This window comes from Macaca mulatta, chromosome 1, assembly GCF_049350105.2.
Source record: "Macaca mulatta isolate MMU2019108-1 chromosome 1, T2T-MMU8v2.0, whole genome shotgun sequence".
Classification (NCBI taxonomy): Eukaryota; Metazoa; Chordata; class Mammalia; order Primates; family Cercopithecidae; genus Macaca; species Macaca mulatta.
The window spans coordinates 118,460,451-118,604,629 of record NC_133406.1 but is presented as its reverse complement, the minus strand read 5'-3'; the positions used below and the strand labels follow the sequence as shown (position 1 = coordinate 118,604,629).

The following is a 144,179-nucleotide window of genomic DNA, read 5'->3' as shown; positions in this document are numbered from 1 at the left end:
GTTTATTTATGTATTTATTTTTTGCAGAGACAAGGTCTCACTTTGTTGCGCAGGCTGGTCTTGAATTCCTGGGCTCAAATGATCCGCCCATCTCAGTCTCCCAAAGTGCTGAGATTACAGGCGTGAGCCACTTCACCTGGCCCATTTGTCCTTATTGACCAGTTTTCCCTTGTCTCAACACTCTTCCCCCATGCCATCGCCTTCATCTCATGTTCTTCTGACTTCTCTAGTTGCTGCTTTTTTTCATTGTTATCATTCTTCTTACTAAAACATGAGCTAACCTTAACTGATGCTTACTATGTGACAGAATTGCGATGAACTTTCTAAGTACTGCTCCACAAGGTAGGTGCTATTATTGCCCTTGTTAGAGATGAAAAGACCATGGCTCAGAGAGGTGACCTAACTTGCCCAGAGACATATGGCCAGAACATATTCTCTCAACAGAACAACATGCTTCTTCAACTCCTTTATGGGTTCTCCTTCTCTTCTTTTTACTTTTGAAGTTCCTTGGAGCTCTATCCTGGGCCTGTTTCTCCTCTGTCTACTCTCCCTGGCAATCTCAGCTACTTCTTTGTCTTTAATAACCAGCCACCTGGCAATAGTTCCATATTGCCATCTTCAGCCCATGCTCCTCTCCTGAGATCCAGATCTTTGTCTTCAACTACGTACTGGACAGTGACATGATGTTTCCAACATGACATGTCTTAAACTGCATTAGTCATCTCTCCCTCAAAACCTGCTTTTCCTCTCAGGCTTCCTACCTCAGTAAACTCACACAAGCCATCCACCAACTGCCCGAGTGAGAAAGCTCAATGTCGTCTTCTTTACCTCTCATTCATCCTTCTTAACATGGCTTCCAAGACCCTTCAAGACTTGGTTCCTTCCTCTTTCCAGTTTCATTTCTTCTGATTCATCCCTGACATTCTTCATCCAGCTGTGATCACCGCAGTGTGGTTCCTAGAGTAAGGCAAATTCACTTGCTTGCTTTCTCTGACTTTCTCTGATCTTCTCATGTCTGGATCTTCAATAAATTGCACCTCTAGCTGTAACATGCTTGCATCCCCTGCCCCTCACCTAGCTCATCTTTACTTACTATTCAGTCTCATCTTAAATGTCATGTCTTTTGAAAATACTTGCCTACACCATCTTAGGTCTTCCTGCTGGCTGTGCCCAGCTACCCTTACGTACCAAAACATAATCCCGTCACATGGCAATTACTTTTCAACTGTTGATATAGTCTTGTCCGTTGTAGTATCTCGAGTATCCAGCACAGTGCCTTGTGCATAAAAGGCTCTCAAAATATGATGAACAAATGAATGAATTATAGTTAGCTAAAACTACTTCTCAGTATTATTAGGTAACTGTGGAAATTACGAGATAATATGTGTGATTATACCTTGTAAACTGTAAAATTCTAGAAGACACTCCATAATGATAAAATTATGCGTGGTAGATCTCCCACACTTTTCCAGATTCCTCATCCTCTTTCTGGACCCACTATCTCCTCAACAGCCAAGAGATCTTGATGTATCAAAGTCCCATCAGGGGACGCCAGCTGAGATTTGCCCCAGGTTCTCTCACTTTGAGGCTCCTTTCTGATCCAGGAGCTACTTAGGTAAGTTGTCTTCCATATCATCCATCAGTTCCAGGCTGAACTTGGCTCAATCAGCAGCTATTGCCAAAACCACTCTTCCATACCTATACCTCTGCTCTGGTCCAATCCAATTTGGTTCTTTAAGCTGATTCTCCCCACTCACTTTACCTTCTAATCTGCCAAGACACTTAGTGACTACCTTTGCACTGAGGATTAGCCTCTTGCCCTACCACCCCAATGGACCCTCTTGCTTTCACTTGCTACAGAAACTTTACGAGAGATGGACATCCTAGCCTACAGTTCTCCTGGCCATAGAGAAGCTGATTTGGAGAAGATTAAGATGTTGATAGGTTTTTAAAGCAAATCCTCAATGAGTCGACTACTGAGTGAGGGAGGTTGACATGGGTATGAGAAAAGGGAGACAAGGAGAAACAAGGAGTATCTATGGAGCTACAAGATTTGTTGTGGGAGGAGGAGCATGAATTCGATCCTCCCTAGTGATGCACTGTTCTCTCAGTGACAGCCCATCTCTCCAAAAGCAGGGTAACTTCTCTGGCTGGCTCCCAGAGAATGGGTGTCCCATTCTCAACCAGCATCACCTAAGACACACTTGGAAATAGGGTTGCTTATCCAGAACCATCCCTGAGTTTAGAGGCCCAAATCGGGGATAATCTCAGTAGTTTTTTTAATCACCACCAGGGGTATGTTTTGGAAAGTCAATCACTGTATCAGTTAGTGGTTTCAAATTATAAAATCAACCACATTTGCAACAGCAAAAACCTCTGGTTCATTCACATAAAGAGAGTGTGTAGACGGGCCTTCTTTTCTACTTCAACACCTGCTCCTTAGACTCACCCCTTTTGTGACTTCTTGAAAAGTGCCTTGGGTGTTCATTAACCTGATGTAACCAATATAAATATGTTAGAGGAAAGCACTCAACATGATCTGTCCTGGACCATGCTTGCCAGAGAAGGACAAGCTCTTAATACCATAGGAGATTGTTCATCTAAAAAATCTAAACACTGGAAGCATCCAGGGACTGTTTATAAACTAAATTTATTTTCTTTTTTTAGGCAATACGTTCATGTGGAATTAACATATCTAAATTCCAGAGAAAGTGCTAATTGGACATCCAAGGTGAACAGTCCTCCCTTACCGTCCCCGAGCTCAGGCACCTTCCCTTCCCTCAAGCCCGTAACGTCTCTCTCCCCTAAAGGCTCTCCTTCCCTTCTGGCTTCTGGTGCAGCACCTCTTTCTACCACACACCTCCATCCTCAGCCCAGCACAGCATTGCTTCTAAAACACTCCAGGTGCTAAACTTACCTGCACCTTTGTGTGTTTTTACTGCGTAATTTAAGGAAGTGACAGAACTGTCATAATGTGTGAGTTTAAGTCTCTGAGTTTTAAATTCAACACAGAAGAAAAACAAGGGGCTCATGAAGATGAGAAAGGTAGCAGACACATTTTGTAATTTTTCAAGGTATTACTCCTGGAGCCTTATTTTTTCCTCCTCCTGAAATCCTTGCATAACAACTAGATAGAATGATGAGCAGTGGCACCTTGGAAGGCAGCCAGTCTCACAGTATTAGAGAGATAATATAATTTTAGAACTGGAGGGGACCTCAGACCTGATTTAGTCCAACATTCTCATGTTAAGATTAGGACAGTGGGGCCCAGGGAAGTGTTGGGATTCGCTCAAGGTCGCATAGGGGATTTGGTTGAGCAAAAGCCCTCTGGGCACCCAAGGCCATACTATCCAGATTCAGGCAGGGCTTGACTGGCAGCAACGGGGCCTGTGCAGAGAGCCAGACGGAGGCAGTGGTAAAGAAAATGAGGCTGCAGGGTGCTGGGGGAAAAGAAACCAGGAAGGATCGCAGAGGAAGATGCCTTTGAAGCACAATTTCAAACTAAGTGGTCAAGTTTGCAACATTTGGAGGATAAGGGTTACCAGATGGGCCTGGGATGGGCAGCAATCAGGCACTGGGGGATTCACCGGGAGTCAAGGCAACCATAAGAAGCTGAGTTAAAGACACTGATGTATAAACCACATAGGGCTCTCCATACAGTGGCTACAGCTGCAAACTCAAGGACAGTGTTTAAATTGACAGGTGTGTGGATGAGACTTTTGGTCAGGGCCAGGCGTGGTGGCTCATGCCTGTAATCCCAGCACTTTGGGAGGCCAAGGCCGGTGGATCACGAGGTCAGGAGATCGAAACCATCCTGGCTAACATAGTGAAACCCCGTCTCTACTAAAAATACAAAAAATTAGACGGGGGTGGTGGCGGGTGCCCGTAGTCCCAGCTACTTGGGAGGCTGAGGCAGCAGAATGGCGTGAACCCGGGGAGCCGAGCTTGCAGTGAGCTGAGATCATGCCACTACACCCCAGGCTGGGTGACAGAGTGAGACTCCATCTCAAAAATAATAATAATAATAATAATAATAATAATGACTTTTGGTCAGCATCAGTCACCTCAGCCAGGTCCCTGAATCACAGGCAAACCTAGATGAGTGGTATTATTGACGATGATAATGGGAGGATGAATGGTGGCTATGACTGCCTACTGCAATCAACCTTTAGGATGACCAGAAATTCTGATTTGGCCAGCATTTGGCCCAGATAGCAATGTCCCCAAGACACAGTGATCACTGTGAACAGAAGCAGCTTCCATGACAAAGGCCACATATACAGCCCTGTGATCGAGGAGACCACTTTGTCATGGGTCAGAGCTCAGGTTAACGCAGGCCTTTGGGGGTGTGGGGGATGGAGACAGTGAGGAGAGCACAGAGCTGGAGAATGGAGAGAACTGAATTGACTATTTTCAAATCTTATGGATTCAGAAGCTGTCAATGGGGCAGTAGCAAAACATTCGTGCCACTGATACTAAAATGGCAAATCTCTCAACAATTTTACTGCCAGTATATTCAGAAGGTTTTGTCACAAATCTTGAGTAAGTGACTTAACTTTGCTATGTGTCAGGCTAAATCAATGCAATGCAAAAACATCTGGATGAAAATGAAGCATCTCTGTCAGTTGTCTAGGTGTTTTGTCTACCTGACATCAAACAGCTGGATTCTTGTAAACATTTGGATGACGCACTAAATTTTTCATTTTTCATTCAGATCACAAAATCATAGACTCTCCAGCTTGGCAGGAACTTAAAGGTCATCTAATCCCTGATATTTGGCATAGCCTCAAATGACCTATTTTGTATTATCATGCAAATCAAACACTAAGATAGGGGTATGTGTTCTGTTTAATTATACACATTGTATCTTATTTTAAAACATGCTTATTTTAACAGTTGGTTCTCCTTGGCTGTTTAATTGAATTGTAAATAAATCATTTACAGGGGAAACTAGATTATTATATGTATAAAAATACAATGAAATCCTGTAATTAGGCCAGACCTGATTTACAAAAAAAGAGAAAAAAACTATAGGTGTGTAAATGCATGTGAACTTTGGTGCTATGTTCAACACAAAACCAAGAGGCTGTGTGAGTTACCGTCACTCATAGAGCTACCTACTTAGTTTCACAAGGAGAGCAGTTTGCAAAGAAGTTTGCTTTACCTCTTTTTCACTCCTTACTTATTCCTGCCATTTAACAAGTTCACACCAGGTGTCTGTTTCTAGACTAAGACAAGCAAAGTAAGGGCAAAGGACTGTGAAATTCATTAACTCCAGAGATCTGTTTCAGCATCTGAATCTTTCTCATCCAGATGGCCAAGGCTTCATCCCACCCCAACCCCCTTTCATATTCAGAGAGTTCCTTTAAAAACATTCACCAGATCACAGCTTCATACAGAACACAGCTAAGGAAGCTTTCTTACCCATAGATTCACCTCCTGGTCTAAAGTATGTGTTTAATTTCTCTGCATGGAGTTTTTCATTTTTTACAAGTTGTTCTTTGAGCTATTGTCTCATTTATACTAGTAGGCAGCATAGAAATGGGGACAGCCAAATTAAGATATAGGAACAAATAGGGAGTATTTTCCAAAACTAGATAATGTGTGCACGCTGAGTGAAAAAATGATATTCCAGGGAGAAAAAGTTAGAAGGTCCAGAAAAAGGAAGAAAGGGTGAAATGAGATGGTGAGTCAATGAGACAGGGAGATCTACGAGGACTGTTCTGGATGGCAGGAGATGTAGAAAGGAAGATTCTTACATTTGCAGTGATGAAAGCTTATAATGGGCAAAGGGGAGGCATAGTAAATCAATCAGTCAGCCAACCAGCAGCATGTGTCGCGTGCCCACAGTGTACACAGCATTCTTGCTACTAATAACTGCAGGGCATTATCGAGGTTGTAAAAGACCTTCCAAGATGAGCTTGAAAACTAGTGGAGGAGAATATCACAGAAAAACCACACCTCACTAAACTTCAGGGGAAACCAGAATCATATTGAATAATGAAGATGGCTATTACCTAGGCAGGCATCAATACAGCCACATGCACAAAAAATAACTCAAGCAATCTAGCTAGTATAGGTTTAATATATATGTATGTCAGAGTTAACATTTATGGAGTGCTTACTATGCAGCAGACGTTGTATTAAGCACTTTATACACATTACATCTTATATATGGGAGATGTGGACAAGCCTAGAAAATCTAAACATCATGTAATAGGCCTGTTCATTTTGGTATGAAATGAAATAAATGAAAGGATATGGGTAGAGATGTAAACACAGACTCCAGCATTCAAGGATTTGACATAACTAGCTGTGACTATTCATGGGCAACCCTTAAAGTAAAGGGGTTAAGTTGTAATTTTCTCAGATTTGGATTGACTTATGGTGGGCAATGACTCTCCTTCAGCTTTGGGTAGAGAATTGTTCACTGCTACTGTCTGCATCTCAGTACACCTTGATTGTTCTATGTGCTTCATTGAGCTTGTCATTTTTTTTTTTTTGAGACGGAGTTTCACTCTTGTCACCCAAGCTGTAGTGCAGTGGCGCAATCTCGGCTCACTGCAAGTGCCGCCTCCCGGGTTCAAGTGATTCTCCTACCTCAGCCTCCCCAGTAGCTGGGATTACAGGCGCCCGCCACCATGCCTGGCTAATTTTTTGTACGTTTAATAGAGACAGAGTTTCGCCATGTTGGGCAGGCTGATCTCAAACTCCTGACAGGTGATCCGCCTGCCTCGGCCTCCCGAAGTGCAGGGATTACAGGCGTGAGCCACGGCGCCTGGCCAAGTCATCATTTGTTTGAAGTTACGCGTTTCTGAATTATAGGGGGACAGTATAAACTACTGTTTCACCAACAGTTTGAAGATCTGCAAATGTCTTCAGAAGTATAAATATTCACAAACGGAAAGCGTCTCCTGACTCTAGAGAAATGCAGAAGTACCCCATTGGGTATGAGTAAGTTCTCCAGAGTCTCTCTTTAATCTAGTTCTAGGGTAGGATAGAGGTGGAGCCAGGAGGGTCTGTGTCTGCAGTTGTGTCAGTGTTACCCTTCTTCAGCCTCCTGCACGGTGAGTGACCTCCAAGGATTATTCAGGGTTTGGGAATAGAGAATTGTCAAATGTATTTTAGGTGGTCCAACCTTTTCTCAAAATCCTCTTCAAAGGAAAACTAGCCTCTTCCTCACGATTCCCTGCTGTGCTGAGGAAGAGGACCGGCTGCTCCTTGACGGAGGGTGGCTATTTCTTTTTTTTTTTTTTTTTTTTTTTTTTGAGACGGAGTCTCACTGTGTCTCCCAGGCTGGAGTGCAGTGGCGTGATCTCGGCTCACTGCAAGCTCTGCCTCCCGGGTTCACGCCATTCTCCCGCCTCAGCCTCCCAAGTAGCTGAGACTACAGGCGCCCGCCACCACGCCCGGCTAGTTTTTTGTATTTTTGGTAGAGACGGGGTTTCACCATGTTAGCCAGGATAGTCTCGATCTCCTGACCTCATGATCCACCCGCCTCGGCCTCCCAAAGTGCGAGGGTGGCCATTTCTATACCACAAGAGCCTACTCTGCCCTGTGACCGGATGCCTGGCCAACCCCCGACATTAAGGCAGCAAGCAACCCCAGTACTGCACGGAGTTCCGCAGCAACAGAAATGATGATTAAATAGGGCAATGGGTTCTCTTGGGAATGTGAACTGGGAAATTCCAAAAAACAGTCAATCAGTATCATGAGGAGCATCAGGAAGGACACGGAAGAGCAGCCGAGGCATGCTCGCAGTGAACAGCACGGAGATGAAGGGCCGCCTCAGTGTTAGATCCTTCCAGTGTCCATATAACATTTCACTCACCCGGAGGCCACTGCTGCCAGATGCTCCTGTGATGTGCCTCTCTCTCATTGCCACACGTATGCTGCAACAAGCCCCCACTGACTAAGGTAGCCTGAAGGCGTGTCAGCTCCTGGAGAACGAAAAAATCACTGTACTGTCAGAGGTAGTCACTTAGTCAGTGCTACTCAAAGTGTGGTCCAAGGACCAGTGGAATCCATCACTGTTCCAGTGTGCAGAAATGAAGCACAGAAACAGAATAAGCATTTGGAAATCTTTAAATAGGAATTTGACCTTGCCCCAGCATCCAATTTTATGTCTGTTAAATCTAACAATAAAAAGTTGAGCTTGCATTGCATAAGTCTATGGGAGTTATTTTCACTTTATTTTCCTAATAATTTATTTTTATTGTGTTTTACAAAAGCATCGGTCAGTATGTGAAGGACTGAAAACTGTCAAATATTTAAAAACTGGTGCTTCACAACAGACAGTTTGAGGAGCATTGATCTAGTCCCCTGTTTACAAACGTGAATTCTTGACCCATTCGTGGGTAGTAATCCGTTGAGGAGTCACGAAATTAATTTGTGTAGATACCAGCATTAACAAAAGAATAGAATAAAAAGTATCAGGGTACATTGCATGAATTCAGGGTTAAATACTTTTCCGTGAAATTTTTATATTAAAAAGTATACGCAAATACATGTACACATACACACTTCTGTATTTTTGCATGTATATAAAACAGAAAAAGGAACCTGGGATGCCCATGTTTTGTTGTAAATGATACTTCTGCTTTTCCAATAGTTGTAAGGAAAACTTCTGCACATCTTTGGAAAACTATGTGTTGTCCATCGCACACCCTTCTGCTATCTTTTATCTGATTTGGATTCTATGGGAGCTATTTCACAACTTTGTAAACTGTAAGTAGCTGATAGCATTGCAAAATAATTGTTGTCTGTAAACATTCAAGTTCTGTTCCTTCTGGTAGAGGTTCAATTGACTCCCACTCTCTCTGTGGAAAAAGTCAGTTTTGCCCTTTTTTTGTGCATTCATTTCAATATTCTTGATCTATACATGTTCTTTGTATTCTCTTTTGAGCCAGTTAGTTATAATATCTGCCTAGTTCTCTCACTGATTGAGTTATACAAAATCTCTAACACATGTTCATGTTCAATCTGTATGAGTCATGATTCTATCTTTTTTTTTTTGAAAATTACCTTTTAACGTAGGTCACAGTAGAGTTTTCATGCATCAGGTGGCAGTGTTTGTTCAAACTTAGGTCAACTGATGAAATGGGATACCTCGACAGGAAGGCAAGCCTGGATCCCTAGCAAGGCAGAGGGACTTCCTGGTTTAACTTTGTGCTGTTGCCTAGAGGAATCAAAAGGAAGGGGAGAATTTTATTGTGAAAGACCACATGCCAGCAATGATTTTAATTGCTGCTCTGTAAGATCCCTCCCACGCCTTGTTCCCATGATGTTTGAAATACACATCTCTTTTACTACAGCTCAGAAAAATCTGAAGATACAAATGAATGTGGACTACGCAAATTAGAAGTACAAGGTCTCAGACATAGCAAGAAAGAACACCAGCCTGAGAATCAAAAATTTAGGTTCTAGGCCCAACTTGATCCCTAATTAGCTGTATGATTTGATTTTAAGCATGTTGACTTAGCTTCTCTGGGCCTCGTATTCTTTATCTGTACATTGATTTACCTTAAGCTGGTAGCTTTCCATTTTTTTTCAGGCACAACAACTTTTCTTTTTTTCAAAAGAAAGCTTGCACACAGTTTTAATGTGCAAAACAAGATAACAACTCTGGTTTAGAAGGGTGTCTGCTTGGTTTCAACTCCTCCACTATGGTGGCCTCTAACCATAGGGGCCCCTCAGAACTGTGAGGATTCCATGATGCACAGTCTGAGAAGCATGGAATCCAAGAGCACTAACACTCTTCCTAATGCTGCGACGTTTCAGTCAATTACTTTGTCTCTGGCTTAAGAACATTCAAAATCTTTTCCAAGTTGTTCCACCCTTTCCTTCCTTGCCCCATCCCCACCCTGTTGACTATCTCCAATTTTAGCTCTGACCTTTAGAGTCCTTGTTCTATCTTCAGTTCCTTCAACTGCTGGGATCCACCCCATAGCTTTGGTCCAAAACTGAACGTATGGGGTGTATTCCACTGTATTCTAATGATCTGTTTAATTATCTGCTTCCCCCACCAGACTGAGTTCCCTAAGAGTGGGAGTCTTGTCTTCTCACCTTTGTCTCCCAGGTCCAGTGCCATGCCTCGCCCTCTTCTCTATTCTCAGTACACACTGTCTGAGTTCTCTCCTCTACCCTACCCATGTATGTTCTATTCAGATCTCTCTCCTCAATTTCAGCCTCTCATGTACAACTACTTTCCAGACAATTCCACTTTGGGTAGCTCATAGGCTCTTCAAAAGCAACACATCCAGTTCTATAGCTTCCATTCAGAATCTTCACCTTCTCCTAAAGTCCTATCTCAAGGAAAGATGCTGCAATCTACCTGCTACCCAAGCCAGAAATCCTTGACACCTTACTTTCTTTCATTTCCACTTCCACATCCAACCCTTTAATTCCACCTCCTACAATTTTTGAATCCAGCTACACTTTTTTTAGAAATGGAGTCTTGCTATGTTGTCCACACTAGATTTAAGTGATCCCCCCCCGTCTCAGCCTCCTGAGGAGCTGAAGCTACCCGTGTGTGCCACAGCACCAACGATCTACATCTTTCCATTTCCACTACTGTTGCCCAGGTTAAGATCACATGGATAATAACAGATCATTTTGATGGTGCTTCCAAGGTGCCAACTGTTGCAAAAATAATAATAAATCCCTCTTCATACATTAGATCCTTCAATGTGCATATCTGCTCTGGTTATTACTGTAGCCCCATTTTACCATTAAGGAAACTGAAGTTTAAAGAGAATAAATAATTTACCCAAGCTGGTAAGTGTTGGAGCTGAGAATTGAGTCCCTTTCTCTCCAATGCCAATACTCTAGCCCTTAACTGTAATATTACAACTGAAATATTAACTGATGTTGTATCCCTACTATCAGCTTTGCCTTCTAAGTCTTTTTTTCCCATTCTACAGCCCAAGGATTTTTAAGAAATAGTAATCTTACTGTGTCCGGAATTTATTCCTTCTGGTGGGTTCTGTTACAGTTCTTAAAGATAGTGTGTCCGGAGTTTGTTCCTTCAGACGTTCAGATGTGTCCGGAGTTTCTTCCTTCCGGTGAGTCCGTGGTCTCACTGACTCCAGGAATGAAGCCACATACTCTTGCAGGGAGTGTTACAGCTCTTAGAGGGGCGAATCCGGAGTTGTTTGTTCCTCCCGGTGGGTTCGTGGTCTCACTGACTTCAGGAATGAAGCCGCAGAGCCTGGCGGTGAGTATTAGAGTTCATAGAGCTCATTCGGATGCAAAGAGTGAGCAAGATTTACTATGGAGAGTGAAAAAACAAGGTTTCCACACGGATACCGCCCCCAGCGAGTTGCAGCAGCCGGCTGGGTGCCAGGAGGTGGCCAGCTTTTATTCCCTTATTTGTCCCCACCCACATCCTGCTGATTGGTCCATTTTACAGAGAGCTGATAAGCTCATTTTACAGAGTGCTGATTGGTCCATTTTTACAGAGTGCATTTACAATCTTTTGTCTAGACACAGAGCACTGATTGGTGTGTTTACAATCCTCTAGCTAGACAGAAAAGTTCTCCAAGTCCCCCACTCAACTCAGAAATGTCCAGCTGGCTTCACCTCTCATTATCATCTGTCCTCCACTTAAAATTCTTCATTATTTTTCATTTTTCCAGGGATACAATAGAAATGTGTTAATATCTCACTACGCCCTTCATAATCTGTATCTGGTTTCTTTTCTTGCTACTCTCACCCTTGGCTTCAGTCATACTGAACCATTTATGACGTAGGGGGCATATAGTGCAGTATTTTCCATTCATCCTCAATATCTTATTTTTCCTCTGCTTGAGAAATTCTTTATTTCCCTAAACTCTTTACCCAGCCAGCTCCTAGTTATACTTCAGTTCTCAGCTCAGAAATGTTCAACTCTAAGAAACACCCTGTGACTATTGCTGTTCCCAGAGCACTGTGTATCTTCTGAAGCTACCATTGTGACTCTACATTATAAATGCTTGTGTATTTGTCCGTATCCTCCCCCAGTACAAGCTCCCAGAGGGAGACTACTTTTGATTTATTCAGCATTGCCTGTTGTCTTAACTTGGGTTCCTTAGAAGCAGACCCTGAGATGAGAATTCTTACTCAAGTGATTTATTGAGGGTGAAATTCATATGAGTGAGGGAAACTGGATAGGGCTGGAGAGATCAGTCAAGCTGTGGGTCTAGCCTCAGCCTGATTCCAGGGGGCACTTTGGAGCTTGAATGACATCACAGAGTCAGCCCACTTGAGACAAGGGGACTGCGCTTTTACTCCCATCCCTAACAACCGGACACTGGCTGCAAGCTGCCCCTAGAGTGTGTGTGTGTGTATATGTGTGTGGTGGGGGGATGAAGGTAGCATAACCTCCCAGGCATCCAGGCATCGCTGGGGGGAGTGCTTCCCTGCTGCAGGGCTCCAGAGAAGGGTGCAAGTGTGAGTCCTTAGTAGCTGGGGGATGGGTGCTCCGCCAGACAACAGGGATCTACTACATACCCCAGCTGCTAGGAAATGTCCTACCACATCACACTCAACACATGCCAAAGAAAGAAATGATAGAACTTTTTCACCCACCTATTTCTCGTTTATTCCCAGTTGAATGATTTTTCTAGTGGATTAGATTCTCTAATATTCCCAATCTTGATTTTTCTTAAAGCCTCTCAATTTTCTTCCACCTTTCCTGAACACTAACCACTTTGTAAGATTCCCAAACTTGGGTAACTCTAGTTTCTCAGCTCATGGGCTTCATTAAGTTCTAGACAAACATGAGCACGGCCATTAATATTTCTACAACTTAATTAGTTGTTTGAGGTCTGACTGGTTACTGGTCAGAATGTACACATCTTCTCAAATTGAGTGGGACTTATGGGGAGAAGGTTTCTGTCAATTACGGAAAAATTTGATTTTTAAAAAATTAATTTTGTTTTGTTTTGTTTTGTTTTGAGACGGAGTCTCGCTCTGTCGCTGAAGCTGGAGTGGAGTGGCGTGATCTCAGCTCACTGTAAGCTCCGCCTCCCGGGTCCACGCCATTCTCCTGCCTCAGCCTCCCGACTAGCTGGAACTACAGGCGCCCGCCACCACAACAGGCTAATTTTTTGCATTTTTAGTAGAGACAGGGTTTCACTGTGTTAGCCAGGATGGTCTCAATCTCCTGACCTTGTGATCCACCCACCTTGGCCTCCCAAAGTGCTGGGATTACAGGCGTGAGCTACCGTGCCCAGCCTGGAAAATTTGATTTTTAAACCATTTGTCTAGAACAATTTACCCAAAATATCTACCTATATACCTTGGGGGTCTACCCAGAGAGATCTGTGAATTCTCTGTAATCCATGAATACATATTCCAGGCTGTGTGCTCTTACCTATGGCATTCAGCTGCCACCTGCTCAGATGGATGGACACCAGCAGCCTCCTCCCTGATTGCAAAGTTGGACCACATGGAGGGAAGACGACTTCTTCCCACAAGAAGGTTCCCTTCTGCTCAAGTGGACTGGAGCCCTGAGCTTATTCCTCAAGGAAATTTTCTCTCTGGAAGAAGTCCAACCCAAGCAGACTCAGACAAAAGGTAAGAGCCTTAAAGATAGAGATCAGGTCCTGTTCTTCTTTACATAAAAACTAATACTATCTCACACTCAACTGTTTAAAAGTGCTTTCACATATTGTATCTCATCGGATCCTCAATAAAATCCCACCTATGAGAAAACTGAGACATCTAGCAGTCAAGTGACTCACCTAAGATCACACAGCCAGCAAATGGCAGAGCTGTGATTCAAACCCAGGATCTCTGCTGCCAAATACGAAGGTCTTTTCAGAGTACCCTGCTGTGTAACACGAGACCTGGCTTACTATATGCCCTCATTAGCTTTTCGTTGAGTTGAATTACCTATGGCTTCTGTTATTCGTGTCCAGTGCACGCCTTCTTTAGATAACAAAAAGTAGATGATGGACTAGTCTGTGTCAGCTAAAGCATTGTGCCAATGAGGTCCAGGTCATTGGTTCAACTCCCAAAAGACCAGTTACCTTTGTCTCAAGATGGCAGTAAGCTTAGTTCTGCTGATACAGGCCACTGCCTTAATCACTCATTTTGCCTATGAGTCAACATCAGAGAATGGCAAAAGGATTTGGATAGAGCAAGTTCATGACTAATTCTAGAGGGACATGGGGAAGAAAATCTTACTGCTTTTATTTTTGCCCAGGAAAAGGGATAGTGCATCACTGGACTTAGCCATAGAAGGCTCTGGGTTGATACACGTGGAGTTGAATTCAGTGACTTGAGTGGATCTGACCCAGAAAGGCTTCATGAGGAGGGGGTGTGCCAGGCTGAAGTGAGAAAAAGGGCTGGGAAGAGATGACCACCTGGAAAGGCCAGTCCAGCACCGCCAAAGTCTTCAAACAGAAGGCTGCAGGGGACATTTTCTGCTAGAGATAACTTGAAGACTTTGAGGAGTAGGAAAGTGTCATGGTTCTGGAGGCTAAATTTAAAATCCAGAGCCCCAAATAAAACCTTCACTCAGGTTCTCTTCTTCCATTCCTATAACTTAGCCTATGGTGCTGACAAGGAAGCAAATACTTAAAAACTGCAGAGCTCTTATTATCAATAATTGTTATACCATTCAATGCAATAAACACTGACAGGCCTGTTTTGCATCCACTGCTGTACAACGTCCTGGGGTTGGGGTTCATGAAATCTCTGACCATAAGTTATTATCCAAAGAGTAAAATGATTGTAGTACATTATACAGATCCAGCAAAAATAAGTTCTACTTAGTGACTGCTCTGAGAGTTTAAAGGGAAAAGTTGACTATGGTCAGATTCCTTTGGAAGAACTTCTCAGGAGGGGACTGAGTTAGTCTTTGAAGAACTGGCAGGATCTGAATCTGAAGGTAGAGGGAGGTACAAAGAGGATTCATCCCCTGAATCCAGTGCCCCACATTCCTCCTTTGGGCCCACCTTACTGTTTCAGCCATTGCTATAGCAACCAGCTACGAGCAAGTGAAACCTGGCAGAGCCGTGTCTTTGGATGCAGAGAGCAGTGCTCACCTTCTGTTCCTGGTTTCTGTGCCACATCTGCCTGCAAGAACCTGCTCGGCCATTCTGATACACATGCAAACCTGAGAGTATGGGGAAGTTAACACCCAAAGGACAATACTTGATCAATGGGAGCAGACACTGGTAGATTAATACTTCCCTCTTCCACCCTGCAGGCTGCCAAGTCTGAGATGCATTCTACAGGGGCTTCATAGCCTTCTAAGTAGGACTGAGCTCTGGTTGCCCACAACGATGATCCAATAAAGTCATCATGGATTGGCTTCTCCTTCTCCCTTCTTTCAGCCTTCACAGACCCCAAATGTCCCAATCCTTCTTCTTAGCATAACTCCCCCAGTTCAACCACCTGTATGAGCCCTTTTTTGGGAGGGAACATGGACTAAAGTTAAAAATGGGCATGTTGTTTTTTCCCTATATCCCTGAAAAGTAACTGTTCCAGAGAAAGGAGAAAGCTGAACAACATGGCACAGGGAGAAGGTGCAGATTCTCTTTACTACACCTCCCAAACCCCTAACTGGCTCCCCCCTTTTGATCAATCCTTTGGGGACTTCACTTAGAGCCACCAGGGGTCTTTAAAGAGCTCCCTGAAGCCTGAGTGATGGGAAGCCTCACACCTATGTGATAGGGGACATTTCACTGAGAGTGACGCAGCCAAGCCCTCCTCTCCTTCCCCAATTCCTTCAGACATCTCTGAAAGCTGAAAGGGGTTCTTGCGTTCCCAGGCCAAGGACTGCAGGGAGGGAGGAAGCTGACCCTCAGCCTCCCTGAAACATCCTTTGTGGGACTCCCATTCCTACCACCTCTTTAAGTTCTCAGACCTCAGCACTGGGCTGGGATCTTCCCAGGACCACCAGCCCACCCAGCCCCAGAGTATATCTTCCAGAAGCCATGCTCAGAAGCTGGCCTGATCTTGGTAATAGTCCTGACTCTTTCCGAGCATAGACCATGCTGGGTTTTATGCCTCACAAGTGAAGTGTGATAACAAGAACTTGGAGAGGATCTAAAGCAACCAAAGGGCAGGGCATGGTGGCTCATGCATGTAATCCCAGCACTCTGGGAGGCTGAAGTGGGAGGGTCACTTGAAGCAAGAGGATTGCTTGAGGCCAGAAATTCATGTTTACAGTGAGCTACAAGTTGCATTACAGCCTGAATGACAGAGCAAGACCCTGTCTCAAAAAAAATAGTAAAATAAGATAAAGTAACCAAAGGGATATGAGTTTGAAAAACAGCTTTAGGCTGCACCCTTAGAGAAGTGGGGCAACTTACCTTCTCGAAAAGGCAGGAAGTGCAAGGATGCCCACTCAGCCCAGAGGAGGACACGATATGAGAGACTGGGGCAAGACAGAACTTTCACCTTGCGAAGACTGTGGAAGGCCTTGAATTTGCTGGGGAGGTGAGAGGGGAAAGATCATTGGAGAGCGTGAAGAAAGGATTGCTAAGTAGTTTTTTTCTGGCAACATTTTAAAAAGTTCAGGTAGTTTAGACATGGCTGAGGCAATGCTCGGAGAGAGTGGTGGGAGTGGGCCTTTTCTTCGCAGCAATCTCTCCAGCCCTGAGTGCCCCCGTCACATTCTACCCTTGTACACTTGAAGGCACATGAAAGTGATAAGGAGAAGAAGGGAGAGAGGACAGCGGAGAAAGAAAGCTGAGAGAATGACACTGGTCATTGCTGTGGCACATTTCAGGTCACCACAGGCTGCCCGCCTGCAGGAATCTCACACAGTCTTCCCGGGCCTGTAATATGGGACTGTCTTCAGGGAAGCAGTACGGCCTAGGATTAAGAACATTAGCCTTGGAGTCAGACCCAAGGGTCCCAGAGCTGTTTATTGGCTAAACAACCCTTGCTCAACAAGTATTTACCTTCTGGGGCCACTGTTTCCTCATCTAGAATGGGAGCTCCATGAAGTCTGCCTTATTCTCTACAATAGCCCTAGAGCCTCGTATTGCACCTGGCAATACATATTTGCTAGGTGAATAAATAAATCTATAAAATGAGAATAAGCTTATTACTACTCCAAAGGCAGTAAAATCATGATAAGGAACGTGGATGCTGGCGCCAGACTCCCTGGATTTGAATCTGGGCTCAGCCACTTCCATCACTGCCACTTGGCAGGTTAGTGAATCTTTCTACGCCTCTCTGTGCCTCAGTTTCCTTGTCAGTGAAATGGGGGTGATAACAGAACACCTACCTCAAAAGATTGTTGTGAGGCTTAAAACAAGTTAATGTATGTGAAAAGCAGAAAATAGTGCCTGACTATATATCAGTTCACTATTGTTATGAGGGTTAATTGACTAAATCCAGAAAAAATGGTGAGAATTTCATGTTTTATTCTATATACTTCTGAACTATTCAAATCTCTCTCTCTCTTTCTCTTTGAAATATAGTCTTGCTCTGCCCCCTACCCCCAGCGTGGAGTGCAGTGGTATGATCTTGGCTCACTGCAACCTCTACCTCCTGGGTTCAAGTAATTCTGGTGCCTCAGGCTCCCGAGTAGCTGGGACTACAGGCATGTGCCACCGTGCCTGGCTAATTTTTGTATTTTTAGTAGAGAATGGGGTTTCGCCATGTTGGCCAGGCAGGTCTCGAACTCCTAACGTCAAGTGATCTTCCCACCTCGGCTTCCCAAAGTGCTGGGATTACAGATGTGAGCCACCGCACCCGGCCTCAAGTCTCTTATAATAAAATGTAATCAGGTATTATTATTACTAAATATTTTTAAGCAGTTAGCTCATCACCTGCTACATTGTAAGCCCTCACTAAATGCTGGCTGTTGTTGTTGTTGTTGTTATTGAAAAAAAAATCATTCTGATCTTACCAGGTCTGCCAGTTGATGATAAAGCCAAAAGTTTGTCCTCAGGATCAACTTAGAATAGGAGCAGGCAATTGCAGGCTTTAACTGAAGAAGGATCCCCAGGAAAACTGCTATTGGCATTGAATAGGATGAGAGTAGTGGGAGCTGCGTTGGTTGTAATGTTTAGCCGCAGGCTAGAGAAACAGACTTGAACAGGAGAAAAACAGTGCCTTGCAGAAGCACATACACTGAGTGTAACTGGTTGTAATATACCAGACCAATTTCTTCTTTTTTACAGTTTATTTCCATTCCTAGTCAGAGGAGCTGGTTCAGTTCCTCAAGAAGTAGTTACAAAACTCCTATTTTTTTTTCAGCCCTGCCATTGGGGTTGTGGGAAAAAGAAAAACCCTACACGGGAGCCCTAACTCTTGCAGAGAGAATATGTTAAATCATAAAGCAAGATCATATATGATCACATCTCAAAGTGCGCAAAACAGGAAACTGCTACAGTAAGTTAAGACAAGGGAGACATCAATTCATTTGTTCATGCTCACATATATTCATTTACTGACTCATTATCTAAAAGACACTAAGCACCCACTACACTGAAGGCCATAAGAGACAGGGAGCTTGGGATGGGTTCCCTTCCCCCAAGGAACCTATGCTTCATTGAGTTGGTGTCAATCTGTATGAGAATAACTCCAATACAGGGCAGAATGTGATCATGCTTTATGAGGCCACAGAGCTTGCTTGGGATGAGTGTTATCGGAGTTGCCTGGTTGAGTAGTCTGGTATGGCTTTTTGAGGGTGGTGGGACTTGATTTGGACCTTGAAGGTGTGGTATTAGCTAAACAGATGGGAGTGAAGGATGGCATCCCAAGCAAGAAGACACTAGGAGGAAGCTCACGGAGGCAGGGATGATCACGGCTGCTGTATTATTGATTCATCAATGCACCGAACAAACTTTTGTTTTGAAATATCTATTATGTGCTTGAAAGATGAGCACATCATCATTCTTTCCCTCAAACAGTTTGTAGCTTAATGGGGGAGGCAAACACGTAAAGAAAAACATCTATCACAGTGTGGTAAGTGTATTAGCCAAGGTAGGTGTAAAGTTGCATGCAGAAGGTTCTCCCAGGGAATGAGCTGGGGGCTCAGAGGGTGAGGAGGGAGCCATGGTGCTGCAAGCACAAAGGGCTGCAGAGGCCCTTTAGGAGGTACATTGGAGGAAGGGGTACAAGGGCCACTGGAGAGGGATGGGAAATGAGGTAGTTAGATGGGTAGAGATCAGATCATAAAGGCATGTTGAGGACGTTCTATGGAATTTGGGCTTTATTCAGAGGACAGGGCAATCACTGAAAGGTTTCATAGGAAAGGACATACTACATGTGCATTTTAGAAAGATAATAAATTATGACATTGTCTTATATTATTTACACTATTTAGGGCCAACTATGATTTAAACATCGAGCCTCACAATAATGTTAATCATGTCCAGAGAGATGCATGCACACTTGCCCCAAGTCAGTTGAGTAGTAAGGAGTAGAAAGATGCTCTGTCTCCAGGGCCAAACTCTTAACCCTTATATTCTGCTACTTCTGCAGCATGGAGGAGGGAGGCAAGCGGGTGGTGAGGAAAGAGGCAGGAGCCGAAGTCAGAATGAAAAATAATGAGGCCAGAACTAAAGCAGTAGGGGTGAGAATACAGAGAAAGAAACAGAATCCAGAAATGTTGAGTAAGTAGGCTCTACCAGATGTTAGGATTGATTAGATGCAGGGAGAAATGTGGAGGGAGGACTGGAATGACTCCCAGGTTCTGCTCCTCTAAGTGTGTCTCGTGTGAGGCTGCTACCAGTGAGAGGAACTATAGGAAGTAAAGGAGGTGAGGAGATAATGAGTTGAGGAAGCTGTGGGACTCCATGGCAGAGATCCTAGTGGGGAGTGGGACAGACCCAGCTGGAGCTTAGGAGCCAGGAATGGGCTGGAAGAAGAGACTGGGAAATCTGACGGATTGGCTGGGGCAGGGAGGGCTGATTAGATTGCAGGAAGCTGAGATGACAGGATAACGTATGGACTTGAATTTGAAGACTGTAAGGAGTCGCTGAGGCCTTTTGATTACGGAAGCAACATGGTCAGTAACAACTTTTCAAATGTCAAGCCTCAAACTAAAATATCCAAGAACTGACACGGAATTTTATTTCCAACCTTGCTTCCGGTCTCTGGTGAAAGCAACATCTCGGTAAGGATGGGCCAGTCCCCCATGCTCAGGGTGAAGACCAGGTTCTGGGGGGCTTAGCAGGCACTGGGGAAGGGAGCTGGTCCTTGACCGCTTTCCCCCTCGTGCCCCTGGGACATCCTCATCCTGTAGCTCTACTCCACAAGGGTCCCAGCCACAGTTCCTCGTGAGGGTTGCAAGGTCTTTCCTGGTCTGAAAGTGGTGAAGGGCTGGAACCCCTGTATTCACAAGCACTTGTCTCTTTGTTTTGTCCCTCATGTCACCTATATCCACCAGGATATGAAAAGGAATGTTGCAGGTGAAGCAGAGGTGGGAAATATTAATAATATCTTGAATATTATCCTGCCATTTAATTAAAATCGTATTTTGGGAAAACCAGTTCACAGCCCTGGACGAGGTCTAATGGAGGAGGGAGAGGACAGGAAACAGGCAGACCAACTTAGAGACTATTGCAGTAACAGCAGTGTTGTGCGGGACTGTGTAACTTACGGTGCACTTTGACTGCTCGTTTGATCCTCATAGTGTCTCTGCAAGTTGGCCTTACTAGCCTCATTTTACAGATAGGGCAACCAAGAAAAGTTAGCCCAATGAGACAAGATCATCTGGCCAGCAAATAGAAGAGCTCAGGCTTAACACCTTGGTCTTCCAATAAAAACCTTTAAGAGAAAAAAGAATCCCTTCTTCCAGTGCATTCATCACCTGCTGCACATCCCACAACACCAGGCTGCCTCTCGGGAATAAGGTGCTCTAAACATCAGAGCCTAAGCGTGCATTTGGAGGCTCTGTCTTCTGAGAAGATCCCACTGGGAAACAAGTCTGCACCACCTTAAAGGATTCCTCTGGGCTTTGGAAGGGACTTCCCACAGAGAACTGCTTCCAATCATAACACATTCAGCCTTCTGCAAGGTCCCTGTGTAACTAACTGTCGAGGCACAGTAGAAAGCCGGCTCCAAAAACCATCCTCTGTTCATGCCTAATGAATCCCTGGTATACGCTGTCAGGATTTAAGAGGCAGGTGTCGCTCCCCTGATGCTTTGAATAGGAACTTGTTCAAATCATGTAGCCTCTCTAGGAACAGTTTTTCAAGAGTGTTTTATAATTTTTCATCTGTAGCAGTAGTGAGGGGGTGGATTCAGAGGAAGAAGGAGGAAGTACTGATGGGGGAGGCAGGAAAAGAAATGCCATCCTGGATCAGAGCTGTGAACGTCAAAAGGAGAGGGGTGATCCTCACCTCAGGAGATGAGAGGCTGGAAGAGAACGGCTGTGAAGGTAAAGGAAAGAAAGAACTTAGATGTGGTAGGTGGAGCCGTCTCTACAGAGAGACACAGAAGAGGTTCCTGTTTCCCCAGATGATAGCTAGTAGTCAAGGCCTCCTGGCCTCACCATCATCCTCTGCAGGCATCTCCACGTCAACCAGGCCAGGCCGCTCCTCCTTCTACCCCCCTCAGTAACCCCCCACCCTTTCTCTAGTTTACAGAACCCAATTATCTATACATTTGTTCATCTGGTTTACTCTTTCTGGATCACCCTCTACCCTTTGCTCTACTTCATTGATCAGAATCAAATTTAAGTGCTGAATGCCCTGTAAGTCTGACCTGAAACTCCAGCCTACGCTGGTTCTTATTGCCTGTACCAGCAGTTCTCAAACCCTAGCATGCATCAGGATCACTCAGGGGGCATTTGAAAACACAGGTTGCTAGGACTCCCAGAGTTTCTGATTCAGTAGGTCTGGGCCAGGGCCTGAGAATTTACCTTGCTAACAAGTTCCCAAATGACCCTCGCTGATGCTTCTTGTCTGGGAACCCCTAACCTATTCCATTGATTTAGCCTTAATCATGCACTACCCTGTGCTGATACTGTAACTGAGTATCCAGATGCAGCTGTGAACATATCAAAGGCAGTGATGTGGTGGGTACTGAGCTATATCCCCCACAGGACCTGGCTAGCGTACTCAGAGCAGGTACCCAAACCCAATATAATTTATTAGTTGTTGTGAAAAGTTAGTATTGGTTTTAGGTAAAATTAGGAAGACAGTAGTTTGTCCACAGGCACCTTCCACTTTCCCTCCTCCATTTCTCAACCAACTTCTGTGTCACTCACTTTTCCTCCTCCAAGCGACCCAGGTTCCCCTAAACATAGGCTTGCCCTAAATACCCAGAGCTCTCCCATCTGCCCCTCAAAGTTTACAGGCAATTCTCATAAGAAGTTTGACTGAGGCTGGGCATAGTGGCTCACGCCTGTAACCTCAGCACTTTGGGAGGCCGAGGCAGGTGGATCACAAGGTCGGAGTTCAAGACCAGCCTGGCCAACATGGTGAAACCCCATCTCTATTAAAAATACAAAAAAAATTAGCCGGACATGGTGGCAGGCACCTGTAGTCCCAGCTACTTGGAGGCTGAGGCAGGAGAACCACTTGAATCTGGGAGGCGGAGGTTGCAGTGAGCCGAGATCGCGCCACTGCACTGTAGCCTGGGTGACAGACCTAGACTCTGTCTCAAAAAAAAAAAAAAAAAAAAAAGAAGCTTGACTGAGAAGTTAAGAGACTGTTGAGCTTATGAGCTTATTTAAATACTGACGGAGAGGGGCCAGCAGTGGTGCCGGTGTGGGAAAGAGAGGGAATAATGGCAGGTGAGATCCACATTGCAAGAAGGATTCGCTTAGACAGGAGCAGGGACACCTCTCCCACTGTAAATGGAAAAAGGAAAATATGGGTTTAGATGCAGGAATAATGAGGCTTTAGATGCTAGGAGACTCCCAGCTCTAACATCTTGTGATTCCATGAAATTAAATTGCCACGGTGTCAGTGGCTTAATATGTCACCTCTCCCTGGCAGAGCTTTAACCTAAGGAAATGAATGTTTCAGGAAAGGCTCTTAGGCTATGGGAAGCCTGCCAGTGGGACAGCAGGGCCTTCCCAGTGGTCTTGAATACCTGTTGCCCCACTAGGCCAGGTGGGATTGGGAAAATGGGATAAATATATCCAACTGTGACAATGTAAGAACTACAGCAAGGCCACAGAGCTAACAGGTTCTGGGGCCAGATTTAGAACTCTACATCACTCAAGCCCGCAGTCATCTGGCCACCCAGTCATATTCTGACCACCTGAAATTGCAAGGGAGAGCTGGAAGTATTAGGGACAACTTCTTCCTAACCTTTGGGCTAGAGACTTGAGATGACATGCTCCATCCCAGACCCACTCAGCCCCAGCCCATCTCCGGGGCTCTAAGAAACACCTGATAGTGACAGGAATAATAACAGCAATAATCATTTATCAAATGTCTCCTCAATTAAACTAGCATGTAAGGTGCCTGGTACATCGTTCCAAAACCTGAATCATAGGAAGAAGTCAACAAATGCAAGCTGTCATCCTCCTCCTCCTCCTCCTCCTCCTCCTCCTCCTCCTCCTCCTCCTCCTCGTGTTTCTCATTATCACCACCTTCACCGTCTGCCAGTAACCACACTAGGTACTTTATATATATTTTTAAGTATATTTTTTCCTGATTACAAAAGTAACCAGTGTTTAAAAATTCTAACGAGAAATGCATAACATAAAAAGTCCAAGTGTGGTGCACTAGAAAGAGGGAAAGCACATAAAAAAGTTGCTGACCAATGCCTTATAAAAAGTCACATAAAAAGCACAGCAGACTGTCTATGTTTACTTTCTGGTTCTTCTAATACTCACTGGGTGGTCTCATTTAACTCTTCTATGCTCCAGTTTTCTTATTTGTTAAATGACAGCAATGATAGTTCTAACATCTAGTGTTCTTGGGAAATTTAAATAAGATGCTGTATACATAAGGCAATGAGCACAGTGCTCTGCACACAGTAGGAAGTCCATATAAAGCAGTTATTATTTGTATTATTTTTTAATAAATAAAATTCTCCCTGATCCACATGTCAGAAGTCAGCCATATTGGCCAGGCACGGTGGCTCATGCCTGTAATCCCAGCATTTTGGGAGGCCGAGGAGGGTGGATCACCTGAGGTCAGAAGTTCAAGACCAGCCTGGCCAACATGGCGAAACCCCATCTCTACTAAAAATACAAAAATTAGCAGGGCGTGATGGTATGCGCCTGTGGTCCCAGCTACCTGGGAGGTTGAGGCAGGAGACTCACTTAAACCTGGGAGGTGGAGGTTGCAGTGAGCCAAGATTGCATCATTGCACTTCCAGCCTGGGCAACAGAGCAGGACTCCATCTCAAAAAAAAAAAAAAAAAAAAAAGAAAAAGAAAGAAAAGGAAAAAAGAAAGAAAAAGAATAACCCATATTCATAGCTTATTGCATACTTTTCAGCTAGATATATGTATATCTATATATACATTCTATGAGATCCAAAACATACACACTTTTTTACATGTCTTTATTCATTTGACAAATAGTATGGATGATTCTTAAAACAATCTTACGAAGTACGTATTGATACATGGTTTTGTTTCCATTATATTTATTCTAAGGTTGCATCTCCACCTCCCAAATGTTCAGAGGAAACCTCTGAATGGGTGGATGGGTCACCAACCTTTTTTTTTTTTTGAGACGGAGTTTCACTCTTGTTGCCAAGGCTGGAGTGCAATTGCGTGATCTCAGCTCACTGAAACCTCCATCTTTCGGGTTCAAGCAATTCTCCTGCCTCAGCCTCCCGAGTAGCTGGGATTATAGGCGCCCACCATCACACCTGGCAAATTTTTTGTATTTTTAGTAGAGATGGGGTTTCACCATTTTGGCCAGGCTGGTCTCGAACTCCTGACCTCAGGTGATCCACCTGCCTCAGCCTCCCAAAGTGCTGTCAGGCGTGAGCCACTGTGCCCAGCCTGGTCAGCAACGTTTTTTATGTGAAGGACCAGATAGAAACAGTTTAAGCTTTGCAGACCATACAGTCTCCGTTGCAGCTACTTAATGTTGTGGTTGTAGTACAAAAGCAACCACAGACAATACGTGAACAAATGAGAGAGGCTATGTTCCAATAAAACTTCTTTTTAGTTTGTTTGTTTGTTTTGAGACAAGGTCTTGCTCTTTTGTCCAAGTTGGAGTACAGTCATGCAATCATAGCTCCCTGTAACCTGGAGCTCCTGGGCTCAAGTGATCCTCCTGCCTCAGCCTCCTGAGTAGCTGGGACTACAGACATGCACCACCATGCCTGGCTAATTTTTAATTTTTGTAGAAATGAGGTCTTACTATGTTGCCCAGGCTGGTGTTGAACTCCTGGCTTCAAGTGATCCTCCCACCTCCACCTACAAAAACGTTGGGATTACAGGTGGGAGTCACCATGCCCAGCCCCAGTAACACTTTATGGAGATTGATATTTGAATTTCCTATAATTTTCAAGTGCCATGAAATATTCTTTTAATTTTTTTCCAACCACTATTTTAAAATGTAATAACCATTCTGAGCTTGCAGACGGTACTGTGTAAAAACAGGTGGCAGGCTGGATTTGGCCTGCGGGTCACAGGGAGCAAGCTAGCTTGCCATTCTGGAGCCTGGTTGAAAATTACAGGGGCAATGAAGTGTAGAAGTAACATCTTAATATAACCTTCCTGCCTTTTCAGTGAGTAGCGCCTTTTCCTCTTCTTGAGATGCGTGATCCCACCACACCTGTTAAAATTCCCCTGAAGAATTAAAAGTTGTTGCCTCCTCAGAGTCCTCTAAGCACTTCTTTATAGTATATACTAAACACTGGGTGTCCCCCCATACCAAAATTCCTATGAAGCCTCAAACTCCTTGCGTGTTCAATTTACTGCTGTTCATGCAGAACTAGCACAGTGCTTGGCAACCGAGAAGGGTTGGGTTGAACCATAAAGCTTCGCTTTCACTCTGTTGGTGCAAGCAAAAGGAATCCATTAGAACCAGTCTAGTGGGAGGGAGAAAGGGGAACTATTTAGAACTAGGAACATCTTAGTGTAGGAAACCTCCACCAGGGCTTTGGGCTTCATTCTCTCTCCTTCGCTCTCTCTCTCTTTCTTTCTCTCTCTCTCTGTCTTGGGCCACATGGATTCTTATCTCTGTGTCTCTGAGTGGGTCTACTTTTTTCTTTTTCCTCATCAGTTTTATCAGTTCAAGAACTAATAGAGATCAACTAGCTTCTATGAACCCTACTTTTAAATTTCTGGGAGAAGGCCAGGCCCGGCGACTCACGCCTGTAATCCCACCACTTAGGGAGGCCGAGGTTGGTGGATCACCTGAGGAGTCAGGAGTTTGATACCAGCCTGGTCAACATGGTGAAACCCTGTCTCTACTAAAAATACAAAAATTAGCCGGGTATGCTGGTGTGTGCCTGTAATCTCAACTACTTGGGAGGCTGAGGCAGGAGAATCGCTTGAACCCAGAGGCGGAGGTTACAGTGAGCTGAGATCGCACCACTGCACTCCAGCCTGAGAGACAGAGCTAGACTCTGTCTCAAAATAAATAAATAAATAAATTTATGGGAGAGAGAATTGGATTGGTCGGGGGAACTGGTCATACAGTATATATATAAGTGCAGAAGCTTAACTGAACGGGTAGTCTAGGGATTATTTTCCAAAAACAGAGGGAATGTGTTGTGCAGACACTTCAAAATGCCAAAATGCTTGCTGGCTTCATTTATTTCATGATGGCTGTGTCATGGTTACTAGCGTACATCTTTCTCTTTTCTGCTATCTAGATGGAACGCTGCTTTAGAACAGGGAAAAAGTCTTCCTCATTTTGGTGTCCCCAGTCCTAGCGCAGTCTTTTGCACGTAATAGGTAACAGCAAATACTTACTGAACTGAATGAAAAACACTACCTTCTATTCAGTCTTTCATGCATCTTTCATCTTTATGAAAGGTACACATTCCATTGCTAGGCAAAAGACATGGTATAAAAGATAAATTTCCTTTTCCTGGCTTCAGTACTGTTTTTTATTAAATTGTCTTTAGCTCAGATAATTGCATTATTTCCATTTTAAGTTTCCAGAGGTCAAACAACCTCAGATCCAGATGTACTATGAATGCAACTATAATAGTTTCAGAGCAATTATCTCCATCCAGCTCTGTAGGGCAGAACAACTCGAACTCTGGAGCCCAGCTGGTGAGAAATCCTTTTATACATAGCCCTCTCAGAATCAGTCCAAACTGAACTCAAGATTAGTTTCAGCAGAGAATCTACCGAGCTGTGGCTAGTGGCCTAGGTAGCTGTTGCCTCTGCAGGCATCTAAGCAGCCCTGAGAACAGCTGAGTGCCCCAGGTCATACCTGAAACTCTCTGCCCATTAACCAAGGCCAGCGTAAGCTCATGTTCAACACCATTGCAGCAGCGAAGGTCAATCAGAAGAGGCAGTCTCTTTCTGGCGAATGAGTCTCTGCGAATGGCTAGAGAGTTTCTCTCCATAGTTTATTACATCTCCTCTGATCTGCTCCCCTGGGGGAGAAGTTGGTTCATTGTTTACCAAAACCAGTTGCTCCCACTGGTAGCTCCGCTGCCTCTTTCTGCTCTGATGAGCTGCAAGCTTCTGGCAGAAGCATATTTCAGGGAAGGGGCGTTACAAACACAGCCCACAGCAAATGCAACTTGTTCTTGTTTGTGCCTTCCTTGCTTTGGCTCATATCGATTCCTAAGGCCTTTTTCAGAGTGTTCTAAGCTCCTTTCCACATCTTCATTAGAAGGAGTTGGGGACAGGACAAAGTGGCTTTTCTGTCCTACTGAAACGTCAGTTGTATTATTACACATATACCATGTTCATAATAGACATTCTAAGACTTTCATATCTGGGGTTCTAATAAGGTACAATCCTGGCTGATCCTTCTGCAAGAGGACACTGTGTGAGTGTTCACATACATATGTGCCGCATCTCTACATGAAATGCACAGAACTCCAATTTATCATTAGTTAATGCATTTAAGTAACAATTACAAATACAAATCAAATGCATATGAACTCAAGCAAATCTCTTTGACTCTCCTTTTTATCAGTTAATCAGGATCCTTCTTAGGTCTTCTGCAACAATTAGAGGTTTTTCAGAAAGTGGTCCAGAAAAAAAAAATAGCTATGCTTTTAAAAAAATATGTTAAGATCTTGGGCATTTAGTCTGTTGGCCAATTCTAGAATGGTCATCCTGTCGGTCTACCCATATATGAGTCCATCCTTCTGATTTATTATTGTTTAAAAAGAACAAAGAAGCTGCATTCATTTATTCTGAAGGATAGGGGAATTTCTGTTCCTCACTACAATGATGCTGCCTCTCACCAGAGTTCAATAATGTGAATCTCTTGTTAACACATATTTGTAAGTTAGTTGTGTTCCCTTAAATATTTTTGCTTATATAAACTGTAGTTCTCGATTTTCTACCCATCTCATAGTACGTATTACATATTACATACTACAGTTTGTGGATTACCCAGATGCCTTGTTCTTTCTTCTATACTGGAGCTTTTGGCCATTTAATGCTCTCTAGTGACCTGAAGCTTAGCTGAGAAGAGAAAAAGATGAAATTTAAATGAATAATGTTTAAGTCCTAAATCATGAATTTGTCACTGTGCTTTTCTGAGATGCTTGAACTCTACTGTAGGTCACTTTGAGGGGTCTTTTCAAATAGTATTTTTGTTTTTTCCATTTTTAAATTTTTTGAGCTTTTAATTTTTTTTTAACTTCCTGCACTATGCTGATGTAATATTTATTATTTTTTTTTAAGAGACAGGGTCTCAGTATGTTGGCCACGGTGGTCTCAAACTCCTGGCCTCAGGCAATCCTCCCATCGCAGCCTCCCAAAGTGCTGGGATTACAGGTGTGAGCCACCACACCCAGCCTCAAATAATATTTTTAAATATTAACATTGTTTCTCTAAGGTGTCCTGTATAGAAAATGTTTTCCTTGAGTGTTTGTTTACAGACTAACTGTTCAAATGGGAACCTAATAAGGACAAAACAAATGATAATTAGTCTGTCCTTCAGTTATTTGTAGGTCTGAAAAATCCATAGCAAGATAGACAATATAAAACAGCTGAAATAACAGGGGCTTTGGGTCAAACAGAACCAGGTTTGAGGCCGTTACAGTTATGAACTGTGTGACCCTGGACAAAGTACTTAATCTCAGCAAACCTGTAAAATGAGAACAAATATAACATCTAACATTTGTTGATTACTTTTTATGTACTGGGCACTATGCTAATTATGTCACATACATTCATTATCTCATTTTGTCCTCAAAATAATCCCATGAGGAAAGTACTATTAATATCCTCATTTTACAGAAGAAGAAATTGAAGCCCAGAAAGGTTGAGTAACTTGTCCAGAGTCACAAAGTAGCAGAGCCTGTAACTCAATGTCATGTCTGTCTGGGTCTAGAGACCAAGTAAATAAATACCACTAGTAGTACTCCCAGTAGTAGTACTCCCCTTATAGGGTGAATTGCAAGGATTAAATGAGATAATGCATGTAAGGCCCATGTCTAGCACATAGCACTGCTGTTCTTACTAAATATTGTTATATATTACTAGCTAAAATTTGTATAGCACTTCACTGCTTGTAAAGCTTGTTTACATAGTAACTCGTTGGAAACTGTCTCAGAAAAGTTAAAAGACTTGGCCAAGGTCATTTAGCTTGTAAGCACACTGATATCAGAACCTGAATCTTTCAATTCCAAAACCCAGCCATTTTACCTTGGCTTTTAATCATTGGGGAGTGCTATGTTTTTCTGTAATTTAATTTACTTATTATTAGTAAGAGGTAGCTATTTTCAGATTAGGTGAGTTCTAATCTTGCCAGCCACTAAATTGCTCCTTTATCTTGGTAAATCTTGAAATCTGTTTCTTGATTTTCTGCTTGATTCTCTCCTTTAAGTCAGACAATTTACCTTTCCAGAAATGTGGAGAAGTCTCATTTGTCCTACTACCACATTCTTTTCCACAGTTAAATATATACATGTAGGTAGATATCAAATGATGAATGGGCTGTAGTTTTTAAGGTTATTTTGTAAGTTGGTTGTTTAGAAATCTGAGCATTTCTCCCATGTTTTGAATGAACCTTAAGTCCCATAGGGAACCCACAGGAACCTATTATAAGCCTGTGCCAGATGCAGGAAAAGGGAGAAGGAATGTGGAGAATGATGAAGGTCCTTCAATTCATTCTGGGCTGGGCTAGATAAAAGTTTTGAAAGTCTTTGCTTTTCATATCTCCTCACCTCCGATAGCTTGTCTCGTTTCCCAGTGTCCCTTCTCTTTCTACTGCCCTGTACAGCCCCCAAATCAGACCTGCCTTGCACCAAGGAGTTTTCTAAGTTCCAAAACTATCTACCGGCTCCTACTACTTTTTTCCTCTTCTCCCTCTACTCTAAATGGCTGTTTGATATGATCTAGGAATTTGTAGAAAAGTAGGCTAATGAAATAATTCATGCTAAAGTAGGAAAGGCTGACTTCCCTTATCCCTTCCAGAGGTGTTTACATTTTTAAAGGATTATTAATAATGCAAGTGAATTTGTAATTGGTGGGAGCTCTAGCAGTGAAACAAAATAAAGTGAAAAGTGGATATCATGTAGAAGGCATTTTGGAAGAGGTGTGTTGCAATCCGGGTAGAACAGCCCAGATAGGGTCTAATTCTTGTTCCATTCCTTAATGCCACCACCCCCTCCAACACATTTTCACACACATGTGCCAAACACATCTCATCAGTTACCTTGGCTTCTAGTTTTTTTGTTTTTTGTTTTTGAGACAGAGTCTTGCTCTGTCGCCCAGGCTGGAGTATAGTGGTGCAATCTTGGCTCACCGCAAGCTCTGCCTCTCGGGTTCACGCCATTCTCCTGTCTCAGCCTCCCCAGCAGCTGGGACTACAGGCAAATGCCGCCACGCCCAACTAATTTTTTTGTATTTTTAGTAGAGATGGGGTTTCACTGTGTTAGCCAGGATGGTCTCGATCTCCTGACCTCGTGATCCACCCGCCTCGGCCTCCCAAAATGCTGGGATTACGGGCGTGAGCCACTGCGCCCAGTCTGGTTTCCAGTCTTTCCCTCATCAACCAGATAACTACTAGCATGATAGCATTTCAGAACTGGAAAGGGTTTTAGAGCTAATGTCATTAGCTTATTTTATAATTGAGGAAATAGGGTTCAGATAGCAAGGCTTGTGCTCACACACTGGTGAGTATAGAACAAGCACTAGAATGCCAGGTCTTCTGCCTAAGAATCTAGGACGTTTTCATCTATACTCCATGCTCAGCATTCATAAGTCTTGTAAAATACACTTAGAAATGCTCATGCATTGACCTTGTTCACATATCCACTTGGAATTTCTTTTTTCTCTTTGGAGTTGGCAGGTGGAAGCCATCAGTGCTGGAGGCAAGATAGTCTGACCTGGTGTTCTTACCAACATGTTCTGGCCTGAAGGCCTGGCATTCTCTGTCCTCTGCCAAGTGGAGGAATTGGAAAACTAAAGGTTGTTTGGGGGCCCGGGCACATGCTTTCTTCTTCATTAGCTACTTTCAGGAGATGTCATGAGATTTTAAAATGCATGTGAAAATGTTAGGATCATGACTGCCTCTTTCTTCTTTCTCTCATTGAGCATTTGTATTTTCACTCTAACAATCGGAACAAGTCTTTTTGCTGCTGTAGCAGTACAGCATAGTGGTGGCGATCCTGGTCTCTAGAAAGGTAGACCACCTGGGGCCATATCTCAGCCACTACCTCCTGGCTGGATTACCTTAACACGTTACTTCACTTCTGTGCCTCAGCTCCTTCATCTAGAAAATAGAAACACTAATAGTTTACACTGTATGAGGTTGTTTAATATATGGAAATGCTTAATAAATGTTAGTTGTTGCCATCATCATTATCATCAATATCTATGGGCCTTTTTAGTTTGCTTTCTTATTTAAAAAACTTTTTTACACTTAAGAAAAGGAAGCTTTTCTGGTCTTAGCTACCTTTCTCCATTCCCTAGCAATCTGAAAATAGTGCAGTCATTGAAGGTTAAGTCGACCCTTTATGCAATTCTTACCTAGGAGGCCTCATTGTGTATAGTGAGTCACCACCACTTAGAAGTGGACGGTGAGTCAGTAACCTATTAAGGGGAGGTCAGAAGTTCCCCTGGCTCAAAATGAAAGCATTCAAACCCAACCCTGGGGTACAGGAAAAACAGTGTACTTGTATGGCTGACTAGACTTGAAGTGCCATGGACTACCTGGTCTACTCGAGTGAGAAGGCACAATGTGGTGGGTAAACGCTGGGGCTTTAGAATCACACAGACCTCAGATGGATTTCAGCTCTACCTCTACCTTGCTGTGTGACCTCAGACAAGTTGCTTAACCTCTCTGTGCCTCATTTTTCTATCATCTGTAAATGGAAATGACCTTAACAGAAATTACTTCATGGTATAAATGCATGGGAAAATGCTAAGAATCAAGTAAATACTAAAAAAAAAAAGTAATTATTTTCATTATTATCACCACATCATCATCATTAATGGGAGTCGGGACAGACAGTTCAGGGATCAGGGATAATGGAGAAGCAAATTAAGGGGAAAAATAACAGGAACAAGTCTGTGTCTTTGATGTGGTGAGTTTTAGGTAGTGACACCTCATTTCGCTAGTATTAAGTATGAAAGAAGTCATAATTTATTCTTTACTGCACCCCTACGAAGGAATGAGTGATGTGTGTTCACATAATTTCCATTTTGTAGAGGAAGATTCTGAGGAATAGAGTCTAAACAATCTTCATGAAAAAGTGCAGATCTGATTTAGCACCAGTTAGGAGCTAAGCTTCCATTCAGATCCTGTTGTATAGGGGTGACTCTTCTGGCCTAGGCAGAGGAGATCTTGTTAGGTCTGTGAGTCCACAGTATCTAAAAATATCAATGTCATGTAATCATCCTGTCATTCTTCTTCCTGATCTCAATTGGCCCTCCTGATTTCATGCCATCTGCAAATTTGCACATCCTTTGTGCTCCTTTTTGCTCACATTTTGTGCCTTCTTTTACCATCTCATTTACTCTGCATGTTTCAATCTCTCTGGGTTTCCATTTTTCTTCTTTTTTTAATGCAGTGTTGTTTCTCTCTCTCTCTCCACTCCTTTACAGCCCCCACCTCCTCCCTCCACACCAATCAAATTCCTGCTTGTTTCTTGCCATATTCATTATCCTACCTCATTCCCCTCTTATTCCTAGAAAACAGCACACAGACTCACCCTCCCCTCCTCCAACTCTCAGGCCCACCCTCCATAAATTCCAGCAGCCTGGCAATCAGTAACTTTAGCATCACACTTCACAGCTCTCCTAGTTTACACTACTTGTTACTACGCTCCTTGCTACTGCTCTCTAGGGTTTCTGCTAAAAGAAAAAAAAAAAAAAGCTTCACTTTAAAAATATCCTGGGTACAAGTTGAACCTACAGTTAAGTTTACTCACACATTTACACATTTCATGATTTTATTGTAACTAGTAGCTCAAGTCCATGCTCAATTATGCAGTGAAAGGCTAGATCCTCAGGAAACAATTTTTTCTCCATTGTAAAGAAGAAAAATCACTCAACAGAAACCCCAGTCCTGGGGCCACCCACCCTCTTATCTCCCTACTCCCCCAATCTCCAGCTAATGGGACTTTGTTTTTTCCTTTGTCGGGTCATTTATTTCACTTTTCCCGGCGCTGAGATGGCCTGAGTCTGTGTATGTGTGCACACGTGTGTGGCCACTGCTGTTCTTCCAAAGGGCTCACCTCTCTTCTGCCATTTTACTAGGACACAGGAGGCGGCTCTCTGCTCTCGCTCTCCCTCTCTCTTTTTCTCCCTGCCCCCAACTCAGCCTGGGCTTTTTCCTGTCTCTTAACTCCACCAGTGCAGCAGCAACTAGCTGAGCTGCTTGAGAGAGAGAGAGAGAGAGAGAGAGAGAGAGAGAGAGAGAGAGTGTGTGTGTGTGTGTGTGTGTGTGTGTGTGTGTGTGTGTGTGTCTGCGTGCGCAGCTAGGCCAAGCCTGCGAGCCTGCCTGTCACTGGAGAGTTTTAGTTTGCATTCAGAAGAAAGGAGGAGGGGAGACAAGAGGGGAGGAGGAAAAGGTGGAGGGGGGAGGAGTAGGGGGGGCGTATAGAAGGGAGGGAGAATGTCTTGTTTGTGGCTTGTCAGCAATTGCTTGAGACAAGCTTCCATGTGTGAAAGCTACTTGGCATGAATGCCTGGGCCGTACCAAGTGTCACCGCAGCAAGAGGGGGAGTCAGAAGAAAAACAGATCAGACCAGAGCAGACAATAGGCCCCTAAAGTGTTCCCCCTAAGTTGCTTTGATGTTGTCCTGGTGTCTTGATACCAGGAGGCCAGGGATTGCAGGAAAAGGGTCTTTTTTGTCTTCATTCACTTTCCCCCCTCAGTTTCTGAAATGATTCTCCAGAATTTCTCCTCATAAAAAAGGTAAGAGCCCTAACAATTCCTTCTTCGGTGGCAGGCTTGTTCGCCTGTGCCTGGAAGTGGGGGTCTCATTCCTGCGCTGCTCTGGAGGAGCGCTGGGGTCCTGCGATTGGAGCTCCTGCGTTGCCCCTGGAAGTCTTTCAAGGCGCCCAGGGCTGGGGATGGCCCCTCTTTCGAGGGAACCCCAGTAACACGATCTGTGCCTCTGGGTTGGTGGGGGAGAAGGGGTGGATGGAGAGGGGTGGGAGGAGGGTGTGAGTGTGGGAGGGAAAAGAGAGAGAGAGAGAGGGAGCGAGAGAGAGGGAAGCCTGAAAGAGAGGGAGAGAAGGGCAGAGCCTTCGTTCTGGGAAGCCCCAGCCCAGAGCCCAGGGAGGCCTTGCAGGCTCCAAGCTGTGCATTCTCAGGCTGAGCAAGGGCCGGCCAGGGCTCCGCCGAGTGACTGCAGAGATTGCATCGAGCTTTGTGTGTGCCAGTGTGCCGGTGGGTCTGTGTGTGCATGTGGACTTCCCACACACTGCCCTGGTGTGCCTTGCTGTGAAGGGGAGGCACCCCGATCCTTACCACCCCAGCCCAGACTCTCCGAGGAGGAGCGGCATGGCAGGCAAGAAGGGAGAGCAAGAGAACTCTGCCACAAGACGATCCAGAAACTTTTCCAGTCTCAGGGATTCCTCTGGTCGTAGAGACTGTAGAGTTGTGGGGTGCCCCGTGCCTCAATTTCCCCATCTGTAAAATCAAGGGAGCTGATCAGGGATGCTGTATGCCTCCCTGGGATTGAGCGAAACAGAACAGATCACTGTGTCTGAAACGCGTGGAGAAATCGTCAGCTAGAGATGCTGTGGAATCACAGAGTAGAAGTGTTACCATTATTCTTGATCATCATCATCATCAGGGTAATAAAACCATCATTAAAGACACCCTGAGACAAATAGACTGAGGAGCATAGATCAAGTGTCTGAGCATTTCTAAGGAAACAAAAAGCCTTGTTCCACCTGTTGGCTTCTGTCCTTTTCTCTTGTGTCTTTTCGTTAGATTTATTGGCCGATTTGTACAGAGAATGGGGTGGGAGGGGTTGGGTTTTCCCCTTTCCTCCTCCTTGTACATATTTTTGTTTTAAAGAAGGTCAATGTAAGATGCTTGAGCGAGAAAATGTGCCCCCTGGTATAGTAGTTTATTCAAGACCTTGTGTTTTCTGGCACTGGCAGGGCATGCAGACACATCTGTAAACTCTACCTTGGAGGTTAAAGATTTTTATTGTGGCTTTTAGAGATTAAATGAGATTTATTTACAATTGCTGTTTATCAGAGACTAAATATCTCACTGTGTGTGTATGAGGCTAAGAATGTGAAGGCTGTTTACTCGCTGGTGGTTTTGTGGATAAAACCTTTTCCTTTTTGAAGTGACATCTTGAGGGATGGAATAGAGGGCTAAAATCAGTGCCTAATATGCATCTTTAAAATCTTTTTTTGAAGAAAAAAATGTCTGCTTATTTTCTTGAGTTGTGGATTTCCTTTCTTCTGTTCCTACACAGTGATTGTTTAAAGGCTCCCAGTTGTAGCTCTCTCTGAATTCTCTGGGGGAATTCTGCTTTCTTACCTAATTCTAGGTTTTCTGTGACTCTGCTACTTGTCCAAAAAAATCTGTAAAAGTCTAGGAGGCTGTGCCTCCTTCCATTCTAACTGCAAATGTTTATCAGACTGACTCCCTGTGATAGCTGGAGATTGAAGCAAAGGACCAGCCCTGGTTGAGAATATTTATGTGCTTCTCACAGAGGCCTGGAAACCTGACTTCTGAGTGTGGGAAAAGCTGAAGGAAAGCCATTAGTTGGCCTGGATCTGGCAAGAAGGTCCCCCTACATTTAATGTTTTATTAAAATAAAGCTGTATATATATATCTGAAAACTTAATTGTTTTCTACTTTATAGGGAGAGATCTTACCACGGTTGTTCCTGACAAGATTTCAGGGTCCAGATATGTTCCTAAAATGTTAGAATTTAAGGACTGCAAGGAAAAAGAAGTGTTATTCCATCATGTTATAGACGAGGATGTTAAGGTCCAAAAGAGATAAGCACTAATCTAAGGGGCGCAACAAAGCTGTGGTAACATCTAGACCACACCCGGGGGTTCAGAGTACCCGGAGGGTCTTCATGCCACGTACCTTTACCTCACACCCACATTTGATTTTACATACTCCAGCACTTGGCCAACCAAAGAGAGGCACCTTTTGTAGTTCTGCTTGCTGTGCTGGATTACAGCAGCATGCTCTGCCCTGCTCATGTCATCAAATAGCACAAATATGACAAGCATGGGTCCACAACATGAATTTGCATAAATTCATTCATGTATTCATTTGTTCATTCGACTAATATTTTGGGGATCTTTACTCTGCAGCAGGCAAACACTGGGCACTGAGGATATAGGAAAGAGAAAGGCGGATATACCCCTGCCCTCAGGGAACTTACAGTCTTATTGGTATGATCCACATTAACCACATGGTCACACAAACTAGTAATCCTAATATTGATAATACTTATTGAACAGCATGCAAGTATTATGGCGGAGTGCATAGAGTTGCATAAGTTATTGACTCAAAGTGTGTAACTAGACATAAGCTAACTGTTCTCTTTCTCTTTGTGGCTGAGTTCCCCTTGCCCCAGCCAACTTCCATTCCTCTGGTGTCATTCCTACTCACAGGGAGCCCAGCAATTCCAAAGAGCAGAAAATTTTCCTTCCGTCTCTCATCATCCTTCACTCTCTCTCTTTTTCTCAGCACACAGACCAACAAATAATATCTGCTAAACCCCTACACTTGTACTGTGAAGTAACTTCACTCTTGTAGTGAGCAGCCTAACATTGCTACCTGGATAATTCATGTCGACTGCGGTTAGTGAGACTCTGATCTCGTTTTACTGATTCCATCGTTCTTCTAGGGCTGGTACTAAACACTCAGCTGCAAGAGTCTCTACCATTATCACTGTCATCTTGGAATTCCAAAGACAATATAATAAAATGACCTTTCCTACCCCTCCCAGCAAGGAAACATATCCTACCCCTCCCAGCAAGGACTCATAAAGGGAAAAAAAATTAAATACCTTTTTAGCAGATCTCTGGTTGTGTTATTAAAATCTGACTGGTTTAGTGATATCAAAGATAGAACCTTTTTTTTTCTCTCTCTCTCTCTCTCTCTTCCTCCTATTTGTGGCCTTTCTTGGAAAGAATATAGTGTCTGGTTGAAATGCCAGTCATTTCCACGGAGGCAGATTTGTGTTAATGCTGGCATCACCATTTTCTATGTCGTGTCTTTCTCTAGTACTCAGCGGAGTTTGTCTTCAGTGTTGTCCATCCATCTTTTTTTTTAAGATTAATTTAATAGTTTTTTTAGAAGGCACACATGCCCACCCACACATAAATCATAGGTTTGATGCCTATACTTTAGGAACCCACACATAATGTGTGGTTAAGCCGTGTCATGAGAAAAATAAGAGTCAGTTCTACATACCCAGCATTGTTACACAGGGATGTGCCCAGCCCACATTGTAGCAACAACCTAAACCGGAGCTTGCCAGCTTGCTGTGGTCTGCATTTGGCACCTGTGGCCAACGCCTCCTCCTCTGAGCGGTATGCACTTCATTTGCAAGTCTTTGATCACTTCCGACATACTCTCCCCCACCCCAAGTGTGTTACTCACCGGGGAGCTGCCTCTTGGGGAGGCAGTCTGAGTTGGCATTGGAAGAGTAATCCAAAAAGAGGAGTAATCCAAGTGGGGAGTTGAGGAGTGAGTAAAACAAGGATCTGGTCAGAGGAAAGATTTAACAGAACTGGAGAGCCAGACAGCAGTGATACAGGCCATCTTTAACTCCGGGGGAAGAAAACTGAAGACTGTTATGACATTTTAAAGGGTGCAATGTGTAGGTACTCTGCATAAATAACAATTCTGGAGTCTCTAGTCCTGCTGAAAGTAAAACCAACACAAGGTGCAGGACATTTCCAAAACTCATTAGTTACAAATACGGCTTTTGCATGTAGCTTTACCAAAGGGGATTTTGTAGTTTTTCTACTCCCAAGAGACATAAATATAAGACGTACAATGGAAATTTTCTCCATTCCTTTTAATCCTTGACATTTTAATGCACTTTAAAATATCTGCCTAGTCCTCTATTATAACAGCTCTGTGAATTAAATAGTATTGTTATCCTTCTGTTATATTTGAGTAAGGTTATGTGACTCACCCAAGGACTCACAAGAAAATGAGGGGTGAAACTGCTAGCTAATTAAATCTCCCTGTTAGGCCATCTTTGCAAGAGATGAGAAGCAGAGAACAGAGGCAATCACCGCGACATTCAGATTAAAGGTACTGTGTTGACTTGGCATTAAAATAATTGCCTTGGGCCGGGCGCGGTGGCTCACGCCTGTAATCCCAGCACTTTGGGAGGCTGAGGCGGGCAGATCAGGAAGTCAGGAGATCGAAATCATCCTGGCTAACACGGTGAAACCCCATGTTTACTAAAAATACAAAAAAATTAGTGGGGCGTGGTGGTGAGCGCCTGTAGTCCCAGCTGCTGGGGAGGCTGAAGGAGGAGAATGGCGTGAACCCGGGAGGCAGAGCTTGCAGTGAGCTGAAATCGCGCCACTGCACTCCAGCCTGGGTGACAGAGCGAGACTCCATCTCAATAATAGTAATAATAATAATAATAATAATAATAAATAGTAATAATTGCCTTAGTTTTGCCTTCCCCCATCCTTTTTTTTTTTTTAAATGGTAGGATTTAGAGTGTTCATCGAAAAAAGGATCCCTAGTTCTAGTTTAATAATGACATGTTTTCTACAAAGTGCAATGGACCAGCCTCTATCTTTGGTTTTGCCAGTCTATGGCCTAGAAATCCCCATTTCTACTTCTCTGGACCTCTTGGAATGAGGGAATCGGACTAAATCATCTTTAAGCTTCCTTCCAGCTCTGCTATTCAATGTTTTTCTGATTCTGTGAATAAGATACTTAATGAATCTGGTCTTTGGTCATCTTATATGAAGCCCAATTCAAGAACTATAGTTATTAAAGGGGAAAGGGTAGTGGGTTTTGTGGATATATAGGATTCATTCCTATACGTCTATATCTATCATACTGACTATGTTGACATTTTGAAGTGAAAAGCTCAATAGGAAGAAGTGAGAGTTTAATTTATATCTTTTGGAGAATTTGCCAGTCAGCATGCAGGCACATGTGCAAGAGACTAAAGAACCATTTCCAAAAGAAGAGGCTGTTTTGAATGCATGTTTTTCTGTATAAGTATGAATTTAAAATGGATGGGCACTGGGTACATCTCTTAGCTTTGCTGTTCTCACAGGCTTTTTCATAAAAATCGTGGTTTTTTTTTTGTATTGTGCTCACATGTTGTTTTGAGGACGCAAAGGAACAGTGTAAGCAACTGTAGTGCTGATGATACATGCTATGGGTTTAACACTATGCTTTTGGGGATGACGGGATCATTGGCAATCTTTATGACATGAAACTCCTGAAAGAGATTATCTGCTGATAGTTACATATGTGTGTGTGTATATAATATACGTGTGTGCATATATATTATATATGCCTTTAAGATATAAGTAATAATCTGCTTCTGAAATGTGATTGAGGGTGAGACAGAGGGTAGAGAATGAATAATGGTTTCATTAATCATGTCATCTCTATGAGTAATTCCAAGCACTATTCATTTGAAATTGGTTAAACCTTTGAAAATATATAATTTAAAAATTTTACACAGTGGCTCTTAATGTAATTTTTAGAACCCCAGAGTAAATTTTCCTGCCCTGTTTTAGGAATATCATCTTGTTTGGAGCAAGGGAAACCAGTTCAAGGTTGCTTTGACAGTTAGTAAACCACTGACTCAATTTTAATTAGTTTTACGTTTTATCATCTGGAAAAAAATAGTATGTAAGATATAATTACTTTCTAGCTGGGAAAGAGGATTTTGCACAATATATGTAATAATTTTTTGATTTACAATGTGTCTTTATTCTGGGTTGCTTAAAATTCCTGACATTGAATATCTTGTTTAATATCATAACAATAATAATAAGTAGATACATAAGAGAAATGTATTATTAACTTTAAAGACAGGAAAACAGAAATAGTTTAGTGAAGTGGACATGCCAGTAAGACTTTTAGAACCTAAGAATGTACTCTGTAGAAATTTGTGAAGTGTTTGGTTACCGATGAATGCTAAACATTATAAAGGGAAAAGGAAAGCATATTCTATATATTATTATTGCCAATCTAATTTTTAATGATCTAAGTAGTTACCAAAAGTAGTCTTAAAGATTCAAAATGCCTTTAGTTTAAAACTTTGGAGAGCTTTAGTAATTCCATGAAAATCACAATCACTCTTTTTCCTGAAAAATACACAAACTCAAAACTACCACTAATAGCATTTGAAGGAAACCAAGCCGTCATTTGCTCAGAAGAGAAACTTATGAACCTTGAGGTAACTTTTTATCTTGGATAATACTAGATATATTGGACTTTCTGTTATCCTTAGGGCTTGTGTAGTTAGTATATGTTTGAGGAGAGAAATTTTGCTGAGGGTCTGTGGACAAGGATCATTCTGAGTGAAGGTTAAGGTCATACTTTCTCCAAGGATGCTTGGATTGGTGGTTTACCGTATAGACATCCATGACACACTGGAGTGTTTAAGGCAACCATAGTCTAAAGAATTCAGGACTTTAACTTCTGTGCCAGTGCCCACGTTGCTGTCTCTGCCTGGAATGTCTTTTTGCCTTAACTTTTCCAAGCCAGCTCCAGCTGCTCCTTTCAAGATTGATCCTGGGCATTTCTTCTGGGAAGCTTCCTGGACCCAAACCAGGTCATTCCTGCTCCACCGCCTCCTAGTATGCACTTATGTGGCTCTTATCACACTGCACTAGAATCGTCTGCCTCCTGCTCTGGGCTGTGGTCCCTCAAAGGTTGAATTGTTTGTAGTTTTTGTACCCCTAATCCTTAGCATAGGGTGAAACAGAGCAGGCAATCAATAAATGTTGGTGAATGAATAAACAGTTCACACTGAAATAAAGCTTATTAATGAATTTAATTAAATATACATCCAGAGGCTGAGGTGGGAGAATTGCTTGAGACCAGCCTGGGCGAGATAGTGAGACCCTGTCTCAAAAAAAAAAAGGTGTAAATACAAAAAGAATTGACAAGAAGAATCTTAAATTGCAACCTTGTGTTGCATTAAAAAAAAAAAAAGGAAATTTCTCATAGGGTATTCGTCTTCTCTCCTGTTGCAAAGAATAAAATACATAATCATAATAAAGCATTTTGTATACTCTCAAATTCTTTCCTTTTCTTTCTTTCTTTTTTTTTTTTTTTTGAGACAGAGTTTTGCACTGTTGCCCAGGCTGGAGTGCTGTGGCAAGACCTCGGCTCACTGCAGCCTCTGTCTCCTGGGTTCAAGCGATTCTCCTGCCTCGACCTTCCAAGTAGCTGGGATTACAGGTGTGCACCATGATGCCCAGATAATTATTGTATATTTAGTAGAGACAGAGTTTTGCCATGTTGGCCAGGCTGGTCTCAAACTCCTGACCTCAAGTGATCTGCCCACCTCAGCCTCCCAAAGTGCTGGGATTACAGGCATGAGCCACCACACTCAGCCTCCTCTCCTTTCTCATGCCCAGCTTTTTCCCCCTAAAGCTTTTGTTTTTCACGTTTCCCATTCTTGGACCTTGTGATTTCCTATGAGTTTATTTTTTATGTCAAAGAATCACAGATGATAAATCAGTTAGTTAAGTTTGCCTATCTTACCTGCTATTTATTGATATGTAGGTAGTGACTAAAGAGGAGAAGTTTCTTCTAGCTCAGAAACAGGAAAAATCAAGAGATCTTTGAGGAAGTTTGCACAATCAGAGGATAGTAAGGTGAACGCCTGACTTCCAGGAATCTGCAGTTGTGACCATCTGAAACAAAGAAGGAGTCACTGTAATTTAATTTTCATTTTCTAAAAAAGGTTTTAAGTGCTAAACCGTCTAGAAAAGGGCTTCTGGTTGCAAAGAACTGACTCACTCAGGTTCCCTCTAGAAAAGTGACATTCACTGTGAAGATGCTCACAGATAGAGCCTGCAATCAGACTTGGAGACCTTTTAGGTGCTGAGGCAGCTCTAGGGACAACTTTCTCGTTCATATCAGTCTGATTCTCTCCCTCTGTGTTTGCCTTACTCAGGCTCTTTTGCTACTCACTGCTTTGATCTTCTAGCTTTATTCTGAGTAAGCTCTCTCAATCTCATAGCTTTTTAATTACACCCCTAATTGTTGCTTCTTTGACTTGTCAAGAGCCCCATGTCCAGAATCTACTCTTTCTACTCTCCCCGCTTCATGGCTTCTCATGGTTTCTTTCCTTCCATTCTTTCAGCTGCAATTTTCCATGATAATTGCTTCCTTCTCTCAGAATTCCCTAATTTAGATTCCCAAGAAAGGATCCAACTAACCCAACTCATCTTTTCACTGCCATGCTTTATAGGTTCTTAGCCAGCTTGAGGTTGGAGCTTTCCATGAGTCAGAAGCTCACCTCTAGTCTAGGGTGCTGTGGTAAAGGGAGATGGGTAGGGGTAGAGCGGTTGTCACTTGGTATAAAACTGGACTGTCTTTTAGTATGAACCATGGAAGGGCCATCTTCCCTTCCATGTGGCTGGCAAGGAACATATTTGACACAGCTAATATAAGCCCATTATGGAAGTCTAGGAAATTAAGGCTAACTGGATTACTAAAAATTAAAATTTTCATGGGTAACAATTAGTACAACTGAGATAAAAAGACCATGGGAACAATAGCCAATTTATAATAAAAAAAATTGGGAGAGGTAAGTGTATTAGAGTTAGCTCTTACATGAGAGACGTCATTTCATGTATTTATCAAAAAGCAAGAGTAGGTGAATAGTGAGAGTGAGAATATAGTGACATGGATCCCAGAGGCTAGTCTAAACAGCAAGCGTAGTACTGGAATTGGGGACCAGGATGAGGATAAATAGAAATGCTCAACTCCGTAGGGAGCTTCAAAGCGTGTGCTTTCTTCCTGTGCTTTCTTCCTATGCTTCCCTGTTTTGTACTTGATCCAACTTGTCTGTAGCTTCTGGAACAGTCTGTCCTGAACTGGTTATGTGACCTTGGGCTGATTATTTGTTCTCTCTGAAACTCAGTTCATCATCTGTAAAATAGGGATAATAATTGTTATTTAAATAGCTTGTCTTAAGAATTAAATTAGATGGGATCATATATTTAAAGTGACTGATACACATTACCTGATATGTAAAAGGCACTCCATCAGTTGTAGCAATTATTCTAGAACATAAGGAGGAAGGAAATGTTGATGGAACAACATGCTGGGTAAAATTCTGCTTTTTATATCATTTATTCCTTACAACAGTCCTGAGGGACTTGTATTATTATTTCTACTTTATAAATGAGGAGACAGTAATAATAATTGAGTATTCGCTATGTGCTACACACTGTGTTATACTCTTCCAGGCATTGTCTCATTCAAACTGAGATAGGTGCTATTAATACCTTCACCTCATAGTTGAGGACACTGTGGTCTAGAGAGTATAACTTGCCAAACCATCATACAATTAGCAAGTGACCATTAGAGTATAAGTCTATCTAAAGCTGGGTCGGTCTGACTGTAAAGGATTTCCAAAGTTATATAATTGCTAAGTGACAGAGTCAAGGCTCAGGTCTTGTTAAGGGCAGTACTTCTTCAGTGCACAGCCAGAGGTACATGCTGATTGAATGAAGGATAGTGGCAGACACACACCTATAAGGGTCTCGCATCTGACTCTGAATGCCATGGTTAGACAAGGGTAAGTTTTGGATAGGGTACTGTTATGGTTCGGCTGTTCCCTCCATAACTTAGGTTCAAATTTAATTGCCATTATGAGAGTATTAAGAGGTGAGACCTTAAAGAGGTGGAGAATCCTTAAGGGCTTCACTTTCATGAACGGATTAGCGCGGTTATCTTGGGAGTGGGTTAGTTATCGACGGAGTGGGCTCCCGATAAAAGGATGAATTTGGCCCCCATTTTCCCTCTGCCATGCCTACGTGTTCACTAACCATGTGATGCCTTCTGCTATGGAGTGACCCTCACCAGATGTGGCCCCTTGATCTTGGACTTTCCAGACTCTAGCAAATACATTTCTTTTCTTTATAAACGACGCAGTCTGTGGTATCCTGAAATGGACTAAAGCAGCAGAAAATGGACTAAAGTATAGATTTTAAAAAAGTTTTAATAATTTAAATATGTCAAAATAAGGTCTCTGAGACCTGAGGAAGTGATTTAACAAACATGATAAATATCTGTTGTATGTCAGACAATGAAAATGAGCTTGGCATTGCAGGGTGCAAGATGATTGAGGCTTGAATCCCTACCTTTAAGGTGCTTTCATCCTGGTGGAGAGAGACAGATATTCACAGAACTAATTATAAAGCATATACCAATGGATCAAAAGAACTGTGGTAGTCACAGGAGAGAACAATTAATTTGGTGGTGAAGGGAATAATGGTGGAAGGAATTGGGGAATGCTTCATGAAGGGGATGACATTTGCAATGGTCCTTGAGGGATGAATGTGGAAGTACTAGAAGTCTTCTATAGTTTCCTTTTTCTTCACTCCAGTGGTTTTATAAAGGGTGATATAAAGTAGCATTGTAATGACTGAATAATAGATTGAGGCCAGGCGCAGTGGCTCACGCCTGTAATCAGCACTTTCGGAGGCCAAGGATGATGGATCAACTGAGGTCAGGAGTTCAAGACCACCCTGGCCAACATGACGAAACCCTGTCTCTACTAAAAAACACGAAATTAGCCGGGCGTGGTGGCGCATGCCTGTAATTCCAGTTACTCGGGAGACTGAGGCAGGAGAATCACTTGAACCCAGGAGGAAGAGGTTGCGGTGAGCCGAGATCACACCATTGCACTCCAGCCCGGGCAAAAAGAGTGAAACTCTGTCTCAGAAAATAAAACAAACAAAGATTGACAGATAATAATGCTTTCAAAGGTTGGTTTATTTGAATGAAAGCGGAGAAATATCTACTCTTACTAACCATAAGAATATATTGGCATTTTCCTAGTCTGTACTTTCCCAGAGTTCTATTGAAGGAATCACACAATGAAATACCCTGTTCTGTGCTTTCTAGGTTTGGGTTCTAGAGTTGAACAGCAATCTAACAAGGGCCTATCAATCCCTGGTGTGACCATATGGGACACTAGTGTGAGTTCTTGTAGTACAAAGGAGTACTAAGGTACTGACAGATGGGTCATTTATTCATCTAATGTTTGAGATTTTAGTGTGTAGTTGGGAATTTCCAATTTTTTTTTTTTTTTTTTTTTTTTTACATACAATACCAGGCTTTCTGGATTTGGTGGGTTTTTTGGAGACAGTCCTCATTTAAAACATTCTGCCTTGTCTCCATAAGTATATTCATGATTGGTAGTCAATATATTCTGGTAGCTGTTTCAGGTTGTTCAGGTGTATTGAGTTTTCACATCCTAATCCTGTTTAAAGAGAACCTAGTAGGTGTCTTCTGCATTATGGACTGTATTCCCTTGCTGTGACGAAGTGCATACTGACTGGTCTTTACACTGTAAGGTAGAACCCCAGCTAAGCTCTCTTGTTCTGTTTTGGTTTGGTTCTTTGCTCAGCTTCTTTTTTCCCAAACTCTGCAGATGGACATTAGACTCATTCTTCTTTCAAGGTCTGGCTCAAATGTCACATTCTTCACAGTCTTTTTCAATTCCTAAAGCCAGAGGACTCTTGTGTCCATGTTATCTTCTACTTTGCTTAGAATGATCATATTAGCTATACGTGTTCACTGTCATAAATCCCTTACTAGAGAGTAAACCAGAGGGTAAGGATTTAGGTCCTATTTACCTCTGCATCCCCAAGAGCACCCAGCAGAGTTCCTCTCCTTTCAAGTGGTTGTGCTCGAGATGTTTACTGAACCCAACTGAATTGAATTCTTGGCTTCATTGGATTTGCTTTGAGTATGGTAACATTAATGTCTGTGCCCCAGTTCCCTTTTGGAAAAGAAATGCTGCCTTAAAAATAAAAAGCATCTTAACTGATTTTGGGATGAAAGACACCACGTAATATAAGCAGTAATTGTAATTATTATTAATCAGCATCATTAAAATAGTATGAACTGATAGGATTACTTCCTTTGCTTGCTTTTGCCGGCAGAGTTGGCAGGTTTGATAAACTAACTGGTCTTTTCCCTCTTTAATATCTATGATTCTTTGAAATTTTATGTAGACAAGTGCAAACTAATGTACACTGGAAGGAACAATTGAAACAGCTCATACTCACTGATGGGCTCTGAATTACTCTACTTGTAAGTGCTCAGGAAAAAGATCTCAGATTCATTGTGGATTGCTCAATGGAGACATCTGCTCACTGTGCAGCAGCAGTCAGAAGAATGAATGAGATATAATAGGCTGTATTAACTTTGAGAATGGGATAAAGAATAATGCAGAAAATAATACAGTGTGCGTAATTTGGCATTGACTATTTCTGTAATTACAATAAAACATTTTAATGATATACATTGATGTTATGACTTCACCTTAAAATCAGAAATCAGCACTGGGTCCTTTCATTTCAAAGAAAACAAAGCAGAAATACAAAGGATCCAGAGAAAAACAACAGACAGTCTCAAAGACATACGGGGATTTGTCTGTAATGAGAAACTGAAAAGACAAGGACATTTTAATTTTGGGTAAAGGGAAAGATGACATTGTATAAATTAATTTAAAATTAATGAAAATTTCAGAAAATTGCTAGAGCTGGCTTCTGTTTATCCTTAGTAATGGAGGTCAGAGATAGGCAGGATAATTGGAATCCTTGATAATCTCCAATCCTCGTTTTAGCTATTAGTTGCAGCATCCTGTCCTACCAGTAGTTTTAACAAATGAATAAATATAATACCAGACACGACAGCTCAGGGTTTGTGAAGTGAACATGAGACAGGCAGCCTGGGCTATTGAGAAGTCCACAGAATTTGGAATCGGGTGACCTGGGTTCTAGTCCTTGCTCCTTGTTTATTGTCTGCACAACTTTGAATGAAGTGTTTAACTTCTATGAGACCTAGTTCCTACATATGTAAAATGGAGATAGTGGAAATAGTTATTTTACAGGATCTTTGGGGGAAATGAGTGAGCTAGTTGGAAGTGATGGCTGGACTGTGCAGGTTGAGAATTGGTTGTTGAGAGTGCTTGCCTCAGGGGCCGACATATCTCCAGGTCTCTGGTGCTTACACCCCACCTTTCTTTCTCTTCAATCTCCTACTTCTTACGATCTTGGCAAGAGATTTTAGAAGTATAAAACATTTTCTTTATCTCCAGAATCAGCATTCCTACTCCCTTGCTCCCGGAAAGCCTTAAAATAATTTTGCACTCATTTTTATTAATGTATGATTAATTAGAGGTCATCTTATGTAATCTTCACAGCAGCCCCTTGAGATGGGTACTGCTACTATCCTCATCTTTCAGATGCAAACCCTGAGACATAGAAGACTTGTTTAAGAACACACAGTAATGGCAGACTAAAGAGTCAAACTTATGCTATCATGTCTGTGGGTTGGTTTACGAAGTCTAGAAAACTGAGTCATATGACTATACTGATTTCTACCCTGGGAAGTGACTGGCTTTCCTTATTTCCCTAGGACCTCCTACTCTATACTTTGGCACCCAACTCAGGACTCACCTGCCTCCACAGAGGCTGTCCTAAGCCCTCTCTTCCCCTGTAAGAGATCATCTTGTGTGCCTTCACACCCTGTATTGTAGCTTTTAACGTATTATTTGGTTAACAACAGTAGAAACCCTTATACCCAATTCAATTAATAATTAGCGATTTAGTTGAACAAGTTAGTTAAGGCAGGAATCATACAAAATGATGGAATCATACTTTAAGCTTTTATTTTAACTTAAAACATGCCTCAGGTTTTTGATGTTGAGCCAAGGCACCATCTTTGGAGTTGAAGGCTTCCTATTAGACTTCTGAGTCTTGTTTCTTACAGAAGTCACACCCCGAGGCTTTCCCAATCATTTTGTGTCCCGGATTCTTTAAAGTGGAGCAAGATCTTAAAGACATTTGTGAGGCAATCAGATTTTCCAGATTTAATGATGTTTTATGGTTGGCTCTCTCATGCCTAAGTTGACAGCACATTTTTTAGTGACTCATTTTTAAAGCCTTTTCTAAACATTCACCTTAGATCTTACAGAAACAACATCTTTTTTGCACTCATATTTCATCACTTTAAGTAAGTTTAATTAAATTATGTAATTACAATAATAGGAAGAACTAGCACAAATAGGCCTGGGAACAAATGCTGACTCTTGGTGAGCAGACAGCTCCACTGGTGGGAGCAAGGGCATGAAGGTGTCCTAGAGTAGCCTACTACTAGCAGTGAGGCTCAGCAGATCGAAGGCCTTATGTCTTTACATTTATTTATTTATTTACTTATTTACTTATTTATTTTGAGACGGAATCTCACAGTGTTGTCTGGGCTGGAGTGCAATGGCTCCATCTTGGCTCACTGCAATCTCTGCCTCCAGGGTTCAAGCAATTCTCCTGCCTCGGCCTCCCGAGTAGCTGGGATTACAGGTGCCTGCTACCACGCCTGACTTTTTTTTTTTTTTTTTTTGTATCTTTTAGTAGAGACTGGATTTCACTATGTCGGCTAGGCTGGTCTCGAGCTCCTGACCTCATGATCTGCCCACCTTGGCCTCCCAAAGTGCTGGGATTACAGGCATGAGCCACCGCTCCCAGCCTTATTTATTTATTTATTTATTTATTTATTTATTTATTTATTTTTGAGAAGGAGTCTCCCTTTGTCGCCCCAGCTGGAATGCAGTGGTACAATCACAGTCACTGCAACTTTGACCTCTCAGGCTTAAGCAGTTCTCCCACCTCAGCCTGAGTAGCTGAAACTACAGGAGTGCATCACCATGCCGAGCTAATTTTTAAATTTGTTTGTAGAGACAGGGTCTCATTATGTTGCCCAGGCTGGTCTTGAACTTTTGGGCTCAAGTGATCCTCCCACCTTGACCTCCCAAAGTGCTGGGATTACAGGTGTGAGCCACTGCACCTGGCCATCTTTACATTTAAGGAGTGAATGGAGACCACAGATTAATCACTTAAGTGTTGGTCACTTGAGACAGCTCCTGCTCAATATGGCATCTGTTTCATGTCTTTGCCATAGATGAATGCCTTGAAGGTCTAGCTTGTATCTTTCTAGTTAGTCTCAGAACCTAGAGCAGTGATGGGTATACAGTGGGCCCTCAGTGACCATTGACTGACCAGCTAATTGACCATACTGAAAAAACAAAGCTTGGCTTTGCCACTGCACGTCCTCAGGCAGGGGTACCAAGCAGCAATCCACTGTCTGGAAGTTGAACAAGGGGGAGAGAGACAGAGACAGATCTAGCAAACGAAATTCTAATATTGCAGGACAAGATGATATATACCGTTACATCGTTTTAAAATGTAAGGCAGCTATAAAGAAGATGACTTTGTAGTAATATGTAATTAACCTGGGTAACTCACTAGCACAAAATAACAGTGACACAACTTGCTTGATAACATTTTATATAGTGGATTAGATACGTTCTTATGTGAGGGAAAAAAATTCTCACTTACAACCATAATATCTGAGCACAGAAAGTCTTTCTGATGATTATGTTCAAGGCCAGCCAGATCAAGAAAAAATTTCCCTTACAGATATATCCTTGCAGCGTTGAGTTTATTATATGCTTCTTGTGACAAAGTAAAGCATCTTGTATTGAGCACCAGTAGAGGAAAGAAGTCGGATCTGAAGGATATTCAACTTGACAAAGACATTCTGTGGTAAGTGACTGATTTGGAAGATAGGGGTTGAGGCTTGGTGATCGCAGGGATATCCTCTTTTCTAAGATAAAGCAGGCAAACACATTTAGCTTTGTGCTCAATGGATGAATTTCACATTGAACTAAAATATACTGAGCAAGCAGAGTTGGAAAGTTGTAGAATATTTACCTTACCGTAGGAAATGGGATGAGAAAAATATATATATACATGTATATTTTATATATGTATGTGTAGAATAGAAATAATCTTCCATAGGATCTGATGGGTGCAAACTTTATCATTAATTTTCCATATTGGAAATCTGTAGGCTCCTTCCAATTATTAATTATTTAGGACCTCCCTGTTCCTCAAGAGGTTGTGAAACAGTTGTCTAAAAAAGGAAGGATGAAATTAACATTGTACTGAGTACTCATTGTGTGTCAGCCATTACGCTAATTATTTAATATATGTTACCATATTCCTTTGAATATAAGTTGCCATTGATTTTTGTAAGACCCGCATTAGTTTATGTGCCACTATGAAAGAAAAAAAAAACATACCCAATCAAACTGTACGTATACCATACATACCATCAACGTTAAAAAATGTGCATCTTAGAATCAGTGAGATGTGGTATGCCATTTAATTCTCCCAACAACCCTTAAACTAAGCAATAATATGGGTAGATGAAGAAAGTGAGGCTTGGAGAGGTCAAGTAATTTGCCTAAAGTCAAATAGCATGTAAGTGTCAGAGCTGGGGTTTGACCCAGATTAGTCTGTCTCAAAATCCAGTAAGCTGTCCTTAGTACCATGCTGCTGATTGAAATCAGCACTTGCCCAGAACTCAGAGCTAAATAAATAAATGCATGGTATCCCACCAAAAGCACTTATCTTTGAACTTCTCTCCCAAAGACCTTTCCTCAGAGAAAACTGTGGATGGCTCTGGAGTCAATGGCTGCCATGGATTTCTAAGAGCAGAAGGAGATCTTGCGTTCCTTGGTCTGGTCTCCCTCTGGTGTCTGATAATGCCTGCTGCCCCCACCAACCCCAAGTAAGCACACACGCTCTGTGGAAGCACAAGTGGGCTTTGCTTTTATCTACTTGTTGGTCCTGGTTCTATCTGTGGAGACATGGAGAGTGAGCCTTACCCATCTTACCATGACATGGCCCTTCCTGCATTTGAAAACAGGTGTGAGAGTCTCCTGAAGACTTTTCTTCTAGTGGAACATTCTGAGTTCCTTATAGGACGTGATATAGAAATCTCTCTTTCTCTCCAGTTACTATACTGAATGCACCTCAGTTTGTTTGTAGTCCTTTTAAACAGAGGCATTCAAAATTGATTGCGGGGCTCTACAAGGAGTAGGTGACCTATCACCTCCCTTGCTTTAGGCCACACTTCTCTGGGTGCAGCCTGAGAATGCATTTGATTTTTCCAGCACCTCATCACATAAGTATAAAATCCTCTTCCCCCTACTTCATCTCCTTTACTCTCACCTTTTCTCCTCCTCCTTTTAAACACATGCTTCTATGTAGGCAACTTGGACTTCTGTAATTTTTATGTGGGGCTTAAATTATTTTTGCTTTTATCACTTTCGAAATTTATCTTGTTAGGATTGGTATTTTGAAGATTTTCTTTCTTTCTTTCTTTTTTTGTCATTTGATGGTCATCTCTCCTACTTTTTTTCTTCTTTACCAGGAAAGTCAGTGATCTCCTAATTTTGTAACATCCTCAAATGAGATTTTTAAAAGTATTTTCTATAGTTTTAGCCAAATCATTGCTATGTAAATTGAGTAGGACAGGCTCAAAGACAGAGCTCTTTGGGAGGTCGTAAGAAATCTTTTCATTGTCCTGTTACTAATCCATCAGATTCCTCTGTCATCAGCTTGTATTTCTCTGTCTTATTAAAATAGCAGTTGCTTTATATGTGCCATTCCACTTAAACTGCAAAATTTCATATACCAAGTACTCTCGTTCCTGTTTAGGTTAGGCAAGCCAAACTACAGATAGGTGAAGCAGTTTGCCCAGAATTTCCCTGTGTGATAAAAGCAGAACCAGGATTTGCACCCAAGCTTTCATGTCCCTTCTACTCTGTCGTGGTTGTACCCATTGTGGATTACCTTGATGAAATGCAGAGATGGTATTTTTACCTAATTTTCCTGGACTACAAGAGAGTGCTTTTGACCCCAAGGAGCCAAATGTTATAATAGAAATGTACTCTCTTCCTTCTTTCTTCAGAGAACCATAAGCAAGAGAGTAAATACCTCATTCCTCTCTAAGGACAGTACTCACACCCTTACCTTCCCCACTGACTTATTTTAGAAACAGATAGAAAAATAGCATTTGAAAAAGAAGATTCTTTTCTGGGCTGTCTGAGCAATGGAACAGTTTTTGGGTCCTGAAGGCCGGGAACTAAGACCCAGAGAAAACAGAGACTTTAAGAAGCTTAATAAAATGCTGGTTACTTAAAGTCTTGGAAACCAGAGTTCAAAAGCCTTGCTTTCACTCTCTTCCTCTAGGATATGCTAAGAGGACTTCGTATTTCAGAATAAGTACAGACTGTTGTAAAGTTAAAAGAACAGAACAGAAAAAGAACGTAAATGATGCAGAGAAACACTCGTGCTATTCAGACCACAGCTGCTATCAAGCTTGTTAGTAGGCAAGGTGTGTGGGATAGACGAAATTCATGAGGAGCAGTAGCCCAAGGTGAGTGTCCAATGCCATGCTTCTGTCTCTCACTGAGGGACTGATCTTTGGTGGATTCCTTAATCTTTCAGGAGGAGTCTTTCTAACTATTAAAAAGGAATAAGGCGAGGCCAGGCGCGGTGGCTCACACCTGTAATCCCAGCACTTTGGGAGGATGAGGCAGGTGGATCACCTGAGGTCAGGAGTTCTAGACCAGCCTGGCCAACATGGTGAAACCCTGTCTCTACCAAAAATGCAAAAATTAGCCCGGCTTGGTGGCGGGTGCCTGTAATCCCAGCTACTCGGGGGGCGGGGAAGCGGGGGGGGGGGGCGCCAAGGCAGGAGAATCGATTGAATTTGGGAGGCGGAGGTTGCAGTGAGTCAAGTGGAGCTCACGCCATCCCACTCCAGCCTGGGGGCAAGAGCGAGACTTCATCTCAAAAACTCAAAAAAAAAAAAAAAAAAAAAAAAAAAAACGAATAAGGCCAGAAGCAGTGACTCACTCCTGTAATCCCAGCATTTTGGGAGGCTAAGGGGCTTTGTGGGGATGACTTGAGCCTAGGAGTTTAAGACCAGTCCTGGCAACGTAGTGCGACCTCATCTTTATAAAAATAAATATATACATAAATAATTTTTTTAAACTAATAAAAACAAGGCATCCTTACTTCATGGAGTTTCATGATTCTCAGCCATAATTAATAACAGATGGTTTACAATGTACTAACAATATGTGTAATTTAAATAACAACAGGGACACCTAGGTATCCTCTTACTCATAGAGTCAAGGTCAGTGCCTGAGGCAAAAGACAGTGAGTGAGGAAAAGTTGCCTCATTGCTTTCCAAGCAAATATTATGCCCATTTGCTACATAAACAGAAGTCTTTGCTCCATGAGGAGGTTCATTCACTATCATTGTTCCAAAGCAAAGTCACTTAAGATAAGTGAACTCACCGGTGCAATTGATTGAGGTAAACCCCAACACACACTTTAGTCTTTCTGGAATGCTGATATAGTACAGCAAAGAATCAGGAAATTAACTGAAACTTTTATCTTTCTTTCTGAAAAGGAACTGCTCAACTCAAAATTAATTGCTAAGGGAGATGGTTTTACATTATTTCCCATAAACCCACCATGGGGATTGAAGGACCATGGATAGCGGGGAGGCACAGACATGGAATCTATGTCCTAGGGCACTGTTAACACAGTGCATAATTTTCAGCAACTCCCAAGTGACCTTTTCTGACATCTATTCCATGTAAAACAATGGAAACCTATTTCCAGGCTTATTTGTGTTTCCCAGGGGCCCTTCAACGCCATTGTGAAGATTAAAGGGCTAGACCCTTTTCATTCCCTCTTATGATTATTCATAATTTTTCTAAAATCATCTTATTGAGTGATGCAGCTCAAAGATGAATTTTAGGGTCTATTTGTCTATTTATTCATTTGTTCATTCATTCTTCAACAAATACTTATCAAGGACCTCCTTCACATCATGTTCTCTGCTAGGAACTTAATAGGCATAAAAAATGAAGAAGATTCAGTCTCCACCCTTAAGGAGCTAATAATATAATAGGGGAGTAAGACATGTACACAGATAACTGTAATACAAAGAATATAATAAATGCCTTAAAAAGGTTCAGACGAAATCCTGTGGGAGGCTCACATCTAGTCAGAAAGAGCAGAGAGAGTGTCAGGGAGATGGTATCATTTGACTCTCTAGGGATTGACTAGTATAGGAGCTCAACAGATGTTATTGGAGGAAATGTCAATTCAGACCCAGAAAATGGCATACATAAAAAGAGTCATGTTCCGAGAAGAGGAAGTAAACCAGTTTGGCCAGAACATAGGATAAATATAGGCAAATGTGGAGAGGAAAGAGAAGAGCAGTTCAAGATACCTGGGAGTGGCCAGGCATGGTGGCTCATGCCTGTAATCCCAGCACGTTGGGAGGCTGAGGTGGGCAGATCACCTGAGGTTGGGAGTTCAAGACCAGCCTGACCAACATGGAGAAACCCTGTCTCTACTAAAAATACAAAATTAGCTGGGAGTGATGGTGCATGCCTGTAATCCCAGATACTGGGGAGGCTGAGGCAGGAGAATCGCTTGAACTCAGGAGGCGGAGGTTGCAGTGAGCCGAGATTGTACCATTGCACTCCAGACTGGACAACAAGAGCGAAATTCCGTCTCAAAATAAATAAATAAATAAATAAATAAATAAATAAATAAATATACCTGGTACAGGATCTTAAACAGTGGGTTAGAAAATTACAATTTTGTTTCTTGGGTACTGGGGAGCCATTAAATGTTCTTGAGCAGGAGTGATATATGTAGGCCTTTATTTTTCAGAGACATAATCTGACAGTAGTGCATGGGTTGGATTGCAGAAGGATCAGAAGACTAGTTTGAGAGTTACTGAAATAATTCTAGGGAGAAATGATGAGGACTTGAAATAGAATGATGGCAATAGAAATGCAAAGAGGAGTTGAGCTTCATAAACACTATTGAGGCTGACTTGATGGGATCTGGGAATAGACTGAATGGAGGCAGGGGGAGACTCACATGTGACTACCTAACTGGCAAAATAATGATGCTCTTAAGAGAAAGTGGGTGCATGCACTTGCACATTTATACTTAGGAGCATGGACGGGGGGTGGCAGGATTAGAAGTAATCTTTTTAAAAGGCAAACCAAATCTCATTGCTGCCCCACTTAATATCAAAATGGCTTTCCACTGCATTTAGAATAAAATCCGAACCCCTTACCATGGCGTGGTGGAAGTCCTACATGATCTGGTCCCTGCTTTTCCCTGACCTCATCTCTTAAAACGCTCTCCTTTGGTTTAGCGTTAGCCACACTGGCCTTTTTTCAGTTCCTCAAACGCACTGAGTTCATTTCTGCCTCAGGGCCTTTGCCTTCACTGTAACCTCTGCCCAGAACACTCTGTCCCCAGATCTTCACATGGTTGGCCCCTTCTTGTCAGTCAGGCCTTAGTTTAAATGTCACCTCTTCAGAGAGCCGTTCCTAACCAATTAATTCTCTTACTCTTCGTTCACAGTCACTCTTTATCCCATGGTCCTGCTTTTTATTCTTCACAGCACTTACTAAAATCTGAAATGATCTTCTTTGTTTACTCTGTTTATGTGAGCTCCTCTTCACCAAAAGTAAGCTGCTAGAGTGTGTCTTGTTCATTGCCGTGCCCTGATTATTAGAACCGAGCCTAGCACATGCACATACATAGTCATTGAATGGATGAATAAATGAGTGGGTTCAGTTAAGGGAATGTTGGCTTCTCGTGCAGGTATAACAACATTTAGGTAGACATGGGCAACAAGGACCTAGATACATGGGGTTAGGACTCAAGAGAGGGCTAGATTTGACATCTGCTTTCAGGAGATGAAAAATCGGGGAAGGAATGACCATTTGTGGGCCTTTTTGAACAAAGGCCTCACTTCAGTGCTTCTGCCATAGCCACCGATCCTATCAATGACGGTTTGAAAACATGTGATATCCAACCGACTTAATCTTCAGTGTCCAAGTGAGTGTCCTGACATCATCTACTTGGTAGACTTTGGCAGAAATGCTACCACGTCTGAAGTCATTTTTGGAATTTCTGTTTTAGAATTGCCTATAGAGTCGGCAGCACTTTCATAATGTAAACTATTAACAACTACTACTCATTACACACTCGTACCAAGCACTGTGCTAACTGTTGTCACACATTAATCCACTTCATAATCCTGAAAATGGGTAAAATGATTCTCCAATATTGCAGTTGAGGAAATTGAGGCTCAGAAACGTTAAATCCTTTGAACGGTGTGAGATCTGAGGTTCAGGTTCATTCTGAGTGACTCCAAAGCTGGCTTGTTAACGACTTTGCAGCATTCTAGGAGGAGTTGGGGTGAAAGGGTGGGAACCTTCACTTCCTTTGCATGTGGATGTGACTTGAAAATAGCCAGAAGCTATAGAACAGAATCCCGGTTGTGCCATTCTATAGGCATGTGATCTCAGACTAGTAACTTCTTCAACGATAAAATGATGCTACGAATGCTTTCTCGTAGGATTGTTCTGTTGAGTGCAATCTGTAAAACACCCGGCACATTGTGGGAAAATAAATTTTTGCTCCTTTCCGTTTCTCATAACAGACACAAGTAGCTCTTGATTCGGTCAGGGTTTGATTACCTAGTTGGTGGATTATTGAGCCCCTGGCATTTTCTCATCTTTCCTATTATTATATTTAGTATTTTATTAATTGTTACCATTTCCGTGTTGAAGTCAGGCAAGGTGAGGGATTGGAGGTTGTACTGTCTGTGAAAGGAACTGGAAAAATAAAGTCTGAAGTGATTGGTTCAAATTACAGCTTTATTATGTTTGAAGTCTGAGACCTAGGGGAAAACGTCTGGGTCTCAATTTCCTCATCTGTAAAATGAGAAAATATTTATTCTCTTCTACATCCTGAGAGCTGTTTTGAGGATCAAACTGTAGCTGTGAAGAACTTTTGGAGAGCGTAAAGTTATGTACCACTGTAAGGTACTATTATCATTGCCTGCATTATAAAATGAGAGTCTATCCTTCTTTTTAGAAGGTCTAAAAGAATAAATGTGCTCTATTTGTGAATTGCCTAAATTAAACCTGTGCCTTCCTTTATTCTTCTGTTGAAACAGTTCTCAAACCACTCCCTTGTTCTTTTATCTTTATACCTAAAGTCTGGCTTACATAAAGTTAATATCTACCCGGTCCAATATGGTAACCACTACCCATATGTGGCCATTTAAATTTAGATTAATAAATAAAAGCTTTAAAATTCAGCTCTTTAGTCACACTAGCCTAATTTCAAGTACTCAATAGCCACATGTAACTAGTGGCTACCATATTGGGCAGTGCAGATAGAGAACACTGCCATCTCTGCAGAATGTTCTAGTGGACAACGCTATTGTTGATTCTCTTGAATTCCATTTTTTTAATGCTTTCTCTCCCATCTTTAGCCATGATAAAACCAAGCTAGTTATTCTTTAGTTAATAACCCAGTGTACTTGCCAATAACTGCATCACAGGCTGTCAAGAATCTAAAGGCTATTAGCCATCCTCTACTCTAAGCTTTTAATTTTATACATGAGAAAATGTAAGCTCAAAGAGGTGAAATCACTCGCTCAAGCCCATGCAACTCTTCAATGGATTTCCACTACTATTTCCACAATGTAACTACATATACATGAGTAATAGAGGAGGCTTACATTCCTTTCTCAGAACTGCTAATACCTTCCATCTCAGAAGAAAATATGCCTGAGACAGAACTTACAAGTTGCTAGCTGTTACCAGTGTGCATTCTTCCTCTTGCCTGGCCAATTGCTATTGGTGAGTGCTCGTTATGTCACAGTGAAGATATGCTGAAAGTTGGATAGCACACCTTTCCAGCTCTACCTCTGTTCAATTACAAGTGTCCTAGAATGATGGCTGCTTTGGGAGCTACAGTAATCTGTGATTCAGAATTCCCCAGACCCAGCTCAAATCCCCTGGGATGGGCCTTACTTCTTTACACACTCATTTAAACTATGAAATATTGGATCTTTAAGCAAACTTCTAGAGAATTTGGAATGGAGATTGTTGTCTCCCAGGATTGCATGCAATATAGATATAAAACACTCTTGCTCATAGCTCTTGGTGTGTCGTAGGTGCCCAGGAGATATTTGACATAGCTCTTGGGACATAGTAGGTACCTGGTAGATGTTTAATTCCCTCCCCTCCAGATCTACCCACTTCCACCCCCATCCTCTTACCAGAGGCCAGCCCTTTTCTAGATAACCAACACAAGACTTGCAATTCCCATCTTCTTGTTGCCAGAACCCCAAACTACTGTTTCTTACAATTATTTTCCCATTGATTAATCTTCATTGAGAGTCCATAATCAAAGGTACAGTGCACCTAACAGTTGTAAAGTTGGTGGGGGAGGGGGGATATTTGTAACATTTATCATGAAGACATTTAGCATCAAGACAGAGGAGCTGGTTGGTGGAAAAGCATTTCCACCAACCAGCACCACAGTTGAGGCAGGAAATATGCCAAAAACTTCACTGTGTAGTTGCTCTATTTCTCCAATATGCTGTAGGGTCCATTCTTCAGGTGAAAATTGAATATTGGGGCCCTACTGGCAAAGAGGTTAGCTGGGTATCTGAGAACAAAATATATGTTTAGGCAGGAGTGGGTCTAGGTTTTGTGGAGCCTGAAGCTTCCTCAATTCAGGGGAGCCCCTTGAAGAAAATAATATTCAAAATTACTTAGATGCAGGGCCTTGGAAGGAGACTATGAAAGTCATGGGCCGGCCGTGGCTGGGCGCGGTGGCTCACGCCTGTAATGCCAGCACTTTGGGAGGCTGAGGCAGGTGGATCACGAGGCAGGAGATCAAGACCATCCTGGCTAACACGGTGAAACCCCATCTCTACTAAAAATACAAAAAATTAGCCAGGCATGGTGGCGGGCGCCTGTAGTCCCAGTTACTTGGGAGGCTGAGGCAGGAGAATGATGTGAACCTGGGAGGTGGAGTTTGCAGTGAACCGAGATCGTGCCACTGCACTCCAGCCTGGGTGACAGGGAGACTCCATCTCACACACACAAAAAAGAAAGTCATGGGCCATAAAGCTAAAGTTTCGTTGGCCTTTGTGTAAAGGATGAACTGTGAGTGTTTGTTTATGTTGAAGATACTCACATTTGGGGTGAGAAGGGAATGCTAGGTGGAAGCTAATCACAGAAAGAGTCTGAATATGTAAAGTTATTGCATCAGGCACCGTTTACTAACTAATCTTGTACGGAAGCTAGAAAAAAAGCATTAAATTGGGCCCCGTGGGAAACAGAGTCTGGGTGGTTGGGAAGCTTAATAGAAGGACAAGAGCCTCTTCCAACGTGGGTAAGGAGTTTCACTCCAATACTGATATTATCTGTTTACAGTTTTATTTTACTTGGTGAAGGGATTATGTATTATTTGATTAATTTCTTGTTTTCTAAGAAAAGCAACCCCTTCCCAACCCTCCGTCTTCTGACACACACAGTTTCAACAGGTGGATTATACAAACTCATTGGCTTTGTAATGTTTTCTTGTATGAGTGAATTCATGGACTGTACAGAGTTGAGGAAATCAAGTGAAATTTTTCAGAAGAGAATTTTTGGTTTGTTTAAATCTCCTTAATGGAGATTATTGATACTATTGCAATAGTAACATCATCAGTAAGTATAGGAAGAGAATGCTATCTGGCCTGCTTTTTACAATTGTAAATAACTTATTTCCAAAATATTCTATTTGAGTTGACATTTCCACACATACTTGGTATATCCCTAAAGGAAATTTGGGAGGGAAAGACAAAAAGGAACCCAGTCATTTATGTTTAAGTCAAGTAAAAGCAAGAATAAAATATTTCACTTATGAAAAAGGTATGCTCAACAATTAATGGCACAAAATTCAATATCTTTAAAGCATCAAATTTGGCATGTAACTGACCCTCAAGGAGAATAATGCCTAACTCTGTTGAAGGAAAATATGTGGGGAAATAATGAGACCACAAGACGTGAAAGCAAGTAGTGTTCTGCACAATGAAGCTTAAAACCGTTCTTGTCTTAGGAGCCCGCCCCTTCCCCCTCCCCCTGCCAGGAACCAATCTCTCCTTCCTTCTAATGTGCAGATCCCCTTATCTACTTCCAGGGTGGCATTGCTAGTGACCCAGCAGGTCTGACTGCCTTTCTGCTCCATTGCTGGCTATCTATTTCAAATTTTATATTCCACTGCAGCTCTAACAATCACACCTTGAAAGTGTGTGCCTTACTGCTCTGCAACTCACATGCACACACAACACTAGCAAACCTCATATAGCTGCATCTCTCTGTGACAAAGCATGCTAACTCCTTTCTTACGGGAGCCCTTGCATATCAAGCTTTAGAAATGCTAATGATCTCACCTACCTCTGTAATCAATGCCTCTTCCTTTCAGAAATGTCCAAGCTACCCTGTTATTCTCAAAAAAGTCCTAGTCTTGTTACTTATCCCAGTAGGCTGTCATAGGACTGAAGCACTTTAGGGGGAAGCATTGTGGTCAGATCACCTCCTAAGAAATGCAGTTCTATAGCCTTGAGAGGCTTTAAAATCTAACAGCAAATTCTTCCTAATAAATGCCCTGTTGACTGATACAACCTAGAATGCTCCGCTTCATGGAATTACAAAGTTTCTGAGTTAGAAGGAATCACAATGTATTCTAACTGAAGGCTTAAATTCCTTCTATCGTTAAATTTCATAGTTGGGCACTGTTCACATAGAAAGCTTGTTGGAAGAAAAAGCAAAAAAGAAAAGAAAAGAAAAGAAAAAACAAGTTTCTTAGTCATTTCACCTGGATCCAACAGAACAAGAATTAATATTTTGCGATTTCTGTACACCTACTGAGGGGGATTTTTTTTCCTCTTTTTCAAATGTAGAAAGGGGTTAGATGAAATAGGAGAGCTGATTCAAGAGGATTATTAACAATCTCCTTCTCTTATCTGCTTCCCTCCGTCCCTACAGATCTTCCTAAAAGACATGGTAAGTTAGATAGTAAGACGTGAGGCCATCTTTGAAAAACAGTCAGCTGTGTCTAGCCTCAGGGCATTGGGCATTCCAAAAGAAGGAATACATTTCTTTAAATGTATACATTTCTTTAAATGTGTCATTATATAGGTTCTTTCATTTTTCTCATGAGTGTATGTCTATCTTGTTTTTCCTACCATTCTCATTCATTCATTAATTCAGTCAGTCATTCCCTGAGTACCTACCATTCTGCCAAGTGCTAGGTATCTCTAGAAATCATAAGATAAATGTCTTCCCTTCAGGGAGCACACTGTATAGAGTAGTGATGAATAAGCAGTCCAATATAAAGTGACAAAAATTATTTATAGAAACCTGGAGGAAGAAGGATCTAACCAACAGGTTGCTGGCGGAAGCAGGAGAAGGAGAAAACTCTTAGAATGAGCTCTACAGGTCTGGAGGAGGTTTCTGGGTGAACAAATGGACAAAGGAGTCAAATAGAAGAAGGGCAGCGAGGAAGAGGGAACAGAATGTGCAAGGTCATGGAGCTATTAAAGAACTAAAAGCCTTTTTAATAAATAGGCATTTTCTTGAAAAAGACATTTTTTGGAGAGAGTAAAAGGAAATGAGCAAAGGGCCAGAAGAGGAAGGGTCTGTCTCATGATAAGAAATTTAAACTTGGCCGGGCGCGGTGGCTCAAGCCTGTACTCCCAGCACTTTGGGAGGCCGAGGCGGGCGGATCACAAGGTCAGGAGATCAAGACCATCCTGGCAAACACAGTGAAACCCCGTCTCTACTAAAAATACAAAAAAATTAGCCAGTTGTGGTGGCGGGCGCCTGTAGTCCCAGCTTCTAGGGAGGCTGAGGCAGGAGAATGGCTTGAACCTGGGAGGCGGCGGAACTTGCAGTGAGCCAGGATCGCGCCACTGCACTCCAGCCTGGGCGACAGAGCGAGACTCCGTCTCAAAAAAAAAAAAGAATTTAAACTTGGCTGGGTGCAGTGGCTCACGCCTGTAATCCCAGCACTTTGGGAAGCTGAGGAGGGTGGATCAGCTGAGCTCAGGAGTTCAAGACCAGCCTGGGCAACATGGTGAAACCCTGTCTCTACTAAAATACAAAAAAGTAAAAATAAAAAATAAAATTAGCCAGGTGTGGTGGCATGTGCCTGTAATCCTAGCTACACAGGAGGCTGAGGCGAGAGAATTGCTTGAACCCGGGAGACGGAGGTTGAGGTGAGCCAAGATCTGGCCAGTGCACTCCAGCCTGGATAACAGAGTGAGACTCCGTCTCAAGAAAAAAAAAGAAGAAATCATTCTATAGTACCTCGGAACACAGCAAGACTGGAGATGGAGATACTAGCAGACTGTTGTAGTGAAACAGGTGAAAGGTGATGAGGGCCTATGGCAGTGAGAAAGAGGAGGAAGGGATGTATTTAGAACATTTTGGAGATAGAATATGCAGGATAATGTAGGAGCGAAGGAGTAGAAAGAGTCTAAGATGAATCAGGTTTCTGGCTTAGGCATCTGAATATTAAAGAGGCCATTTTCTGAAGGGAAAAAAAAGGAGTTAAAAAAGAAGAATCAGGCACAGGAGAAGATTAGTTCTATTTATGTTGAATATAAAGACTCTGTGGGACATTCTGATGGTGATGTCTAACGGAGCTTGTGGTTGGAAAAATCTAGCTAGAATTCTAGTTTTATCAGACATTTACTGCTTATTTTCTGTGTGTTAAATATTGTGTTTAACAGGATGTCTGAGCTAGAGCTATTGGTTTGAGAGCCATCTGTTTGTAAGCAGCAATTGAAACTATGGAAAATCACCTAGAAGGAGCATGATGAATGAAAAGAGAAAGTCTTGGAATGGGACTCTGGAGATCCCCGATATTTAATGAAAAGGTGGAAGAAATAGCTAAGGAAAAGGAGAAAGATGGTGTCACAGAAGCCACGTCAGGAAGAGAACTTCAGGAAGCATTAAGGAGTCAATAGCCCGAATCCCACAAAGAGGTTGGGCAAGATGTAGGCAAGAAGGTGCCTTCTGGATTTGACAATTTGAAGCCATTTGTGACCTTGGCGAAAGCAGTTTCTATGAAGTGGGGTAGGTGGAAGCTTTGCAGTATCATCATCTTTGGGGCAAAAATTATATTTTCAAATTCTTATCTATTTACACTCTCTGCCTTTTGCTTCTCTGTTCCTCATCCTATCCCTTTGCCCCCCATTCCCACTCTTCCTAACACAAAATTATTGACTGATTTTCTTTTTTTGAGATGGAATTTCGCTCTTGTTGCACAGGCTGGCGTGCAATGGCATGATCTTAGCTCACCGAAACCTCTGCCTCCTGGGTTCAAGTGATTCTCCTGCTTCAGCCTCCTGAGTAGCTGGGATTACAGGCATGTGCCACCACGCCTGGCTAATTTTGTATTTTTAGTAGAGATGGGGTTTCTCCATGTTGGTCAGGCTGGTCTCGAACTCCCGACCTCAGGTGATCTGCCTGCCTTGGCCTCCCAACGTGCTGGGATTACAGGCATGAGCCACCACACCCAGCCCATTGACTGATTTTCTTTTTCTTTTCTTTTTTTTTTTTTTGAGATGGAATTTTGCTCTTGTTGCCCAAGCTGGAGTGCAATGGCGTGATCTCGGCTCACTGCAACCTCCATCTCCTTGGTTCAAGTGATTCTCCTGCCTCAGCCTCCTGAGTGGCTGGGATTACAGGCACGTGTCACCATGCTCAGCTAATTCTGTATTTTTAGTAGAGACCGGGTTTTGCCGTATTGGTCAGGCTAGTCTTGAACTCCCGACTTCAGGTGATCTGCCTGCCTCGGACTCCCAAAGTGCTGGGATTACAGGTGTGAGTCACCGCGCCAGACCCATTGACTGATTTTCTAATCAGTGTTTCCTTTACTTTCTCTAGGGTTTCCCATGGCTTCAAAACCATCCATCTATATTATTTCTTTAATACTTTTACATCTCTCCTGAGTTCCAGACACATTTTCAGTTACCCATGGACACCCCAAACTTGATCTTCCATGGGCACCTTGAGCAAAACAAAACACATTCACTTTCATCTAAAAAGCCTGAATTTTCTCCTGTATTCCCTTCCTAAATAATATCTAACCTTTCATCCAGTCCCCTAAGGGGCCTCATCAAATTTTTTCTCTTCCTTAATTTCTACATCTAAATATTCATGTGGATTTATCGCCTTTACCTTAAAAATGTCTCCACAAGTATTCCTTCCTTCCCTTCCTTCCCTCCTTCCTTCCTTCCTTCCTTCCTTCCTTCCTTCCTTCCTTCCTTCCTTCCTTCCTTCTTTCTTTCAGACGGAGTCTCACTCTGTCACCCAGGCTGGAGTGCAGTGGCGCGATCTCGGCTCACTGCAACCTTTGCCTCCCCAGTTGAAAAGATTCTCCTGCCTCAGCCTCCTGAGTAGCTGGGATTACAGGCGCATGCCACCACACATGGCTAATTTTTGTATTTTTAGTAGAGACAAAGTTTCACCATGTTGATCAGGCTGGTCTCAAACTCCTCACCTCGTGATCCACCCAAAGTGCTGGAATTACAGGTGTGAGTCACCGCGCCCGGCCCAAATGTAGCATTTCCTTTCTCCACTGTGTACATATTTCTAATAGGAATTATTTCATTCCATCATAATTTTGTTCTGTTCATGTCTCCTCCTCTAAATCCTTAGATCTTTGAGAATAAGATTGTTGCCTTACTTAATCTTATAACCATGCCTTTAGTACAGTACCTAGCACCTGGCAGATGGTCAACACATATTTGTTGAATGAATAAATGAATGAACAAGGCCTTTTCATAGCTGACATTTGCTTTACCATCCAGAAGCTTATGGAACCATTTCTCTACCTGTGGCTCCACCATTTCTGTCCTGTGATCTGCCTGTCAACCCAGTTCCTTCACTTTATTTTTAGTTGGGTGTCACCTGACCTTTGGCTAGAGAACATTGGATGCATTAAACCAACCAGTTATGAATTTCACCTTCTTGCCTCTCCCGTAGAGGAAAACGCTTTCCAGATAGGAAGAGTGATAAGTAACCTGGTCTTCAAGGGTTGGAGATGGGGGGTAATTACTAGAAATCAATTAATCTTTCTTGCAGGGAGACTGTCTTCCCAAGACCTACCCTAATATAGCTCAGAATAGGAACCCAGGAAGTGCCAGCTGAACAAATATGAATGAGCAAAAGCTTGACTGCAGAGGAGAGCTGTGAATCAGATCCCTAGCTTTAAGGAACCACTTTCATACCACAGCAGATACTGGCTTTAAAGACTTTTTAGGAAGACCAATTTTAAAGGTTGGCCTTTAGGTGAGGTTTTACTAGGAAGATTCTAACCCTTCAGCACCCAAATTTTTGTTTGCGTGTGTCTTGTAAATAACACATATAAATATTTTAAAATAATATGTATGATATTTTCAAGGACAGGCATTTTCCTTGAAGGGGAGTAACTGGACATACACAGTCCTGAATAAGTCAACCTCATTTGGGGCTTCTCCTGGCTATGTGGGGGGACAGGAATAGACAGGACATGGGCTCCCTAACACCTCTTCCTCAGGTGACTTCCAAGCCCCTTTGTTGTTTGTAGAAGTCAGTCTTGGATTGCTGATAGTCCCACATTCGTTGGATGATTTCTCTGAGGCCATTAAATAAAAGGCCTTATTTTCTGGCAACTTTACTGACTTTTTTCCCCTAAAGCAACAATTGTAAAACATTTTTTATTTCCTTTTGCCTCAGATGAGGAAAGCTGGTGTGTTTTCTCAAGCAAATATCCCAACATTCTGTCTTCAGAGGGGCATAGTGTGGACTTGGGCATGTCACATAAACATTCTGGGCCACAGCTTTTTCATCTGCTAAATAAAGGAGTTGGTTGACTTAATCAACTTCTTCCTCAGATCTGCTCTGCCTTGATTCAGGGGTTCATAATAGTTCCCTCTCCATCCTAGCCACTGAAGCTCTCATCTCTCTGTCTGATGTATATTAGAGGCACAGGAAGCTGAGGATCTCAATTATATTAAGGAAACCAAAGTGATATATTAAAACTCTGTATTTACATAAAAAACAAAATGAGAATCAGGAGAATGACCAGATGAATCCCCTTTTAAAAGGTTCAGACAGACACAGTGGCTCATGCCTATAGTCCCAGCTACACAGGAAGCTGAGGTGGAAGAATCACTTGAGCCTGGGAGGTGGAGTTTGCATTAAGCCGAGATCGCGCCACCGCACTCCAGCCTGGGTGACAGAGCAAGACCCTGTCTCCAAAAAAAAAAAAAAAAAAAAAAAAAAATTTCTTAATTTTGCCAAAACATTTATTTATTCATTTTTAATCCTCTTAAATAAATCACCTGTTATGTTTTAAGGCCTTTTAAGAGGCAGGTTTCTTCCCTCTTTCAGAATTTCTTAAAAATGTGCTCTTCTAATATGTCAAACTGGGATTTTCTGCGACCAAGGGCCTTTCCTTGAGGCCCTCACTTGCCAGGGCTGCCCGTAATCTTAGGAGTGGTGAAGAACCAATCCTTGTGGCCAGAAAATGAGGAAGGAATCCTTAGCTCTCATTGGTCTTCATCCATATAAATCCATCCCCAGCAAAGTAAGATATAGAGGCCAGCAAGATCATAAGTTTGTTACCTGCTGCTTAGATTTAAGGCTCTAAGCCACCCTGCTAGATAGGCAGCCAGAATTAATATCTGGTAGAGATGGACTCATACTTGCTATCAGGGTATTTGTGTGCATCTCCCATCCACCAGGCTGTACACCCTGGGACCCACCAGGTACCCTTGAGAATATAGTAGGTCACACACATTCCAAGGCATGTTTCATCGTAGAGACAATTCATGGTCAGGAGGTAATAGCTCACTGTTACGCCATTTGTAGTGTGTAATCGGTTGTGGTATTTGTTCTCAGAACTTTTCATTTTTGATTCTGACAGCTCTGAGGTGGGTACGATTGTTTTTATTATCCCCATTTTACCTAGAAAAAAAAAATGAGACAGTCTGGTCTCAGATCTGAGTCTTCTGATTCCAAATCCTTCCTTCCTTCCTCCTTGAGCCTTCTGGCCAACCATCACTGATACTCGCTTTCTCTGCAGAAAGGCCAACCTGACACCACCCCCCGGGGGTGTATTTCAGACAGAGGCAAGGGTGGTTCTGGGTTTTCTAATCTCCAAAAAAGTAGGTGCAGCTAGAGACCCTCCTTTTCATCAAAGCAAAGCTCCTGGGTTGGGAGGAACTCAATGATCTGGGAATTTGGGGGAGAGTTTGCCACTAGCCCCTCCCCAGGTTATGTTGAAATCCCTGAGTTCTTCCTCAAACGTTGAAAAAGCACCCTTTTCTCTGTATCCCACTCCCATTTTCCTACAGAGAGACCTCAGGGTGATGGCAATCAGACAGAGGAAATGGCCTCACAACAAGGTGTGGCCATAGGCAGCCCTCCAGACACAGTGGTAAGAAAAGCTGGACCTGCTGAGGGTTGCCTCCTGCAGAGATAACACAGGAAGAGGAGAGAATATGCACCTTCCCAGATCTCTGCATACCTGAAGCAGCATCTAAGTTTCCTTGGTTTTGCCCCAAGCTCCTGTACGAGAACCCAGGACTCTATTCATTTTCTCTATGCATTTGATCCACATACATTTATTGAGCCTCTACTATCAGCCAGACCCTGTTCGGGGATAAGAGATAAAACATCATGCCTGTAATCCCAGCACTTTGGGAGGCCGAGGTGGGCAGATCACGAGGTCAGGAGATCAAAATCATCCTGGCTAACACGGCGAAACCCCGTCTCTATTAAAAATACAAAAAAAAAAAAAAAAAAAAAAATTAGCCGGGCGTGGTGGCGGGTGCCTATAGTCCCAGCTACTCGAGAGGCTGAGGCAGGAGAATGGCGTGAACCTGAGAGGCGGACCTTGCAGTGAGCCAAGATCGCGCCACTGCACTCCAGCCTGGGCGACAAAGTGAGACTGTCTCAAAAAACAAACAAACAAACCAAAAAAACCCACAAAAAACAAACAAAAAAACAGATAAAACACCATAAAACACACTTCTTTCCTGGAGTTTACATTCTTGTGGGGTATAAGACTAAAGGCCGGGTGTGGTGCAGACTTTCTCAGAAAAGGCTCCTAAGAGGTAAGTGACCAATGTGTTTCCATTTCAACCTCTCCTAACATTGATAGACATCACTTCCAGGACAGGCTAGAGCTCTGCTGGCTGGGAAAACTTTTGACCTGAGCTGACCATAGGTGACCAGCCAGTATGCATTCTGATCACCTTAACACCTCTTTAGAAGGAAAGATTCACAGGTAGAAGTTTTTGTTTGTTTTTGAGACAGAGTCTTGCTCTGTCACCCAGGCTGCAGTGCAGTGGCACGATATTGGCTTATCGCCACCTCTGCCTCCTGGATTCAAGCGATTTTCCCGCCTCAGCCTCTTGAGTAGCTGGGACTACAGATGCACATCACCACGCCCGGCTAATTTTTGTATTTTTAGTAGAGATGGAGATTCGCCATGCTGGCCAGGCTGGTCTTTAACTCCTGACCTCAAGTGACCTGCCTACCTCGGCCTCCCAAAGTGCTGGGATTACAGGCATGAGTTGCTACACCTGGCCACAGGTAGAAGAATTCAGTTCTCGGTGGTAACATTTAAGATGAGAAGCTGGGGCTTTGGTCATTCATTTTTGTTTCTCCGGATGGAACAATCCAGCAAAGAACATCTATATGTGTTTGTGTATGTGTGTACTCACATGTGTTTGTGTACCCACATATTTGTGGAATGTCTTATTAGCCTTATTTGTCATGGTGTTTTGTATTGGGGTGAGCATCTTATTCTCCATAGGATGGAAGACTTATTAGACACACAATAAAGACTTAATAATTGATGAATATTGTTAAGAACAAGGTTGAGGCCGGGCGCGGTGGCTCACTCCTGTAATCCCAGCACTTTGAGAGGACCATGTGGGTGGATCATCTGAGGTCAGGAGTTCAAGACCAGCCTGACTAACACGGTGAAACCCCATCTTTACTAAAAATACAAAAAAATCAGCCGGGCGTGGTAGTGCACGCCTGTAATCCCAGCTACTTGGGAGGCTGAGGAAGGAATCACTTAAATCCACGAGGCAGAGGTTGCAGTGAGTTGAGATCAGGCCACTGCACTGCAGCCTGGGCAACAGGAGTGAAACTACATCTCAAAAAAAAAAAAAAAAAAGGATAAGGTTGAAAGGCTCTTTCTTGAAGGTGTTTTCCCCGGTTCCTTCAGTTACAAAAGGGAGTGGAAGCAATTCGGTGGGTCAATGATTGAGAGGATAGGCTCCGGAATGAGACCGGGGTTCACTTCCTGACCTTGTCATTTAATAAAAGTGAGGGTTTGTTTTGTTTTGTTTTAAATTATTTATTTATTTAGGTCTCAATTTCCTTATCTCCAAAATGGGGAGCATTGCTGTAAAGATTAGGTCAGAAAATTCACTTACTACATTCAACACAATGCCTGCTTCACTATATGCAGTGAATATTGTTATTTTCCAGGAAGGAGAAGTGACTTCTTTAAGCCACACAGCTAGTTAGTTAGAGATAACCTGAACTTAACTAGATTTCCTAACTCTCAGTAATGTGTTTTTTTCCCGCTATCGCTGCACTATGCCATAAAAGAGTAGCAAGACAGATAAGATGTGGAGCTTAGTTCAGAGGTGGATATTATGGTGCCTTGAAGGAAAAAAAAAATCCTATTGAGGGTTCATTGAGGGCTACTATGTGCCAAGTACTGTCCTGCATTCTATATGTGTTTCCTCTTTAATCCTCGCAGGATCACTATATGACATTGTTATTATCCCCACTCTAGAGATAGAAAACTGAGGCTTAGGTAGACTCATTTACATAAACCCAGGCCCATCTGACCCTCAAACCCATCACTCTATCCTGTGATGACTGTGGTAAGAATATTGAGGTCTAGCAAATGTCACTGCAAGGCAAAAGGCACCCTGGACAAGGCTGTGTGGGGGTCAGCTTTTGCCACTGTCTCCACTCTCAGTGGCAGCCCCTTCCTGAGACTGCAGTTGTCATTTGTGGAAGAACATAGTGCGATTTGAGTGGACAGTGTTCTTACAGTATTTGTTTCACTGTGTAGGAGAATCTGTGTAGACAAATGAAGAACCTACTGCCATTTAGGACCAGAATTCCGGAGGAACCAACCATCTGTGCACCTCCATGTCAGGGGAAGGTGCTTTATTTCCAGTGTGAAATGCCAAATAGTCCAGGAATGATAAAATCACCCTAGTTTTTCTTATGAACTCCTAGAAGTCATCTTTGTTGGTATAAATGAGATCATTTAGCCTAATTAGTTCCAAGCTTAATTAGCAGTAATTATCCCAACATGGGAGTAATATCCGAGCAGGAAGTGCCGAGTCCTCGATTAGATAGATCTCTAATTGGTGTTACAATATTGTAATTAAAGCGTGTTTGTACGCCTCTGCCACAGCACGCGATTTGTTTCATGTCTGATTAAACAGGGAGACCCAGCAGCCTTTGAAGGGGCCAAAATTTTAGATCTGACTCACATAGCATGTTAACCCTGTGACAAAAAAGATATGGGGACCTACCTCAGTGGCCAAGGTGAGTGTACAGCTCTGAGCCAAAGGCATTTTTGCAGACAGGATGAGTCCTTGGTCTACTCTACCCTTTGACTCCCACGTAGAAAGTATAGGAAAACATAAATATATTGTTGAGGGGCACTTTGTAACCTTTATACCTTTGAGGACTGACTCATATATAACCAGGGAAGACTGTACAAAAAGGACAAATAATAATAGCTAATGTTTATTGAGCATTTACTATGTGCTGGATGCTGTGCTAAATGCTTTAAATGTCAAATTCATTAAAACTTCAAAAAACCCTCTAAGGCAGCTATTACAGTCCCTGTTTTACAAATAAGGTCCTGAAGATGAGGGAGATACTTCACCCAACTAAGTCTGTGTTACCCTTCAGGTCTTGCCTTAAGCATCACTCCTCTAGAAAGCTACTTCTGATCCCTAGACCATGTTAGTTTCCTGACACAGCTCCTTGTAATTTCCCTTCATACACTTTAATATAATTTCATTGTCTGCCTTTCTCACCAAACCGTAAGCTCATTTTTGCCTTGTTCACTGCTTTTGCCCAGTGCCCAACACCAATCTAAGTGCCAGCAATGTAGCAGGTGTTCAAGGAGTAAGAGCCAAATGAATTGTCAGAAGTTACCCAACTGATTGGATGATTTGAACCCAACTCTGTGTGGTTCTGTAGTCCTGTGTTTTCCATTACATCATGCTTCTTTTTTTTTTAATGTTAAAAACTTCAAAGTTTCTAGGTAGCACAAGTATAATAAACATGGATTTTGAGGAAGGATGGGGAACAGAGATTTTCTTTCCTCTCATTTCAAAGTGCTTTTTAAAAATTCTGCAATAGATGCCTTTACCATTCACCATATTTATCTACTTAATGCTTCAACCTTATGTTATAATTTAGATCATTGTGTGCATATTCAAATAATTGGTCACTGAATTTAATAAGCCCAAGAGAATTAGAATAAACCAGATAGAACTTATATGCATTTATACATCACTGGATTCTGCAAATCTTTAAAAATGTACCTAACACTTTCGGAATCTGTATTTCAGTGATTCACAGCTGTGGTTTTGGCACACCCTAAGAATCTCCAGTTATTCTGAATAGTGACATAAAATTCTCAGTTTTTTTTTCAAATTAACTTTTATGAATATTTAAAAGAAAACATGCCACATGATGCATTGTGGGGGAATAAGAAACAGGCTAGATCAGAATGGAGCCAATGCCTTTGACCCTTTGGAAATCATTGCTATTTAATCTTGGTCACTGCTGAAATATATTCAGGGATTAAGAACCTTAACAAGAATTTTTGTTTATTCATTAAAAAGTGTTAACATAATTTTTAAAAATTAGTAGATGATACTTGCACAAAGTATAAAATTCACAAAAATATCTAAGTGAAAAGGCCCCTTCCACCTTTCCCCCATCTCCCAGACACTCTAGAGATAATCAGTCTTGCATATCTTTCTGGAATATTCTATGCATATGCAAATATATAATTTTAAAGGTATTATATCTTGGTAAAACACCAGAGTGCACGCTGACTCATAAAGGTCAATTCACTCACTTTTCAGTTTAAGCAAAGACAGAAAGTGATAATGAGAAATTCACTACATAGAAACCAAAGGCACAACGCTTTGTAAGTCTGTTTTCTTGTAAAACTATTACTAAACATTGTGGTGATATATTGTAATGAAATGTGGTAATAATGAAGGAGAAATGCTGCTTGACTTATGACAATAATGATATCCAGTGTGGGTCCTGAATCTTCCTGGGTTTTCTGTTCTGATTAACTCTTAGATGATGTTTCTGTGTGGCGATTTATCTCAATACCAGCAATAAAGAAGCCAAGCTGGTAGGTTCCAGTCACTGTAGGGAACTTAAGTGAGGAAACTTACTGTTGGTCTCTTGTCACTAGAGGAGGTGGGTAAGAAAGTGACAAAAGACCAGCAGTAAGTTTCCTCACTTAAGTAGCCTACAGTGTGGAAAATAATGTAAAGATGATACCTTTTATATCAACAGACATTTCTCTGTTGATGGTAATAGATTTGCAGAATCTATCTATTACCGTCAAAAGAGAAATATCTGTTGATACAAAAAGTATCATCATTATATTGTTTTGTGTGGACGGGGCTTAATGAATCTTTGGATGATTATTTTAGTGCAAGAAAATTCATAAAGCTTCCTGCAGTTAGTATGCTAACTTTTTTTTTATTGTTTCTGGCTTTTGAATAATCAGAAGTGACCGAATCAAGATATTACAATAATTGAATTGCATTTGGACAAGCCTACAGATAAACTGGGTTTAAGTAGTTGTAGCATGAGTATCTTACGATACCCAAGGAGTACACTAGCCAAGGTCATCGTCAGCTTTTGATAATTTATATTTAGAATTTATTGAGCCCTGCACATGCTCGGCTCTGTAGAAAACTTGGTGGCCTACGAACTGATGGTCTTCAGTTATTTATCATCTCCTTTTGTTTATCAAAGACTTGCTGCAGTCCCTGTGGCTTTTCTTTTCTTGGATGGAGACAGATGCTGATGCTCTTCTTTTATGACTATGGAAGGCACTCATGACTGAGTAGAGTGTGATTTTCTTCTGGAATGTGTCTTTGGCAAACAAAAGGACGAATGCCGTGGAATGTTCTGGAGGTATCATCTAAGACCACAGTAATCTTTTGTCTTTATTTTAAGTACTCTGTTCCATTGTTATTTTGTGTCTCAATTTTTGGCTTAGAAAACATAACCACTAGAGCTGGAACAAAGTGTCTCTAGAGTTGGGCCCAACCCTTTTTGCTGTCCTTAGTGGAAAGATAATTTTGTGTTTTGTTTTTCTGGACCTGGATCTTTCCATTGTAATGGTATGTTGGATCAACTGATTCCTAAGACCCCTTTTGTCTTTGGCATTCTACGAGTCTACCATCTGAACTTTGGAGCAGTGCTTCTAAAGTTTTTCTACCAATATCTTTGTGTTTGTGTGTGTGTGTGTGTGTGTGTGTGTGTGTGTGTAAATGTCTTCATGATATCAAGCTCTGAATGAATGTGGCTATAATTGATATGACAAATGGAGACATTACGTCTGTAAAGACAAAGTCCAATTAGTTTTGATACATGAGTTAATTGATTATTTCCCCTTTTATTCAGCTTAGATGTAGAAAACCTTCCCCTCAGAAACCTTAACACGATTTGAGTTTTCCCTCTCAAGGAATAGCTCTTCATGGGCCAGCTTCCGTTTGCCATCACGGCATTTCCAAAAGTCTGTCTGCATTTCTCCTCCTGCTGGCGAATGACTGTGTGACTGACTTCAATTATTCCCCATTCCCCATTAATTTAGTCAGTACTGCTTTCTTTTACAGCAGGAACCACGTGATACTCATCTTACTGGACTTCCTCCTTCCATGTCAAGTGTTTGCATATAGAGGTTGAGCATCCCTAATCCAAAAATCCAAGATCCAAAAGTTTTTGAGCACCAACGTGAGGGAAAATTCCACACCTGACTTTCATGTGGCAGGTCACAGTCAGAAAGCAGTTTATTCAGTATCCTCAAGGAAAAAATAGAATTACCTTTAGGCTGTGTGTATAAGGTGCATATGAAACATAAACGAATTTTGTATTTAGACTTGGATTTCACCTCCAAGATATCTCATTAGGTATATGCAAATATTCCAAAATGTAAAGTAATCTGAAACATTTCTGATCACAAGCATATCGGAGAAGGGATACTCAATCTTCTACTAGGCATTCAGAAAATGGTTGTTGAATTAAACTGAATTTCTGACAATTTCCTACCCCTGGCATCCTTCAGAACTTCCTCCAAAGAAACCTTTCTGGACTAACTCAATTCAGACTTTGCATTCCCTTAATTTGCATTTCATGACACTTCTGTGCACATGGTTTGTATCATGTTAACTTGTGTAGTTATTTGTTCTTGTTATTCCTTTTGAATTATATGTGAAGTATGAGGGAAAGGACCCAGACTTGGAGTCATGAAACTTGGTTTTCTTTCTTTTTTTTTTTTTTTGAGATGAAGCCTTGCTCTGTTGCCCAGGCTGGAGTGCAGTGGCACAATCTCGGCTCACTGCTACCTCCGCCTCCCGGCTTCAAGCGACTCTCCTGTCTCAGTCCCCCAGACAGCTGGGATTACAGGCACCCACCACCATGCCCGGCTAATTTTTGTACTTTTAGTAGAGATGGGTTGCCATGTTGGCCAGGCTGGTCTCGAACTCCTGACCTCAATTGATCCATCTGTCTTGGCCTCCCAGAGTGCTGGGATTACAGGCATGTGCCACCGTGCCCGGCTGAAACTTGGTTTTCATCTCTGCTAATATGCTAGTTGAGTGACTAAGGGCAGTCCATTCAACTTCCATAGATTTCAATTTTTTTTATCTAAAAGATGGAAGGAGAGGTGAGGCAGGAATGGATCAAATGATTCCTAGGGTTCTTTCTAACCCTAGCATTTTGATTTTTGGCATATTCATTCCCTGACAAAATCACGAACTTCTCAAATGCAGAGAATTTCCTTTCTCTACTCTACGGAATATATACACTGCTTGACACAGATGGTGCTTAATAAATGCTTCCTTAGAAAATGACTGCTGTTCCCCCTCTGCTAGCAAGAAGTTAAACCTGAAGGTGTCCCTCTTATAGCCCATGTCCTAAAGGGACTCTCAGACCCAAGCTGGAAAATGCTATCCTGGACTTGGACATCAGAAACTGAGACTAGCACACTGTATTAGTCATGAATAGGGGCACACCTAACAGCTTTGCCTTTTTAAGTAAATGTGTTTATGGTTTGGGCTGCTTTCCTCAGTAAGATCATTTCCTTGCAAGTAATGAGAGCTGTGTGTGATATGGTTGAAATCCTGTCCCTCGGCTGAGATGGAGAACTCACGTGATGCTGAGTGGGGCCCATTATCCCAACGGCACTCACAGGAATGCTAAGTCTGGCAAATATTAACTCGAACCACAGCAGCAGTTAGGAGGCAGCAAGCAGTCTACCCACCTTCCTATCACTTTGGGTTTTTCTGATTTTCCTTTCCTTGGCTTGAGCATTGTGTTTATTCCCCCTTTCATTCATTCTTCCTCTTCTCTTAAAAAGCAAAAACAAGACATTATATTTCCTCCATTCATCTCTGACTGGAAACTCTGATGTTCTCATTCATTTCAGACAGAAGGCTTTCCCTCTTTCGCCTAAGCGATGTACAACATGTTTATTCATCCTCCCTGCCTCCATGCCACAGGCCTGGGCATTGGAAGAACTCTGGAGTCTTCCAGAGGTCTTGGGGAACAGACTCTCATTGCAGGCAGCTATGGATAGAATAGATGGATTGTGAAAGCCCCTCAAAACCAATCCTGTGTGCTGGAGAAGCTTTCCTTGGAGGAAGAGAAGCCTATGATATTTCCCCATGTGGCAGGGAAAGGAGTGACAGATGAGATGGAAGAAACCTAACACACATCTGAATGTATGTAAAGAAAAGACTTATAACTAAAAGGGAGGAGTTGTGGTTTAGATTAAAACCACAAAGGAAGTGAAGGACGTTACCACTTTCCTCTTTGTGGGTAGAAGATTCTCCTTTGGCTCATCTAATGGGCTCTGTGAGACTGAGTCTTCCTATAGGAATATGTTTATCCCTCCTACCCTTCTAGAATAGCATCGTGCACAGTGGTTTGTGGTCTTAAAGAGTTTAGACTTAATTTTGAAAGCATAAACGTGCCACAAAGCACCTCCATTTCTAATCCATCGTCCCAAACATGCTTCTCTTATTGTAAATAGAAAAGCAAAGAATGAAAGCTCTCTGGGAAATGAAGGAGAGGAAAAGCCCTTTTCCCAAGTTACCTAAGCTATTTCCCTACCTCACCTTAATTTTCCTTTGTTTTCCCGGTAGAGACCTTGTGCCTGTTGTGACTTAGCAAAGGAAATTATTAGTAGCTCTGTTCCTCTAATAGCCACCATCATTGAGGACCTACTATGTGCTGGGTATTTCCCCTGTATTATCTCTGAACTTCCAGAACTTCTGAGAGAGAGATTTTATTACTACCATTTTTATAAGTGAAAAATACTGGGGCTCGGAAAAAACCATTGCCCAACTATACCTCAAGCCTTGTATCCAGGTGTGTGTGATGAGAACACCGGTGCTCCTCCCTGCCTCTCCTTCAAATCTGGTTTTAGAAGTATTTTGGCCAGTGATGTCACAAACTCGGAGGTGGGTTTGAAACCTGGCTCTGACTCTAGTTACCAACGTGACCCTGGGCAAATTATTTGACCTCTCTAAAGTCTTATCTGGTATGTCTTCTCTGGTATGACAATTGCTTAGATAATATTGGGAAAAGGCTTCCTTATTGGCTTCTTCTTAGCATTAAATGAAGCAACAGATAGAAAGACATGGCATATCAACTGGGAAACAGTAAACTCCCAAAATGACAGCTATTCGCTAATTGTGTGTAGGTCAGGTTCTAGACCAAACTGTGAAATAGCTGAACTCCGCTAAAGGGAACCCTCTGTTTTCTTAAATTCCTCATCCTCATTCCTGTCACTCTCACCTTCTAGAAAAATGCATCAAGGTGTAAGTGGCTGTGAACACTTGGAAGTCATACTTCTTCAATAATGAAACAAAAGAAGCAAGTGTTAGCTGTAGAATTTCATCCTTCTAAAGTGTGAACCGAAGGTTGTTTTTTGGTCTTTTGTTTGGGGGAAGGTGGGTTGCTGTAGGGTAGGAAAAAGGAAACCCCGCGAGTCCCCGAGCCACACTGTGCACAGGACCTACGGCAGCTCTTTAATCTCATGCTTCTTTTTCTGGATACATTCAGTGTAGGGTCAGTTGTAGATTCCAGGTCTCAGCTGCTTTTGATCAGAACTTTTTTTTTTTCTTCCTGTGGTGATTTTGCATGAATTTTAGACGCTGGCGACTTTCAGTTGCCTGAGTCTGTTTTTCATTGCAGATATTTGTCAGATTTTTACATCTAGGTTGCATTTTGAAAGCTTTTCTTTTTTGCTTCTCTGACTATTCTGTGTGAACTTCTGATTCTGGATTTTTTTCCAAATTATTTTAGACATAATATTTATATACTTTCCTGATTACAAAATTAATAACTATTCATTGTGGAGAATTAGAACAAAAGAAGAGAAGATTTGAATCACCCATAAACCCAGCATCCAGAGCACTTTTCACATTTTATTGCATTTTCTTCCATCCTTTCTCTACACATACATGTTTCTGTCTATATAAATTGTATGTATGGATATGTTTTGCAAAATTGGGATAAGATCATGTATGCATTTTGTATCTTACTGTTTCATATAACTTTATGTCATGAGCATTTCTTGCATATGATAAAATGTTTCTGTGAAAGACTTATGTCTGCATAATAGTTCATCATATGAATGTACCGAGGTTTATTTAACCATTCCTATTCTGCTCTGTGTTTAGATGTTTTTTGTATAAATTTCTGTCCAAGTTTCTCCATTTCCTTTTGCTTTGTAACTTATTCCTAGAAAGGGAATTATTAAGGCAATTAGGGCAAAGAGTATGAACAGTTAATTTTTTTTATTTAAAAACGTATTTATACTTGGTTATTTTAATACAGACAGCCTTTTAAAAGCCTCTTGCTTTTAGTGCCAAATTAATTTCCAGAAATGTTCCTGTAGTACAGGGTGGCAAACTAAGACCCGAGGGCCAAATCTGTCCTGTGGCCTGTTTTTGTACAGACTATGAGCTAAGAATGGGTTTTACATGTTTAAATGCTTAGGGAAAAAATCAACAGAATAATAATACTGCATCACATGTGAAAATTACATGAAATTCACATTTTAGTGTCCATAAATAAAGTATTTCTGAAGCAAAACTATGCTCATTCATTTACGTATTGTCTGTGACTGCTTTCACTCAACAGTGGCAGAGCTGAGTAGTTGCAATAGAGACTGTATGGCCTGCACATCCAAAAATATTTACAATCTGCCCTTTACAGAAATTGTTTACTGATCCCTGCTTTAGTATGTAATCCCACAAGCTGCATATGAAAGTGTTCAGTTGACCACACACATACTAACATTGAACGCTGGAAATTTTTTATTCTTTGTTAATTTGAGCAAGTCAACAAATACTTACCAAGTGTTTGCCATGGACCAGGCCCTCATGAAAAATACAATTAACTTAGCATTTCTTTGATTACGAGTTAGCATGAGTTTTTCCATAAGTTCATGAAAATTTTTTTGTATTCATATTCTGTGTATATGAAATATTTACATTTCAACTCAGGCATTTACATTTTTCATATCCCTTTGTATGAGCTCTTTATATACGAAGAATATTAATGTCTTTTCCGTCATTTGTTGAAATCATAGTTGTTGGAAATATTTTGCTTTTATTAGATTGTTTGCCATTTATTTATTTATTATTTATTCATTTATTTTTACTTTTTTTGAGATGGAGTCTTGCTCTGTTCCCCAGGCTGGAGTGCATGGGCACAATCTCGGCTCACTGCAACCTCCACTTCCCAGGTTCAAGTAATCCTCCCACCTCAGCCTCCCAAGTAGCTGGGATTATAAGCATGCACCACCATGCTCAGCTAATTTTTGTATTTTTAGTAGAGACGGGGTTTCACCATGTTGGCCAGGCTGGTCTCGAACTCCTGGCCTCAGGTCATCTGTCCACCTTGGCCTCCCAAAGTGCTGGAATTACAGGTGTGAGCCACTGTGCCCAGCCTAGATAGTTTGCCTTTTAATTGTATGATTTTTTTTTTTTTACACACAATTTTGCATTTGTATGTAGTCAAGTCTATTCAATTTTTAAAAATTTTTGGCTGGGCGAGGTGGCTCACACCTGTAATCCCAGCACTTTGGGAGGCCAAGGTGGGCAGATCACCTGAGGTCAGGAGTTTGAGACCAGCCTGGCCAACATGGCAAAACCCCATCTCTGCTAAAAGTACAAAAATCAGCCAGGCGTGGTGGCTGGCACTTGTAATCCCAGCTACTCAGGAGGCTGAGGCAGGAGAATTGCTTGAACCAGGGAGGTGGAGGTTGCAGTGCGCTGAGATCACGCCACTGCCCTCCCTCCAGCCTGAACGACAAGAGCGAGACTCTGTCTCAAAAAGAAGAAAAATTTATTTTAAAAGTATCTTTCCCTGTCCCCAAGTTCAGATAAATATTCACCTTTATTTTCTGTCATTTCTTTAATGGATTCTTTTTTTTTTTTTTTTTTTTTGAGATGGAGTTTCACTCTTGTTGCCCAGGCTGGAGTGCAATGGCCTGATCTCAGCTCGCTGCAACCTCTGCTTCCTGGGTTCAAGTGATTCTCCTGCCTCAACCTCCCAAGTAGCTGGGATTACAGGTGCACGCCACCATACCCAGCTAATTTTGTATTTTTAGTAGAGACGGGGTATTGCCATATTGGTCAGGCTGGTCTTAAATTCCTGACCTTAGGTGATCTGCCCTCCTCGGCCTCCCAAAGTGCTGGGGATTACAGGTGTGAGCCACCGTGCCAGGCCGGATTCATTTTTATATTTACCTCTTTCATCCCTCTGTAATTCTTTTTCTTCAACTCTGGCCTATAGAACCTCTGAAATTATTTGTTGTGTGGTATGAGATGAGGATCTTAAATTTTCTTCCAGACAGTAGAAGAATTATTCCAATAGTATTTGTTGACTTATCTTTTTTTTTAATCCACTTATCTGTGATGTCACCTTCATCAATTCCCAGTTATGTTCAATGGTGTGTGTGTCTCTTGTTTCTGTTGCTGATTCCTTGTGGATGTCCACCTTATTGTTCCTGATTAGGCCTACACAGAATACAGACCCTGGCAGGATTTTCAGATTTATATCTTGTGTGCACCTCCCAGGTACTACTCCTTTTCTACTGTAAATTTCAGTAGCATCTTTCCTTCGTTTGGTCAATTTGTCACGAATGGAGTAGAAGTTTAGCTCCTAAAGTACACAAATGGTAGGGAACCTTCCAACTAAACGAGAGATGAGGGCCAGGGCCTGCCCTTGCACATAGGTGAACTATGAACCGTGGTGCTCATTCATAACCACTCCAGGTGACAAAGACTTTAACTTTGTAACCTTGGAGGTTGGAGGTTTTCTGGCCAAACAGCATCAACTGGCATAAAAAGAGCAAATATCTGGAAGGGGCTCCCAGAAGAGCTGTTACATGATGCACAGCCCCTAACCTTCTGTTAACAGCTCACCCCAACCCAACCTTGGTTCACAGTGGAGTTATTTCATTTACCAGGTGTGAAAATTGGATTTTACCACAGAGGAGGGGAGTTATTACCTATCAGGTCTGCTCTTTAGGGGAGCAGAGATTGTGGTGGGATTTATTAAAAGAGATTTGCTATGCATGGAACATATAATTAGAGATGTGTTCCTTTAAAACTGGATTTGCAATCTTTGTCATTTTAGGAGTGCAGTTTTTTGCTTTCTGTTTTTCTGACAGCCTTCTTTTCCATGTAGGTTGCACACATCCTACCTAGGATCTGAATATTTTATATGGCACCATTCTGCCAAGAGACGGACCTCAGGGGTGTGACATGTGACAAAGAGTACAGCTTGGGGGGATGGTGGGGACTGCCTGTAGTTTGGATGCTGATATTAGTCACACATGATGCCAAGGATGGGGAGGGGATGATAAAGCAATTTTCATGTTAATTAATTGCTATGTAGTCCAGATCTCGGTTTCATGGAGGTATTAGGGTCATTCTGAGACCCTCTGATGAGGGTACTCTTGAAAATCGAGTTCAGATTTAATTACCTGTTGTTAGAGGCTATGTAAGACAGCCTCAAAGTTAGTACCTAGTTAACTACACCTGCTTTTAAAAAAGACACCTTGTTTATTATCAGAGTGAACTGGGGGTGGCTGAATTTATTATTGTTTAGCATTTCTAGCACACTTTGTTCTTGCTGAGTGCTTCAAGCGTATTTATGTATGTATATTGGTTGCTCTTCGCAGCTCTCCCAAGGGATGAGTGGGTGATAGGTTTTATTATCACCTGCTTTTCCAAGGAGGAAACAGGAGCTCCTAAGAGGAGAAGGGACTTGCCTGGGTTTATAGCTCAGAGCTCCTGCCACCTTGTTAGGGGATCCTCAACAAAATGGTGATAAATTCAGCCCGCTGTCAGCCCAGGAGTACCACCTGTGCTCCATCCTGTGTCCCACTAACTACAGTGGGATGCAAAATAAAAACCGTCACTAGTATTGGCCTCTCTGTGCTTGGCACTGTATCTCTCAACGGATCACCTTCCCCATAAAGTCGCCTTATTAACTCTACTTTTCTTTTAAAGGCTCTGCTGTTTTCCCCCACCGCCCAGCTTAGCTCCCTGAAGTCATGTGTGACTCAGCCTTTCCACCCACTTCAGTTGCCCGGGGAGCCATGTAGATTCTGCCACCCAAATGTCTTACATTTGTCCCTTCTCCCTTCTTCCCCCTCCCACTACCAAAATTCAGTCCTCATTACCCGCTACCTGGACTACTGTAATAGCGTCTAACTGGGTCTCCACACTTTCCATCTTAAGTTCTTCTGTCTGGTAAACCTTCCTCAAGTAAGACTCTGATAAATGCCACTCTCTCACTGGGTGCTTTCTCAGGAGCCTTCCCATTTAAGTGCAGATTTTTACCCTGCACTCAGAGGTCACTTTCCTTTTTGGCCTTCTCGCCTACTAAGCCACTGAACAACTTTACTGCGCATCAAGAGCTTGGCTAGCAGGCGCCTGCCGTGAGCGATTCTGATTTGGGGTCTGCTCCGGGGCCAGGGGACCCGCCCTTAATAGGCCTCCATGTGATCCCAGTGCTCGGGACCCTCTGGACCACACACTGCTCTCGCAGGCTTTTCCCAAGCCCGGAGTCTTCAGCCCCTGTGCCCGGCTATGCTATTCTTTTACCCTGAAACCCTCTCTCAGCCCCCTCTCCACCTGTTGAAATTTTTCTCATGCTTTAAGGCCCAGCTCAAATACCTCCTTCTTCAAATACCTTCTTCACTGCTTCCTGGCAGTGAAGAATTTTCTGATTGTTCCAAATGGATAAGATGCAAACTCCTCAGCCTTAAATTTAAGATGCCCTGTTTTACAATTCCAGGCCCATCTCCTGCCTTCCTGCCTGGTTCCTCCACTATCGCTAAGCGCTCCCACCACGCCGAAATGGTTCTCAGCATAGGCCCTTTACACATACCTCCGCCAGGAATGTGGTTCGTTCTCTCTCTCTCTCTCTGCGCCCCCCGCCCCACCCAACCCCGTCTCTCCTAAACTTACCCTGCTAGATAGACTCGGCTCATATGTCACTTATTCCGTGCCACATTCATCACAACGACAGTCTTTCTAGACTCTTCCCCGCCCCCATAGCCGCTAAGTCACTCCCTCCTCTGTGCTTCCCCAGACTTTACACGCCCGAGAGAACCCAACGACAGTAGCTTACTTGTGGTTTATCTGTTTAACTTGAACACTAGGCAGTGAACTTGGCTCAGGCTGTGTTCTGAGGACCTAGCCCGGAGTCCACAGGCAGTCAGTCCTTCTAGAATGCACGCATGAATGGATCTCTTGCTTCCCAGCCGCCCTCCCCCGGAACAGGCTTTGCTCTTTGCACCTCTGGCGTTGCGTTTCTCTTCCTGTCTTTTTTGTACTTCCTTTACTCACCCTACTAGATTGCAAGCCCCCTTGAGGGGAGAAACCTTGTGGGATTTTGCTCCCTATCCCCAAGTCTGGCTCCTTAACCATGGCAGGAGGTCAATAAACGTTTGTTTAATTGAGTTGTAGGATGTTGTGCCCAGCTAGCTGCTAAACAACCTCATTTAAGGGGTTAACTAATAACACTCTGAGAAGTTCTTCTCCTTAGGGGGCATTTGCATTTTAATGGGAATCTTAAAAACCCAAAGGAAATGTTCTCTAATGGTGGGATTTCAGGCCTTGTAGGGAGGCGAGTGTGTGTGTGTGTGTGTGTGTGTGTGTGTGTGTGTGTGTGTGTGTGGTGTTTGATGGGGATTAGGGAAGAGTTCCTCCAGCCCAGGGATGTTTCCACTTTTCTGTGCTATGGGCCCCCATGAACAGTCTCGTGAAGCCTATGAACAGAATAATAATTTTAGACACATAAAATAAATTACTTAGGATTACAAAAATAGGTTGTAATGAAATATAATGATCTAAATATTTTAAAAGTCAAGTTTGTGATATAGTAATATGTGCTTCTTTATTAGAGCATTAATTAAAAAGTCTACTGGCAGGTCTTATAATTATTGTACTGCCATAGTGACGACTATAAGCGATATTTGGGATATCTGTGATTCTGCTGGTTAAAACATCATGAGCTGCTCATACCACCTTGATCTGTTGCCTGGATCCATAATTGAAGGAAATGATAATTTTCATTAACTAATGGAAGCAAAGATGTATTTTTTTTCTCCATCCAAGTTCTAGCCTTAGTTTCCGTTGCGGACTCAAGGTTAAGAGGCCTGACTTAGCTGAACCCTCAGTATGATGTGGGTGGTCCTGAAGCCAGTGCCATTTCGGACCCTAGGCTTCCTTTTCTACTCACCACTACTTTTGACCTTGAACTCTCAGATTCTTATTTTTCACCCTTTAACAAAAAAGGACAGTGTACATTTACTTCATTTACAGAAATATGAAATAAGATGAAACAAAAAGGATTGTTTGGGTTCTCCCTCTATCGCCAAGGCATCAAGCTGTCAGACTTTAGGAGAAAGAGAGGCTCACTAGTTTCCTAGCGTGGGAGCACCCCCTCCCAGAAGTGCTATCGATGGGGTGGGGTGGAGTGAAGCCAGGAGGAAGAGGAGGGTTTGTCCCAAATTCAGAGGTGGGAAAGCAGTTGCAGAGTTTACCTGAGAGTCTCTGCTAGCTCTTTCTAAAGTCAGAAGCCAATATCGGGACCAAAGAGCACTGTTGTAGGGGTGGTCCAGCATCACATCCCCAGTGACTAAGTGAAATACTGCTTTTGAGACCCTGCACTCCCTAATGCTGATGTGATTTCTAATTTAGGTTAAAGTGTTTGTTCAGTTTTCTTTTTAAACCCAAAATACAGGGAACATATTCAATCCATTCCCAGTTATCTTTGTGTATTTTAGTCATTTAGAGGCAATTTTCCTCCAGACAGATTTACCCTACTGTTTGCCATGCCTTGGGGCTTATACCTCTGCTCTCAGTGGGTGCATGCTTAGAGGATATCAGTGAATTTTAACATTACCTGGACATGTTGTTACCAGGGTGAGCACCATATCAGCCCAGGCAAACCATCATCCCTGCTCCTAATGGTAGTGATACTGAAAGCTTTACCCTTGACATCTTCCTTTTCTCTTGCATACGTTTTCCTTTGGTGAGCTCATTCATTTTCTTGGCTTCAGCTCTCACCTCTGCACCTCCAGCCTATCCTCTCACTTGGCAAGATATCTCCATTTTGGTGTTCAGTCCCCCATAATTCTAAAACTCGACTCTCTTTCGTCTTTTACAAATCAGCTTCACTTTTCTAAAACACAACTTTATTGAGGTATAATTTACAAACCATAAAATTTACCCATTTTAAGTGTATGACTTAATGATTTTTTTTTGTAAATTTACAGTGTTGTGCAACCACCACTAAAATCCACTTTTAGAACATTTACCCCAAAAAGATCCCTATACTATCTGCGGTCGATCCCCATTCCCACCTCCACTAATCTGCTTTCCATCTCTATAGATTTACGTTTACAGGACATTTCATGTAAATGAAATCATGCAATATGTAGTCTTTTGCATCTGGCTTCTTTCAGGCTTCTTTTGCTTAGCAAAGGGGTTTTGAGGTACATCCATGTTGTAGTGTGTATCAGCAGTTCATTTCCTATTGCTGTTCATTTCATATTTCATTGTATGGAGAGACTGCATTTTATTTAACCATTCATCAGTTGATGGACATTCAGATTGATTCCACTTTTTGGCTATTAGGAATAATACTGCTATGAACATTCACATACAATTCTTTGTGTAGACATACATTTTTTTTTTTTTTTTTTTTGAGATGGAGTCTGGCTCTGTCGCCCAGGCTGGAGTGCAGTGGCCGGATCTCAGCTCACTGCAAGCTCCGCCTCCCCGGTTTACGCCATTCTCCTGCCTCAGCCTCCCGAGTAGCTGGGACTACAGGCGCCTGCCACCTCGCCCGGCTAGTTTTTTGTATTTTTTAGTAGAGACGGGGTTTCACCGTGTTCGCCAGGATGGTCTCGATCTCCTGACCTCGTGATCCGCCCGTCTCGGCCTCCCAAAGTGCTGGGATTACAGGCGACATACATTTTTATTTATCTCAGACACCTAGAAGTAGAATTTCTGAGTCACATGGTAAACTTACATTGAACTTTTTAAGAAACTGCTAAACTGTTTTTGAAGGTGACTACAGCATTTTACATTCCCACCAGCAATGCATGAAAGTGATAGTTTCTCCCCATTCTCACCAACACTTACCAATGTCTTTCTTTTTTATTATAGCCATTCCTAGCTGATGTGCAGTGGTAGCTCACTGTAGACCAGTGTCATTTTTTATTTTATTTTTATAGAAATGAGATCTTGCCATCTTGCCCAAGCTGGTCTCTAACTCCTGGGCTCAAGCCATCCTCCTGCCTCAGCCTCCCAAAGTGCTAAGATTACCAGCATGAGCCACCAGCACGTTCTACCCAGTGTCATTTTTGAATTCGTCTCACTTCTGACCATACTGCCCCCACTTTCCACCAATTTTATGGCTAGAAACCAAACACACTATTCTTCCTTCCTCTTACCTTTATATGCTTCAGAAGTAAGCTGCTACAATCTTCTTCACCTAGCACCTGAATCTCCTACTTCTTCATTTATCTTTACATTGCCCTACCTGGATCTGCATCATTTCACACCTGAATTTCTGCTGTTTTCTGGCTTCTCTCCTTGCCTGTTGTAGCTCTTTCTTCAAATCTTCCTTCCTATAGCTGCAGATTAATGGTTAAAATAGTAACATGAAAAGAGCATGCATGGATATGGAATCGGGGGATCTGTGTTCTAGTTCAGGAATCACCACTCATCATCACGTGACCTTGAACCAGTCTCGTAACTTACCTGAGTCCAGCTCCTTCGTTAAGTTACTTAACCTCTCTGAGCCCGTTTCCTCATATGCAAATTAAGGATAATTATAGAACCTTTCTTATAGAGTTGTTATATAATACATGCAAAGCCCTTAGCACAGTGCCCGGATGTATGAAGAACACTCAATCAGTGCTGGCAAATGTTGTTATTTTAATGATTATTATGACTATTATTATTAATCATTATGATGGGAGCTATCTACTAGGCCTATCATATGGTTGTCATAAGGATCAAGTGTGGCTGTGAATATAAAAAATACTTTGAAAAATACCATGCAAATTGCAATGGTGTTATTTTTACATGTTTTTTTCCTTTGCATAAGGAGAAAGGCAGTCCAGGATAGCAGCAAGAATACAGGCTTTGCCATTAGCCTGGCATTCAAATCTGTACAGTGCTTTTTAACCGTTGCGAGGCTTGAACAAATCATTTACCCTCTCCATTTTGGTTTTCTCATCTGTAAAATGGGTATAATTATAAATCACATTCAGGGTAATGCTGTCAGAACGGTGCCTATTCCACAGCCAGTATTCTGTAAACCGTAGCTTTTTAAAAAAAAAAAACCTCAGTGTATTCTTCTTATATACTTTCTCTAAATTGTATTCTTCATAATTAATTCCCATCTTATTTATCTATCTGTATTCCCCACTGATCCTAACACATACATTGAAGAGAGGCTATAATGTGGAAAGATTAAGCATTTTCACCTCAGGCTGACTTTGGCTTTAATCTCAGCTCCACCACTCTCTAGACACATGACTCAGCACAGTTACCTTACCTTTTTACGTATCTGGCCCCTCAACTGCAAAACAGTTGAGGGAGAGCAATTCATACCTCATGGGGTTATTGTGTATATAAATAAGATCATAGAAAGTCCTTAGAATAGTGCTTGGCACATGCACATACTAAATACTCAATAAACAGCGGCTGCCATTATGTTTGTTTCTACTCACCTTTACCACTATCATTTTCTGATTCACTACCCGCACATAAACTGTGCTCCTTTCAGTCTCTGGCTTGGCTCCTTGTCTCTCCCTCCTGGCCATCCTCCCCTGCTGGAACTGCCCAAATCCTATTCTTCAAGGCCAGTTCGGCTTCTGATCCTTCACAAAATTATCACACACTACTCCAGATTCTAATCATTGCTTCTCGTCCCGCCCTCCCACTCCCCGGAAATCTATCGTTTGTGCAGTGTCTGTAATTCTGTTTAGAAATTAATTATTAAACATCTTCTGTTGTAGTTGTTTCCTCGACTGGACTGTAAGATTCTGGAGGAGGGGTATTTATTCAGCTTCCAATGAAGCTGTCACTCTGCTTTAGTTTGGCATTAGACACGTAGTAGGTGCTTATTAATGCTTGACTGATAAACAATAACTAAGAAAGCAAACACATAAAAGTAATTGCGAGATTTTACAAACGGGGGTTCCTTAACCACCTGGATAGTGCCCTCAATGACTGTGAATCAAGAGTGATCCTGAGCAGTGTTATTCCAAAATACTAGCAGAGAGTAGAGAAAAGAGCAGTTGATGCAGAGCCCCCAAATCAAGGTCAGCACTGTTTAAGTTAGCAAAGCCTGTCTTTACTGGCACAGATGACCTTGTTTTTGTTTTCCTCATCACTTCTTGGCATCTCTCGCCAATCTGAACCACTTCTTCCAATCCCAGAGGACTTGCTGCCCTCAGAAAGCCCTCTGAGTATCTTTCCCTCTATCTTGAATTTCTGGGGAAAGTTCTCCAAGCTTCAAAATTAGCCTTTTCTTTCTTCCCCACGATATTCCCTCAGTGCAGTTAGCAGTTAAGGAGGATAGAGGTCTGGCCAGATAACTTATTAAAATGAGACAGGGCTAACCTTTTATTATGTTATCCCCCCCAGGGGCTGGGCGAAGTGACATCTTAAATCCAAAGTATGAATTTCTAATGTCAGAATTTACAAGAGTGTGTCAGGAGAGTTGAGGAGATATCAGTAAGCGAGGTTGGGTGTGAGAATGAGTGAGGTATTGAGGGGGTAGCCTTTCAGTGTCCCTAAAATCTCCCCACAGGCCAATTCCATTTTGGAAAATCCAGAGACGGCCAAATGCAACAATAAGAACCAACATTTATCGGGCACTTAACTATGTGCTAGGCACTATTCCTACATGTCTACAGTCACTCATTTATTCCCACACTACTCTGGGAGAAAAATACCTATTATCAGCACTCCACTTTATGGGGGGGAAAAAACCCTAGAGAGGTTAAGTAATTTTTCCAAGGTTATATAGCCTGCTCATGGCAGAGGTAGGATTCAAAATCATGTGGTTTTCACCCAGAAGTGGGTTTTTGAATCACGTGTCTCCCCTTGTAAACATTCTGGGAAAACAGAGGAACAAACTTCATGAGAAACAAACCTAGATATTATCATTATTACCATCACCATCATCATCACAGCAAACAAGGTGCTGTCCCTGTGTATGCAGGGCACTGCATGAGGTGCTGAGAAGACGAAGAGGCATCCAGCCCCACTGTATGCCTGAATCAACCTGACCCTCAGATTGCCTCAAGTGCTTCCACCTCTGTGAAGTAGTTCTGCTCATGTCTTCTCCCTCAAATAATGTATTTCCTCCGATTGCCGATTTACTTTTTGCTTCTGCTCTGCCATTTATTTATTACCTTCTATCTTGCATTGTGGTTATTTATATACATTGTCACATTGCTGAGTCCGTTGCCTGGCTGACTCCTACGCATTCTTTAAGATTCCACTCAGGTCTTATTGCATACCCTGACTCTCCTGCCTGGACTAGATACCTTTCTTCTGTATGCCCAAACACTTGGCATTTATTCATATTATGCCACTTATTATAAGTGATTATAAGTGTTTACTTGTCAATATTTTTAACAAGCTAGATCCCAGATCCCAACATCAGGGGAGTTAAGTTATACTTTTTTTGAATCTTCAGAACTTTGCACAATACCCAGCACATGGTAGGCACTTAGTAAACTCTTTTTTTTTTCTTATCAATGAATGAACCCTCCATACAAATCTGATTATACTTTGAAAACAGAATTGAATGTCAGATTCATTTTTTGTATCCCCCAAGCCCTGCACTTAGTAGTTGCTCAATAAATATTATGATAAATAAATAATTGAAAAACAAAAGAGATGTGAGATTCTGCTCTTGGGATATGGGGGAAGACTGGGACCTAGAGCAAAAGTTTGCATATCTGGGCTATATTTTTAAGTTGATTATAATAAACATCTACCACTAAAATAGATGAGAAAGAAAACATTGTTTTTGATCAAAATTACTTGGCTACAAAAATATAGTTTAATATCCAAACCCAGGTCCATATGACTCTAAAACCAGTATTGTTTCTGTTATACAATATTGTTGAGAGCTTTTTTTTTTTAATCTGTAATAATTGCCAGTTTATTCCTCTGGCTAAGAGATCCAGAGGTAATTTGAGGTTTACATTTCTTTTTTATTGTTCTTTCATCAAGAGTTTAGGTGCCCCCATTGCCCTCATAAGCTGGTTGCAAATTATTTGACCCTTACTTGTAAAAAAAATCCTTAATTCTTTTTGTGTGTGAGACACGTGTTCACTAAAAAGCACATATAAGCAAAAAGAATAAAAAGAAGAAAACAAATAAAATTTCGCATCACACAGAAATAAGCTTGGTTAAGTTTTTGATGTATGTTATATGGATGCATGTATACACACATGCACACACACAAAGTTTGGAATTTTATCCTATATATGTGAGCTGATATTAAATATGCTGCTTTGCCATAACCTGTTATGTTTTACTTTACAACATGGAATGAACACATTCCCATGCAAATGTGTGAAAGTTTCCAATTGAGAAATAGACCTGGAAAATGGGTCAAAATCCAAAATCCAATGAGGTGCTGGTACCAAGGAAACTACCTAAAACAAAATTTCATCAGATTATTAAAAGTAAAATGGAGGTCAAAGATACAACAGAAAATGCTAACAGAAAGCAAGCTTGGGCCAGATTTTAACATTAGGCAAAAATGAATCCAAGGCCTAAAGCACACAGGATAAGGACAGCTGCGTGAATGTCTTTGCTTCCAATGCATCATCACAAACTTGTTTCTTACTCTTCTTCTCTCTTCCCTAAGCCTTTCAAGCTCATCTACTCCTCTTATCATTTCTTCAGGGTTCAAAGGCCTAACGGGTGTGTCCTCTTTAAATCCCTGGCCAGGCTGTTTCCTTCTGCCTCCTGGCTTACACCTTCTTCGGAAGGTTGAGGATTTCCTTCTGCCTCCTGTGGTACATCCTCCAAAGGGCGATCTTCCTCGGCCTTTGGCATGTTCTGTGGTTTTCCCTCATTTTCTTCACAAGACTTTTGCATATTGAGTATTTTTTATTTCCTTTTTGAATACATTAATTCTGAAAGGATCTTGGGCACTTTTCTCCTTCTCCAGCAATAGGGAGCTGCTACAGGGAAACAGGCCCTGGCCTATAAGGCATATTGTTGAGATCTTAAGGTAGATAGAGGGGCCCTCATTGGGCCCAGCAGAACCAGCAGGGCTTAAATAATTAAAAAGGAATAGACACTGCATGAACTATGTAAAAAATGGTGGTATATGTAAACCGCTTTTTAAAGAAAGATCTATCTGGCAAGAGCATGTAGAATTGACTGATAAGGGGAGAGGCTGGAGGCAGGGATATCTATCGCAACAGTCCCATCTTGGAAACAGAAAACAAGAAATTGATTTAAGGAGGAATTTGTGGACACTGGTGATGAGAGGAGACAAAGACAGAAGATGTTGAGTCAGGATTACCACAAAGTTTTAAATCTAAGTGAAAGATATAGGGAATTCAGAAGTGAGACTTAATCTTGACAGATGGTGAGTTTGCTTTTTGACATGTTAAGTCACTTTAGATGAGCAAGCTGAGTAGGTAGAAATGCAGGATTAAGTTCAAGAGAGGCCTGAGCTAGACCTGTAGATGTGCTGGTCATAGCTAAAGTTCTTTAAACTTCAAAGAGATGATAGCTAAAGTTAGGAGAGTGAAATGACCTAGGGAAAATTGGAGAGAGACAAGATCAAAGAACCAAAGACTTTAAAGAACATCCACAATTAGGAGACAATGGGAAGAATTTAAATCAATGAAGAAGGCAGAACTGTAATATCATCACATCTTGGAATTAACAACTAAAAAGAGATTCAGGGAGGAAAGAATATTCGTTACATGAATTTGGCAATTAGGTTTGGCCATATTGGACAGAGCATTTTGGTAGAATGGTTGGGTTAATTACAGAGGAGGAAACACAATTGTTGTGGCAGAGAATGTAGGTTGCCCTCTGGATAAATTGGGAATTTTTTAAAAAGGGGGAAAAAAGGGTACTAATGTAAGAAAAATTTTACTGAAGATTCTAAAGCAAAGAGTAAGAAGCCAATGGATGGGAGAAGAGTGAGCAAGGTCCTTCAGAGGTGAGATGAGATGACAAGGTTGGTCTTGCAGTGTGGAAGTAGTATGGATAGAATTTGGAATAATTGCTGTGGAAAATGATAGAGACAACAATGAGGATACATAAAAGGATTACAAAGTGGTAAGTAAAGAAATTCAATGTCATCACCTTAATTTTGGTTGGGATCCATTTTCTTGGCTTCATGTTTTTTCTAGCAATATCTGGTTGACCAGATGTGGAAATAAGGAAGTGAAGGTACATCTTAGCATTGGGAATTTCCATGGCCAGAATGGTGGATGGTCAAGGATTCCATGGAGACAAAGTGGCCAGTGAGTGCAACCTGAATGCAAACCATAAAGGTGAAATCAAGGCTGAAATAGTTGGGTAGTAATTCTAGAGAAACTGGGAAGAGATTGATTGTGTGAGCTGGGAAGAGTCCAGTAGGACAGGCTGAAATCAGGAAAAACAAAATAGGTCATCTGGAGGGCAAAATTCCTACGGAAATGTCTAGGAGAATTAAACAAAGTAGTAGAAACACCCAGAATTATTGTTGGGAAAGCAGTTATGAATAAGAAATGAGGCTGGGTTCAGTGGTTTATGCCTATAATCCCGACCCTTTGGTAGGCCAAGACAGGAAGATTGCTTGAGGCTAGGAATTTGAGACGGGTCTGGGCAAACATAGGAGACTCTCTCTAAATAATAAATTAGTGGAAATTGAGGAAGAAAAGGAAAGTGGGATTCTAAGAATTGATGTGAAGAACTGGTATGAAGAGCAAGAGATTTGGAGAGAAATGGTTAAAGCATGTGGAACACGTAGATTGTCCTTTGCTAAGGCATGATGGACAATGGTTAAATAGGAAAAGTGGTAAGGATCAGGATCATTATGTCAATCATTTAGGGCTCAGGAAATGAGAATGTCATAAAACCTGAATTTTAGAAGGTAATGAGGATAGGAAGCACAACCATGCAGGTTTGAGGATGAAAACAAAGGGGAAGCATTGGTGGTAGGATCTGAATGTCACTTCAAAGCTTCATAATAATGGTGACTCTGATTCCAAAGTTGTGAAGAACAGGTATGTGGTGACACAGAACAAGACTCAAGCTCTCATCGAATGCCAGGGGCCTCAGGTGAAGCTGCAGGAGGAAAGGAGGCGGGAAAATTGATTTCCACCTAACAAAGGAGACAATTAGTTTTAAATTTTCCAGCCAGGGATGAAGCTCTGGGACTCCCCCATTGACTTCAATAGACTGGTGAAAGGTAGGATAAGGAGATTTGTTTCTTTTTCCTAGGAAACCTAAAAAAGAAATAATTTCCTGGCCATGTTATTACAGCATTGGGGCACAGCACTATGAAAGTCAAGAGATTAGATTGACTTTCTAATGGTTAGATGCTATTCCATTCTTACCCTTCATTTTCAATCATTAATGACTCTCTTGATAGTATTTTTTTGAAGCTGAAATTCACCAGTTTTGGTGAACAATGAGGTAGATGAATCGGTAATAAATATTAATAGTACAAGCAGCAGGAGCCCACGGACAAGCTGAGGGCTTTGACCAAGGCAAGAATTTGTTAAGCCTTCTCATAACCCTGATACCAGCTGGCTGAGTGGGCTCAACCTTTCTTAGTCTTGGTTTCATCATTTCTAAGGTAGACTTTCATATTCTCTCCTACAATAATAAATATTGTTAGGAATGAACAATCATTGGAATTTAGAATACTGCTGTGGAGTCTTGGACTTAAATTCTAGTCCCTAAAACTGAGCATAATCTTGGCAAATCATTGAACTTCTATGCCTTAGCATTCTGTAAGACAGGATGGAATTCCTTCCAATCCTAAAATTTAGGTGTAAGTTTATCAAGAACTGAGGAAACAAAAGCACTTGTTGCCTCAACTTGAAAGTGGAGTTTACAGGTGGAAAAACTGGAGGCAAACCTAACATAAATGCTATGATTAGCTAAAGAACTAAGAAGTCAAACTTACATCATCCATGTTTGCAACACAGTGAGTGCTCATCATTATGAGAAGCAAATTTCAGTAAGTGAGAAAATCAAAACCAAGTCTCTTTAGCATCAAAATCCTTTATTTTTAGCAATTTTACCATTTGGGTAAAAAAATGATTTCTTATCTTAAAATTTCTAGAGTAGCAGTAACAGTTTGAAGCTTTTATTCATAGGATGCTTTTAAAAAAGCATTTCATTATCCATTAATGTTTATGTATATACAGTGTGTTAAATCCTTATACACCAAAATAGAATTCTTTCTCAAGTGAGATGAAAATGCATACAAGGTAGAAAATTCAGAGTGCAAAAATTCTAGTAATATAAACTATTTAATAGAATAAATTCTATTTTAAAACACATTTCTATCCCATCTGCAATGTAGCTAAATTACCATTTCTATGGAACCTCTAACCTTTAGATTTCATGACTTTTAGCATGCTTAAATTCTCAATATTATTATTCTTTTACCCTAGTGTCGTATGTTTAATATTCGTTTGTATTTTTCTTCTGATTCAATAATAAGTTTGAAGTTTGACACATATGGCTGCATGAGGGCTTAACGCTTAGTAAAATGGCTAAGACTTTCTTTTAACATGTGTATTATTGTTATTGAGTTTGTTTTGAGCTTGCTGAGCAGAGGTGATCTGGTCTGGGATTCCCCCCAGGCCAGAGCTTATTTTGGCAGTGGTTTTCTCATACAGATGAGTCCTGTGAGTTCCTTCTTTCCACCTCTTTCCACCTAACATTAGCAATCCCAAATGTTTCTTGCATATTCCTGATTTGGTTGTCTTTTCTAATACCATAAGAAAAGTCCGTTAGGTCCATACCTGACTTTTTCCTCCTGCCTTTTCTTACAAGGGTTCTTAGCTATGTTACATCAAATATTCTATGCCCCAAACTTAACAAAAGGCATTTTAATTATTTTCTGTTTGGAATTCTTCAATTGATCTTAATATTGTTTATACCAACTATTGCCTTTCTTCTTTAATTTATATCCTCAGTCATGACAGAAGACAAAGAGAAAATACCTTGCCACAGTTTTTCATAGGATCTAAGCAGGGGAGGCAGGGTATAGTAACTTACATTGACCAGTTAAAGAGTTTTAAATGATTTCTAAAGCAGATCGGCTTTATCATTTAGGGCTCTCTTGACCATCCTTTACAACTAGCACCATTCCTTAAAAGGTTGCCCAAGGAAGGTTTCCTTTAGGAAGGGAAATCGACACAGGAATAAGTACCCTGGTTAAAACCATGGGTGACAGAAGCAAGAGCAGAAGACTTATCTCGTTCTCCTGGCCATATTGCCTCCATCTGTCTCCAGGGAGAACACGCAGTACACTCTAACATGGGCAGTCTTCACCTAACTGATTCAGAAGAGCTGCGGGGTCAGTGCACAGTTGCCAAAGCAGCTTACTTAGATCAAGACCCCACAAGGCACAAGCACAGAGGTGCAACAACAGTGTATTTTGGGGAGGGTGCAGAGCAGACAGATCTATAATAACAGTTGTTCACAGCAGCAACCAGGGCCACACAGATGAAGCAGGAATAGCCCGAATCTGAGCTTTGATTCAGCCACATGCTCTAACCATGATGCTGTCATTTTATCCTTCTGAGAAAAAGTGTAATCTAATGGGCTACCCTCTCACGACAGCGCCGGGATCCTCGGGCTTTGAGCCCTCCAGAGCAGAGATCTTCCAAAAATTAGGGGAGCTACCCCGGCTGTGAAGCGACGTGAGGTCCTGGACAGAGGTCCCCTCTGTAGGCACCAGGCAGCGATGCCTGAGCCAGGCTGGGCCAGGCCTGATGTGAAAGGAGACCCGGCACCCCTGGCGCATCAGCGGGACTCCTGCACTTCGCAGAGGGTGGAGGAGAGCGCAGTCCCGGGCAGGGGTTGCTCCCCTGCGAGGGGAGAAAGCCGGCCATGGCCCAGGCGGTGCAGACTCAGGGGTGGAGAGAAGGGACCGGAAAGCAGGGTGGAACTGCGTCCCGGAGGTGTGAGGAGGTGGCCTTGAAGGTTGAGGGCTAGGCCGGGACCTGGGCGGCAGGGAAGAGTGAAGGAAAGACCGGCTCTTCAATTCGTTTCTGTCAAAGATGGCCAAATTCCACGCTGCCCTTCCCCCTCCGCGCCTTTCCTAGCCCCGCTGGGTTGCTCCCAGGGTTGCGCGAGGCGGCGGGGAGGTCCGGGAGAGTGCGCGCGTGGGGAGGAAGGAACGGGAAGAGGAGACCCTCCCGGGCCGCACCTCCCGCCCCGCCGGCCCCTCGGGAGGCTCTGGAGTTGCGGACTAGAGCTCTGCCGCTTTAAGCTGGGGAGTGGGCGTCCCCTCCGGCCGGGTGACGGTCTGGGGTGGGCCCTGGCGGGCGTGCCTATGCAAACCAGGAGGTGGTGCCGGCGGTGGGCGGGCCCGTAGTAAAATATCGGGGGCGGGGCGCCGGGAGGCGCGGCTGCCTGGTGGGCGGGGCCCTGCGGGAAGGGGGAGGGTGGAGGCCGCGGCTGGTTGGTACCATCGCGCGCGTCCGGGGAGGGGGACGAGCGACTTTCCCTGGAGGGGCGGGCCCTTCCCGGTGGCGGGGCCGGACGCTGAGGCGGGGCGGGGCGGTCCCGGTTCCCTGCGGGCGGGACGTCGGGCCGGGGGGAGGGGGCACCCTCCGCTCGCGTCCGAGGCGGGGCCGGCTGTACCTTTCGTGGCGCGGTGCGGCGGGGGAGGGCCGAAGGGAGGGAAGGGGCGGGACCGGGAGGGGGGAGCCGGAAAGGGGGAGGCGCCGGCGGACAATGGAGCCTATGTGTGCTTGCCGGAGTGGGACGGCGCCGCCGCCGCCGCTGCCGCCGCCGGGGGGAGACGCTGCGCCGCCGCTGCCGCTGGCCCCGGCCCCGGCCCCCCGGGGCTGAGAGCCGCCCCGGCCCCAAGCCTCTTCCCCTGCTCCGCACCTCCTCTCCCCTCCCCCACTCCTGCCTCCGGGGTAAGTGGCACCTGGGGGAGGGGGAGGGGAAGGACCGGAGCCGGGGGTAGTGGGGGCCGGGTCCGCGTCCGCGTGTTTTGAGCCGGTTTGGGGGCAGGGGTAGCCACAGCCACGAAGAGCGGGGTGGAGGGGGGCAGAAAAGGGGCGGGGGCCAGGGTTGCGGGTTTAGTGAGACGAGTCTGGAGGAACCTGTGGGGGGAGGTGGGGGTGCTTCACGGGCGGTGGGGAGAGATGGGGGCATCTCTTTTTTTCAGAGGTTGTGTCCCAAGCAGTGCTTGGAGAGGTTAAACCAGGAGAGTGAGCACGGTCCCAGGGTCTTGGGATGCAGGTTGGAGGGGCGAGCTGGAGAGCTAAATAAGGGAATTGGGATTGAGTTTGATGGGGTCTGTAAGACCCCTCAGATGGAGAGAGGTAAAGCCGACTTTGCAGGCCAGTGACTTGTTGAAGGGTAGAGGGAGGTGGAAGCTAGGGAGAATGTATGAGTAGTTAAGGGCCGAGGCAGGTGAGTTGGTGATGTCTAGGTCACTGAGTCATTGTGGGGGTCGTGGGACACACCAGTGATTTCCAAAGTGGAGCCCTAGTCACCGGCCTTTGAAAGTTGCAGAAACTATTAAGATGTCACTGATTTAGTGTTGGGTGAGCCTGGTGAAATGGAGATATCCTAAGTAAAACAACAGCAGGGTTGGTTATTATGTCCAGAGGGAAGGAGAGGGAGGGGCCAGAGGCCTATAATAGTATTGCTGGGGGCCTTATGGGAAGGCTACCAAGCATAAAGGAGGAGGCCAGAAATCTGTCCTCCCAAGAGGTCTGAAGGAGGGGGAAGGAAGAATGGGTTTTTAGTGATAGGAGAGACGTAGAGCCTACATTGGAGTCCAATTGGGGACTAATAAAGTTACTAGATAAGTTAGAGAAATGGACATAAGTATCTCGTAGTAGAGAGTCTGTAAGATGGGATAGAATTGATGCAAAATTTGACTTTGGTTACGGCAAACATAGGTAAATCCCTGGCAGTGATTTCAGTGGGGAAATGACTGTCAATGTAAAGAGTTACATTTTGGTCAATGATGGGTATTGGAGTATTAGTTATCACTTGATATATTCAGGAATTAAATGTTCGTTTTTGGGGCAGAGATTTGGACTCGTGCACTGAGCAAAGTGATGAATTAGAACTAACAGACAGTAAGGATAAATTGTAAAGTCATTGAGAGATGGGAGGAGGGGGCAAAAGGATGTTGGAAGTAAGACATGTGGGTTTAGAACCTTTGTGGAAATTGTGCAACATGATTGTCCTGTTTTGTGTTTTTTACTGAATACTAGTGATTGGAAAGTTTTAGCAAGGAAGAGATGTTTGTGTGAATAGTGTAATGGCCCTACATAAAAATTTAAGAAAGACCTCCTTATTCACTATTGAAAAACACCCAAACTATTAAAGACAGAGATGGGTTTATAAGAGGAGCTGTTAGTTAAATGGCATAAGGATGCTTTGAGAAATGAAGATTCCATTAGTTGTTTGAGGGTTTGGATAAAAAGAGAAATTGTATTTTATTTTTTTTATTTTTATTTTTATTTATTTATTTTTTGAGATGGAATCTCGCTCTGTTTCCCAGGCTGGAGTTCAGTGGTTTAATCTCGACTCACTGCAACCTCTGCCTCCGAGGTTCAAGTGATTCTCCTGCCTCAGCCTCCCAAGTAGCTGGAATTACAGGCACATGCCACCATGTCCAGCTAATTTTTGTATTTTTAGTAGAGATGGGGTTTCGCCATGTTGGCCAGGGTGGTCTTGAGCTCCTGACTTGTAGTGATTCACCTACCTCAGCCTCCCAAAGTGCTGAGATTACAGGTGTGAGCCAACGCACCTGGCTAGAATTTTTTTTTTTTTTTTGAGATGGAGTCTCCCTCTGTAGCCCAGGCTGGAGTGCAGTGGCACGATCTCGGCTCACTGCAACCTCCGCCTCCCCATCCCAGTTCAAGCAATTCTCCTGCCTCAGCCTCCACAGTAGCTGGGATTACAGGCATGCGCCACCATGCCCAACTAATTTTTGAATTTTTAGTAGAGACGGAGTTTCACCATGTTGGCCAGGCTGGTATGGAACTCCTGACCTCAAGTGGTCCACCTGCCTCCACCTCCCAAAGTGTTGGGATTTCAGGCGTGAGCCACTGTGCATGGCCTAGAAGAGAAATTTTAATGTAAATTTGAGAAGAGTTGAGATGAGGGATGGGAGTATGAGATTTGGAAGTTTTATGACTTAGAGATTTGGAATTGAACCATTAAAATATTTTGTTAATAGCCATGTAGAATATAAGATGATAATGATTTCAAAAGAGATGGTAGATAGGGAGGTCATTGGCTAAAAGATAAAAGAACAATTTCCATAGAGTTCTCTTTGTATAAGGTAAGTGTATGTCACTTGGCTCCTCAGAAGTGTCTGCTTCTGTGAATAAAAAGAAAATGCTCTCTGGTTTGTGGGGAAAAAGAATACAGATGTTTCACAAGCATTATAATCAACTAAATGTTTGTTCATGGTGACTTGGTACAGTAATTAGAGCCTTGGTTGTAGAATCAGGAAGTTCATTCTCCCATTGACTTATGTGTGACTTTGAACAAATCCCTTATATTTCTCATATTTCTCCAGTTCTCCCATCTACAAAGTAGTAAGACCACCTGCCCTAACCACTCATAATGGCGTTTCTGCCTGACAGGTTAGTGCCTAACTGCAAAGTGCTCTGAACATCTCTTAGAATGAGGGATTATGTAGCCCAACTCTTCCAATTTCTGTAAAACTACTATCTCACTAACAGACCAAATTCAGCTTTGGTAATGTGCTTTATCAAGGAACAAAAAGGAGTATCTTGTACATCTGTCTTGTTCTGTTGTTTGGGTTTTTGTTTTATATTAGTTTTGAAAGGTAATGCCTTTCTCCCTTTAGTGGCAAGACAGTAATAGTGATGACAATTGTAGAAATGTAAGCAAAGGTCCCCATGGGAGAGTAGGAAGATAGATGCTGTGAGTGCTAACCTGGGCTACGCCAACCCCAAATGTCTGTGGCCTTGGATATGTTTCCTGGCTTCCTGGCAGCTTAATTTTCTTCAGCTATGAAATAGTGTTGGTGGAATAACTTCTCTTCCTGCCTTGGTGAAGATTACTTGCTCTAGATCAGGGTTTTTTGTTTGTTTGATTTGTTTTTTTTTTAAATTGAGACGGAGTCTTGCTCTGTCGCCCAGGCTGGAGTGCAGTTGCACGATCTTAGCTCACTGCAACCTCCGCTTCCTGGGTTCAAGCAATTCCCCTGCCTCAGCCTCCTGAGTAGCTGGGATTACAGGCACACGCCACCATGCCCAGCTAATTTGTGTGGTTTTTTTTTTTTTTTTAGTGGAGACAGGGTTTTCGCCACGTTGGCTAGGCTGGTCTCGAACTCCTGACCTTGTGATCCACCTGCCTTGGCCTCCCAAAGTGTTGGGATTACAGGCTTGAGCCACCGTGCCCGGCCAGTTCAGGGGTTCTTAACCTTATAATGTCCCATGTATTCCTTTGGCAATCTAGTGAAACATAGGACCCCCTTCTGAGAATGTTTTTTAAATGCACAAAATAAAATACATTGAATTATAAATGAAATGGAAACAGTCATCAGAATATTAATTGTAACATGTTTCTTTATAACACATTATTAAATAATAAAATACAGCTGCAGGTCTAATGAGACTGTAATTTTTGAAGTAGTGTATATATTATACCAAGATATCTGCAACAAAACTATGTGACATGAAAATGTCTTGTGGTTTCTGTTGGTGACAAGGTCACAGAATTGCTAACGCTATCAGGGATGGTTACTTCCATTCATCATTGAAGGCCATGCTAATTATTACTTAGAGGTTAGTCAAAATGAACATCTGAGCTTTCCCCAGGAGTTTCACAAACATCTTCCCCTCCCCCAAGTCTATCCACAGACCTCTTGAGAGTCAGTGGGATCCCAAGTTAGGAACTCTTACCCTAGACCAACTGATTTTTGAAAGTTATATTATCTCATGGCCTGTTGCATTTTAGGCTTTGCAGTGTTTTTTAGCATCTCCACCATGCTAAGAACAGGAGCACAGAGAAGACATGAAACAAAAGTCCATTTCACAACCTGTGGTGACTGTTTTTGGTTGTGGAAAATGTTAAAAACAATGATTAAAATGAGGCTTTTGTATTTGGTGGCTTTTGATTTTCTGAGCTCCCAGTCATCCATTAGCATGGTTAGGCCTCAGTGGGATGGAGATGGGCTGCAGTGACCCTATCTTGGACTTCTTGTATTTTGAGTTTTAGTGGTTTTGCCTTCCTTCTCCATTTTTGACCTAATTGTTTTCTTACTGTTTCTTCTTCCAAAGATTGCTTTGGCTGCAGAGCACTGGGGAATGGGTGGTTTTCCTTGGAATCAGTATAAATTGAAGTATGAACTTTACTTTTTCCTTATCCCTATAGGACTGAATGTGGGACCAGTTGCTGTCATTCCGCTTTGACCGAAACATTCCCATCTGATTGGGCGGTAGAGATCATTTTTGGAAAGTTCTTCCGTGTCCTGATGTAGAAGAAATAGCAAATTGGACATATTGAAAGGTAAAGAACATCCTGATAAGTCGTTACTTTTGTGATTCAGTCTGAATATGTTGGATTTTTGTTTCTGTTTCTGTAGGGCCTCTTGTAAGTTAAAACTACATTTATTCATTATTCTAAGAATTCTCAAGGCAAAAATCATCAAACTAAATGCAAGTCAAAAATATAAGAGCAATTATCTTACACCTTTCTGTGAGCAGGGACTTGTGCAGTAACTCATTTCATAGGGCCAAGGATAAAGGCAGGTGGTGAGAAGTTAAACAGGTATTTATCATGTCATCTTTAGTTTGTGTGAATGCAAGGTAAAGGTAGCGATACAAGAAGCCCCAAGCTCATTATAATACATGGATCAAACAGCATTAATTGAGTTTCTACCAGGTATCAGGTGCTGAGAGGAGGAATGACAGTGCCCTCAGGGAGTTCCATGTCTACACAGACAGTTTTGTGTTATAATAGTATTGTGATTATAATGCCGGGGGCCATGGAGGACATACAGAGGAGAGTTAGTAATCAAGGAGAGTTTCACAGAGAAGGGGCATCTGTGCTGAAATAATATTCTGGGTAGCCATTATTCCAGATGGTGATAGTTGAAATTCATTTTTGAATGCTTGAATTTTGTCAGAAATCTTTAGCTTGATATAAAATTTTATTTGCTTAAAGTTAGCTATTAAAAGGTGACAGAGGTGTTTTTACCCCACGAATACTAAAATGTACATTAACATTTTGCTTGGACCAAGGTTTTCTCTACATGCCCATTGCACAGTTTACTTTTCTCCACATGTTGGGGAAAGTTTGGTTTGTCCTATTGTGTACTTTTTCTGAGAGGAAGCTTTTTAGTAGTTGGTATGCCAGAAGTTAAGAATGAGCTAGGAATGGAATCCTGAGGCCTTTTAGTTCCACATTCTAAGTTTGATACTATGCCTTTTATGGAGTAGTGGTCATAGCATAGAAATGAAATTTGTTAAACATGACATCGTTCTAATAAACTGGACTTCTTACAGCAGGGAAATGGGAAAGCATCACTGGAAGAGTTGAAATTGGAATCATAGAGGTGATTCTGAGCTTGGTTAGATTAATTTGTGAATTTACTTAAACAACTTGATGGCATGCCTCTCTAGGAATCCTTTTAAAGATTCCTAAATAATTTAGCCCTAAGACCGTCTGCAACTTACTTCTCCCTTGCTATTTCAAAATTGTAAATTCTGGGCAAAGAGGGAGGCTCAGTGTCGTAATTTTAGTTTATAAGGACTAATGGTGGAAATTGTTCTGCTTGGCCAGTACTTCATGTTTTATTGACTTAGCCAGCTCAATTCAGTACCACACTTTGCACACAGTAGGCACTGAATAAAAGGAAGTCATCTGGTCACGTTATTCAGCTCTTAAGTTCCCCCAAAAGTGTGTGAAAATAAATGTTCTTGCTGGATGTAGAGTTATGGTTGAGAGTAGGGAGAACTGTGAATGATCTTCACTTTGTAAGTTCAGAGACATATCGGGAATTTTGTCTCTTCTCACCTTTACAGTCAGCTTTCAGATCTCTATACTAATAAGGAATGGGAAGAAGCAAAATTATGAGGGGTTTCTTTCTACTACATTTCCAGAATTCTAAAAAGTAGAAAACTTGATTTGCACTTTATATTTCTCCAGCCTCTGAAAATAAAATGTGCTGTTGGGAAGGAGGAAAAGCCACACGAGCCTTGAACTGGCTACAGATCAGATATAACTCTTTAAAAATTGGGAGTTGATTCTATTTGTGTGGGGGATGACAGCTTCCTCTGAAACTGATATTCTGGAATAAATAAGAAACCTGTTTTTGTCTTAAGATAGTCATTGACAAATTGATGTTTTTGATTTTTTAAAAAATCTGCTTAGGACTTTTTTTTTTTTCCTCTTCTAGACGAGGGTCATCTTTGAGAAGGGGGTTCCTGGACTCCTCACCTCCAGGATGAGCACTGCAGTGTCGTGACCCTTGGGGTTTTGGTGAGTACACTGATGGCTGATAGCACTGGAGCACATGCCTGGCTTAGAAGAATGAGCTTAGGGAAAAACTTCAGCTTTTATTTAACGATTTTTTTTCTTTACATCACCCAACCCTCACCCCGCCACCTCCACCCAGCCCCTGCCCTTGGTCACCACCACCATTTTACTGTCTGCTTCTACTGCCAACTTTTTAAGATTCCACATATAAGTGAGATCATGTGGCATTTGTCTTTCTGTGCCTGGCTCATTTCACTTAACCTACTGTCTCCAAGTTCATCTACATTGTTGCAAATGACAGGATTTCCTTCTTTTTAAAGGCCGAATAGTATTGCATTGTGCATATATACTACATTTTCTTTATCCATTCCTCTGTTGATGGATACTTAGTTCCCTGTCTTAGTTATTGTAAATAATGCTGCAGTGAACATGGGAGGGCAAGTATCACTTCCACATACTGATTTCATTTCCTTTGGAGAACACAACAAATTTTTTTTTAAGCAAATACCATCTGCTAGGCACTGTAGTAATTGCTGGGTATACAGAGATGAATAAGTCAGTTATGGTCCCTACCTTCATGGAGCTTGTGGTCTAATTGGAGAGATGAATATTACACAGATGATCACATAAATTGCGTATATAATTACAAAGCATGAAACATGTTGAAAAACCCTAGATGCTTTAAAAAGAATGTAATATAAAATTTCATGTAGATTGATGGCATTAAGGGATTCTTCTCCTCTGGAAAAGAAACACTTAAGCCAAGACTTCATTCATTCAACAAAACTATTCAAACTTGATATAGGAAAGTTGAAGTTTAGGGAGAGAGGTGTCAACAATGACTTCCGAATCTCTGGCATGAGCAACTGGGTGGATAAAGGAGCCATTTATTAAGATACGGAAAACTGAAGGAAAAAGGTTTTAGGAGGAAGGCTATATACAGAATCGAAGAATTCATATTTGATCCTGTTAAGTTTGAGACATCCAGGGAGATGTCAAGCAGGTAGATGTATATACAGACCTGCTGGACTGGACCTGTGAATTTGGGAGTTGTTGGCATGGAGAGAACTTAGAGCATGAGAAGAGAAGATGACTCAGAGTAGAGTCCAGAGGATCTCTAAAGTTTAGAGATCAGGTAAAAAAGAGGCCTGCAAAGGAAGCAGATGAAGAAGGCCTGGAGAGGTGGGAGGAAGGCTAGGAAAATGAGGTGTTATGGAAACCAGGAGACGAGTTACAAGAACGAAGTGAGCAACTGGCAGAATCTAAGAGATGGAGTAAGATGAGATTAGAAAAGTGGCCAGTGGTGACCTTAACAAAAATAGTGGTCGCTGTGATTTGGGGGTGGAAGTTGGTTTAAAATGATTAAAGGATGAAGTGAACACTGTGTCTTGTCAACTCTGTGCAGAAATTTGGCTCTGAAGGGTAATAGAATGCTAGACCTGGGTTTTGTTTTGCTTTTTTTTTTTTGCACTGGAAGATTCTACAGCCTGTCTGAATGCTGATTGGAAAGATCCAACAGACAGAGGGGATGGCCAGAGGGGAGAATGAGCTCTCAGAAGGCTGGAAGGGATAGGCCTAGTTCACCTGTGGCTGGACTGACTTGGGAGAAAGTGGGCTATTTTTTTGTTTCAGTAATAGAAAAGAAAGAAGAGATAGCTATTGATGAAAATTGGTTTGTGTATTTACTAGTGAGAACTTTCTGCCTGGCAACATCTCTTCTTATTAAGTACTGGGCAAGTCCAGGTATTGGGAGTGGGAAGGAAGGAAGGAAATGTGGTACCTAGGAGATGTAGAAGGTAATTTGAAATGGATTCAGGCATGATAAGCCAGCGTGCTCGCTAGAGAGTAGTAGTAGTCATAGTGATACTTAACGCTGGAGTGCTTACATCATACTGCTGAGCACTTTATATGAACTAGCTCACCTTGCCCACCAAGGCTCTACTTTGACAGGCACTACAGTGATGAGGAGCACAGACTTTGGGGCTGCAGTGACCAGAGTGCTGGTTAAAGGCCCACTCTACCATTTACTAGGGTGTGAGCTTGGGCAGGTTACTTAACATTGCAGAGCCCGTTTTCTCATCTCTAAAATAGAAATAGTAGTGGCACCTGCCTCCTGGGGTTTTTGTGACTGTGTTAACATGTTTGTACAGTACTCAGAACAATGCATGGCACATAGTAAAAACTTTAAGTTTTAAATTAAGAATAGAAGAGAAAAACATCGTATAAGTGGATCTAAGGTGTTAGGAGATGTAGTTATGTTGGGGAAAGAAAAAATCTCTCTGGCTATAATGATTCTATGGAAGATCCTTTACAGTCCTTAAAGGTTAAACATTGAACGCTAACCTCCTGAAGAGCCTAATTTTATTCTTTGGAACTATATGTGTGGCAGATTTTTTGCTCAGTCGTTTTGATCATCAGAAAGGCTAAAAGTAGGGACAACTTATGTCCTTGGATTAGGGATTGAGAAACCTAGATTTTGATCCCAGTCACTGGGTGAGCCCACAAGCTTCTTTCAACCTCCACGCTGTCTCTCCCTCCATAAAGTAATGGGAAGGAAGATGGCTTCAAGGAAGGAGCCAGGGTCTGAGAGCAGTGACTGGAAACCTGGAAGAAACCATTCACACCCCATGTGCTCCATTCATTCATCTCTAAAATGCCTGTCAATCAAAGTCAGGCAAATTGTGAGAAAATGAAACTGTATGTAGAAGTACTTCGAAAATAAAAGTGTTTTATGTTCACAGCATTATTATTAGAAATCATCTTTGCTACCAGCTCATCATAAATGCTTGGCAGATTAATGAGGTGATTTGATAATTGCAATGTTTTGAGTTTCTTTTTAAGACGTGTGTAACACAAATGCCAGGTGTTCCTGTTATGGGAGAACCTGAATAAGTCACAGAGGATCTAACTACATTCTTAGTACATCATGCTGAGTATTGTAGAAAAACAGAAGAACTTTAAAACAAGGTTCTTGTCTTCGAAGAACATAGTCTTAACAGGGTGATAAAATACACACCTAGGATTATTCAGTACGACATGTGATGGAGTGCTAGAAGCAGACAGAAAGTACTAGAAGAAGTTATGGAGGGAGACTATATAGATGGTAACTGCTTTTCTTTTCCTGAGGTAAATGTTTTCTGATGGCTTTGTCCATGCAAGATTCATTTTCTACTTCTATTTTCCCAGTGATTTCTAATGTTCATTGAGAGGTTACAAAATGGTTTATGATTATATATGTCAAACTTGACAACCACAATCCATTTCTTAGTCTAAACAAAAAAAAAAAAAAAAAAAAGCTGGAAGATGAGGGGGGATAAAAATAGAACCTTAAACATAATCAAGACCAAAATGTTTTTTAACATGCTCTCTCCTGAGGTCGGCATAGAAACATTCATAATGTTTTCATTCTAGTTCTTTTTCCTGACTTTTTTATTTAAAAAGGAAAAAAATTAATTGGATGTACTCAGAACTTCCATAAATTTCTTTCACTGTCCCAGGTAAAATAGCTGGGACTATTGCAGATTTCTAATTGAATAAATAGACCTTTAACGTGTGACAATGATCACAGTGCTACAACCTCCTGGTTTTTAGCCCAGTTTCCGTTCTCTCAACGTACATGTAAGCTGCAGCACCTGAGCTGTTTCTAACTCCCTTTCGTTCTGTAGTCACTAGTCCTGCACCTAATAATCTCCTGCTTCATTGCTATACTTTGTCAGTAAGATACTAGAAGCTGGAAGGGGGTTGATAAGGGGATAGTGGTTACAAGAAAACCATAATGGAATTGCCCTGGGAGGGAGCAGAGACTTAAAGTATGTCTTGGTTTTACCTGAATTCGTCTAGGCTTCCCTAAATAAAGGACTTTCTCATTTGTTCTCTAGCTAGGTTTGGGAATATTTTCTTGACCTTTATGCTTCAAATTAGCCTTGCAAATTGGCTCAAAAAATATCTTAGCCTTCAAAGATGTTCTTTTACTTTCAGAATTATGGATCATTCCCATGCTTACCCATGCCTGCAGTCCCTGTCATTAAGCAGTGAGAACACGAGACACATACTCGGCATAATTTAATAGATCATGGAAATCAGGGGGCAGAACTGATTGTATTTGGTGTTGGCTCAATATTTGATTTCAGAAGTATCTCCTTTTAAGTCCCCCCACCCCCAAGGCCCTGAGAGTATAAACGTAGAGTAATTTGCATCATGGTTTGAAATTGAGGGTTGTTTCATTTCAGTGCTGTTGTTTGCCATCAGAACTGAAACACCAGAGAGTCACTATGGATCTGCGGTATCAAGGGGTTTCAAAGCATTGTTTTGAAAAAAGAAAGACACAAGTTTTTGAGGGTTTTATATTCAAAACTGCAGAAATGTAAGGGAGAATACATAGCTAAAGAGAAAACTGCCTTTCTCACCCTGCTCACCCTTGCCTGGTCCATGCTACTTGGGTGGGAGGCTTGCATGCTTGACAGGAAGTCCTAGTCACCCTCCAGCTGGTGTGGCCCCTGAGCATTTGTCCGCAATGGGAGCATCACCCTTTCCTTTCACCCTGCTGGAAGTGGAGGCATGGTCTAGCTGCTTCGCTGAGTTGGCTAGTGCTTTCACCTTGATCCGATCGTAAGGGTGTTTTATGTCTCTGTTTTTGCTCCCAACTTTTTTTGGGTGGCCTTTTCCTGTAGTGTGCCCTGGAGATGCGAGATTTTCCTTTGGCAGCAGGAGGTACGCACCCAGAGAATGCTGGAGCTGCAAGGGGAAAGGACCCACTTCCACAGCAGAGAAAAACAAAGAGGAAAAAGGCGTACAGGCAGCCAGCGCTAAGGAACGCACCCAGCAAGCAGTGGGCCAGTGCCACTGCCTCCAGCAGCTGTTTCTGCTGCAACCCGAGAGGAACTCGGTGAGCCTGTCCCGTTTGTGACTGCAAGCTCAGGATTTCAATCAATGCATTCCAGTAACCCTAAAGTGAGGAACTCTCCATCAGGAAACACACAGAGGTAAGGGCTAGGGCCTCTTCCTGCAGCCCCTTGGGGATGCCATAGTCACACCGTGAACACTCATTGGTGAAACAGTATGTTGAATTAGAAGTAAATGAAACCCAAATGAGAAAGGAAGAGAAAATAGACTAGTAAATAGTAATATAAGAGTAAGCAGGATACAGTGTAATCAAAGATTATGTTAGAGTTTTCCTTTGTTATTCTTCTGTTCATCATTCCCTGACCTCTCCACCCACCTCCCTGCCAAAGCACAAACAAAAGGACCATAGAGACCAACCAGTACAATCTGCCCAAGTTGGCAAACAGGGAAACTGAGGCCTGGAATGGTGAGGAGGCCTGACGCCTTAGAACTAAAACATTATTCCCCAGACTCCCACTGTGACGCTTTTTCCTCTGTTTCCCAGTACTTAAACTGTTACTCTAAAAGAATTTTGTCCTCACTCCCTGAGGGCAGCGGTTGGTTTATCTGCTTTGGTGGAATACTGCTTGTTGGGAGGGATTAGTATCCTGGAGGATTTCCCTAACCTGACAATCACCAGCTCCCGTGCTCTTTGGGACCTGCTTGCATTTTCCATCAGGGAAGTGAGGCTCTCCTACAGCTGTTCTTGTCGTCAGCCTGGGGCTGGGTAGTATTTTGATCTTAACGATGCCTGTTTGTTTACTCTGAGCTAGTCTTAGTGTAAGAGTCACTTCTCTATGTACATAGAAACCGTTGTCCTTTATTGACAGAAGTCCTGGAGATGGGTCCCCATGTGACTCTAGGGTTCCTGAAACCTGGCTGGCCACTCTGCTTGATCCTCCTCTCTACTGATAGCTCTGAGATGGGATCGGGGTGGTGGGAGCAAGCAAATGGCTGAGGTGAATCATGGGGTGGTTATTTTAGTCCTAAGGGTTTCCTTGACCCCCAATAGAAACTGCTTCTCCCTAATTTGTGCTGACCAGTTGTGTCTGGTGTCTGATCTTCCTTTGTTATTTGTTTCTTTTAGTAGCCCTAAGTCAAAGCAGGAGGTGATGGTCCGTCCCCCTACAGTGATGTCCCCATCTGGAAACCCCCAGCTGGATTCCAAATTCTCCAATCAGGGTAAACAGGGGGGCTCAGCCAGCCAATCCCAGCCATCCCCCTGTGACTCCAAGAGTGGGGGCCATACCCCTAAAGCACTCCCTGGCCCAGGTGGGAGCATGGGGCTGAAGAATGGGGCTGGAAATGGTGCCAAGGGCAAGGGGAAAAGGGAGCGAAGTATTTCCGCCGACTCCTTTGATCAGAGAGATCCTGGGACTCCAAACGATGACTCTGACATTAAAGGTATGTCTATAAGATCTTTGAGACTCAGAGGGAAGTAGGTGTTCCTGAGGGAAAGCCTCTGACATTCGACAGAGGCCAGAGAGCCTAGTATCAGACAAGTGGGGAGAGTAGGTATCAGATGCAGGAGTTCTCACAGTTTATGATGGAACTATTTCTTCTCAATTTGTTACTAGCTGAAGAATTGTTTGGAACCTCCTAGTTGAGGAGTTCTTGCCCTTAAGGATGCAATGATTTAGGGGTTATGGTAGGATGTTTCACAGGCCTAACCCTGTTTGTACACATGTTTCTGGCCTCCGTGCTGTTTGTACTTTAGTTTTAAGCCAGTCACTCTAGTTTGTCTGTGCCAGCGGCCCCCACTGGGGCAGTGTTTCTGGTATCCCTTCTCTTCTCCATCAGAGCAATCCTCCAAGGCTTGGGGCTTGTATTCTCTAGTTGCCATTTTGCCAGACTCGCAGACACAAGAGGAAGCCTTCATGGCCCTGGCAATAGTCCAGATTTGTTACAGCTGATTTTAGTGTAGCAGGAATGAGTGGCTACCAGATGTGTAGAGATTTGGCGAGTACCAAAATGGGGTGAGCCAAGAAGGGTATGGGACCAACAGCTGTGGTTTTAGGCTTTTTGCCTCCTAGTATAAGACCAAAAGTCTTAACTGTAGGCCAGAACATGAAGTTAGTATTCAAGGAATGGAAGTATGATTTTCCAACCCAAATTAGAAATGAAAACCTGGGTGATTGTTTCTCCTCCCTTCCTCTGCTCCTCCCTCAAGTGTTTTGGCAGGCCTGCTATAAGTGCTAGCACTATGCTGGGGGGCCATGGTCAGCAAGATAGATACAGCTGTTGTCCTCAAAGATTTGAATGCACGTAGAAACCTGATTATTAGACAGTTACAGTAAAAGATGATAAATGCTGAAATAAGAGAAGTTAGAGGGCTGCGAGATCCATCCCCAGTTAAGTCTAGGAGGTTTCAAAAAGGTTACCAGGAAGAAGGGACATTTACGCTAATATATGAAGGAGGTGTAATAGAGAGGTAAGGAAGTGGGGGAAGACTGCTCTATGATTAGTCATTTGAGAGAGAAGAGTATTTGAAATTTTATGAGTAGAAGAGGTTTCCTCGTAGCAAGGTGGTACTTCCTTGAAATTCTCAAGGTTGGTTTGTGTTGTGATGCTATAAATGCTAGCAGAAGAAAGGAAATTGTATTCTTTCTATGACGAGTCATTTTATTCTTTTAGAATGTAATTCTGCTGACCACATAAAGTCCCAGGATTCCCAGCACACACCACACTCGATGACCCCATCAAATGCTACAGCCCCCAGGTCTTCCACCCCCTCCCATGGCCAAACTACTGCCCCAGAGCCCACACCTGCTCAGAAGACTCCAGCCAAAGTGGTGTATGTGTTTTCTACTGAGATGGCCAATAAGTAAGTTGATGGCTGTGTCTTGCTGTTGGGCAGGGCTTGTCAGGGGACCTAAGTTCTTATTCCCATTGCAGATTGATCTTTTATTATCACCTAAAGTTAACAGTACAGAAAGAGATAAAACATAAAACCTCCCCAACCCAAACTCCCCCAGAGGCAACCACTGATAATATATCCTTTGCTTCCCTTTCAGAAATTTTTCATGCATGTACAGATATACTTATATACTTCTTTTTGTTTTTTTGAGATGGTGTCTGTCTCTGTTGCCTAGGCTGGAGTGCAGTGGCGATCTCAGCTCACTGCAACCTCCACTTCCTGGGATCAAGCAATTCTTCTGCCTCAGCCTCCTGATTAGCTGGGATTACAGGAACCCATCACCACGCCCAGCTAATTTTGTGTATTTTTTAGTAGAGATGGGGTTTCACCATGTTGGCCAGGCTGGTCTTGAACTCCTAGCCTCAGGTGATCTGCCTGCCTCAGCCTCGCAAAATGCTGGGATTACAGGCATGAGCCACCGCACCTGGCCATATATACCTCCTTTTAGAGAAGAAATTGATTGCACAATACACACTTTTCTGCAACCTACCTGTTGTTATTTTCTAAACAACACAAGTAATAAATGTCCATTCTAGAAAAATTAGAAAGTATAACTAAAAATTAGTATCTCTGGAATTTGCAGAGATAACTACTGTAAACATTTTTATATATAAATTTCTAGTGGATGGATGAATCAATTTTTATTTATCAGAACTGTGATTGTACCCTACATATGGTTTTCTGACTTGTTTTTCACTTAAGATAAAAAGTGAATCTTAACAGCCTTAAACTGTCACTAAGTATTGTACGATCTTATCTTCCACATTCTTGGGTTGGGATTTTGAACTCAGATTCTCTATAAAACGCCTACCACAGTGGATTGGTTTCCGGAGAAAATCTTGGTCTTTGTTTTTTAATGCCTCTTTTGGGATTTGCAGATGGCTATCTTTTAATTTTAGAATTTTGATGGTAAGTGGTAAACATAAATAATGAAGCATGTTTGTCTTGATTTCTTCTTCAACATTTGTGGTGGTTCTTTATATTCCTTCTTCTCCCTTACAAGTTTATTGTGGGGTTAAAGTGCTTTGGAATTACAGTTAGTGAAATAGAAACAAGTTCTAGTGTGTGCTGTCTCTTCCGTCTTTGCAGAGCTGCAGAAGCTGTTTTGAAGGGCCAGGTTGAAACTATCGTCTCTTTCCACATCCAGAACGTTTCTAACAGCAAGACAGAGAGAAGCACAGCCCCTCTGGTATGTTGTTTCAGAAACCGAGTAATGGTTTAATGATTCCACAGTGACTGCAAAGGAAAGGAGGTGGTGAATTTAATTGATAGGAAGGTAGTCTTGATGGTATGAGCTGTGTTCTTGGCATTTAACCTAATTCTGACATTGTGGGGCATTAGGCATATCATACTATACTAGCGTTTTCTACGAGAAAGATAGTAGATTGATGAATTGCTAGGGGGAAGAAGATGCAAACTAAAAGAGGACCTACAAAGATATCTTTGGGTTTCCTTCATGTAATCGTCTCTGGGAAAATCTAAATTCAGACCGTGTGTACAGAGCAGGTTTTTTAAAAATAACACTCTTGAGCTAGTTGAATAACAAAGAACAGAAAAAAAGCAGCAACTACAACTTCTGGAGTACATGATGACAATATCATAATCAGAGCCTCATCAACTTTCAAAGTGATTCATATTTATTTCAAAGTGATAAGACCATTGAAGGCTTTTAATTGCTTGATATTTGTAAAATTGTAATAAATGTTAGTCTGTTTTCTATCTGGATCTTAAGCACCTGCTATAAACTCCATTAGAAAAAGCATACAGTGGATGTAGTTTATCAAATTGAACCAAAAGATATTTCTTGTATCTGGCATCATCAAGCCATTGCACCGAATGCTATGGGAGATACTAAGAGGTTCAAGACACAGTCCCTGCTTTCAGGGAGCATGAAATCTAATACTGGGATGAGTCTTTTTTTTTTTTTTGAGATGGAGTCTTGCTGTGTCACCCAGGACGGAATGCAGTGGCGCCATCTTGGCTCACTGCAAGCTCTGCCTCCCAGGTTCACGCCATTTTCCTGCCTCAGCCTCCCAAGTAGCTGGGACTACAGGTGCCCGCCACCACGCCTGGCTAATTTTTTGTATTTTTTAGTAGAGATGGGGTTTCAACGTGTTAGCCAGGGTGGTCTTGATCTCCTGACGTTGGGATCTGCCTGCCTCGGCCTCCAAAAGTGCTGGGATTACAGGCGTGAGCCACCACGCCTGGCCCTTGGGATGAGTCTTAAACATGGGAAAAGTTAATTGACAATAAATGATCAAAGTGACAATTCAAGATAAAATAGGTGGCATCTTTCCTATTTTGTGTATCAGGAAAGTCTCCATCTTTGTAGACATAAGCAGAGCTTAGGCCTTCCTAAACTTAGAAAAGGAATTTCACATTCCCCATGCATCTTGACTACTCAAGGGTAGAAGATGCATACCATTATATTTAAAATGCGTATTGTCCTGGAATGAATACGGTACAGTGCAGCTGAAACCAACCTTTTATTGACTTAATGGTAGTTCTTAATATTAATACTACACCTACACCTTCTCTGGTACTAAAATCAGGAAAGGAGTTAAGGAAGGAATTGGGAATAATCCATTGTTCCCCATCTAAATGTTTTCTGCTGTCATGGTTTCCTTATATGAAATCACTACCCACCCACAACAAACAAAACCTGACTAACAAAACCAAACTTAAAATGGCACTAGAAGGAAAATCAAGGTGACCTCTACACTCCAGTTAGTAGTTGTGGACATGAAATGTACTTTTGACTGTACAGAATCATATAAGATTCAGCCGATCTTACTCACACAACTCGATACCTACAGACAGAAGTGCATGGATACCTCCAAATCCAACATTTATGTATGTATTCACAGAATATAAGTACTCAAAGATATGTTTTCGTGTATATATAACACAAATTGTTCATATGCAGAGGTACACATAATTATTTGTTTGCATATTTGCACACAGGTAAACATTCCAGAGAGTAGGTGAGGAGGTAAGAGCCTGAAGGGTTTGGAAATATGGACTGGATTAAGTGAACAAGTAGGAGCAAATGAACATGAAAAAAGGGTCTGGAGAAAGGCCTTTGGTGAAAGGTCTCTGAGACAGAGTTTGTAGATCAAGCCCTTCTATTTGTCAGTGCCCTCTTACATTTCAGCAGTGCTATTGGTTTAGACCCAGAACATATACATCCCTCTTCCAAACATTCAAGGTGTCCATGTCAGCTATTGTAGGTGAGTGTGTTTCTACCCTGGACTTATATAGCATTGGTACTTAATAAATAATAATAAGGCAATCATCCAGCATGTTATAAAAGGGCAGTCTACTGTCTACTAGAAAGAACAGTTCAAGAGACACCATAAGCTAGATAGCCTCAGATTTCTCCACAGAAGCTTCCTGTCTGCAGATTATCTCACTACAGTTAATGTACAAATTCTTATCAAATATGGAATCAGTGATCACAAACCAAAAACAGAAACCGGAGATGTCAGACCCCCTGGAAACTCCAGGAGGGGAGCGCCTCAGTAGTCACCCTGCCAGAGGAGACGTTGAAATGGAGCAGCCTTACCCGCTTCCTCGGCTGGTAGAGTACAGAGCTGCAAGTGACTTACGCTTTCTCTTTCAGATGGCAACATCAGGCCTTTTGATTGACAACGAGAAGTCTACATACCCAGTTATACTTTCAGGGAAAAGAAAAAGGTGTTAGGTACAGCCTCCCACATACCAAGAAACTAATCTCTCTCTGAATCAGAAACACATAGTAGACATGTGATATCAAACCTGTTCCTCAAAATAGATACTGAAATGTATTCACTTTGGCAGAGTGGCTCTCCCCTGGCATACTTTTAAAGTTATTGAAATCTAATCTTCAGCACGGGAAAGAGGATGCCATTTGACAGTAAGTTAAAAAAAAAAAAAAAAAAAAAATCCTTGCCCAAAAGAGGGTTGTACATGAGCACTTTCTATAGCCAGTGTCAGTTAGATTTATGTGACTGGGTACAATTCCTTTATAACATATCTTGCTCTTTTAATTGCCCTTCTGTTCAGTTTACCAGTGATTTTTAAAATATTTGTTTGTCTTCAGAACACACAGATATCTGCCCTTCGGAATGATCCGAAACCTCTCCCACAACAGCCCCCAGCTCCAGCCAACCAGGACCAGAATTCTTCCCAGAATACCAGACTGCAGCCAACTCCACCCATTCCGGCACCAGCACCCAAGCCTGCCGCACCCCCACGTCCCCTGGACCGGGAGAGTCCTGGGGTAGAAAACAAACTGATTCCTTCTGTAGGAAGTCCTGCCAGCTCCACTCCACTGCCCCCAGATGGTACTGGGCCCAACTCAACGCCCAACAATCGGGCAGTGACCCCCGTCTCCCAGGGGAGCAATAGCTCTTCAGCAGATCCCAAAGCCCCTCCGCCTCCACCAGTGTCCAGTGGTGAGCCCCCCACACTGGGAGAGAATCCCGATGGCCTATCTCAGGAGCAGCTGGAGCACCGGGAGCGCTCCTTACAAACTCTCAGAGATATCCAGCGCATGCTTTTTCCTGATGAGAAAGAATTCACAGGAGCACAAAGTGGGGGACCCCAGCAGAATCCTGGGGTATTAGATGGGCCTCAGAAAAAACCAGAAGGGCCAATACAGGCCATGATGGCCCAATCCCAAAGCCTAGGTAAGGGACCTGGGCCCCGGACAGACGTGGGAGCTCCATTTGGCCCTCAAGGACATAGAGATGTGCCCTTTTCTCCAGATGAAATGGTTCCACCTTCTATGAACTCGCAGTCTGGGACCATAGGACCCGACCACCTCGACCATATGACTCCCGAGCAGATAGCGTGGCTGAAACTGCAGCAGGAGTTTTATGAAGAGAAGAGGAGGAAGCAGGAACAAGTGGTTGTCCAGCAATGTTCCCTCCAGGATATGATGGTCCATCAGCACGGGCCTCGGGGAGTGGTCCGAGGGCCCCCCCCTCCATACCAGATGACCCCTAGTGAAGGCTGGGCACCTGGGGGTGCAGAGCCATTTTCTGATGGTATCAACATGCCACATTCTCTGCCCCCGAGGGGCATGGCTCCCCACCCTAACATGCCAGGGAGCCAGATGCGCCTCCCTGGATTTGCAGGCATGATAAACTCTGAAATGGAAGGGCCAAATGTCCCCAACCCTGCATCTAGACCAGGTCTTTCTGGAGTCAGTTGGCCAGATGATGTGCCAAAAATCCCAGATGGTCGAAATTTTCCTCCTGGCCAGGGCGTCTTCAGCGGTCCCGGCCGAGGGGAACGCTTCCCAAACCCCCAAGGATTGTCTGAAGAGATGTTTCAGCAGCAGCTGGCAGAGAAACAGCTGGGTCTCCCCCCAGGGATGGCCATGGAAGGCATCAGGCCCAGCATGGAGATGAACAGGATGATTCCAGGCTCCCAGCGCCACATGGAGCCTGGGAATAACCCCATTTTCCCTCGAATACCAGTTGAGGGCCCTCTGAGTCCTTCTAGGGGTGACTTTCCAAAAGGAATGCCCCCACAGATGGGCCCTGGTCGGGAACTTGAGTTTGGGATGGTTCCTAGTGGGATGAAGGGAGATGTCAATCTAAATGTCAACATGGGATCCAACTCTCAGATGATACCTCAGAAGATGAGAGAGGCTGGGGCGGGCCCTGAGGAGATGCTGAAATTACGCCCAGGTGGCTCAGACATGCTGCCTGCTCAGCAGAAGATGGTGCCACTGCCATTTGGTGAGCACCCCCAGCAGGAGTATGGCATGGGTCCCAGACCATTCCTTCCCATGTCTCAGGGTCCAGGCAGCAACAGTGGCTTGCGGAATCTCAGAGAACCAGTTGGGCCCGACCAAAGGACTAACAGCCGGCTCAGTCATATGCCACCACTACCTCTCAACCCTTCCAGTAACCCCACCAGCCTCAACACAGCTCCTCCAGTTCAGCGCGGCCTGGGGCGGAAGCCCCTGGATATATCTGTGGCAGGCAGCCAGGTGCATTCCCCAGGCATTAACCCTCTGAAGTCTCCCACGATGCACCAAGTCCAGTCACCAATGCTGGGCTCGCCCTCGGGGAACCTCAAGTCGCCCCAGACTCCATCGCAGCTGGCAGGCATGCTGGCGGGCCCAGCTGCTGCTGCTTCCATTAAGTCCCCCCCTGTTTTGGGGTCTGCTGCTGCTTCACCTGTCCACCTCAAGTCTCCATCACTTCCTGCCCCATCACCTGGATGGACCTCTTCTCCAAAACCTCCCCTTCAGAGTCCTGGGATCCCTCCAAACCATAAAGCACCGCTCACCATGGCCTCCCCAGCCATGCTGGGAAATGTAGAGTCAGGTCAGTATGCTTGCATCCTCACAGTTGCACCTTGTAGCTGGAGACTGCTAGAGCCTGATACAGTTACTTTAAGAAAACTGGTGTCTTGAGTACACCTCTGGCAGTCTTTGTTGAAATGGCCGTATTTGTGGCAAGGTGCATAATCAGTGTTTCCATGGGGTTATGCAGAAGTGCCCAATCTCAGCAAAAAATATGTGTATCAGAGCGACTGTTAAGAGGGGAAATGGGGATTATGTGTTGGGTTCACAGAATAATTTACATTCGCACAATGAACAGATGCAATAAAATGTCTTAACAGTGGATGAATGTGGCTTCATTAAATACTGGACCCACTGCAAGCGGCTGCCCTTGAATCAAGATTCTGGGTATAATCCTAAACAGACAGGGGAAGCTGCTGTAAGACTTGTGTGGTTCTTGTAAATACCTGTTGACCACAGAAACAGTTACCAAAACCTTCTCCTTAGTAGACCACAGTTTTCACACATCAGCTACAATTTAGGAGGATTTTCTTCCTGGGAGAGATTCTTGCTGATGATGATGGTTTCGTGAGTGGGACTTGAGGTGGTCAGTGGAAGTAGCGCCAAGGTGTAAATACTAGGTTGGCGCTGTCTCCACCTGAGAAAGACTAGAATCAGAGCAAGACAGAAGATTTATCCTACCAAGCTAAAGTGTCTCTCCGTGGAGTAGCAGTTCACTGAAGCAGTACAGTGGAACAGCCCCCTCGGACCTTTTTGGTTCAAACATCTTGGTTGTGGAAATTAATCAAGAATGCGTGTAGGGTGATGTCGTTAGTACCTGGGGCTATATCACTAGTCTGGCTTCATGGCATACTAATACCTGAGTCGAATTCTAAACTGTGATTGGCAAGGGAAAGAGATCTACTAATTTCACATTCTATTCAGTGAAATGGTTGTCTGTAAACCATATTTTCCCTAAGCTTGAACTAATATTTCTAACACATACTGGTGTGTTTGTCTTCACATCTGCTGATCCGTCATGTCACCTCCATATCACGCCGCGGTCTCCCTCTGCACTCACACAGAGCTTGACTAGAAGATTGATGATTTGTGTCTGGGGTCTAATAACACTGTCCTGTTCATCTGTTTCACTCCTGGCCTTGCTAGTTCATAATCATAGGGCCCAATACCCTTCAAAAGGAATCTAATTCCCTGCCCGTTTTGTTTTATTTTGCTTCCTTTTAGGTGGCCCCCCACCTCCTACAGCCAGCCAGCCTGCCTCTGTGAATATCCCTGGAAGTCTTCCCTCTAGTACACCTTATACCATGCCTCCAGAGCCAACCCTTTCCCAGAACCCACTCTCTATTATGATGTCTCGAATGTCCAAGTTTGCAATGCCCAGTTCCACCCCGTTATACCATGATGCCATCAAGACTGTGGCCAGCTCAGATGACGACTCCCCTCCAGCTCGTTCTCCCAACTTGCCATCAATGAATAATATGCCAGGTAAGAAATCAGAAAGGCAGGTTGTGGAGTGAGTGCTAGACCAAAGGGAAACCTCTTCAAGCGTTTTCTCAATGGCTGTACACCTGAATAGGTGGAAGTTCAACAAGTAGAAAAAATCTTCCATCTAAGGTAGTTTCAGTAGAATGAAAGTGTCTTGACTAGAGGAAGATAATTTCTTATTAGCTTGATTCCTTATTTGTAAGAAAGCAGGTTTCTTTATAGTTCTGATGCTTCTGTGTACCTGGATGGTTTTGAGGGTTTGTTTTTGTTTTTTTCTCTTTGGGTCCTCATGTAGCAATAGAGAGAGCAGTTTCTAACAGGCTGATTGGAAAGTCTTTAGTTCTCAAGTACTTTTTTCTGGAAGAGCAGCCTCAAACCACAAGCAGCCACAGGATTTCAGACAGTGGAAAGCTCCTATTTCCTAGAGAAGCGTTTTTTTTTTTTCTTTTCTTTTTTTTAGGACTAGGGAGATAATAAAATCCTTCCCTTCCCTACACATTCGGTACACCTTCATTCCTTATACCCACCCCTCACCTCGACCCCTGCCACCTGACTAACAGAAAATGATCAGGATGGTGAAAGCGATCAGCAAAGAGACCATGAGTTTTCAGCCATGAGTTTCTGGTTCCAGTTCTATTCTGATTGTTATGAATGCTATGGATTTATCAGTAACTCTAATTAACCAGGTTAGTACATGTACCAGGAGGAGCATAAGCCTCATACCACACTCGGTGGTAATTCCACAGAGAGACCAAATACTTCAGTGTCCCAGGGACTGTATTAGAATATGTTACTTTCCTTTTCTATTAAAAGTTATTTCTTGAACATGTCATGTAATCTCGAGTTTTAAATGCTTTCTCTATAAGGCAGTATAAAATAATGCCAAATGCCAATTGGAAAATGACCTGTTGATAGTTTGTTATGATTCCTGATCATTGGGATTGTAGTACTGATTTCGCCAAAAGGACCGTACTTGAGTCATTCAGGCAAATTGTTTTCTTCTGTGTTAAATGTCTCCAATGAGGAAGACGAAACTCATTTATGTGCTAATTTATAACTTTTCACACATGAGAATTTCTCCCTTGCTATCTTCTACACACTCTTAAATCATACAGTTTAAGACTCAATAATATATTGTCCTGTAGAGCTCTTGGTTTGTATGTCCCCAGATGTATTATGATCTTATTGATGGCGGGGATTGTGTGTTGTATGTTTTCCCAGCATTGTACTATGCGCATTGGATGCACAATAATTTTTTTGTTAATTTATTATAGTTTTTCTGAGTTGATTTTTGGTTAAGTTGATTCCTTTGATATCTTTATTTTTCTAGGAATGGGCATTAATACACAGAATCCTCGAATTTCAGGTCCAAACCCCGTGGTTCCGATGCCAACCCTCAGCCCAATGGGAATGACCCAGCCACTTTCTCACTCCAATCAGATGCCCTCTCCAAATGCCATGGGACCCAACATACCTCCTCATGGGGTCCCAATGGGGCCTGGCTTGATGTCACACAATCCTATCATGGGGCATGGGTCCCAGGAGCCACCGATGGTACCTCAAGGACGGATGGGCTTCCCCCAGGGCTTCCCTCCAGTACAGTCTCCCCCACAGCAGGTTCCATTCCCTCACAATGGCCCCAGTGGGGGGCAGGGCAGCTTCCCAGGAGGGATGGGTTTCCCAGGAGAAGGCCCCCTTGGCCGTCCCGGCAACCTGCCCCAAAGTTCAGCAGATGCAGCACTTTGCAAGCCTGGAGGCCCTGGGGGTCCTGACTCCTTCACTGTCCTGGGGAACAGCATGCCTTCAGTGTTTACAGACCCAGATCTGCAGGAGGTCATCCGACCTGGAGCTACCGGAATTCCTGAGTTTGATCTGTCCCGCATTATTCCATCTGAGAAGCCCAGCCAGACGCTGCAATATTTCCCTCGAGGGGAAGTTCCAGGCCGTAAACAGCCCCAGGGTCCTGGACCTGGGTTTTCACACATGCAGGGGATGATGGGCGAACAAGCCCCCAGAATGGGACTAGCATTACCTGGCATGGGAGGTCCAGGGCCAGTGGGAACTCCGGACATCCCTCTTGGTACAGCTCCATCCATGCCAGGCCACAACCCCATGAGACCACCAGCCTTTCTCCAACAAGGCATGATGGGACCTCACCATCGGATGATGTCACCAGCACAATCTACAATGCCCGGCCAGCCCACCCTGATGAGCAATCCAGCCGCTGCCGTGGGCATGATTCCTGGCAAGGATCGGGGGCCTGCCGGGCTCTACACCCACCCTGGGCCTGTGGGCTCTCCAGGCATGATGATGTCCATGCAGGGCATGATGGGACCCCAACAGAACATCATGATCCCTCCGCAGATGAGGCCCCGGGGCATGGCTGCTGACGTGGGCATGGGTGGATTTAGCCAAGGACCTGGCAACCCAGGAAACATGATGTTTTAAGCTGCTAAGATTGGATGTGCCGATCCTTGTCAAGATGAGATTCCAGGTCCTGAGAGCTGCTTTGAGGGAGTTCCAGGAGTACTTACTATTGGTCATGCAATAGGAGAACAGAGACCCGAGGGCTGCTTTGGGGGAGGGGGGAACTTGAGAATGTATGGATTTACCTGAAAACAAATTATTCATTTAATCAACAGGTGTGTTTTTTTTAAGATTTATTTTTTAAAAATTATTTTTGTGGACTTGGGTATCCATGATGGCACCTACTTTTGGGAATCTGTAGCTGTGCTTTGAGAATTGCCATCGGTCATGTGTTGCACCGTTCTCTGTATGTTTACGTCCTTTGGACTGGCTTCTCCCAGGATTCTTTTCTGTTTTTGTTTTTTGATTTGGGCTTTATTTTTTTTGTGTGTACTGTACTATATTGTAAAAGGGATTTTAGCAGAGACTTTAGTCTTTGGGGCAAGAGGAGAACAGGAATGCTGGGCTGTTTACTTTAGGTGGAGAATCCATCTTCAGACCTTTGGACTATTTTCTTTCAACTCCAGTGTATAGAAAAACCAAACAGCGACCTCAGAGCAGAGTATTAATGAAAAGCACAAAAAAAGGAACTAAGTTCAGCGAGGGGTGGGGGGAGGGGGGAGATTTTTCTTTTGAAAAAATAATGACTCTTAGGACATTTGTTTTTCAGTTCAAGTGCTCTTCAGCACTGTCTGTCTCCCAGTATACCAACCCACTGGCACATTTTTCTCGTTTTCTCTCTCCCATTTTGCTCTGTCTCAGTTAAGTGTTTCCTTCCCTTGTGCCCCCCGCTGGTGACCCTCTGCTTCCCTCTCTCTTTCCCTTTGGCAGCTGCAATACACAGTGTTATTTTGGGGAAATAAATCTAGCAAAGCCTCGCCTTCCGTGCCGAGCGTCCTTCTGGTTCTGGGAGGGAGAGGTCTGTCCTTGGGATGCTCTCTGGTCTTTTCTTCCCCTAAGTCTTTCTCTACCCCATCATACCCTTCCCTGCCCACCTTGTTTTCTGTTCTCCTTTTATTAGGAATTCCCAAGTGAATTTTATTAATGTGGGAGTGGAACAGATGCTAAAAGCTATCCAGGATTTTGTTTCTGTTGGTTTTCAATTTTGTGGTTCCTTCCCTTTCCTCCCCCTCCCATGCGTAAGACGTTCTGTGTAACCTCCATTAAATTTGGTACAAAACCACTCGCCAGAGCTGTGGTGTCAGAAAAATAAAATATATTGTTTCTTACAAAATTGAACTGCCTTTTTTGTTCATTTGGATTCCTGATTGTTTAGTACTAGGCATACCGGTTGCCATGTGACCCAGAGGCGTAAACTCTTTGTATTGGAGTTGATCAATAAGGTGATGGTTAGGGAAAGTAAATAAAAGTACCTTCTCAAAGCATATTCCATGCTGTTAAGGAATAACTACTCATATAGGTTTATTCTGTACTGTTCCTATCTCAAGTCATGAAATCCTAGTTATAAGCAGAAGAGTAACCCTGGTCCCATTGCTGAACTTTACCTCCAGGGCAATTAATGGTCTTCATTAGGAATGTTTGTGAGAGCCAGTTTAGTGGTATGAAGTAATTAAGAAGGCCAAAGGTTGTATGTTTAGTTATTTGAATAAACTATGAGATGTCCCTGGGTCTTGTTAAGGTAGAATATTATTACCATACCTGCAAATTATGGGTTTCCACAGTCCGTGGGTTTCCGTGGTCCTTTCTGGCTCCCCACCTCCCCCCATCTCCATCACCTCTGCTAACCCTGCTCAGTCTGTGTGCACAGTTCAGTTCCCACCACACACATCTTCAGCAGATCAGTGTGTATCCTGCAAGTTATGTGTCTAATGGACTCGCTGTTGTGCTTCTGTGCAGTTAATTCTGTTCTGGTGTGTGTATTTCTTTTGAGTAGTTGTAGGTGTTTTTAGCTCAGCGAGTGGGCGTCTGTGTGCGTGTTTGTTCTTAGGTGAGAGAATCTAAGCGAGGAGCGGCAGGTGCAGAGTCATCTGCAGACAAACTTGTACAAATTGGGCTCTGCTGGTGTTTCACAGTCTGAGCTTTTCTCTCCGACAATTGTTTTGGAGAGCCATTTTCTCTTCCTTTTCAGCAGCCCTGTCTTCCCAGTAATGCAAGTGTCCCAGACAACAGAAAACGTGGAGATGAACATTTGAGTGCCTACTCTACCAGTTGTCTCCGCGCACTTCATCTTGCTGATTTTTAAGGGGCTCTATGACGTGAGTGGTAATAATCTCGTTTGCAGATGAGAAAACGGAGCTCACAAGTTTAAGAATTCTGATTCAATCTGGTGTATTGTGTTGGTGCTGGGTAGTGAAACTTTCATGTCGTAGAGAAATTAGGATAGTAAAATGAAGATTTTGTTTCACAAACTTAGCCATGTTTCTGGGTTCTCTGGCTTTAAAGTCTATAGATGAGAACAGACTGACAGCCAAGCATGGGCAGCACAAGATGAGAACCTGAAGGAAGGGCCCTACCTGGCATTTGCCCACTGGTCTGGCTTCTTGGGGCGCTCCCCTCCTTGCTGTACCCAAGTGTTGCAGTCACTAATGGTGTATGGTCCTGTTGTTACTCTCACAGACAGGGAGTCGAGGCATAAAAGGTACCCACAAAGCAGAGCAGGTACCCACTTAGAGGGCTAGCAAGAGACCGGTGGGTCTGGCTGCTGTGGGCAGCTGGATGTGTGGCACTCCTCTCACAGCCCCCTGCTGGAGAACTTGCGGCAGTGCAGAGCAACTTCCCCACCTGGTTTTTAAAAATACCCCACCATACATCTTCCTTCACTTTTTAAATCAGCACATGCCATTTCATCACGATCATCTCTGACAAGCCAAATTTAGGGTCTAAATACAACAATTTCTCATTTACTAAGATTGTTACAAAATAAAATTACATTTAGACTGGATGCTACTGCATGGAGAACTGATGCAAGATTTTAAAAAAATCAGTGAAAGAGTGATGAAGATGTTTCATATTAACACATTCCTGTGAAAGCCCAGCCAATCTTCTATCCTTCCTCTCCTGAATTTTGGGACTGAATGGAGAAAATGCAGTAGTGACTTGTTCACTTCAGGATAAGTGGTGGAGTGTGTGTGACTCATAGCATTTTTTCTTAAGGACTAACTAGAAGTATGTGGCATTTTCCCTGAAACAATGTAAAATAAAATAATTTTCTTTAGAAAAGATTCTACACTTATAAATGAAAACAGACATAATTATAGGAGTCTTATGAAGGAGGCGGCATGAGAAAATAAATTGAAAATAATTTTACATATTTAAAGCTACTCCTTAAAAAATGGATCCAACATCTCTCGCAGCCTCCCTGCGCTCTATATTTCTTGATATTATCATCACAACGCAACTGTGGTCATCAGGGCCAGCCTCATGGATGTGCCACCTGTGCAGTTGGACAGGACCCAGCTTGCTTTAATGCTCCACCGTCACTGTTTGGAGTTCTTCATTATTGAATAGGGGCTCCACATTTCCATTTTGCCCTGGGTCCCACAGATTGCTTAGCCAGGCTGTTATAAACAGAAATCACAACAGCTCCACAGAGGTGCTGCGACCCCAGTCTCCATATTTATTCTTGCTACTGAACAGGTGGCCAGGATACTTGCTGTGTTCCGCTTAAACTGTCTACACTTCAGTCATTTCCTTTTCCTTTTCTGAGTAATTTCAAGGTGCTGAAAGGAGAGGGAAGTTGCATTTTAACCCAAGGAATCATTTATTTAGCAAATATTTATAGAGCACTTACTGTGTATCAAGAACTGTGCAAAGGCTGGGATGTGGAAACAGGTGTGTAAACCAGTAATTGCGATACAGTGACTGCTACAGTGAAGGTATGGACAGGATGCAATGGGCCAGAAAGGAAAATTCAATGAATGCTCAAAGGAAAGGTGATTTTCTGAACTGACTCTTAAAGGAGAGAGCAGTCCTGGAGGATGGTGGTGAGCATTGAAGCAGAGGAAATGGGAACAGCAAGGGCCTACTGATGGGATGGCCTCTTTAAGGGAGGAAGAAGTAAAGAAGTAAGAAATAAGCCTAGGCCGGGCGTGGTGGCTCACACCTGTAATCCCAGCACTTTGGGAGGCCGAGGCGGGCGGGTCACGAGGTCAGGAGATCGAGACCATCCTGGCTAACACGGTGAAACCCCGTCTCTACTAAAAATACAAAAAATTAGCCAGGTGTGGTGGCAGGCGCCTATAGTCCCAGCTACTCAGGAGGCTGAGGTAGGAGAATGGCCAGAACCCAGGAGGCAGCGCTTGCAGTGAGCCGAGATTGTGTCACTGCACCGCAGCCTGGGCAACAGAGTGAGACTCTGTCTCAAAAAAAAATAATAATAATAAAATAAGCCTAGAGAGAGAGTGGGTCACGGAGAGCCCAGTGTGGCCCACTAAAGAGTTTGGACGTTGAAGTTTTAAGCAAGGGATCAGGTAATCAGATTGGCTGGGATGTGGAAGATAGGCTGGGCGCCGGGTGAGAGAACCACAGGAAGACCACTTGCAAAAATTTGCTTATTCTACAAAATCCTTAGACTCATCTCTTTTGCTTTAAATAACATTAAATTGTATCATATTTCCCATGCTGTTTAGACAACTTGAGCCTCACTGCCACTTTCTTTTCTCTAACTCAGACCTGTAATTTTTTTCAAAGTCACAAACCCTTACATTTAAGAAAAGTCATGGAGTCCTAATTTGGTGGTAAGATTTTAGTAACACGTTTAAAGCAATAAGTGTATAAAGCACAAAACCAGTGGGTGGCCAAACATTTCCTATTGGAGGGAGCTAAATCATAAAAATAATGTTAAAAGGAAGGTATGCTATGAGGATTGTAATAGAAGTTGTCTCTATCTAACATGGCTTCTTACTGTTAAACAGACACGAATCTATTTTCCGCCTATAGGTGACCCCACGTCAGCTGTTAACTTTCTGTCTCAGTGCTTAATTGTGCTTGGTAATCAATACTGTCAGAGGAAGGCGGTGAGTATATGTATGATGATAGAAAGAGAAAATAAAGAGAGGAAACGGAAATTATTTCCTCACACATAAAGCATGGGAAAATTCAGTTATTTCACCAAACACGAAAGAACTCAGATTTCTCTTGCAAATACCTGCTTAGCGTCCCCAAACAATTATGTGGGTACCCTGGGGTTCCAAAGAACAGGATAAAGAAACCCAGCCCTAGGAAACTGCATGTCTTCACTGGGGCCGGCTGGGCGTGTTGCTGTGCGGTTCTAGGTGGTTGGGTTTCTCATACCTCACCAGCTGCACCTAGACCAGCAACCCCCGTCCTGAGGGGCTGACCCGCAGTTCTGTGCTAGCCACGCTCTTTCGTTCTCCAGAGGCTGGAGACAGGGTCAAGGGCAGAAACAGCTTACAAATCTCAGTTATATCCAAGTGTCCAATTAATTAGTGTTGAGGGTGAATTTAAGTTTTCAATAATTTTTTTCTGTTTGTTTGTTTTCTACAGCCAAAGTTCTCTTTATTAAAGACCCCGGGAGCTCATGTTTGTTTCTTATCTTTACCAAGCTTCCAGGAGCTTTCATTTTCCTCACTTCCCACATAGAAGCTCAACAGCTACCCCGTGAGCTGTTTTCCCTGGAGACTCCTGCCCATCCCCATGAATCAGTCTGTGATCTAAGGCCACGCTTTTGACGGTGCTTTATGGGCTCTGGAGTACTGGCTTCTGGCTGCTCGGTTCTCAACGTCAGATGAAGACAAGGGCTGGGCCTGGCACCTTGCTAGAAACTGAGTCATTGTTATTGGGTTCAGTCAAAATGTATTTGATTACAGGGGATGGTGGATTACTGTGATTTATTTTATTCTCCAAACTGCAGAAGGTCTCCTGGGCTTTGGTAAAGTTCTCTAGGATAGCTGTGAGTAGTCGAGCTATTGAAAACTTTTATACACACATATACACATACAGATTTACTTATACACGTGTATGTGTACCTTTAATATGTGAAAGTGTGTAAATAATTAAATGCCAGTTTTGAAATATCAACATTGCAATGAAGAGTAGTTTGTTTTCTCCTTGTCAATGAGGCTGGAGAAGCCCTAGAATTTTCTTTATTCCTGTTATGCTCGGTACCTGCAAGGCCTTTAAAATAAAATCGTCATTATTTAAAAGTGTGATAATACCAATGAGGAAATACAAGGACCACTTCCATACAAAGCATGAACCAGGCCCAGGAGAGAAATTATCTGACAGGCACCTGAAACTTAACATGTCTTAAACTTAACCTCTGAATTTCTCTCAAATCTTATCTCCATATCCCACTTCCCCATCACAGTAAATGACATGTCCATCCCCTAGTTTTCATGTCAGACACCTGGGAATCATTCCTAATTCTTTACTCCTCACGTAAAACCATCAGCAAATCCTTTCATGACAATTTCCAAAACATACCTTAAATCCATGCACTTTTTTTCATCACTCTGGAGGAAGTTACTATCTTTCACCTCATTTAGTATGTGTGTTTTTTTTTTTCTTTTTTAACCAGTGTTTTCAATCTAGCTCTTCAGTCTATTCTCCACGATATAAACAAAGTAACCTTAAAAAGTATGAATTGGCTGGGCGCTGTGGCTCATGTCTATAATCCCTGCATTTTGGGAGGCCGAGGCGGGTGGATCACGCGGTCAAGATATTGAGACCATCCTGGCCAACACGGTGAAACCCTGTCCCTACTAAAAATACAAAACTCAGCCAGGTGTGGTGGCACGCACCGGTAGTCCCAGCTACTCAGGAGGCTGAGGCAGGAGAATTGCTTGAACCCAGGAGGCGGAGGCTGCAGTGAGCCAGAGTGAGACTCTGTCTTAAAAAAAAAAAGTATGAATCATACCACTTTCTTCCTTAAGAACCTTTCATGGCTTCCTAATGTAATTAGTATGAAACCCAAGATTTTTGGCAGGCCTGCCAGGCCCCAGTGCCTCTCCAGTTTCGCTTCATGCCCTTCTCGCGCCACTCACTATGTTCCAGCCGAACCATGCTAATTTCAGTATCTCCAAAGTGCCAAGGCCTTCTTGCCGCAGGACCTTACCCACGCCAGTTCCTTGGACTGGCATACTTGACTCCAGGCTTTCCCAATGGCTGGCTTCTCCATGCCCCTCAGGTGTCTCAGCTTATTTGTCATCTCCTCAGAGAAGTCTTCTCTGAGTACCCTGTCAAATACCTACCTATCCCCAACACACATACACACCCCCCCCCATCATTTTGTATCACAACCCCGTTTGTATCCGTCATAGCAATTATGTATTTTATCTTGCCCACTGTGTGAAGTCAGGAACCAAATTTTTCTTGCTCATCATTTGTTCACCAGCATCTGGCACAGTGCCTGCACTCTATCAAAGATCAGTAAATAGCTGTTAAATAAGTGAGAGGGAAGAAGGATCTGTATGAGCTTGGGTGGCCAGGAGAGATTTCATGCTGGTTGTGGTACATGAGGTGGACCCAAATTGAGGCTGGGGGTGGAGGACACACAGGGGACAACAGGAATGAGGAAATGGCAGTGGGAATGGACGGATAAAGAAAAGCAGGCCAGATGACAGTGAAGGGAACAGCTTAAACAAAATTGATCATGTGCATAATAGAATGTGAAACTGAAAAGGGAAGGAAGAATGAATAGCCCCAAAAGCCAAGAAAAGGAATTTCATCTTGATATGGGAAGCAACTAGGACCCACTCTTTGGTCTTAGAGACTTACATACTAAGTATTTTATCAAATGAGTCTGGCCGGGGCAAGCAGGATGGATTGAAGCAAGGACAGGCTGGAAGAGCTGACTGGAAGCATACACGTATTCTGGGGTTGAGGAGGTGAGGTTCCTGGCGATGCAATGGAGAGTAAAGGGTGAAGCAAAGGCAGCTGTGAAGGAAGAACCCCCAAGACTTCGTTGGATAATGGGGGCAATCATGGAGATACTGGAGAAGAGGCAGAAATCAAACATGATGTGGTGATTTTGAGACTGAGAAGCTGAAAGAAAGGTAGAATCGTGTTGGAAGGGGCCACCCTACTGCCCTACAGTATCCCTGACAGGTGGCCAGCACCTCCACTTGAGCCATCCGATAATGGGAGGTCATTCTACTGAACGTCATTAGCACTAATATTTAGAAAATTCTGCTGCCTAATGAATCAGGCTTCTTTTAGCTTTTTGCCCATTTGTCCCAATTCTGACTGTAGGAGTAAACACAGAGTAACAGCAGTCCTTCTTTCTCATCCCAGCCCTTCAGATAGTTGAAAACAGTTATTACTTCCCTCCTAATTTTCTTTTTCCCAAGCTAAATGCCCTGGTCCATCAATCAAGACCAATGAGATGAGGTTTTGAGTTCCCTAACTGCCCTCATCGTTTTATCTTGTTTTATCACAGTTTACACATACCTCAGAAGAAGAAATAAAGTGTTTGGTGCCCCAGTACTATCTGATCAGCAGAGAACACAGTGAGACTATTACTTTCTTTTATCTGAGCATAGTTTCACTAATAGGCAAAAGTTTCTTTTATCTTTTTTTTTTTTTTTTTAACTGCTATGGAGTTATATTGGAATTTTAGGAAATGAAAGCCTCAAGATCTTTTTCATGTAAAAAAAAGTCATCACTCCTAATTCTGTATATTATTTTGCTTATTTAAATCCTATATTCAGAATTCTAGTTATTCCTATTTAATTTCAATATTCATTCTGATCTGTTGTTCCACAATCTTAAAGTCCTTAGAAACTTATTCTAACAATCTTTATATTGGTTCTAATTTATCTGTCAAAAGCAAAGCTGGTAATATTTTCATCAAAGTGATACAAGGACCCAGGATAAAGACCTGGAGCTCATAATTGAGGTGCTTTTATCACCCATTTTTAAAAATTGCAGTAAAACATACATAGCAAAAAACTGACCATTTAAACCATTTTTAAGTATACATTAATGTGCTGTGGCATTAAGTACATTCATATTGTTGCACAATCATCATTGCCATCCATCTCCCTAACTTTTTCATCATGTAAAATTCTGACTTTGTATCCATTAAACAATAACTTCTCATTTCTCCCTCTGAAGTTTTTGAGGAATTGCCATACTGTTGTCCATAAGGGCTGCACCATTTTGCATTCCCACTAGGAATGTATGAGGGTTCCAATTTCTCTACATTCTTGTCAACATTTATTATTTTTGTTTGTTTTCTTACTGTGGTTTTGGTTTGCATTTCCCTGATGAGTGACATTGAGCATCTTTTCATGTGCTTACTGGCCATTTGTGTATTTTCCATGGAGAAATGTGTATTCAAGTCCTTGGCCTGTTTTTTGATGAGGATTTTTGGTGGTTGTTGTGTTGGAGTTCTTTTTATCTTCTGGATATTAATTCCTCATCAGATACATGATTTTCAAATATTTTCTCCCATTCCATGGACTCTCTTTTCACTCTGTTGATTGTGTCCTTTGATGCCTAAAAGTTTTTTTTTTTTTTTAATTTTGATAAAATCTAACATATCTATATTTTCTTTCCTTGCCTGGGCTTTTGGTATCATATCCAAGAAATTATTGTGAAATACAATATCATAAAGCTTTTCCCCTGTGTTGTCTTCTAAGACTTTATAGTTAGAGCTAATCTTTAGAGTGACATCAATTCAGTAATTTTTAAATGTTTTAAATATACTTATGTAATCACTTATAATTCTACCTGTTATCATCCAGCTCTCATTCTCCATCTACCTATTGAGTAATTGGCTCTTTGATTGATTCATCAGTCTCTACAAGGCTAGGAACTGTGGATGCGGCAGTGAACTTGGTCAGGAGTGGTCCCACCCTGGGCTCATCAAACCCAGAGTCTATTGGAGAAGTCGAACACTGAATAAGCAATTACAAGCACAGTCATGGCATGAAAGAAAAGGAAGCTGCCCACATTGAAGACAGGGAAATGCAACCTAAAAGATTTTATCAAATTTCCTGAGAATCGTCTATCTACTCGTCTGTTAACCCAAAGGAGAAAGGAAATAGTTCAGCCAAGTACTGATTCCTAGTGACGATTGCTGCTTTCTTTCCTAAGTGCTCACAGACTTTTCCTTTGTTTAAAGGTACACTTTAGACCAAGGAGCTCTCCGGTCTTTAAATTCTGGAGTCTATCATTTTATGGGTTTTAAAAACTAGGGCCACATTTGCCTTTGTATTTTGGTTCTTTGAGACTAGAAATCTGACAGTATCTTCATTTCTCATAGATTACTGTCTGAAGTGACATCTATAACTTAACTGTATTTGCCCCGGGGTATTGCCTACCAAATAGGAAGATCTGAACTCATTGAAATCAACCAGGTACTGTCCTCACCTCTCTAAGGTTTCAATTCCTCCCAGCAATCTTGGGCCATTTGTGGCTTAAAGGTAGATTCTCTTGTTAGGAAAGACTTACTAGGAAAGAGAGGGACTTGGATTTAACTGCTTTCATTTTTCTGTCTCTTCTCTATTAAATCTTCTCCCCCAGATGCCGAGCCTGTCTTTTACTTCTTCATTACTTTTTTTCTCAGAATACAGCTTAAGAGCCCTTAGCTTCCCCTTCCTGTCCCCATCTTGCCCAAGCTTCTGCTATTATCATGAGTAAAAATTGGGGAAGTTGGGGAGAAGTCCTTGTTGGGGGTTGAGAGAGTGTTGAGTATGAAGTGATGAAGTGGTGTCTATGTGTGGACAGTTGGAAATTAGGGACAGGGATGAGTGAGCAGTTTGGACTAGCTATGGAGATGTGAATTCCTCCACATGGAGATGAACATAGATTATTTCTCTACAGGAGTGAGAGAATAGAGCGCCAAGTGGAGGGCCAAGAACTCAGTCATGAGGGATTGGCACAGTCCACAGGCAGGAAGAAGTTCCAGCAAAAGAAACTGAAATTCACGGAATAGGAAGAAAACAGAAATTATCTAGTCCACTTCTCCCATCTAACTGATGAGGAAATGGTTGTCCAGATAAAAATGAATCCGTGACTAAGGCAGCTATGAAAGTATAGAGTTGCATAAGTCCTGAGGGGTTGGGCGAGTGGCTTTCAAGAAATAGGAAGTGGTCCACAGGGCCAAATACTTCTGATCAATCAAAAAAGGTGAGGGCACTAAGGATGGTACTTGAAATTGATTTATGTATTGGTCTCCCAGAGTGTGGCTGTGGTAAAGCAGAAGAGAAACCTAAGCATGCGGGGGAAAGGGTGTAAGTGTGAAAGAGGCAAAGAGATACTGAGTTATACATGCTCAGTAGGTTTGGCAGTACCAGGCAAGAGAAATAGGATGGTTAGGTAGAAGAAAAATATAAATAAGCGAAGTTTAAGACAATGGAAATACTACTAATTTGAGACAGAAAGGAAGGATCCAATTAAGTGGGAAGGATTGAGGACAAAAAAGAAGTCCTGCCATCCTTGGCAGGAAGATCACAAGAAGCAGGACAGGAACTGAAGCACAGGTAGTGGCAAACTTTGGGGAAAGAAAGATACCAGAAGTGAAAGGAGAAAGGTGCCACGTGTGATGAAGCAGGTAAAGCAAAGAGACAAAGGGACACATCCCGGAAGCTAGACGTGCAGATATGGAAGGAAAACCATGCTGATCCTCAGGTCAAAGGTGAAAGTTTGAGTCCTGCCTCTGCTTCTCCCTGGATATTTGACTTTGATCTCTTTGAGTTGGCTGCTTCACATTTGGATGTCATAGGCTTTTTGTGAAACTGATATCAGATAACGTGTGTATGCCTAATATGAGTTATCAGAGCATTTTTGAGAGATGCCTTAGGCTGTAATGCAAAACGATATGAAATGGCTGCTCTGGTGAGTAAATTAGAAAGCTCACAGGATACACCAGCTGGGCAGTAAGAGGGTTCTAGCTGGAGCAGAAAATCATGATTCTTCTTTCAGAAGGGATACCCAGGGACCCCTCTTGCTGCCCTCCTGGGCACTGAAAGGTAGCACAGAAAAGCCATAGGGAAAGAAGCAGCACAGTGGAAATTCCACGATGGGATGGTGGTGGCCACAGCAGGAAGGCGTTTTCAAGAGCTACTAATCCCTGGAGTCCCCAAGCCCAGCCAGCCCAAGGTGGGGATAACAGCAACACTTTAATAGGGTTACACTGGGGTCACCAGATTCTCAAGCACATCTCTCCTCCTGCTTTTAAGGTTCAGAATCATCTAATTAGAGGACCAAACTCCATCCCTGACCACATGAAAAGCAAAATGAGGCCTGACTCTGACTCAAACTGTTCACAGGGAATGAAGGATGCTGTGGAATCCTGGAACTTCAGATTCTCATGGTAGGCAGGGACTGGCCCGTGTGTGACCCTCTACAATACTTTGGCTAAATGCCAGTGTAAGCTTATAATCCTCTAGTAAAAGAACCCTGTAAGGTAGCCCAATTCATTCATGGTCAGCTCTGATTATTTCAAAGATTTTCCTTATGTTGATCTCAAGTCTATACATCCCTGCAACTTATACAATACTGTTCTGCGTGTGGTCCTCAGTGCCCACATAAATCAAATATTTGATATGCCCTCTGTCTCTTTGATCCCTCCCTCTTGATGGTCTTTCTCCAATTGACAAGCTTGTCTAGCTCTGCTATCAAGTCTGGCTCTCAGATCTGAGCACAGTTCCCTGGCTGTGCTCTGAATTGTGCAGGATGGAACATCACTTCCTTCATTCTGTTGATAAGCCTGTATATCTTTATTTGTGCAAAAGGACTCTAATATAGCATCTCCCTCATGGAATTATCCTAGGAATCACATAGATGAGGTATGGAAAGCACCTCCTAATATGAAAAGTGTTATACAAATATAAGGCATTGCCAGGATAGCCATTGCACATTTAGGACTTTAAGGAACACATCATACTATTGATTCACACTGAACAAATCCCTCCCTAAAACCCCTCTTCAGTTGTGGGCAACTGACTTTGAGGACTCAAGATCAGAACTCTGCATTTGTCTCCATTAAGTTTCATCTTAAAATATTTGGCCTAGGATCTAAAACTGATATCAGCACAAACATATTTAAGACATCTATCATTTATTCAGTCATTCAGTTAGTCATCCAGTAAGTGATTTTCCCCAGTTTTATGTCTTCAGTAAAGGTGACCAGTCTGTACCCTGTATCTTTACTCAGCTGTATTTTATGTAAATCTTTGAAAAAAATGTGTCCAACAGGGCAAAGGCCTATCATACAACATGGGATACTTCCCTGAAGAACAGCTGACCACTGAATTAGTTTCTTTATTAATTCAGCAAATTCATTCAATAAGTACAAACTGAGCCCCTACTACATGCCAGGCCATGATCTACAGATAGCATCCAGCATGTTCACTGTATACAGCAGTGAACCAGCCAAAGTTCCTGCTTTTTGCAGAGAAGGATACAGGGGATAATAAACCCTTAAAAACAAACAATCACTAATATTTTTTAGCTTGCCTATGTGCCAGCCAGTGTTCTAAATGCTTTATGTGTTTATTCCTCACAAAGCCTTATGAGGTAAGTACTCTTCTTGTTCCCATTTTATAGATTAAAATGCAGAGAAGTTGTCACTTGCTCAAGGTCATATGGATCCTAAAGGATGGAACATCAACCGGGGTGGTCTATCTGCAGAGCCTGTGTGTTTAGCCACTGGGCTTCTACTGTGTCTCTGTAGAAATAAACACTCAGTTAAATATATACGTATACACATATATTCCCACATGAGAGAGGGTGATATTTAAGCTGAGATCTAAAATGACAAGAGGGAGCCAACTCCTTGAGATCTGTGGGGAGAGTAAAAGGGAGTGTGGCAGAGGATGAGGCTGGAGAGGCAGGCAGGGGGCCTATTCCATGAGGCCTTGTACATCAGGGATTGGGGCTCCAGTAATTTAACCAGTGGTGAACGTGCCTAGTTGCTTCAGTATCCAGCCCATCCATACCCATCTTGTCCACAAATATACTGTGAACGATTTCCTTTCCTGATCCCCATACATGATCAAAGGACACTCCCTTTATACTCCAAACCATTACCTTCCAGTCTTCACCATCAGTGTGGCACAGAAAAATACACTGTTTTGTTTTTGCTTTAGTTTTTGCTTTTTTTGAGACAGTCTTGCTCTGTCATCCAGGCTAGGGTGCCGTGGCATGAACATGGGCCACCACAGCCTTGACTTCCCATGTCCAAGCAGTCTTCCCACCTCAGCCTCCTGAGTAGCTGAGACTACAGGCACTTGCCACTATGTCAAGCTAAATTTTAAATTTTTTGTAGAGATGAGGTTTTGCCATGTTGCTCAGGCTAGCCTCGAACTCCTGGGCTCAAGAGATCCTCTGACCTCAGCCTCTCAGAGTGCTAGGATTACAGGTGTGAGCCACCTGGCCAAGTACTCCAGATGCACAATCACAGTTCAGAATCCATTAAATCTCCATGGTGCTATATGACCTCGGCCAAGCCACAGGCTCTCTGATCTTCAGTTTCCAGGGATTTTTCCCCATTGTTCCATAATATTACCTTACTCCTAGAACTGAACCCCTAAGGTATTCAGCATTTTGGAATATTTGACCTAGAGAACAACCATTCCTTCAACCTTTCCCCTTCCTGATCTCTTCTATCCTTCTCTCTGCAAGGCCCAGGTAAGCTGTGCCTACCTTTATGCAGCTGGCTTCAGTTACTAACAGCTCCAGGGACTGCTCTCTCATCTCCCAAAAGCCCTGCTGGTTTGACCCCATCAAGTTCTACTTACCCAAGTGTTATACAACCCTCCCCTTAATTACACACTCAATCAGTTCCTCCCAAGCTCAGCAATTTGTGGTCTCTGGGCATCCCCCAGCTGCTTTTCCGGAGGTAGCTCCTAGGCTGGGTCTTGGCAAGCCTCTGAAGCACTGCTTGGGTTTTTAAGGCCACAGTGCCCAGAGTTGAAAGCCTTGCAGCTATTTCACACTCTATTTCCTTCTAAATTAATTCTCTGGTGAATACTGTCCTTTGCAGTGATTCAGTGCAGGCCATTTCCTTACATCTTTCCCTTACCTTTGAGACTTTTAATCTCTCTCAAATCCAGATTTTCCTTTGTGAAAGGCTTGCCTCAGAGAAAAATGCCCTGCTTTCCTACCAACATAAACAGCTCTACCAACACTGGTCCCAGCCTCCCAGCACACTCCCTTTTACTGGTTGACCTAGCCGTACCTTTGATTTCAAAGCATACATACTTGCCTTCTCTAAAAATCTCTGTACAACAGAGAGCGACTCAAACTTCTTGGCATACAGTAAGCTGCTGGACCGTAGTTTCCTTAAGCCCCAAATACAAGAAGATGCAGGTTCAAAATTTGTATCTGAGGAGGTAGCACCTTCCATGCCCTTTCATAGGGTTATTTTGCTTACACCCCCTCCCCCACCCCCAGCAGATAGTATCACCATCCTTCCATATGGATAAATAGAAACTCTGCAATGCTAAAGGAGTTGCCCAAGGTCACAGGGCCCAGGAAAGTGGTAAAACTGGAATCCAAATCCCTGGCTCTTGTCTTCAAAGTAGGTGCTTCTTTCAACATCCTTCATGTGGCTTAAACATCCCCTAAAACAGCCTGGTCTTCAGCCACCAAGATCTTACCACCCAGGGGCAAGCCATCTAGGTCCAGGCACCCACTGCCCACAGCCCTGAGGAATGCTCTGGAGGAGCCACAAAGAGGCTTCTCTGGCATAGCGGGAGCAATGCCTCATATTTGTATAACACGTTTCATATTAGGAAGTGCTTTCCATACCTCATCTATGTGATTCCTAGGATAATTCCATGAGGGAGATACTATATTAGAGTCCCATTGCACAAATAAAGATATACAGGCTTATCAACAGGAAGTTAATGAACTTGCCCAAACTCACACAGGTAGTAGGTACAGAGCAGGACTTGAACTCAGAGCACATGACTCCAAGATCAGTGGTCTCTTGAGTTCTCAGACATGGTGACTGTGGGCCACTGCCCCCCTCCCAATTTCTTCAGGAAAAGGCACATTTTATTTAAAGGCTAAATGGAGAACGGAATCCTGAGAAAACCAGCTTTTTACTGGGGAAAGTGTTTTTCAGTTCTCTCCAGCCAGCCTTAGACAGGGGCCAGGTTTCTAGAGGCTGGCAGGGTAGACTGGGAGGGGCCAGGCTGCGAAGTCCCCTTGGCCACTGGAGGGCAGGGTCTGAACAGAGCACACAGCCGTCTCCTGGGAGAATTCCCCACCCAGCAGAAGGGACTCATCGCTGCCTAGCAGCCCCAGGACACGCTCTAACCCAGAGCTGAAGAATGATCCCTTCCTGGCATGTAGTAGACAGGGCAGGTGCCCTTAGCCCACCCCTCCCCCCACAGCCCACCCAGCCTCCTCTGCAGGTAGATGACGGTGCCCTAGAGGATTCCAGCTGAGGAAAAGGGGTGCCAGGTGCCACTGACAAAGACTTGAGTTTCCTACAATGAAAAGAAACAGGTCAGCCCGCCAGATCCCGGTGCTTCGAGGACTAGGGGAGGGTGGGACGGGAACTCTCTCCTCCTCCCTCTTCAGTTGGGCCCTTCAGGGTTTCTGTCCCCTTGCTGTCGTTTTTAAAGATCCACGTGGAACTGTTACAGGGGAATTGACACACGGCAGTGAAGGGTCTTGTCTAATGACAGTCCTTCATCCCAGGGCCTGCCAGAGCCAAGAGCTCTGTAAGATAAGCCACGAGGCCCTCGGGAAGAGCTATCAGGGCAGCCGCAGATGAAGTCGGCCTCCCCTGGCAAGCCTGGCTCTCCTCCGTCCTGGGAAGCCTTTTACTTTGCCATACACGGGTGAGAGCCTGCTGTGGGAATTCTTTAACCTCAACAGCACCCTGAGGCCCCTTAGAGAAAGGAGTCAAGGCAGGGACAGGTTAGGAATTTATGAGGAGCTTTTCACACCCTATTTTCCATCCTCAGGACAAATCATCAGGTAGATAAACATTAACTCTCCCGCTTTATAGTTGGGAAAATGGAAGCTCAGAGAAATTAAGTGACATGCCCACAGTCACACAACTCGTGAGTGAGGGAGTCAGGGTTCTGTACAAATCTCCTGCACACACAGGCACAGTGCCCCGGGAAGGGCAGGCGGAGACGGGGCGCTGCCTGCAGAGGAGCATCGCCAAAGGCTCCCTTGGCTTGGGAAACCTACCATAGTTAAGAATCTCGTGGGAAGTGAGATGAAAGAGAAAAGGGAAAATAAGCACATTTGAAGGCACTTATACGTTTCCTTAATTAATTCTCACAACAACCCTAATTAGTACTATCATTATGCCCATTTTCACATGAGAGGAAAAACAGACTCAGAAACACCCATCCAAGGGTTGCAAAGAAATAAATAACGCTGTCAGAATTTGAATCCAGCTAAAGCCTTGGTGTTTTCCTTTACTCCATGCTGCCCCCTAGTGGTGTGTGGAAGGAGAGTGCACAGAAGCCACCCGGGTGCCAACAGAAAAGAGTTAAGTCTTAGTGTTCTGAACTCATTTATTCATTCAGTACATTTTGCTGAGGTCCACTTTGTACAGTCTCTGTACTTGGTTCTAGAAATACAATAAAAGACAAGACAACCTCCTACTGAAGGACAAACAGAAACACGGGAGGTCTAGAGATAACTGGATTAGACAGGAAAAGGGACTGTGTGTCAGGGGTCAGGTGATGGAAAAAATGTGTGCCAAGGTGAAGAGGCCAGAGAAGTGCAATTTCCTTTTTTTAAAACATACTATGGGTCTGGCTAGGGAGACAGGTGAGGGGTGAACCTGGAGAGGTAGGCAGGGGCCAGGTCTCAGGGGGTAATGGAAAGCAAGTGAGGGTATGGCTCATTAGGAAGCCACTGTGGTAACCTAGGAGGGTGGCCTTGGGCCCCAGAGAGATGTGACAGAGGGGATGTCATTCAAATGTCCAAGTGTCTGAGCACTAGCATGCAGTAGGCACTATTCCAGGTGCTAGGGACACATCAGGGAGCAAGAAGAAATCTGCCATCATGGAGCTTCCATTTTAGTCAGTGAAATAAGCATATGGATACACAAATATGTAATATCCAGCACTGATAAATATTGCAGGGCAGGGGGAAAGACAGGACAAAGTGTATTCATTTGCTAGGGCCTGCTGTAGCAAAGTATCACGGACCAGGTGGCTTAAACAACAGAAATGTATCTCCTCACAGTGCTAGAGGTTAGAAGTCCAAGATCACGGTGTCGGCAGCGTTGGTTTCTTCTGAGGCCTCTCTCCTTGGCTTGTAGACAGTCATCTTCCCTCTGTGTCTGTGTCCTCATTTCCTCTTCTTATAAGGATTCCAGTCATATTGGATTACAGCCCACCCATATGACATCATTTACCTTAACTACCTCTTAAAAAGCCCTATCTCCAAATATATTGCACCTGAGGTACATTCAGTCCTCAACATCATTGATAGGTTCTTGGAAACTGTAGCTTTAAGTAAAACAACGTATTAGAAAACCAACTGTTTTTCTCATCAATGGTACAAGGCAGCGATGTTGAACAAAACACAATGTTATTCAAGGACCTGCTATATGTCCTTTCACTGAAAGTCAACATTTCCAAGAGCCTATTGACAGCGTCAAGTGAGGACTTACTGTACTAGGGGTTAAGATCTCAACATATGAATTTTGGGGGGACACAATTCAGCCCATGACAGAAGGTGGCTGAGTGTACCTAAGGCAGGAGGTAGAAGGAGGGCCTCTCTGAGATGACAATGAGCTGAGATCTGAATGAAGAGAGGGAGCTAGCCACCCAAATGTCTAGGAGAGCATTCCAGGCACAGGAACAACTTGTGCTCACCCCTCAGGGCTACTTGGCATACTCCATCTTCAAGGATAGTAAGAATGGGATAGGATGATGGGAAAAAGGGAGATGTTAGTCAAAAGGTATAAAGTTTCAGTTACACAGGAGAAATAAGTTTTTGTGATCTAGTGCACAGCATGGTGACCATAGTTCATAACAGAATACTGTTGTCTTACTCTATTTTATGTTGCTGTAACAGAATACCACAGATGCGGTAATTTGCAATGAACAGAAATTTATTCTCTCATAGTTCTGGAAGCTGAGAAGTCCAAGATCAAGGCACCAGCAGTTAGGGCCTGGTCTCTCTGCTTCCAAGATGGTGCCTGTTGCTGCATCCTCCAGAGAGGAGGAACACTTTGTCATCACATGGCAGAAAAGCAAAAGAGAAGGAACCCGTTCCTGCAAGCCCTTTTAGTAATGGCATTAATCCATTAAACATCCCCATTAGGCTCCACCTTCCAGTAACATTGTGCTGGGCACTAAGTGTCAACATAAAATTTGGAGAAGACAAAAGCACTCAAACCACAGCGACTGTATACCTGAAATCTACTAAAGAGTGTATCTTAAACATTTTCACCACAAGAAAGTGATAAGTAGATGAAGTGATGGATATGTTAATTAGCTTGAGTTAATAATTCCCTCATGCATACATATATCAAAACATCACATTGTACTCCATAAATATACACAATTCTTATCTGTCAATTAAAAAGAAAAGAAAAAGTTTGTATTACAAAAAAAAAAAGCACAGAATGGTAAGATGGCTCGTATGGCTGGGGTGCAGTGAGATGTCATAGGACCATGAGGGCATTATGACTGGCCCTTAGTTTGAGATGGAAAACCAATGGGGAATTTTGAGCAGAAGAGTGGCATGATCTGACTTTGTTTTAAAGGCAACACTGCATTGAGAATAGATGGGCAGAGAAGGGAAGGGCAGAAAAAGGAAGACTAGTTATGAGGCCTTTACAACAGTCCAGGTAAAAGATGACACTGGGACTAAGACGGTAGCAATGGAAGTCTTGGGACATGGTCAATTCTGGATATGGTTTGAAGAGAGATACAACAGGAGTTACTAATGTAGTAGAGGTAGGATATGAGAAAAAGAGGGGAGTCAAGAGCAATTCTAGAGTTCTTGGCCAAAGCAACAGGGTGAATGGTGGTGCCATTTACCTAGATGGGAAAGCCTGTGGAAGGAGTAAGTTTGAAAAGGCCCAGAAATTGAGACTTTATTGTGGACAATGGGAAGTTTGATACCTATTGTGTATCTTAAACACCCAATAGAGACATTGACTAGACTGTTGGAAATGAGACTGGAATTCACAGGGAAAGGTCTAGGTTGAAGGTATAAATTTAGCAGATATTGTATAAATATTTAAAACTGGAAATTTTTTTTTTTGAGACGCAGTTTTCACTCTTGTTGCCCAGGCTGGAGTGCAATGGCGCGATCTTGGCTCACTGCAACCTCTGCCTCGTAGGTTGAAGTGATTCTCCTGCCTCAGCCTCCCGAGTAGCTGGGATTATAGGCACACTGTACTCCATAAATATACACATAAATATATAGCCTCCCAAGTAGCTGGGATTACACCACATTGTACTCCATATAGTAATTTTATAAAATATAATAATGTTTGTATTTTTAGTAGAGACAGGTTTAGTGGAGACAAGGTTTTGCCATGTTGGCCAGGTTGGTCTCGAACTCCTGGCCTCAGGTGATCTGCCTGCTTTGGCCTCCCAAACTGCTGGGATTACAGGCGTGAGTCACCGTACCCGGCCTCAAACTGGAAATTCTTGAGATCACCTAGTGGGTGAGTGTAGGGGAAAAGGTGGAAAAAGGGTCCAAGGAGTAAGCCCTGGGATACCCCAATACTTACAGATTAGAAAAAGGTAGATTCAACAGGAACAAAGTTGAGAAACTGGAGGAAAACCAAGAGAACATTTGTCCTAGAAGCCAATGAAGGAAATAGTCTAGGAATACTGATGAGAAGCTTAGTAAGAAGAATGAAAACTAGCTGTTGGATTTACCACACAGAGGCCATTGATGATTTTGACAAGAGCAGTTTCCATGGAGTGGTGGGGGTGAATACTTAATTGTAGTTGGTTCATGAGAGAACTGGAAGGGAAGCATCAGAGGTAGCAACTCTTTTGAGGAGTTCTGCTATAAAGAGGAGAAGGAAAAGAGAACAGCAGTTCAAAGATGCAGAGAAAAAAGTTTAAGACAGGAGATTTTACCACATATTTGTACTGCTAATAGAATAATTGGTCAGGAAAAGAATGGACAATTCAGAAAAAAGATAATAGGAGTCAATGTAAAGCTAGAGGGTTGGGCTTGGATAGGAATAGGGTTGGTTCATTCTTAGTAAGAGGAAGGAAGGCAGGCTATAAAAGCACCAATGCAACTGGGTTAGCAGATTTGGTGGTTGGGTGTTGGGGGATATGGAAGTTTTCTTCTGATCTCTTTTAGTTTCTTAGTAAAATAAGAAATACAGCAACCAGCAGACTGAGGATGGAAAGGGGATACTGAAGATTGAGGATAAAGATACGTGAATAGATTAAAGAAATAAACAGGTAGTATTGATAAAACTTAACTGATTAGACATAGGAAAATGTAAGACAAAGAAAACAAAGACAGATTTCTGATTTGGCAACTGGGTGGATAGTGGAGGTGTCTTTCATTCAGATAGGGAAGTGTGTGGGAGAAGCAGATCTGGGAGGAGAGGGGGTTGATTCTAACATGGCAAGTTTTGTGCCAGTGAAATCCAAGTGGACAAAAGTGTCTGAAGCTCAGAAGAGAAACCTGAGCTTGAGATATCTCAGCTCCCTGATCTAGAAGTTGTCAATATTAAGATAGTAGGAAGTGGAGAGGTTTTTGTGGTTGCTGTTTTCTCCGAGAGGTAAAGGGACTGGTGGTTTGAAATCAGAGAAGGGTTGAAATAGATTCTGGAGAAGAACGGGAACATTGACAAGGAGATAGGGGGATCATCAGGTACTCTTAGGGGGCACAGTTACAGGTGGAGCTCTTATGTTCAGTAGTTCCGGTCCTACCATTGCAAAGCCCTGGGGCCCGCATTTGTTTCTGGAACTAAAACCACCAGGGGCCCAGTGTCCTTCCTGCTTCCTCCTGCTGGGCCTCCACATCCGGGTTCCATCTTACCACCCAGCAATGTTCCTTGACCTTGAAGCCTATCCTTTACCTACATGCAACATGCTTTCCTCCTTGCTTTCCTGGTTAACTCCTACCCACCTTTCTCTACTCAGATCAGGCCAGGACTATCTCAGAAGCCTTCTTTGACTGTTCCCCACATCCCCTGCCATGTGAGCAGGAAGTTTCTTCTCTACGCCCAAATAGCCCCTCGAATA

The 144,179-nt window shown here is 42.7% G+C and overlaps 1 protein-coding gene, 1 long non-coding RNA gene and 1 pseudogene across 11 annotated transcripts; 1 reads left to right on the top strand and 2 right to left on the bottom strand.

The window, feature by feature from the left end:
• The first annotated feature begins 34,213 nt into the window (after positions 1–34,213).
• On the top strand, positions 34,214–123,325 carry BCL9 (BCL9 transcription coactivator). Of its 10 annotated transcripts, XM_077953869.1 has the most exons (12): positions 34,214–34,387; positions 50,134–50,259; positions 51,151–51,289; positions 101,936–102,070; positions 103,962–104,044; positions 108,712–109,023; positions 110,010–110,326; positions 111,557–111,746; positions 112,929–113,028; positions 115,921–118,162; positions 119,365–119,625; positions 120,956–123,325. In XM_077953869.1, the coding sequence occupies exons 6-12, from the start codon at positions 108,971–108,973 to the stop codon at positions 122,071–122,073; spliced, it is 4,281 nt and encodes a 1,426-aa protein (XP_077809995.1). In that variant the 5' UTR covers positions 34,214–34,387; positions 50,134–50,259; positions 51,151–51,289; positions 101,936–102,070; positions 103,962–104,044; positions 108,712–108,970; the 3' UTR covers positions 122,074–123,325.
• LOC144331592 (uncharacterized) lies at positions 61,900–69,651 on the bottom strand. Its single transcript, XR_013398866.1, has 2 exons — positions 69,508–69,651; positions 61,900–62,291 (listed from the first exon to the last, which is right to left on the bottom strand). It is a non-coding gene; the product is annotated as an uncharacterized LOC144331592 (long non-coding RNA).
• Positions 91,004–91,558, bottom strand: LOC700928 (transcription elongation factor A protein-like 8; annotated as a pseudogene).
• Positions 123,326–144,179: the final 20,854 nt, after the last annotated feature.

Coding starts and splice junctions, on each gene's coding strand:
- BCL9 (XM_077953869.1), top strand. CDS start 108,971: ATGCATTCCAGTAACCCTAAAGTGAGGAACTCTCCATCAGGAAACACA. Junction 110,327..111,556: donor CGATGACTCTGACATTAAAG/GTATGTCTATAA, acceptor TTATTCTTTTAG/AATGTAATTCTGCTGACCAC. Junction 119,626..120,955: donor ATCAATGAATAATATGCCAG/GTAAGAAATCAG, acceptor TTATTTTTCTAG/GAATGGGCATTAATACACAG.